The 144,179-nt window shown below is 45.4% G+C and overlaps 1 protein-coding gene and 1 long non-coding RNA gene across 4 annotated transcripts; both read right to left on the minus strand.

The window, feature by feature from the left end:
- Nucleotides 1–41,565: 41,565 nt before the first annotated feature.
- LOC146185408 (uncharacterized) lies at nucleotides 41,566–92,456 on the minus strand. 3 transcript variants are annotated; one of them, XR_014707796.1, is made up of 4 exons: nucleotides 92,292–92,456; nucleotides 88,920–89,080; nucleotides 46,641–46,720; nucleotides 41,566–41,755 (listed from the first exon to the last, which is right to left on the minus strand). It is a non-coding gene; the product is annotated as an uncharacterized LOC146185408 (long non-coding RNA). The 3 variants fall into 3 exon arrangements; XR_014707795.1 differs by lacking the exon at nucleotides 46,641–46,720; XR_014707797.1 differs by lacking the exons at nucleotides 41,566–41,755; nucleotides 46,641–46,720 and adding an exon at nucleotides 49,834–50,143.
- Nucleotides 92,457–122,347: 29,891 nt separating this feature from the next.
- LOC146185409 (testicular acid phosphatase homolog) lies at nucleotides 122,348–123,892 on the minus strand. The gene has a single exon (XM_084605523.1). The coding sequence runs from the start codon at nucleotides 123,589–123,591 to the stop codon at nucleotides 122,419–122,421; it is 1,173 nt and encodes a 390-aa protein (XP_084461649.1). The 5' UTR covers nucleotides 123,592–123,892; the 3' UTR covers nucleotides 122,348–122,418.
- Between the last annotated feature and the right edge of the window lie 20,287 nt (nucleotides 123,893–144,179).

Genomic DNA, 144,179 nt, shown 5'->3' on the forward strand with positions numbered 1-144,179 from the left:
GTGTTCTAAACCTCTCCCGATGTGATGAATGATTAAACAAAAAGTTAACAAGGAGAAAAAGAATGAGAGACTCCCCGAAGGCATTGTACAGTTTGTCACATATTAATAGAGATCGAAGCTTACTATCGAGAAAACTGCTACCGCAATAATTAGAAGATTGTTCAACTTCGAAAACAGAAGCTGTAATTGTAGTGCTGAAGAGCACATGCGGAATTCTCATACTATGCCATTTAAGTCCATTTTTCTGTTATATCTTTTAATGACAGATCGTGTAGAAGTACCTATCGTGTGTGTTTATGGATTGACGTTTGTGTCGTGCAATGCTTACAACATAGGAGGTTTTACACAGGTACAGGACTATGCTTACAGCAGGGTTACTGATTAAACAATGCGTGGTCAAGGCCCCTGACTGACAAGAATACATTACCTTATCTTGCATTATTTAGGGGATACAACAAAACAATGACTAGAACGCATTGCTCTGTAGCATATATTGCAATCAAACAGTAATTCTGTCGTAAGGACGTTTTATGTCTGACAATGTGTAACAATGTGTACACTCTTGCGCTCATCACGAACTTGAAGGTCTGAGACGACACTGTGGCCAAAATATTTATTTGGGTGTTTATAATTTCCACCCGACTGTTAAAAAAAGGAGCCTATTCCGAAGTGATGCAGTTTGCACCGGAAAACAGGTATTTTATGTGACCTGCTAAAGGCTACCGATTCGTGCTTGAGCCTTAATATAAAACAAAACTACCAACACGTTCAACGTTTCAATGAATCTCCGTGGACACGGGACCACATGGTTTTCTTAAACTAATTTGGAACTCCTGTAATGTGGGCCTAAAGCAGCAGTTACACAGAAAAGGATGTCTTGAGGGAATAAATCCATCTATCCATGGAAACCGTCGCCTCATATGTGAAATACTATACGGCTCCGCGCCAGATAAACCTGTGAGCGTAGAGATTGCATTGAAATAAGAGCACTACCAAAAAAATTACCGGCTTGCCAGAGACGCCGCAGTGCCTAACAAACTAGAAACATGAAAGGCACAAAGAAAGAGCACAAGAAAAGAGACAGCGCCATGGAGACGGGAATTGATGAAGGGCCTAAATAAGAGAACATCGTACAGCCATCACTTGCTAGTGAAATACAAAAAAATAGACAGAAGCGCAGGAAAGTAGGCGGATCGTTCCCTGTCTCGACTTTCGGTGGTTCCGCGAAAGGTCGTCGTGTGCATGCCTGTATCTTCGCTTCGTGAGCGCGACTTTTCTTTGTCAGCCGGGCTCTCGTACGGCTGCAAGGGTAATAAAGACAAATGCACGTGGAATCCCACGAGTGGTGGAGGCGAGCTTAGAGCGGCACCGAGTCTCTGAAATCGAGTGGAGAGGAGCGCTCCTCACGAACAGAGAGAGCAACGAAAGCAAAAAGAGGTATCTGCACTGTTACCTTCAACTCAAAATAATTCTTCGCGCGCGCGCGTGTTGTGTGTGTGTGTGTGTGTGTGTGTGTGTGTGTGTGTGTGTGTGTGTGTGTGTGTGTGTGTGTGTGTGTGTGTGTGTGTGTGTGTGTGTGTGTGTGTGTGTGTGTGTGTGTGTGTGTGTGTGCGTCCGTCCGTGCGTGCGTGCGCGTGTGCGTGCGTGCGTGTGCGCGTGCGTGCTGCTGGAGGATCCCTGCGGGGAACTGTCTCCTTTCTTGAGATTTCTCTGGCGCCTGGCAGGTGAGTAGGGCTCGTTTTCTAAATGACTCAATTCTTGGTATATGGCTATGGCTACGCAAAAAAGACTGCAGGTGTCTTTTCATTTGGATTGTTTCGCTGGAAGTGTGTTCAAGAGTTGATATAGCGGTGAACGGCCTTTCGAATATCATGCATGTTTTTCAATTATGGTAAATTGCATTCTGTTAAGATTTGAATCAGCACCTTGCTGCAGAATCCCCACTTTAGGTTTCTTATCATACTAATACGAATACATTCTCGGATAAGCGTAACAGTGGTAGCGCATAAAGCTACTTGTATAAAATTTGCAAGCCGTAATGACCACTAAAAGTTACAGATATAAGTTACAGATTTTGATGTTATCATTATCCAGTTGGCCGCTGTAAATGATTACAACGCCTGAATACGGGTGATAATTATACAATAACCCTCGAAAATTGCCACCCAACGAATATGCAAAACCATTTTACGAAAATACATCATTAGCAAAGTCGGACACACCGTTTACGATAACTTATAAACTACAAGACGCGGCGTAATGACGTCGCTGTCATAAAAAAAGAAAATAAAAGTGTTTTCTTGACGGTCACCTGCTTTCGAAGCAGTGACTCTCTTATCCTGGTATGGGGTGCGCAGGAAAGAACGAAAGGAAGGCACTGAGTTTCTTAATATACCCTAGATAAAGTGCGGGCGGCGCAGCTCTTTATCGACAATAGAGAGACACAGGAATGCTAGGAAGACGAGGTTTCGTATTTGGCTCGGCTATTGTAGGACATGAAACGCGAATTGGCCATTGTATTATAATACTTCTCGGAAGAAACCTCGAATAAATACTGTGAAAGTTTCTATACAAGGCCAAACCTAGCTTCAAATATAATGAAGGTGTGAATAACACACTATTCAATAATTTACTCTGAGCACAGATAGACGCACTGCGGTACAGTTACCGATTAAAAAGCATAGTACACGCTTTGCGTCCAAAGCCAGCCAAGGCCAACACAAAACCTCGTCTTCTTCGGCATCTTTTACGTACGATTCTGGCGCATTTTGTGAGTATAATCCTCTCTTCCCTAGATGCTGTGCCCTTTCCCAGGATTAGAGGCGCTGCTGAAACCTCTGGTTCTCCGATGTGTTCGTCCAGGTTGCAGAGTTCTTTCTTAGGGGGGCTAGTTCCTGTACTGCAGTCTGGGACCCGTAAGTATGTAGCACACCTGCAGTGAATGCAGCAATGTGGTGGTGTCTTTCGCTGTCTTATGTAGGAGCTTGGCAACTGATTTAGAGGTGTCCTCTTTATTCTTGGATGGGTCAAGGAGGCCGCGGAGGAGCGAACACCTTTAGACCGCACAGAGAGTGCCCTGCAGTCTGGCGCAGAGGAGTCCTTCGGCTTCTACGAGTAGCGATCTGCCGCAATTGCTAATTAAATGTCGTCATCGTCACAGTTGCTTAAGCTGAGCAAAGGCGCCTAATGCAATCAAAAATACTAAACGTCTCGTAAAAGGGGATCGGTTTCCGTGTTCTGCGCCACAGCAGAATAGTGTTTGTCCCTGCCGACAACGCGCTATACCCGTAAGCATTGTATGCTTACATCTGCTGCCCATTATGGGAGAGACAGCAGCTTTTCCGGTGGCGGTTGCGGTTAAGCTGTTCCGCCATTATTAGTTCTTGCTCGAACAAGGGCTTCGTGGCCGCGGTAGGATAATTCGGAATTCGCCTGGCTTGACGGCATAAGGCGCAATAAACGGCACAACCCTGTGCGCGCTCGCTGAAGGTTGTGACGCGGTTGAGGCCAACACAAGGCAATGCCAAATCATATTGGTAAGAGGTCCTGTGCCAGCTGGTTGCAAGGTACACAAGCTGACAGTACATGTATTCTATGGCCGAAACAACAGTAAGCCTCGCGGTGGGTCCTTGCTAGGGCACAAAGGCAACACGAGATAATAACGAGCGAATCACGTATATTCTGCGATAGGAAGTTCAGAGGCACAATACAATTACACGTGTACATATCCGCTACAAACTTTAATTCATAGATACGCATGATTAAACACACAAAGACATATATATTGACTTAATGATAGTATTAGAAGCGCCCATTCTATTGTGAAGTGAACACAAATCAGAAACGAACGTGGGTACGGCAATAGTACGTCACATGGTGCTCTGTGCGCCATAAATACTCCATTTTTCTTTCTAAATGCGCCTGGTTCCAAGCTAAACCCGATTACAAAGTCTGGGAGGGTAACATCGACGCCTTCGGAAAGAAACACTTTAAGTGCACCTGGAGAAATATTATTAAACGTCGCGTCTATTTAAGTTCTTGACTAAGTGTTTGAAGCCCAAATGACGCAAAATTCATTTACTCCTAGAGAGTACTAGCACACGAGGTATGATCGTTAACTAGCGCTTGCTGTGCCTTTACAATTCATTTTCAGACTGCCCTGAACCCACAAAGCATAAGACAGGTATGAATGACCGCGGCAGATATAAGGGAACATTTCTCTCTCTGTCTCTTTCGCTCTCTCTCTCTCTCTCTCTCTCACACACACACACACACACACACACACACACACACACACACACACACACACACACACACACACACACACACACACACACACACACACACACACACACACACACACACACACACACACACACACACACACACACACACACACACACACACACACACACACACACACACACACACACACACACACACACACACACACACACACACACACACACACACACACACACACACACACACACACACACACACACACACACACACACACACACACACACACACACACACACACACACACACACACACACACACACACACACACACACACACACACACACACACACACACACACACACACACACACACACACACACACACACACACACACACACACACACACACACACACACACACACACACACACACACACACACACACACACACACACACACACACACACACACACACACACACACACACACACACACACACACACACACACACACACACACACACACACACACACACACACACACACACACACACACACACACACACACACACACACACACACACACACACACACACACACACACACACACACACACACACACACACACACACACACACACACACACACACACACACACACACACACACACACACACACACACACACACACACACACACACACACACACACACACACACACACACACACACACACACACACACACACACACACACACACACACACACACACACACACACACACACACACACACACACACACACACACACACACACACACACACACACACACACACACACACACACACACACACACACACACACACACACACACACACACACACACACACACACACACACACACACACACACACACACACACACACACACACACACACACACACACACACACACACACACACACACACACACACACACACACACACACACACACACACACACACACACACACACACACACACACACACACACACACACACACACACACACACACACACACACACACACACACACACACACACACACACACACACACACACACACACACACACACACACACGCACACACGCACACACGCACACACACACACACACACACACACACACACACACACACACAAGTTCTAGACCGTTCTCTTTTTGTGGACTGTGTTTGATTGCACGTTTTGCTAATGTTATGGACACCTTGCACGGGCGCAGTCCCGTTTACATAGACTGCCACTTAGTATTTCACATTTCATCCGCGAACTGGAACAAACAGAAGAGTATAAATGCGGTCCACGTCACCCTAGCTTATTTCTTCACCTCATAAACCCTAACTTCTCGAAAAGAGTCAACAAGGCTTTTCCTTTTCCCCAAATGCGTAAAAAAAAAAAAAGATAACTGATAATGAGGTGATAAAAAAAGAGCAAGAAAATTAGAAACAAGAATGCAGTGATCCCGTCGAGAAAGAACTGTTAACCTGCCGCGAGCCTCATTTCAATCGGGATGACCCGAGCAGGTTCCCCAGATTTTTTATTCCCGTTCAATTTACGCAATCTTTACCGAGTATCTAACGCGGTGCGGCAAAAACAAATGAGCGAAAATCATAAACCGAGCTTTCCTCCCAGTCGTGAATGTTGACCCTTCGTTAACTATGGGTGCAGAACTGGGATGTTGTATAGCGGGCCGAGAATAAACAAAAATATAAAGGACAGCACATATGGAAATGGAGGGGTTTTTTTCTTCATTATCCTTCCAAGACAGTGCCCGTCTCAATGGCGGTGGCGGTACCAACGCGAGCAGAAAGGTCTTCTCCGCCCGGGCGGGGGCAAACAGAAGCGTTTGCTGCGGACGTGATCGAGCTTGAACGGGGTCGAAGGGCAGGAGCGTGCCGTGCGCGCGTACGCTTTCGCGCACTCACGCAAACGCCCACCACTTTATAGCGCAGCTTTGTTCATTGCGCGACGCCGCTGGCCTGAAATGTGCTTCCTTTACGAGTGCGAAATTTATTACAGCGAAGCGTAGAGGTGGGCACGGGAAGTATATAACAGTGAAAGTGCGAAAAAAAAAAAGGAATTGCGGGAACGGAAAAGCAAAACAATGAAATGTAACAAAAGAGATAAAAATAGGTAGAGAAAGGAAACAAACAAAAAAAGGACAGGGTGCGAGATACAGCTCCGTTCGTCTGCCTTTCAAGTTATACACACGCATATATATATATATATATATATATATATATATATATATATATATATATATATATATATATATATATATATATATATATATATATATATATATATATATATATATATATATTTCTCTTTTGTTTCTCATCGATCGCGCCTTCTGCGCGGGAAAAAAACGGGACGGCCGAACGGTCGTCATTAAAAGGACTGACCGTGGTTCAAGGCAGAAGGGGAGCTATGCGATGAAAGGAGGCGGGGAAAGGACAGGCCGACCTCAAAGGCCAGTTTAGTGTCGAAATGAAAAGGCAGAGCCAGTCGGGAGGAAGCGAGCGAGACGGAGGGGAAGGAAGAACAAGCCTCTATCGACAAGGCAGATCCGGTAATTTGCATGGGAAATCACTCTCGACGAAGCAGGGTGCAAGAGCGAGAAAACAGTATTTAAATGAGCTGCTTTTGAGGCCACGAGCATGCCTTCGGTTGCGCCGGCAGTTTCTTTCTGTTTCTCTGATCCTTTATCTCTCTATTTCTTTTGCCTCCTTGCTCCAGGCGAAGTGTGGGTCGGTTTTAAACCGTTACACGAGAAGTAAAGGCTGAACCGCACAGGGCCCGAAGGAGCGTGCTGCTTGTGAGGCTAGAGATTAGTTCCTCCCTGTAAGAGAGAAACAGAGCAATAAGGGAATTAAGACCGGCTGTGCACATCGCCACTGTAAGCTGGTTAAACTCGAGCTAAAAGGCTGTACCGTCTCCAGGGAGGATACTATGTTTCTGCCGTTTAACACGACACGGGCAGAAGAAAACGAGTCCAGAAAGTTGCACTTATTGTCATGGAGCTGAGAAGCCAACCTCCCTAAAATCGTCAGCAAAGTGCAGGAGTACTGAGCCGTAATATCAAGGAATCAAGCTTCACCCGAATAGCGAGGTGCTCTTTTGTCAGTTTTTTTTCTTCGGAACGTTGTAAAATAAACTGCAGACACAAATTCGGACGCTAACTGGCCGCGAATGTGTCAGCAGAAAGAGAGAACTCGTGCACACCTAGGATTACCGTCACGTTACATAAGTACATGCGTTGCTGGTTACTGTTTTAATTAGAACACACTTTATGCGAGCGGGAGCTAAGCATCTATCAACAGTTACAAGTTTGCAGACGTTCTTATTTTTTGTTTCGTTAAACCTGCCCTTGTTAAAAGCAGTCACTTGGACTACCAGCAAATCAGCAAATTAGGATAGAGAACTGAGGAGCTCCGGGCCACATAAATACCAAGAACGGCAAAAACCGCAGAAACCGTGCTAAACACATATAACTTTATTTTTTTTTCTTTTTTTTTTCCATTTCATGCCAGCATCAAAGAAGAATAGGTGGTCTAAACAATTCTACCTGAAAGATAATTGGTTAGAAATAGGAAAAAAAGGCGACAACGTTCTACAGCTGAAGTTTGAAACAATGCCCTCTACGGACTGGCAGCGGCATAGCAAGACGTTCTTATGTCCGCTGCTGAGGTCAGGGATGGTAATGGGGAACAGTGTCATCCATTTCAGGTCATATGCAAAGTATTTACCCCTCGATATAGATTTAACGTCCGCTGCCGTAGTTCAGTTGATAGAGGACAACCAGCAGTTACGCTTACCACCAAATACGATGCTGACAGTACTCCAGAGCACATTTAGAAGTCCACACTGACGTAAGCGTACATCCTAAGCACACAGTATGTGAGGTTAGGTTTGCTGTGGCTTCTTTGTAATACGCCGCCTCTAGAACACGGTTATATCGCCCTTATAACCCTTATAAACATTTACGCTCTTAAGAAATTCGCACTCATGGAGTTCCAGACTCTCAATACGCCAAACCATGTCTCGTAGCACCACGCAAATAAGCAAGAAACGTCCGAAATATTGCTCGGGCACACGAGCTTTGACATAGTATCTTTTGTGGGCTATCCCACGTGACTTAAGCCAAGGTTAAAAAATTAAAGAAAAAAAAAACCCGCTTCGGACACGAATGAAACTGGATGCACAATATTGGCAGTAACCTAGAGTTACTCAGAAATGTTTTATTTTCCCCTTAATTCATTTACAATGTTTAATTACTCACCTTGTTAAATATTGGCAGCACACCGGATCTCTCAATAAATTGTTTTCTAAACAATATGCCTCCAGTGTTCTTTCTTTTTTTATTTTTTTTACGCGTTTCAAAGCCCGCAAAATATAATAATGAAAAAACAAAAAGCCACGTGCGAGTGTGCTGGCGCGCCACTGCTGTGCTGCTTTTAATTGTGCAATGGATGAAAATTTTCGACTACAGAGTGACAGGGAACGGGGAAGTGACAGGATCGTTCTTCCAGTTGTAGGTGTTCGGGCCTACGCTTCGTGTCGCAAGACGGCGGAAATGCGTGCTGCTCTCCGAGTGTCGCGGAAGAAATAAAGCGCCCAAGACTGCGATAAAAAAAAATAAGAAAACAGCCTTTTGATTCTGCTTCAGAGAAGCAGCACCTGACCGACAGCATGCATCTCATGCATTTGTGCCGTCGTGGCGAACACCAAACACCTGCTATCGAAGTCCTGTCGTTTCCTTGTTGGTCACATTCGAGAGCAGATCAAATAGCGGCGGGCAAGTGCACCGTCGTATTGTTTCTTTTTAAATTTCCTGGGTTTTCTTTGGAGCGTGAAAAAAAGAAAGAGCGAAATATCACGCAGAAAAGAATTTATTGAAAGGTATCTGAGCGTGCACTACACCACTGCTTGTCACACATTGGATCTGCGGCCAGTACATAAAAAAAAAAACGCTGTAATTAAGCCTAATCAATCAGTTAGTTAAGCGAAATAAAAGCAGCCAAGTAGTTCTAGGTTAAGGCCAACATTACACAGCCGGCATCATTCGCGTCTGAAATGCCTTTCATTTTTCAAACTTTGGTAAAAGTGGCATGGAACAGCCGCTATACATCCGTGAAGAGAGTATATTAGAAATGAAGAAAGAAGTCAAGGAGAAGAAAAGTCTGGCTATCAGCGCGAACTGCTGCGCACATTCACATATAGAGACAACTAAATGTGGAAGAGAGACAAAGAACATTGAAACTTAAGCGCAGGCGCTGCGCCCTTACACTTTTTGAGTAATTGGTGGACGACGGGTTAGATAACACTTTGTCCAGCAGAAGATAGGACATCTCTCGCTGCTGATTATATTTTTAGAATGTGTGGTTTCTTCATCGTTCGGTGAAAACAAGTAAGAACCAACAGAAACGCAAGCAAGCGTAGGTACAGGAAACGTTTAGTGCCAATCTTCATGTTGGGCGCAGGTTGTTAAGTAGGAAATGCTGAAACCAGTGGTAGGACGGACACTACTTTAGTAAGCGTAATATTTATGTTATTCTTAATTATCTGGCTTTTCTAGAACCTGCAGACGTATCAGTCTATTTAAAAATACTTTCATTTATATCGTAAGTACACTGGTTTTTATTATGGAACATAAGAATTTATATTAAACGTGATTAAATTTACAATTATTGCCTCAAACAGGCACACTGCAGACATTGCAAAATCCATTATTAATATTCATATATTCTTTTGTAATGGGTACTGTTACTATAATATTAACAGTTGTTGAATACACTAACTTTATACGAACACAACTAACACGTTTATTAGGCTCCGTTAGAAGGCTTCTAGTGCTAACAAGGCGGATAGCTTTTCTCGAACCAATCTAAATTACCAAGGAACCGCCTGCAGAAGGATATGGAAAATTAAACGTAAAGATTCCCCTCATCAAATAAGTATGGTGATCTGCTTTCTGAAGTGCTTATGGATGCGCTGAGAAATGTATTGCCTCTTCTTTTCCCTTGTTTTTACATATATTTTTTTCGCAATTTTTTTCGACAGATGCCTCAAGCTTTGATTTAATGTCGCAGCCTGCCTTTCTGAAATGGCAGGTCAGAGTTGTACTTTAAGGTGAGCTTCATATATCTCCTTAAAATTTCATCTGTGTCCTCACAAATTACGGAATATATGTGCCTGCTTTGGTTTAAATTCCGACTTCTGTTCGAAAAAAAAAAAAAAAAAGAAATCCTTTAAATAGACGACCAAACTGGATATTTTACACTCTCTTTAACCCATGAAGAATATGGCTTTGTGCAAAAAAAGAAAAAAAGAAAGAAAAAAGGGATGTCAGTGAAGACGTGACGTCACGGCTTCACCTCTAATCTACTTGCTTTTTTTGTCATCACTTTTCTGGGAAGGCAACGGCAGTCTTTCTTTCATTCATGTCGGCCCTCCTCGAGTTTCTTCTCAGCTGCACTTAGCGGCCGTACCTACTCCGCTTGGAAACAATGCAGCCCGGCTTGTCTTCACTCAAACAAAACGTCACCCCGCTACCGTGTGAAGTTCCGGAGGATGCGCCATCGCTGCGAACTTGCAGGGACAACAGAGCAGGGAGCTCCATGCCGGTCTTGCGTCAACAACGCGACGGACACAGAATGAGCGGAAAAGGATGCGAGGGAGCCCTTTCTCCCCATCCCCCCTTTCAAGACCAATGAACCAATTTCGTCCCGAGGTGTGGGGAAGAGCGTGGAACACTGACACTCCGTTCCCGTCGCGCTCCTGCTCGGTGAGAGCGCCACCCACCTGCCTTCTTTCGTTCCTGAACGAAGCAGGTGAGCACTGTAATGACGTCGCTCGCTTCAACTCAGTTCAGCTTAATTTCCCATTCGCATTAATCGGTGGGCTTAGGCCAAAGTAAAAACGAATGCAACGGGAGAAAGGCCGCAAGTTGAGGTTGTCCGTCGGTCTTCGCTGAAGCGGTGATGGGAGAGCGGTCAAGGGTGTTGCCTTCAGAAAAGTACCGCGAAACAGCCCATGCAAAAGAACGCGATGGAGGCTACGAAACAATAAACGAGTAAAAAATTGGGTGTATACACAAAAAAGAAAGGCAGGGAAGGCGGCCGAGAAGGCCCGGGTGACCTGCCTTGGAGAGCAACGTAGATGGCGCCACATGTTTGCACTTCTCCTCAACGTCAGCGGTTTGGTAGGTGCTACTGCTGTCTAGGGGAAAAAGCGTGGGAGAGCGAAAAGGCCGAAGCCATGTAACGGAGTTTACTTACCGGCTCAGAGACCAGAAACAACAGCCCAAAATGGGACGACGAAGCCTTTGGCGTGCAAGGCAGCCACGCTACCGCTGCCCGAACTGCATGGCCGAGCGTTAGAGAGGAACCTCCGCCAACTTTGGGACTCTTCGTTTTGTTTCATTTTGGGGACTTATATACTTTGCTTTCCTTTAGCTCTTCAGCTGCTCTTCGCGCTGTTGGGTGCCTTTTGTTTAAAAGGCTGCCAGTGGGGTGCGCTCGAAACGGGCTGATGTGGCCTTCTTGTTTCTGAACGCTGTAAGGGCGACAGAAATTTGTTCTTATAGTCGATGGAGACACTCTTGTCCCCCCCCCCCCCCAAAAAAAAAAAAGAAAAAGAAAAAGAAAAAGAAAAAAAGAAATATACACCTGCGTCGTTGAGGTAATGGAACGTGATGGTTTTACCCTTTCTTGTGCGTGGTTCATATTCTACACAGTACAGTCGATTCCGGGTTGTGTGAACATCATTTGGGATTCAGTGCCATGCCAGTAATAACAAAAAAATGCACTAACCCGGATTGAAGCATGCGGAACCCTTTGTTCTCTGATTTAGATTTTCTTGTTTTCTTCACATCAAGGCCCAGAAACAAATGCACCGCTTTGCATTGCTGGATTTGGACGTTGTTTTGCATTCTTCCGGCTGTGAGAACTATTTTATCTGAGTATTCATTTAGCGAATACACACGAGCACGAACGAATGCGGAAGAGAGCAGCGATTTGCGAAAAAGAGAACGAACACAATTTCGTAAATATAGGAACGAATGGCGACTGAGAAAAGTTTGATAATGAAGCAGGTTTCTTCGGGATAACCGGTACAGGAAGGTGGGAGAGCTTACAGCCTGCAATACCCACAAAGTGATTTTTTTGATTGTGACAGGCAGAGCCCTAACGAGGACTGAAATCGGGCACACCGCGAGCAGGACAGTGCCGCCAAATTTGTATGTAAAGAAGGTAATTCAACCGGCTATGCAAATCCAGATATGTGTATTTCGCGTATATGCGACTTATTTACGTGTTGTCTTAGAGGTAGCGCTGAAGACGAAACAATTAGGATAAGCATTACTAATCCAGCGCCATCTGTGGAACACGTTTCACAGGGATTGATAATATATTCCCTGAAAGAATGCGTAAGGCAAGCACATAAAGTGCTATTCGTAAGTATCCCGGAAGCTTTGTGTCCTTAGATCATCTGTATACATACCTCACCTTTTGTTTTTGCTCTAGGCGGTATAGAAGTAATTATCTTATGATAGAAAAAAAAAGGACGAATATAAAAAGCTCCGCGCACAAAACACACTATGCATCACTATCTGAGAAAAAAAAAAGGGCGAGCAATCACGAGAATGATGAGTATCGGCATTAACGTGTTAGACCGACTAAAAATTATGGGGGGCACTTAAAGGAATGACTTGATAGCGTAGTCTTCCAACCCCCATTTAAAGTCCCGCTTTAACCAAGCCAGAAGAATGTGCCTGCGTGCCCTAAGGGTAGCGTGAATGCTTGTCAGGCTGATTCCGATATCCCCCACCCATTTGAAAGGAAAGCCCCGACTTGGCAGCTGCTTCCAAACGTGAAGTCAAGGTAACCTGACGTCCGCCTGCCAGCGCCACGGCCGTGACTCTTCGCTCACAACGGCAACGCCGGAGCCCGCACCGACGTCGGATCGCGGTAAAAACGGATTCAGCTTTGTTGCCCTGTACTTCCATTTTTTTAAACTTTACGACCTTAACAATCAGCGCACGATCTGTCAAAAAAGAAAGCAAAAAAATAATAGTCGCAGCCTTTGTCAAAGCTTAAAACACTAGGGGTGAGATATTATTTACAAGCCGCGTATAGAGGCTAAACAATTTTTTTGTTTTCCGGAAATTTGAAACACTGAAAATGCATTATGAGACAATGTGGCTCCGGAGAAAACCCCTATTCATTGCACTTTTTACAGAGACTATGCGTGTAAACTAATAAAACACAAATTTCAAGCAATAAAATAGCCACTCTTCCGATTAAATACCGCCATATATAAACAATCGAGGGCAGTACTCCCACAACCCAAGCTTTATTCATGTCTTGCTTAGTTCAGCATTTTGTGCCTTTACTAAGCGATACTGCCTTATGGACTGTGCAGTTATATGCAACGCCTTGCAGTCAAATGGATGCATGAAGTCACGTTTTAAAGTTTTCTTCCTTATACTTGTATGTGTTTTGAGAACGCACGCTTTATGGACGTCTTGATGCATGGCGTGAAATCCACAACGAATCCCGTCAAGATTTCGTTTGATACTGCTCTATGCAGTGTAAAGGTGGGTAAGACTTCACCAGTATACTTTTCTTTTTCGCTCTTTATCACCTCCTCTAAAGCCACCTGGTGTTTGAAACAAACTTTCTGAAGCCCTGATATATTCGTATTTAGTTGGCATAAGGATCATACACAAATCTTACTAATGGGGCCAAAAAATGTTAAAAAGGTTGTCAGATGGCTGGGTTACCAAACTTTCATTCTGAATGCACAATTAGATAAACCCGACGTTATTTCCTGATTTTGTTCTCGTTTTGAGGTTCTCTTATATATCAACAGCTTAAAAGGAGCACAGAGCATGCAGTCGGTTTTCAGTGTGCACCAAATTTTGCATTTATATGGGATGGAAGAAAACGTGGTAGTGTGAATTTCGACAAAACTAAATACAAAGACAAAAAAGCAAATAGTAAAATATATATATATATATATATATATATATATATATATATATATATATATATATATATATATATATATATATATATATATATGCATAAGTATGCATATATATATATGCATAAGACGTACTTGGTTGCTAGAGGTTACATAAAAGTGAAAAATTGCTTCATACTGTTTCCAAGTTTATTTGTAGTCGACGTTTCGGCAGGAGCCCTGCCTTTCTCAAGACTGAGAAAGGCAGGGCTCCTGCCGAAACGTCGACTACACATAAACTTGGAAACAGTATGAAGCAATTTTTCACTTTTATATATATATATATATATATATATATATATATATATATATATATATATATATATATTAAACAAACCTTAGGGAACGCTGCATTACTCTTCAGAGTTGATGAGATAGCCCAGCGTATGGACATTATGCATTGATGCTAATTAATTATCTTGGTTGATAAATAGTAGTACTGAGTAGTAGAGCTAAGCAATATTGTAACTTAGTAGCGCTAGTAGAAGAGCCTAATAGTAATTATACTTAGGAGGATTGCTAGGTAGTGGTAATTAAAGGCCTTAATTTGAACTAAATGTTGCTATAGTGTAACGTGTGACTGCCGTCTACTATACGTGTCTGTCGCAAAAGGCCGCTAACCTAACGCGCTGAACGAATGTCCTCAGAGTTGTACAGGTCGCGCGAATGGCTCACAATCCAAAGCGCAATCTAAAGGGCTCAATTCCGTTTGTGAAGCTTTTTGTTTTTCGAGCCCAAGTTCTCATATTTGTTCATAAGCACTTCGGAAGACCGCTTGACTGTGGTTGTGACCCTCCGGGTGACGTCACAATCCTACCTAACCACCTGTCAGAGCACATCCTGACTCAGCCATGTCACGTGGTCTTGTGACGTCACACAACTCAACAACCCATCAGCGCTTGGCCATGCTACACACTAATTCAGCTACGAAATTTTCCCGTTAGTTGAGAGCTGGCGACGTCATGAAATCACGTAATCTGTTCAAGCTCTAATTCATTCCTGAAAATTCCTGATTTTATTCCTGAAAAGCATAGGGCACTTTCTCGTGTAACAAGAGGGTTTTATGACAAACTCAAGGCGACCTCGGGTTTTCGTCAAGTTTTCGACTCCGATGCTACCTCATTAATAAATAGTTAAATAAAAAGTAAGCAAACAATCAAGGGTACAAGAGAGTGACGATGGCTGCATACTTTACGTCCCTAATGATAATGACACTGTGAGTGCCATATACTTCCCGATTGAACCCATCGCATGAATGTATTTTGAAGCAACCGAAGCATGTCTCCGCACAATCCTCAAAGATCCAGCGGCCAGAGCCAAGTCCTTCGCTACGAGTTAACCACGCCGAGTGGGCGCGCGCAGTGTTTTCGTTTAGACGTCCGACGCGTTGCTCCGACAGCGGTGCCATTTCTCGTGGAGAGAAACTACTGCGGCCATCTGCCTCACGATGCCCGCTGCCCCCGATCGCTGCGGCAACAACGGCGAAGTGTACTTTCTGGCGGTCGGTGCCAAGAACGATGTTCCTGACAGGCGCCGGCATCTGCCGCCTCTTTTGAGCGGAGAACGCCACCGTGGAAGGCGAGAGATGATGTGAGGGAGAGAGAGAGAGAGAGAGAGAGAGAGAGAAAGAGAGATTGAAAGAAAGCACTTCGTCTGGAAGCCGCCTGTCATTGTGCAGCTTGATTGCTTTCCGTGCCTCGGACGGAACATGGTTTTCTTCACTGGCGAAGGATGCCGCTTCATTATTGCTACTTTCCTGCCATCTATACGGGCGTCTGGAAAGTGTCTGTCAGTGTTATGCCCCATTTATTGAACGCATTTCTCGCCTCCTGCTGGTCACATCGGGTGCCTCAGCTTTTTTTTTTTTTCGATAATTCTTTCCTATTCGCTGCGCTAGTGCGATCTAAGTACTCTGGATTGTCTATGACGTCAGTTGTAACTTATGCTGCCATCTTCCATCCTTTCGTTCCTCCATCTGCGCTCTCGGCATCCTATTATCGGGAACGTACATCCCGCAAATACGCATGGATGCGGCAAGCAGTCATCAAGGAAAAAAAAAAAAAAAGAAATGCAGTGAACACAGCATGTAAATTATTGAAGAAGCGTAGCGTGATGGACCACTCGGTACCGGGTTGTAGAGAATCCCGCGTCACCTTATCGACGCATTCGTGTTAACGCGTATTTTCCCGCTGGCTTTTCTGTAGCCATAAACAGATTGCACATCCCTATTTTCCCGAATTGCCTTGACTAGACCACGTAATACGCACTGCCAAATTTCCTCTGGTCCTTCTCGCAATTCTCTCTCAAAGGAACCAGTACATTTTTAGTGAACATGAAAACGCCTTATAAAAATCCGAATAGGAGGCGGTTATAGTGACTACAGCGGAGCAGTAACTGGGCACGCACTACTTGGAGCAGAGTACGCAGATTCACCGGACCTCTTTGGCCCGCGGAATCTGCGTACTCCGCGTAAATTGCAGAATTCACTCTGCCCAATCAGCGAGATTTCTTATTTCTCATATGAAATAGGAAGCGTTGTGAATTCCGGGAGTAGCCGAATGGTAATAGGGTAGCCAGCCAGTAATTGATATGCGTATTCGCTGGTGGCCTCGTGTCTGACATTAAGCTTGAAAGTAGTTGCCCCACCGTCGAGAAAAAATGGCGGAGTTAGCAATTCAGTGGCTTTCCTCCTTTAAATTTGAGAAAAAGTTTGGTTGTTGGACGCAGCAGGAAAACCGGTTAGAGATCTAAAATGCAGTGCTTGTCGCGCGTAACTTTGAGTGAATGAACGAATGCTAAATTGTCACGACGTACACGTTTTGGCGCCTTTTGAAGCACATGTGGATTTTTTTATTATGGGTACACGTTCACAAGTTAGCCCGCTTATAGCTAACTATAATCGTATAATGATAATTTTTTAAATATATCAACTCCTTATATATTCCTTCGATATATGGGCCGTGAACGACGAATGCAAACTCTATCGCTAATTTTTATTGACTGGGCATTACAGAATTCGGACAGTGCTTTCCATGTACCAGTCAAGAAAGTTACTGAGCATGCGTCAAAGCTCTAGAAGGTATTTTTTTGGTAACATAAAGTATAGGCTTTCTTTATTATTATTATTATTTTTTTTTTAGGCGAGGATGTGGATAATCATGACTCAGCAGTTTATTGTGCCTCTGGATTCATGACTCTCATTTTCCAGCCAGAGGCGCTTTCAAAAGTTGCCGTAACACTAACTTTGCGAACAAGATACGAGATGTAAATGCAATGCCCGCTTCAAGAAAGGCTACCGGCTACGTATGGTGTAGCTATAGAATGCGTAAGCTGACTAGTAAGTTGTGAACATAAGCACATTAATTCACGCGCTGCGTACATTCGCTCCATATGGGAGGATTGTGCAGCAATGTATTTATTTGTCGAAGCGGGGGCATTAGCGGTAAGCTAGAATATCTGGCCTTTTCAATTTTCTTGACCAGCCATCTTTCATAAACTGTAGTCAGGTTCTCTTTATTTTCTTTGTTCGGATGACTCGCCCCTTCATCAGCGCATAATAGCAAGTTACGGGATTAAACTCTCGCTAATTACCTAATGCTCTCAATGCAAATTGTGCTGCACGGCAAAGGTATTTATTATAAGGCAATATTAGTTTTAGGAAGCCGGACATGTCGGCGCTCAATCTCAGGTGAAGCAGTCAGGACGCTTTGGCGCAGATGTTACACAGCTTAAAAGGTGAATAATGGATGAATCTAAGCAAGTTGTGTGCAAATGGCTGGCTTAAATAACAAGATTGGTCAAGTGGAAAAGTTCTAGAAACAGAACAGGATGTACCTTAATGGAAAAAAAAAAAGCGCCGCTAGGCGCCGTAAAATAACGTGGTAAAGCTGCTGGCCCTGGATACGCAATGTTAGTGGGATAACAAGATTGGTCAAGTGGAAAAGTTCTAGAAACAGAACAGGATGTACCTTAATGGAAAAAAAAAAAAAGCGCCGCTAGGCGCCGTAAAATAACGTGGTAAAGCTGCTGGCCCTGGATACGCAATGTTAGTGGGAAATAAAAGTTGTACAAAAAAAAAAAAAAAGACCTTAGACAACCTTTTTCGCAGCTGCGCACGACAGGATGTTAGCAAGAAACGGGTGCCACAATGTTATGTAGGCCAACTTAAAAAGAAAATAAAAATAAACCAAGAGCCACGTCTCAGCTTTCGCACGCCATCTTTTATGCTGCTCACCACCACATGGTGCCTAGTTAGCACCGGCGCTTTAGTTATACTTTTTTTTTTTTCATAGAGGGACCAGACACATTCGCGTTAGTGAGCCCTTGGTTTCTCCGGGTAGGCGCACCAGAATAAAATTAATAGAGGCGTCACGACTAACTTCGTGGTGCAGTCAAGTGAGCTGCACGTTAGCGTGTAACTCATCTTGTTAGTTTAATTAGCCGCTCTGCGCAAACTGTGTCACATCGTCAAGCCTTTGTAATAAACTGACAGAGCTCATCGCCTTTTCATACTGAAGCTTACTCTAGCTAAAAACAGTGTGACAACGTGAAAGCAACGAAGGCGGGTGTGCCTGCCTAAATATTACACAAAGATGTCGGGGAGGCGGCGTACTGCCTTAATAATTGCTTGGGTTCACTTTCTAAATTACATTTTCTTGCTTGCATCAACGTGTGCACTGCTTCATCGTTTGCTGTTAGCCGCAAAGTGTGTCATTTTACGTATGTTCTCTGGACGAAACTACTTGAATATGAAAGCTTTAACGCCGTGCCCGGTATTTCAGCGAGGATTCATTTGGCACGCGAGCTTTTCGGAGATGCCAAATGCGCCGCAAAGTATTGCTGTTCCAGGCTGTTCGAGATGGTGGGAGTGCGTCACAAGCGAAACAGTAAGATAGTATTTCTGCTCAGTGCGGGCGGCAGCTACGGCCGCTGTAACACAGGGAAGCCCACCAAGGCTATCCGAACTGCCCCTGTCGGAGCAAGACGAGAAGGAACCGGTCAATTTCTGATGCGCATTAAGTGCCCGAGATACCCATCACTCCAGGTACCGCGTTTTCCCGCTTCTTTTGTGGGCTTAGATTCGTCCGAAAATGAATATAGAACTGCACAAAAGGACGGCACCCATCTCACGTATACTACTGCTGCCCTTTCAGAGTCACAGCCGCGTGGCTGTATCAGTATGAAGACAACGGAGAAAGACAACTAAAACCACTTCACACTCTTCGCTGACCTGACTATTCTACTTAATGTGGAGCTGCTACTCAACGTGAGATGTGTTGACGGTAGGACGTTACTGTAATTGAACGAATAAAACTGCGCGAGAAAGACGGGACGTAAGAAACACACAGGCACAAACAAGGCGCAGACTTTGGAAGTCTGCGCCTTGTTTGTGCCTGTGTGTTTCTTACGTCCCGTCTTTTTCACGCAGTTTTACTCGTTAAATTATTATGAACCAACTAGCCCTTCAGAGTGTATTACTTCAGGACGTTACTGTCTCGGATTAGCCTAAATTTAAAGAGGGAATAGAAGAAGCGAATAAGAAGAGTTAGTGATACAGAATAATTCATCGGTGATAGGAAGGATATAGATAAGCTATTTCAGAAGACGACAGGCCTCATTGAAAAAACAAACACCGAAGCATGAAAACCATCAACTCAACAGACAACCGAACTTACCGAACTGTCAAAGTTAATCAATAAACGTAGGTTAAGCAGCAACAGACTTCAGCTAACAAAACAACGGCACAAGCTTTGTGAACAGCCTTTCGATGACATTCATTACCTGCACTATCGATCAGGCGATATAGAAATGCGCAGATAGTAGCTAACCCCTATACACAGCTCTTACTGATTACGAGAAAGATTTTGTTGTCTCAGTCAATACCCCAGCAGCCATGTCGGTAATGCGAAACCGTAGAGCGGAAGAGCCACGTGTAAAAATACTGGGTGATATCTCAAGCGGGTGCACAGTCTCCATAATGGGCCATAAAAAGTAATAAAATCCCAATAAGGATGGGAGCCAGGCAGAGAAACACGTTAAGCCACCACGTGTTTACAGGACAGATACAGGGAACTGGACTAGGAAGAGTTGGTGATAACAGCCATTCAAGTAAACCTTAGTAATCTTTCATCTACTGGTGACTTTGTCTTGGCATGTAGCCACAAAACATCACGACTGAACAAGGCAGGAGAAACACAACGGCGAGTGTAAAATTAGTGTACAAGAAATTACTAAGTAATGTTCAACGGCAAGGTAATTAATAGAGAAGAAATAATTATTTTAGCAAAACGCTAAATCTGGTATAATAATGCCTTTACCTTAGGCCAGACATTAAAAGCGCACCCAGACGATGATAACGAAATATCTAGAAGAATGATAATGTGGTGAGTGGTAGCATACTAGCACCACTCGAGATATAACAGCTGTGTCCTGACGCTACTAATCCAAGGTGAAGGAACGTGGAGGCTAGCGAAAAGCGTTCAATTTCAATTGAGTACAGCGAGATAGCTATAGAAACTCGAAATGAATACGCGCAACGTAGTAGGGAGGATGAGAGCAGAGTTGGCCAGTGAACAATTAACGCAAGTTGATGACTTTCTGGTCGAATTCGAGAAAAAGAAACTGAAATGGGCAAGGCATGTAGTGAAAAGGCAAGATAATCGATGGCCGCTAAGTGAAACAGACTGGATTCCAAGGGAAAGAAAACGTAGCAGGGGGCGGCAGAGAAATTGGTGATCAGATTAGGCAAGGATCTTTAGGGGATTAGGTGGCTGTAGTTAGCGCACTGAAGGTCTGATTGGGGGGAGATAACAGAGGCATCTACACTGCAGTGCATGGACAAAGAGAGGGCGCAGTTGCTACTGCAGTTTGTGATGACGGTGCTGGAGACTTCTAGAAGCAGGCAGATAAAAAAAGAAGATGAGGGAGGTTTGTAAACACGCTGATGAAACTCGTGATGCGTACGCGTTAGGAATCCGTGAAGCATGGGGGAGGTTACCGATTACGCGCAAAGATAAATTATGTGGTCATTATAGAGAAGGTAAGTTACATTTAGGAGCATCGAAAGGGTAAAATATATATCGCTTGGTGCTGAAAAATACCTAAAACAAGCAAATATTTATAAGCCAGAGCAAAGGAAAAAGCGAAATACTTTTGCTCTTAGCACAGAACAAAATGTTTAAGGCTACACAGCACAAATAAATTGCTCGTGCCGTCTTCAATGTGTGGCCATGGATTGAAAGCCGCTGAGTTTGGATCAGTATCTGCGCCTCATCATGGCGGCCATTTAAATAAATTTCTTAGTCCCTATGAATCTGCAGCTGAAGACAATACATGACTGATGCGTACCCTTTACTGCAAATGCACACGGCCAGCATTGACCCGTTACGTCGTGATTGCGTTGAGGCTGCCGTTAGGCGAAAGCCGAGGCGTTGGCGTAGCCGTTGTTGCAATGAAACAATCGCGGGCATATCTCGGCGAGGTCGTAGCTGGTAGCTCATCATGAGTTGTGCGATGTTACAAGACCACATACGATGAACGAGATGCCAGAAGGAAGGGGTTGGCAGGAGATGGAAGTCGAACCCAGTACCCTCTGATCCCGAGTCAGACATGCAGTCACTAGTCCACGCAGGCATGTTCATTTGGATTGCTTAAAGCGGGGCTTTCCATTAAGTCGAGTGATATTTGGTTCCCTTGGTTTAGGGTTTTTAACCTCACAAAACGACCCAAGCTATGAGAGACGCCGCAGTGCAAAGCTCCGCAAATTTAGATTACTGGAATCTTTTTAACTAGCACTGACATCGTACAGCACACGGGCGCCTTGCTGCCACAAACGAAAAGCGGCCGCCGAGGCCAGGATTTGATCCTGCATCCTTTGGAACAGTAGTCGAGCGCTGTAACCGCTGCGCCACCCCGGCGGGGGACAGACGAAAAGTTCGCAAGCCAGAAGTGAAGAACTAATGTTTCACACCGGCTACACAATAACCGCGTAAACATCCATATAAACATATCTTTGCTTGCTGTACTACACTAATTAAAAAAAAAAAAAGCTAACCTGTAATGTATCTAATGATTTTATTTTGTTAAATATACGGGGTTTGATTTGAGACGACGAAACAATGATATCCCTTTTAACTGCTTACGTCAGCTCTGTTTCCCGACGCGGTGTGCGCTAAAGGAGGTGAAATCCTGGCATGCGGGTCGCCCCGAAGCATGAAAGTGGGAATTTTAAAAAAATGTTTTAAATTACCAGCTCGTTTTTGAAGTCTTCAGCGCAGCATGAACCCCTAGTTGTCCTCGCGCTACATAGCTCCCAGATATGATAGTCCCTTTCGGGAACACCTTATAGGGACCCTTGAACGCTGTCGTGCCGTACCCGTGAAGGCGGAGCTAAGTGTTCCGAAATGTTTGTGTGTTACAGTTCTTGAGAAGGCGTCTGGTTACAAAAGCGCCGACTCGGCCATGTCGATTCTGAACAAAGGTAAATAAAGAGACGTTAGATCTAATGTCATCATCATCATCATCAGCCTGATTATATCCACTGCAGGGCGAAGGCCTCTCCCATATTTCTCCACTTAACCCGGTTCTGTGCTAGCTGCATCCACTTGACCCCTGCGAACTTCTTAATCTCATCCGCCCACCTAACTTTCTGCCGCCCCCTGCTACGCTTTCCTTCCCTTGGAATCCAGTTTGTTACCTTCAGCGACCATCGGTTATCCTCTCTTCGCACTACGTGTCCTGCCCATGTCCATTTCTTCTTCTTAATGTCTACTAGAATCTCGGTAACGAATGTAAGCAGGCACTATTGATCTGATATTCTTTCAATGCATTTATTTTGTTCTGAAATGAAACTGCTGACATAGAAAGGTAAAACATAACTTTCATTCTTTGTCTAATAATATTGTAAAAAACGTAATAAAGAGTTCGAGGTATTATCGCACGTTCAGTAATTTTATTGGCCGCACAGAATAGGAAATTGTTGAAATACTAATCGAAATAAGGGTGCGTAACTAGTATAACTATTCTAATATTGCGCAGAGGTGGCCGCGCCGTCTTGTGCGACTAGAAGCACTTGGTTCCTTATGCGGCCTTGTCAACATCAGTGAAGAATCGCGCGACCTATCCCGTGCGATGCTGCACACATGATGTCGTCAAATACAGGAATTTTCACTCGGTATTTTCACTAGAAGCAACCACTGAAAGGTCTACTAATTAGAACAACGCTCTAACGACAACAGAAACATATTCAAACAAGGCTTCTCTAAACGACACCGCAAAGAAAGGCCTGTTGGCGACTGCACTAATCTACTACGAACGCCCCCACTATCACCCGTTCGCTTCCTGCAAGCGGCGAAAGGAGCCCAGGCGGGCGATAGCAATCGCAAAAGCACTGGCTCGCCCAACTTGTTCAAGACTCGCGCTTTTGCAGCTCGCTTTCCGAAGCACGTTTGGTGAAATAAAAATAAAAATTGGAAAGAGAGAAAGAGATAGAGCGAAGGAGTCTCGCGTTGCCCTACTCGAGTACGGTGGAGGTTTTCGCATTAGCAGAACCAAATGGGAACGGAGCCGCGGCAAACGTTCTTCCGCTCAGTTTCCACCTAAATGAATCCGCCGCTGATGCTCCTCCAGCTCCCTCTTTCCTCCTGTTTCTCTCACTCTCCGGGCTTCGTTTCTGGCCGCAAAGGGAGCCATTTTGTTGGCTTCCCGTTAGGTTCTACTCGCTGCCACCGCACGACACCGGAATGAGCGAACGATGAAAGAGAAAGAAGCTTCGAATCAAGTACGGGTCCTTGTAGGGTTGCATGCCGCCGTGTGCTCGTGCCGCTCGCGCGTTGGGAAGGAGCGAATAGCCGGGCGATTCGAGCCGAGATCGTAAAGCAAAGCAATGAGTGCTTTTGCGTGCAAGCGATGGAGAGTTTACGGAGTTTACAGAGACGCGCGCACGCAGCTGAAAGCTCGCAAGAATGAACCAACCCCGTCGCTTGAGAAAAAAAGGTTTCCCGGCAAATCTGCTGGTGATTCTCAGCGCGTGCGGCAGTGCTGGAGTGAGTGCAGACAAATGAGCGAGAGTAGAAGAAATAAAGCACAAGATAAGGTGGAGGAAGTCGAATGAAGGTAGCGCTCAAAGAACGATGGTTTTTTAGGGTTCGCCTGCGATGCTCTGGGACGTGTTGCCGAGGGAGCGCGCGCATGGTGAGGCCGTCTGTGCGCTCAACTTGTCAAATATTCTTCGATAGCGCATGCCTGTCCACATGGTCTGACAGCTAGCGGTCTTGCCCGCCAGCTTTCGTCCTCGCGCTTCCCCAATGCTCTTTTGGCAAACGTATGATGCCGCGCCGCCCCACACACAACACACGGCCAAAGGAGCAAGGAAGCATTTTTTTTTCTTTTTTTTAACAACCCCCGCTAGTAAGTAGTTCCGGCGCGCAGTACCTCTGCATCCGTGCTGGAAATATCCAGTTTACCAGTGCCCCGCAGCAATCTTGGAGACGGGCCGGGGCGGTGACTCAAAGGTTGTACTACTGAGTCCAAACAATGAGCCGGGGCGCGCGACAGACACGGAAACGTCCGCAGAGCCTCGTCCCCCCATCAGAAGACTTCTTTTTCCCTTTTACGGTGAGCTTCTTTCAAACATCGATTGGTCCACCCCAGCTCCGTTCTGCGGCCCTAACGCAACGTTGCCCCGCATCGGCCTTTCGCTGCATGCTCACTGTCTCCTCACTTGTCAACGAAGCTGATAGGCTGCGAGAATGCACTGGGACGAAGCGGGCATCCCCCGTCGCCATAACCTCACTTTTCTAAACTAGAGGAAGGGTTGCTGACAGCTTGTTCGCACATGAAAAAAGAGATGGAAAAAGCACTTGCTGCTCTGACTCAGCGCACTGGCAATTTTCAGCCAGGCATCGTTTTGCACTTCTTTCGGTGCGATTTCAGCCACTGGTTGTAGAGAATTGGCCTCTGCCAAACTTTTTTTTTTTTTTTTTATTGAGAAGCTGGTAATTCCACAGCGAAGAAGATAATGTACTGCCATTATCAAGCTGCGGGCATACACAATCACTGACACAGCACCAAAAACACCGGCGAGCCGAGACACTGCAGCAGCGTAGAAGCGTTGAATGATGCCGCCTGCTAGCTCGTTCGCGCGAAATCTGGAAGAACCGGAAGCCCCGTGACCGGAAAGGGACAACCGAAACGGCTGTGCACATTGGTCCCGCAGTAATAGACGCATCTGTGCTAGTCGTAAAAGTCGTGGTTCCCCCGAAATTTACCCCTACGCTGGCTGCAGACGTTGTGCATCTTACGCTCAATGAGACAGCAGTCTGAACTTAACTTATTGGTTCACAGGAAGGGGAAGCCGCAGTATCTGTCACACTTGCTCTGTGGACACCTGAACCGCGCCGCAAGGGAAGGAAGGTGGGAGTGAAAGATGAAAGAGAGAAAGGGGAGCCGTAGTGGAGGGCTGCGGAGTAATTTCGACCATCTGGGGATCTTTAACGTGCGCTGACATCGCACAGCACACGGACGCCACTTCGTTTCGCTTCCATCGAAACGCATCCGCCGTGGTCGGGTTCGAACCCGGGAACTGTTGTTGTTGTTGTGGCTGTAGGAAGAAGGAAAAGAAAAATTTGGAGAACGCTTAAGCTTCGCCTTCAAGAGTGGAACGCGATAGCGTTATTGCACCTCGTTCGCACCGCCCACTCATTCGCTCGGTATGCTCTTGATCAGTGCTCGCCGGCGAGGAAGACACTGATAAGCAAGACACTGTAGCGCTACCGGCACTAGTAGACGGCGCCGCTTCCATCACACGCGTCTCAAGAGCGAGCGCGCAAGGCCCTGCAATACAACACCCGTCGACCTGCCAAGGAGTGTAAGACAATGCGCTACGGCGCAGCAATCACTGATGAGGCGCCCCGCGTCGGACTTTGCACTCACGAATCAGGCGGTGAGCGCCGAGCAACGCAGCGTTCGGCGCGGCAACGAAACGTGCGCCTGAGCAAGCGGAACGAACCAAAGAACTCGGTGTCTCGGAGGGAGAAAGCCGGGCAGCGACGCGCCATGAAGGCGGACGCGATCATGGGGCTGACGCCTTGATGGGATCGTCCTCTATCTCGCTTGGGAGCACCACGCAGAATCATGATTCCTCGGAAGCAGCTCGGCACACATCGCAGGGGACGCTTTCCCAGCAGAAGCGCTACGGCGCAGCGATCACGTCAGAGGCGTCCGGCATCAGACGCTGCACCTAGCAATCGCGCTGTGAGCGGAAAGAGGAGCCGCGTCGCCTAAACACCACTGTTCGAGTGACGCACGCTGGGTGTTGCAAGGGGAGAGAGCGAGAAAACTTATTAAACGCAAGGGTATTGGGGCATCCTCGCACCGGTACCCGCGCGGCCCGAAGGGGAGAAGCGGGTGAGCGAAGATAGTGATATAAGGAAAGGAAAGACGCTTGATTCTACAACCCGTGAGGGTGCACGGCGAAACGTCAGGGGCGAGTGGCGCGCCACGTGTCAGGGCAGCGCCGCACATTGCGAGGAGGGGTTCTTCTGTGTTTGCCGCAAGATGGCTCTGCATGTGCGCAGAGCGCAGAAGAAATGTAGCGGAAACGTACTTCGCTACTCGTGTAACTGCGACTTCTGTAAGTAACATGCTCATAATTACCGATATACACCGCAGTATAACGTTCTACGGCAAGTTTCTAAAGCAACACCGCATTCACTAGAAGCGTTTTTATGCCGCTTTCAAGCATCGAACTCGTGGCTCACACTCCGGTTCGCACCTAGCCCATCTTGGAGGTTGCTTTTTATTTATGAGGTGCATGCCGGGATTTATCGCTCACGGCCAACGCCGCCGACGCCGACGACACCGGCTTTTCTGCGACACGAGCTCCTTAACGCTATCGCGTTAAAATGCACGGGCCTGCTACTGGCTCTGTAGCTGAGCCACCTCCACTGCCTCGTGCAGACAGAAGAGAAAATAGAGAAGAAAGAAAATTAAGAGGGAAAGAGAGACGGGCGCCGCAACAACAGCCGTCGTCCACCACCGAAGCGGTGGCGGGTGCAGTGACGGCCTACAACAGATAAAAATTCGGGGACAGGCCAGCCCCCGCCGCAAGCGGCGGCGACCTACCTGCCCCAGCCCCATCCCCAGGAACTCCGGCACAGAAGTCGGGCGTCTTACCACTGCACCACCCCGGCGGGTACAGTCTGAGCAGACACACACAGTACTCGCCTGATGGGGCTGGGGCAGGTAGGTCATCGCCGCTTGCGTCGGGGGCTAGCCTGCCACCGAATTTTTATATGTCGTAGGCCGTCATTGCACCCGCCACCGCTTCGGTGGTGGACGACGGCTGCTGTTGCGGCGCGCGTCTTTCTCTCCCTCTTCTTTTTTTCTTCTCTATTTTCTCTTCTGTCTGCACGAGGCAGCGGAGGTGGCTCAGCTACAGAGCCAGTAGCAGGCCCGTGCATTTTCTTTTCCTTCTTCCTACAGCCACAACAACAACAACAGACTATTACGTTTTTTGCGCTTACGCTTACGATCTTCAAGAACGATTCGTACTTTGCGTACTTTGCGTACCGAAAAAAAATAGAGGAGAAGGAGGAGGACAGGCAGCTGGTGTCATCCATCGAGGGCGGTGCGCTCGTTTTTCTCGAGGTGGCTGTGACGCGTTTTGGAGGTGGCTGTCTCCGGGGCTTATTAAGACATTATGGGATCGGAAATGCGAAAAAGAAACAAAGGAATGAACGTGAGAACGAACACACAAAAAGTAACAAACTGAGGAAAGCAAAACATGGAAGCAAGTAAATTCAGGCAGACAAAAATAAACACAGGAATACAACAAATAACGGCGCGAAGAAAGAAACAGTAAGATGAAGAAGAAAAGACGGACCAAACTAGGAGCAACAAATGTAAATAGAATTTTGTTATTCGTCTTGCGCATGCCCGCTTTCCTTATTTGCAGAACTGAACGCGCACAGTCGAGCGAGGAAAGAGCGAGGCTTGCTGCCCATCCCACCTTGCTCGAAAGGGCGGCCGCTTAAAGAAATAAGGAAGACATTGAACGGGTTGCGACCATGACCGCCGCACAACAGTCCGCGACAGCGGAAATCCGCGGCCTGACTTCGTTCGTTTCCAGCTCTCGGCTCGGGCAGAGCAGAGTAAATTAGCCACCAAGTAAACAAGAGCCAGTCGTCGGAACGATGCTTGTCCCTAATCTTTATTTTTTCTTCTTCGCTAGTCGGATTTCGTGACCCGTTCACCCGAACACAGTTTCCCGTGCACGGTGCCTCATAGCCTCTCTCTGCCTGCATGCGACCACCGTGTGTATGCCCCGCTTTTCTGTGTTCGCTTCGCTAGAGTCGCGAGTCCTGTTTCCCTCCATGACTTTGGCGACAGTACATATGCATATATTTTTTCGTCCCTTTTTTGCCGCCGGCAGGGTCTTCTCGTAATCACCGCAGCCTGGGTTAAGTGGTGTGCGTTGCCGCTGCCTAGGCATCTACGTTGCGAAGACGAGGCGCGTAATTAACTACCGCATTTTGTTTGGCATAGGGCTCGGTCCGAGGCGAATTTCTTCTATGAATGTCAACCCACTTCAGCGAACATCTCGAAACATGGATGACCACCACCAGTATTGGCTGTTGGGCCGACCAAGATAAAAAAAAAAACAAAAAAAAAAACGAACAAACCACAAAACGAAAAAAAAAAAAATGAGAAGGCTTCAACGCTGCTGAATCGAATATGGAGCGAGAGCACTAGCTGCGGGTGACCGAGCCTCTTTCTTCTTCTTCTTCTTCTGTTTATTAATTTACTTATTTATTCAGGTTACCCCTAAAGGCCCTCCAAATGAGGGTATTACATAGGGGGGGGGGGGGGATACAATTGTAAAAAAACACGATGCAATTAGCAACAATTACAATAAGAGCCATTGAATATAACGTCAAAAGAGGAAAGAAAAACAACAAATGTTCTACACATTTCTGTCACAGCGAAGTAGCTCTTGGAATTTTTTTATGTTAGTTTCTGTAGCGATGTGCGATGACAAGTTATTCCATTCAATGATAGTGCGAGGTATGAATGAATTGGCATAAGATGTTAATTGACACTTTGCGCGTTTAACTTTGAAGGCATGATCTAGTCGTCGAAAAATGACATCAGGTGACTGAAACAAATCACTGCGCAGTAGTTAATAGTTAATAAGGACACGGACACGGCACGCAGCGACGAGCGGTTAGACCTGGCGCAGTATTGCTTTCGCAATAAAAAAAAATTGACTGCCACAATTGGAAGCCACATCTGCGGCGAACGCGGCGCCGTGGAACAGTTGGTGATGGCCCCGGCGTGCCAGCTGTGCACAGTGTAGCGCCACTTCCTCCTGGCGCATGCGCAGCTGGGGCGGCGGCGACGGCACCTTTGAGCCACCCACGCAGCGGAGGAGTGGGCGGCGGTTCCGACGCGGCTTGCCAGCTGTGCTCCGTGTGACGTCGCTCGCTCATCGCGCATGCGCAGCTTGGCTCATCGGGGCACCGCGAAATGGCTCAGCGACTAGCGTAGTGTTGCTCCCGAAAAAAAAAAAAAAACTAAGAATGAATGTTTCTACCAGATACATCGGGGACTGACCTGAAGATATTTCATCCAAGGTCGTTCGGAGCACGCCCACAAACGTGTTCGAGCCTATTTCCAGCCACATTTACCCCCCCCCCCCCCCTCCATACCTATGCCCCCCCCCCCTCCTCCAAAAAAAAAAAAAAAAAATAGGCGTTGCTTTATAAGTTCACATGCCCCGAAAAATGTTCGTTCCTCGCAGTTGGTATGCATTTGAAGTAGGTGTAACTACTCACCTATGGGGCTGAAACGTGGAGGCTAACCAAGAGGGTTCTACTTACGTTGAGGACAACGCAGAGGGCTATGGAACGAAAAATGGTAGGGGTAACATTAAGAGACAGGAAGCGCGCAGTGTGGGTCAGAGAAATAACTCAAGTTACTGACATTCTAGCGGAAATCAAGAAAAAGAAATGGGCATGGGCAGGACATGTAGTGCTAAGAGAGGATAACTGATGATCGCTTAGGGTAACACACTTCCAAGGGAAGGAAAGCGTAGCAGTAAGCGGCAAAAAGTTAGGTGGACGGATGAGGTTAAGAAGCTCGCAGGGATCAAGTGGATGCAGCTAGCAGAGAACCAGATTAATTGGAGAAATATGGGAGAGGCCTTCGCCTTGCAGTGGGTATAGTCAGGCTAATGATGATGATGATGATGATGATGATGCAACTAATGTTCTGGGTGTTGCTAGGCCGCGTCGCGTCGTTTGCAATGTTCGACTTATAAGATTTTGGGGTTATTCAAAGAAGAACAGCATACATTAAAAAAATCTATAGCAAGGTCTTTCTTTTTTATTCCTTACCTACTATTTGCGACTATGGTTAAATGGTCTAGATCATTTCCCAAGTGCGCTACTAATGCAAGCCTGCCAAATTAATTTAGCTTCTATGTTACAGGCTCTTAGCTAAGAAGGTTTACGCAATACATCATTAACGAAAGCAGTTCGTGGGTTTGCACAACGCAGCATGCAGCCACGTAGACAGCGTTATACTGTTTTGCTTGCGTCTTTCAGAAGCTATTCCTGTGCGCCTAGATTTATGGCCAGGGCTCAAAAGGATCAGCCTTGACAATTGTGCAACGCTCTCGCTGAGTGAACCGTTCAAGAAATGCCGTGTGTGCCTTGAAATTGACCGCTGAAGCAGAGCTCATTGCAGGCGTATATTGTAACCAAAGTTACAGCAGGAACGTGTGGACCTATGTAATAATGCCAGCAATCGCACACACATAAAAAAGAACATCTGCTGGTTACAAAACGGGTATAAAAAATTCTAAAGATTTTGCTTTCCTCTGTCAAGCCAACAGTAGAATATGAGCCTTTGTAAATTATGCAGTCTCATTTCAACGCACTGAAGAAATTCGGCAGACTATTTTCATTCCCAAATAGCGCGGCCATCTATTCGCATTTCCTTAGACCGCGGACACTGGGAGCTGATATATCCTGTCGTACAAAAGGAAAAGAAAAAATCGATGTTGTGTCCCGTAACCATCCTCTTTGATAAAAGAAAAGGCGTTCTCACGATCTCCCAATACACTCTTTTCATTTAACAGCCCATAAGAAAGAAAGGAAGGCCCTCGTGTTCCTCTCTCCGATTCACTGCTTCGTCTGACGCGGAACATGCATCTTGAATTTGCAGCAGTTTGCCTTTGATGGGGCGATGTACGCCTGTCTTACGGAGCTCATACGTTTTATCTTTCCCTGCGGGGGTACGCGCGAGTTTTTACGCCTCAGCGCCGTAACGTGACGTGCATGAAGAACAGAGCGGCGGTGTGGAAGAGAGTCTCGGCGTGCCGCAGAGAATTACTTCCGCAGCTGGCTGCCGGGTGGGCGGCGTTTGAGCGACGTTTGCCGACGGTGTTCTGTCATCGTTCTTCATGGGAGACAAGAACGATCTCGCCGGCGCACTTCCGTCGGGCTGGGCACGAAACCACGCCTAAATTTCCGTGCGAGGAATGGGCTTATAGCGATATTTCAGCGCCCTGCAGGTCCTTTGAGCAATAAGGTAAAAAAATGAAGGGAAAAAGAAACAAGGTGAAATAAAATTGATCGCAGTTCAAGGCCCGCGCGGTCTGACCTTCCTTCAGCAGAGGACGTGCACCTTTGGTAATTGCGTATTGCGCGATTGCATTGGTGATGCGCGCTATGCAGATATAAGGCGCTGTGCAAACGTATGCAAGCATCGTTATGTATCTAGAGAATAGACTATGCAGAGTGGATATTTATGGCGGCCGCTACATAAAAAAAAAGAAAAAAAATATAAAGGTGCAGCCTTTGAGGCTCGAGCGCCGCACCAATTTAGTGGCACCAGAAACTGTAACGCCAATATTCTTCGTTATTCGCGTTTAAGAAAGTGGCAGTGAGCTTCTTGCTGAAGCTCACTGGCACCACGAAGTGAAGCTATACCCCAGGCAGCACAAAACATGTGTTCAATATTGTTATTGCGCTGGCCATGTGTAGTACTATAGATATAAAGGACCAGCGATCATCGATGTACTTGGTACTGGGTTTGTGCTCTCTGAAACTTTGCATCGAACATTTTGTTACTTAGACTCATAACTTTGCGAGTGTCAATACATGCCGAAGGCATGTAGTTTGAAAACAAATGGCTAAAGCTTCATAGACAGAGAGAAATATATCTAAAGCTGAATAGCGCATGCGTTTTAATACAAGCACACAATATTTTCTCGAAACTGTTGACTGAAAACTTGGGGATTAATTTAGAACCCACAATGCGGCTTGGCCAACACTAACGCTTCTCAAATGCGGCGCTGGAAAAATAGGTGCAGCTGGCTTTATTCATAAGGCAGGCATATAAAGCAGCACTGAGGCTACCCCACTGCACCCCTACGGAAAAACTTCTTAAACTGTGGGTCTATAATAACACCATAGAACTATGCGAGGCACATATAACAACACAGCTACAGAGGCTCGTCACCACATCCACAGGATGGAAAATCCTGGGTAAATTAGGATTACAAGATAGAATCCCGGAAAGAAATGAAAAAGTAAAACTGCCGACCGAAGTACGGAACCCACTCAATATTAAACCGCTACCAAAAAACATGCACCCTGTTTTTCATGAAGGCAGGAGAAAAGCAAGAGCAAAGGCCCTTGAGGCCAAGTTAGAAGGCTCTGAATACACTGTTTATGTAGACGCGGCGGCATACGAAGGAGGCAACTCTTTTGCTATCGTGGGCCTGAACGACTCAGGTAGGTTCAATAAAAACAAACAACTCTGGGACAGCGGAGGAGGTGGCTATCACCATGGCGATGGTCAGCACCAGAGCGGTTACCATAATTGGCGACTCCAAATCTACTATAAGCAATTTTACTAAGGGCATGATCTCCAAAGAGACAGAGCGAATTTTAAAATGTAAAGACTGGAACCAAAAAGAGGTCGAATTAATATGGGTGCCCGCACACTCGGGGAACAAAGGAAACTAGTTGGCTCACAGTATAGCTCGAATTTATGTCAGCCGAGCAGTGAGCCAGGTTGATTCCCCACTTTCTCGAGAGATGCACTTATCTCATTTCATGACTATACTAATCACTTTAAACAAGAATGGCGGATATATCCTCAACCAGACAAGAAACTTGACAAAAGGCATGAAGTAACCTGGCGTCGTCACCAGACGCGTGCTTTCTTCAGCCCATCTAAATTATCACACATGTATCCCAGCACAATACAATCCAAATTGTAAACACTGTGGCGAAATAGCCGGGTACGATCATATATTATGGAGCTGCAAAAAATCGCCGCCGCCGGCGGACCTACTACCAGTCCCGTCTCTAGAGCGGTGGGAGGCTATACTGGCTAGCTCAGAACCGTTAACGCAAGTTTGGGCTACTGAGTGGGCTAAAAAGGTCGCCGAGACCAACAGACTTGAGGCCATTTAAGTGTAGCGCCCACAGATCGCTAATTGCTGACAATAAATGTTTTCCAATAAAAAAAAAAAGAAATCCTGTTAAGAGGAGTCACTGCACTTTTACATCCTGCATCGGCCCGTATCTGCTACGCTATGCTGCACGCTGCCTTCAACCTGAACATCTCACTAATGAGAGCTGAACAATTAATGTAGCCTTCCACACATATCGCAAATGTAGTCAGTAAAGTCTCGGCTTGTGACGAAGAAGAAGAAAGTGAAAACAAAAAAGTGTATCCCTTTTAATCTCAGGAAGCTTATCAGCGAGCCTTGCTTTGACTGGCGCACACGAAAGAAGGTTTATTGAGTATCATTGAGTGGTTGAAGCTTGGTCTGCGTGGGCATATATATGCACATTTGTTGCATTCATTTCTAGATGTTCGCTGCGGGGGCGGCTCAGGGATAAAGGCACTCGACTGCTGATCCCAAAGGCGGGAGCTCGATCCTGACCATGGCTGCCGCTTCTTGATCAATGCAAAAAGCAAGGTGCCCGTGTCCTGTGCGATGTCAGTGCACGTTAAACCCCACAAACCAAACCAAACCAAACCAAACCAAACCAAACCAAACACTTCTTTATATATTTCGCATGACGCTAAGCTCATGTGTGCAGAAACGATATTTCACTGTCTCTGCACAGACAAGCCTTCTTGTGGATTCACTTGCCACATAGCGCTAAACAGACACGTACACAGTGAGACATACAGGAAGAGCGCTATAATAGCGCCCGTCTTGTGTGTCTTACTATGTCTGTGTCTGATTAGCGCTATGTAGTAAGTGAACCGTCACCAACTCGCCCAAGCTTCCATTCTGGCCTTCTTTGGGAGTCATGATGATACCATTTACGCTCTGTCTTGGTGGAACACCCAAGTTTCGCAACCAAACGAACTTCGGTGATCATCGGGTTTGTATAAACTGAACAAAGAGTGAGAAAAAGCTGTCTTTTCTTTTTTAGCGCTCTTCATAAGCGCAGCAATATCTTATTCTAGAAATAATGGCTGCAATATGTTTCACCGACTCGCCGAATGAAGACAGCAGAGTTTTCTCATCGTTCTTAGCATTGATTTTTCAAAATATTTGCGCATAATTCACTGCCATATGTTGGCTAAATTCCAGTAATAGCTTGTTCGTGCGTCAAGCCATTTTCCGAACACACTAAAAAATAAACAATTTTTCAAAATACTGTCACGTGTGTGCAAGAGGGCTTCCTGTTGGAGGGGTTGGTATATTATATTGTGAAGACCTCTGCGCGTAAAACTAAAAGCAGGAAGGAAGAGAGATAGGCCAGCGTTTTCTCTGAGCTGTACGTTTTATTTCGTTTATTATTATTATTTTTTTAGGTTTTCAGCTGACGTCTTCGTAGCGTTTTCAATATGGCTTCAAAGTCTTGAAACATTTACTGGCCAAAACGCCTAGTACTGGCAGCTGCTCTCAAAAGCAGTTTAGGGTGGTTCGGCGCCATCTAGCGAGTTTTAGTTACAAATTTAGTGGTTTAACTCCCCTTCGCCGATGAGCCGGAAAGATGATGTGACAAGCGCCGTAAAGATCCATCAAAGTCCGCTTTCTAATATACGCCACTACAATTTCCACATTACGTTGTTAACGTGCTGTCGGGCTGGACATTGTTGCGGAAAATGTACAAATCAGCAGTAGGGGTCTGAAACCTAATGTTGGTCAAGCAGGCTTGGGATGTTGTCATCCAGGAAGCCAAACATTAACGATCACTAAATTCGAAACAACCTTATGCCCCACGTGACTTGCTAAAACATAAAAAAAAAATTGTTTTGAATTACGGTGGAATGCGGTGCATTAGGGTTGCATTAGGGTTTTTTGAGTTGTATCAGGGTGGTTTAAGTGTGAATTGCGGTGTGTTAGTGTTACCATCATCGTAATTAGCCAGACTACACCCTCAGCAGGGCAAATCTTTCCAGTATGATTCAAGATAACCCAGTCCTGTCACAGGCGCCTCCGAATTATCGCCGCAAGGTTCCTAATCTCATCCGCACACTTAACGTTCTGCTTCCTTACACTCTTGCTTTCCACTCAGAGGCCAATGCAAAATGCTTACCCTCCCACTTTTATTCTTCAGGCTATTTCGCTTTTATGGAAAATATCTGCGGTGACTACCTGTGCTAAGTAGAGGTACTTTTTTAGCCACTACCATTTTTAGTGAGTAGAAATTAAATGTAGCCACTTATTTCGCCTTCAAAACCCATAAATAGTTTTAGGTGGCCTCCCTAACTTTTCTAAGACGTGTTGCAGTTAGCCAATAATATTGACTCTAGTTACATTATGAATTTTACCACTAGCAAAAGCGTTACCTCGTTTGCATACTCATATTCCTTCTCTCAACTCTTTTTCTATCCCCTCTTTCTATTCCCCCAGTGCAGGGCCAGCCTTCAGCTGGTTATATTAACCGTCTATACTTCTCCGCCTTCTCTTGCACGATCCAGGATATGTTTAGCAGCGTGTACCTTTCTCAACAGCGATACACTGGAGGGGCCAGTCGCACTCAAGAATGTTCGACTTCTAGTGCAAAAAAATGTAAGATTGATTTTTCACGGGGGAGCTCATGTTGGGCGAAATGTATGAAAATAAACAAAACAGGTGTTGCTCTCCGGAGCTAGGCGCACCTCAAGTTTAAGGAAAGATAAGAATTAAATAAAAAATAAAGGAATCCATCTCTATTTTGTAAGCTTTCACTTTGTCCAATCTCAACGTCATACTTGACACAGTTGTACCTGGCCTCGAGCGCCGTCCCTGTACTTGGCTGAATGGGAGGCCTCGCGGGCACTGGCTCCGGGGCTGGCATTTCGGTTATCGACCATTGGCGCTGAATTATAGAACAAAAAATAGTTACGGTCGCCTGTTGACATCTCGGTACAAGTCGGAGGTCTCGGGCGGGCTAATCTAATAAGGAGGGCCCAGTGCAAGACGATTGTGTTGAAGTTTTTATTATTCCTTCTTTTTTTCAAAAACAAAAAAAAATATTGAACTTGAAGTCACGACGCCGTGTTGGGTCTGACGTCTCCAAAAGGTACCCGCGGCGAGCAGCCTCTAAATACAATGGCCAGGGGATGGGCTCCCGGATCATTAAGTCGAGGCTAGTAAATTTTATTAGGGTGAGCATAGGCGGCTTTCTCGAATTTCATTACAGTGGTCATCTAAACATGAACTGGATTTACGCTGCCAGAAGGAAAAAGGAGGAAAGACTGAAACAACTCTTTTGCGCTGTTCCCAAACAAAGCTCTACTCGGATGGGCTTGCCGGTACACTTGCGGCACGCGAGACTTGCCCGCATCCTTACATTTCGCTTGATAGCGGCCTCCAAATTAATCTTGCACGCCTCCAGGCGTCGCCTTCATTGTGCTCCTTTGTTTCGGGAAACGAGCGGCGGCGACGCGCAGGCCGCGTCTAGAGGCTACAGTATCCCCAAGTCGAGTCTGGCTTCCTTGCAGCGCTCGTTTCCAAAGACAATTGCGCGTGCGTGCTTGTACGCCTCCCAGTGGAACAAGGGCTGTGTATGCCACGACAAGGGCCGCATCGCGTGCATCGCTCGCTCGACGAGCGGGTGCGCTGCGCGGATGCCCCGGCGCCGCTAAGGTTGTCGCGACGCCGAGAGTCATTTGTCTCATTGCGCGGGCGGGACTGAGTGCGCACGAGCGCACTAGGCCTCGCTAGCGAGGGAGCGAACAGGAAGAGAGCGCCGACGTGTTATGGGCTGCGGGAAGCACACAATTGTACGAACAGTGTTTGGGCGTTTGTTGGCCCACTACTTCTTCGTGTCCTTTCTTATTTTCCTTCCTTCTATTCTAGGACGTGTTTGCTGTATACAGCTGAGCGCATAGCACGCGCGACTGCATTAGCATAAACAAACAGCTTTCCCGCTCTTTCGCTTCGCTGCCTCGGCGCTGAAAAATGAAGCGTGCCGTTTGCCGCCGCTCTGGGGTGGTGGTGTTCGACGGCAGCGACGAGCCCCGTCGGCACAGCATTGTCCCGCTCTTCCTTTGCAGTGCGCAGCGGAAATGGGGAAGGGAGCGCTTTACTCGCAGGCCGGCGCTGGGATGTCGACGAGCGCTGGGACTATGTCCCTATACTCCCCGTCTGCCCGCGTCACCATTTCCGCTCGGTAGTTCTCTGAGCGCTGCTTATAGCTGGCTTAGTAGCCTAGCTGCTTGGGGCGTGCACTGATGGCGTCGCATTGTTCTAATGTGGAACAGTGTTAAGAAGAAGCGAGCTGGGAAGGGGAGTCGAAATGGGTTCGCACGAAAGCTGACTGTTGAGCCCGTTTGACAGAGTTCTCATTAGGAGAGCAACATTTCCTTATTGCTGTGCTCGGCGTCGTGTCGACCATAACAGCGGCGCCAGGGACACAGTAAGGCAGTTCGCATTGTTCACCGCAACTAAGCGAATTGTCATAAAATTTGCTTTAAAAGAAATAGTTTTGTTGGCAAGTGTCTGTAGGATGTGCAGCCTTTGTCAAAAGATCAAAGGTTTATTGGTAATGGACCACGTTATGTGGCTTGTTATGCATTGAAATTTCAAATTTTGTTTAAGAAAAGAGTAGCTCTGGCCGTAACGCGCCCAAATGTGATGGCTTCCATAATAAATGGAAAAGCCTCCCTCTCGCGTACATGGAGAATTGACCACCTTTTGCTGTATACGTTTGACAAAGACAGTCTATGAAAGCGAAGGTCCTCGGCGCAAAATTCGTCAATTTGCTATTTTACCCTGCCTTAATTCACGTTGTTCCTGTATGTCAGTGCGTTTCCACATTTCGTCCTTCGTCCTGAATCTAAGAACGTGCAATTACCTGATTGATTTAATCATTCCTTACAGCCTATAACAACTCCAGGAACAGAAACAAGCAAAGAGGAACCTCTTAAAAAAAAAAAAAAAACAGAGTCGGTTAAATAGCCGGAACATCTCTCATAACTAGGAGCTCCAGGCCGAAAAGCCCTGGACAAGAAAAACTGTTTCTTGATTTGCTCTTTTGGGTGACAAGAAGACGCTCAGAGTTGCTCAAGCTGCTCTTGACACATTTGAAATACCGTGTGATCAAGCCGATCTAAATTGAGCTCGATGTGGATACGGCGATGCTACACGGCGAATTCAATCGCGATCGCCCTCGACCCTGTTCTACCATCCTCGACAGCGGTCGAGTTGTCGTTGCCACCCTCGTCCGCAGACATTAATCAAAATACCAGCTAAAAGCAAGGGTCACCCAAAAGATTTATTACAAAACAAAACAATTTAAAATAAATAAATTTGTCGTTAAATTTATTTAATTTCAGCTGCAAAACTATGTTCATACTCTCGACACCACGAGCAGGGTGCGGCAGTAGTAAACAAACGTGCGGGCTCGACTACATTTGGCAGTTTTCTCGCCAGGCGGCGTGCTAGCCGCCTGGTGCCCGGCCTGCGTGCGCAATCGATGACACTACGGCTATTCGCCCAATTAAACTGTGGCCAAATAATAGAGAACAAAGTTTTAATCAAGCTTATATTTTCATACATGTTACAAACAAATCACGATGTCCATCTTATGTTCATCATGCACGCAGCGCCAGGAATTGAGTAGGCCTCAAGTCATTCTTATGAATAAAGATTTATGAATGAATGAATGAATGAATGAATGAATGAATGAATGAATGAATGAATGAATGAATGAATGAATGAATGAATGAATGAATGAATGAATGAATGAATGAATGAATGAATGGTTGGTTGGTTGGTTGGTTGGTTTGTGGGGTTTAACGTCCCAAAGCAACTCAGGCTATGAGAGACGCCGTAGTGGAGGACTCCGGAAATTTCGACCACCTGGGGTTTTTTAACGTGCACTGACATCGCACAACACACGGGCGCCTTGCTTTTCGCCTCCATCTAAAAGCGGCCGCCGAGGCCGGGATTCGATCCCGCGTCCTTGGGAACAGTAGTCGAGCGCCGTAACCACTGCGCCACCCCGGCGGGTAAATGAATGAATGAATGAATGAATGAATGAATGAATGAATGAATGAATGAATGCGTGCCACTCGATCTATCTAGACAGCCTTGAACCTTCAATCACGACGATCGTTATCGATCGCAATTTGAAGTGCCAAGCGTGACAGCGGTATAAGGCAACTCATTTGACGCAGAAAATGCATGGGAAGCGTCGGGAGGACGCTTCAGCTTCGCCTTATGAGTAGACACGATATCATGCAGTTGTCGCCTCGTTTGTTGCTGCTCTGATGCTACTTTGGTCACATTCACTTCTTTTTCTGTTATTAAACGACGTTGACGTCTCAGCTCGACAGCTTTGGCTTTAAAGGCCATTTACGATCATCGGCAGCTTCCTGATGTTCCAGCTCGGACTCCTCAGCCAATTACGACGCTTAGTGTCCGTTTCATACGGTCTTAGCTCGGCACTCAATCTTCGCTTCAACCGTATAGCTGCCTCATTCCGAGTGCTCTCGGTCTTCTCTACATCCGTCTTATGACTTCTCTTTGGACGGCGAGCAGCACCATCACAAGACACATCCTCAACCGAAGACAGAGCACTATTACACGCATTTGGTACAGTGCCAGATAACGTTGTCCTACTAGAACCAGCTACTGGTTGCCGCATATGTTCAAATTCAGCGACTACCACACGCGATTGTTACACCACACGGCTTTCGTTCACTAATAACAAATCCCTGCTCACTTATCAACCAGGCAGCCAATCCCATTATCAACCATCCTTAATCGATCAGCCAACGCTACGTTTATCATATATTCTATGTACAAGACATCTAGCATTTTTCCGGCATCTCTTTCGACTTCACTTTGACACGCAGTTTGATGATGATGCGCCGGAACGAAGAGGCGTCATCCCTTGTCGAACACGCATCGGGTCTTCAGTTCCAGTGGCGGCCGCAATGCATGACGGCGCCGCTCATATTGTTTGCGCCGGTAGAAATTTGACTCTTTGAAAGCTCCCTCTGAAACCTGGCTACGGCGACCCCTTTTCAGGTGCAACGAGAGCAGTACGTACGCTACGCGCAAAAATATCAAGGAAGTGAGTAGGGATGGACCGAGTGCTGGAGGATAGAAGACCTTTACGGACACGAGCTGTAGGTTCTTAAAACGTTCCAGGTCACGGGTAGGGTTTGAGCCTTCTAGTGTTTCATTCCTAACACCCACGATGCTAAAAGCTTTGGAGTGAGTGAATAAGCCTCGTTTGTAGGCACCAGAAGTTCGAACGCGCTGTAAGGGTCCGAGTATGATGCTTAGAGCAGGCCCTGTACTCAGGAAAGTTGTGAGTTATGACCACGACTCCTGTCAAAACATTGGCTACAGGATAGGGGCTTCACTTAGCGCATGCTAACTTCGTTTTGCATTGTCAAAGTCTCAGCTTCCTGCCCTACACCGAAGGCATTGAATATAGACTAGCTGTAAATTGGGGATGTTTCGCTACTAGTACGCAAAATAATAGTTCTGTTTGCATACATATCTGCCCGATATGCCGTCAAGCAGACTGGGGCCTACGCCGGCTTTGAGAAACCCGCATGCAACGCTACACGGCGCAATTCTCTAGAAACTTAAATTTGTGAGCTTCCATGTATACATACGCAATATCAAATATAAATATAAGTTATTACTCAAAGAAAATCTACGCACACAGAAAGGAGGCAGGAAAAAAAAAATACGCTCATCAAATTCCTCATGAAATTACCCGACGTGTGTTCTCGTCTCCTCCCATATAAAATACGAAGAAAAATAAGCAAAAGTACACCATCATGATCCTTTATTACTTTTTTCCCCTATGTCTCCCGAACGGCTTGAAATGCTTTCATACTCGGTTGAGAACTAGCCGCATTGCGGTCGCAAAACCGGAATGCGACTCGCGCAACTTGATTCGCGAGAACTCGGCGCGGGTTCGGTAGAATTGACTCTGCGAACCACCAGAAGCGGAGCTTTCTGAAAGGGAAAAGATGAAATATTGATGAAAAGAGGAATTCGTTTTTCTCGCGTGCCTCGCTGGAGATTCGATACTCTGCAGCCCGCAAAACAATTTTTTTTTTCTCGCTTCATTAAGCTCGCGTTGCAGCGTATGCCATCGTTGGAATGACGCGTATATGCGAATAAAAACAATAATACGCTTGGTCACAGGAAATGCTTTTATTTCCTTGCATTCAAGAGAGTTTGTGCTCACCACCTAATATCGGAGGATAGAGTGCATGCTCAATTTCATCTTGCTAATAATTACAAAAGCCTGAAGCCGTGAAATGCTCAGTGGTTCTTTGATTTTATGAACACATCGCTTTAAAACGAGAATTGCTTCGTAGAAAAATTTCTGTTTTATACGGTAGCGTGTACCCTTCAGTATATGCAAATAGTGCGTAAAAAGGACCTTTTATAGTATGCACTAATTGTGATGTATTGTTTTACGAGAGGTTACTCCGAAGCCTACGGTCCCTTCAGTAAAGTTCTCCTGGCGAAATGGGAGATTTTTCAATAGCTAACGAACTCTAATATATTTTAACGAATTTCTTGGCCATTTCTAACTTTTAACATTCTGTAGTAGATTCCTGGCTGCGACTGAAAATAAAATGAATAAAGAAAGCGAACAGCGTCTTGCATGGTGATACTACTCTTAACTTCTCTGAATGCATGATAGCATAAACCTAGTCTTCAGATGTCAGCATTCCCATGCGGAGGAATAGGTGCTACAAGATCAATCCGGTTCGGAATAGTGAAGACGGCGTACCCAGTGGTTTCATACTCACCCGAAGCCTTTCCCAATTTGCCGTGTAGTTTTCGGAACCCCCTTTTTTGTCGGTTTTCCAGGCGAGAGATTGGCTGCTTCAGCGGTCTAAGCTTCATGGAAGGGCGGCCGTAAAGCTTGGTAATCAGATCAGCGCCCTCGATATAATTCGTGATATGTTCTTTCTTTCATACCTGACAGGTAGATGAGGTGCCGGGCTCAGTATAATTTGTTTCCAAGCACACTGTACATTGTGTACCTCGTTCGCACACACATGTTTTGTCCAAATATAGTTCTTGCCTTAGCCGATAGCTACGACTTTAACTGACCTTAGCAAACCTTAATTCTCTCTAAAGGTTAATACATACGGCAAAAACTTCACCGATTCAGTTTTTAACATAGGCTTCAAACAGCGTACAGAAAGCTTTTTGAGATGCTTGTTTTGTTGTTTATGTATTTACTATATTTCGCATATTTCAACTACGTCCCGTGTGGTGCCAGCTTCGTTTACTTCGTGTTTTGATCTTGTGTGCTATGCACTGTTGAAAAATGATGATAAGAACGTCGATTCTCGTCGCATTTTTTTTTTTCACTCAAAGCAATACTTAACCTTAACACTCTCGCGAACCTCCTGTGATTAAAAGAAGCATGAAAGGTTTTTTTTCATTCACACGTGTTACTTTTTTTTTTTTCAGCACAGGGTACAAAATCATGATAACAGATTGCAATGTCCCCTCGGCTAAAAGTTGTTAGTGACTAGGAATTTTAGCTCCGGGATTATAAAAGTCAGCTTTTCAATGCAGGTTGAACGGTTAAACAGGTATTACTTAACCATTTAAAGAAAACATTTTCGCATGTAGCAAGTGCAACTTTTGCCGACTGTGCGGTTAAAGCCGGCACCTGAAAGAGAACCAAGTGATAAAGCTTCGCACCCATTGGTTACGAAAGCGCTATTTCGCACGAAAGTAAGCAATCACTTAACGATTTCCTGTTACTAAAATGGTAGGCCTCTGGCAGTGTTCACAGCGCTTGCTTTTTTCCCGACTTATTCCACCAGCCGTATTAATCTGAAGGAGTGACGGAACTACTTGCTTCATAACTAATCCTCTCTAAACGAAAAGAACATCATTATTGTCCGCCAAGCCAATAATAGGAGACAAAGGTTTGTCGGAATAATCTTTACTGAGAGGTGTCTCTAAAACGTACCATGCTCCTAATCAATCGTGCGTTCTTACCAACAACGGGTGTCGTTAACTTGACCACGCAAGTTACTAGTTTTTTTTTTATTTGCTTTGAATCTGTGTTGCGTAATGGCCTAGATTTTTTTTTAAAGAAGAAAAGATAGCTCAGAAATATGCAAACGAAGGAGACATTCTGCTTGTTTTGTGAATAAGTGATGAGCTGGATTCTTTTTGTACTTGCAGTCATATGAATCTATATCATTGTTTGGGGGCTAGCGAGCGCGTGAGAGAGTGAAGGTTATGAAACGTTGATAATAAAGACGTACAGGCATGTAGCAACATTAAACGTAGGAGGAGAAAAAATAGGTTTTTTGAATCTGGGGCTCCTTTCTTCTTAGTGTATTTGTTGCTTAATACACTGGCTGTGTGAGTCAAAGACAGCGGTCGCAGGAAATGAACGGAATCGAGATCGCGGAGCGGCCTAGATCTGAGAGGAGCAGGTGGACCTGGTGTGTGTGGAGGTTGCTGAGGAGTAGCTCGTAAGTGGTTGTGAGTGGGGTTGGTGTGCATGTGTATTGTCCCAGATTCTCACTTGACGGAAGGTGGATCACTCTCGCACTGTAATTCTAGAGGAACTCGTGATTCTGTTTGTATTTACAAATTGCAACCTTCTTTACTAGGGGACCTGTTCGCTAAATACTTCAGTATATAGTCAAACATTATAGTTTGGCCTGGGTTTATAGTGTTTAGGGTCCCATAGTGATTCAGTCTACAAGAGACGCCGAAATGAACGCTTTCAGAAATTTAGATTATCTGAGTTTCTTAACGCCCATTGAAATCGCACCTATAGAACATAGGCTCTAATTATCCCTTTCCTTGGAAAACGGCCCCCTCGGCTGGGATAAGATCAGCGTTTACAACAGTCGAGCACCCTAACTACTGAGCAGCTATTGTCACATACAATATTTTGGGCTGACATCGTTCATTATTGTACATATCTGTACTTAAAAGGTTCAAAGTGTTTTTCTTTTAGACGTTTCTTTTTTTCGAACATTACTGAGCCATGTACGACCCGAATGCTTGCATAAGCTAAATGTTCTTCCGACTAGCAAAAACCGATGCTAACGCCTAGTTGATAAGGTAAATTATCGAGCTCCCACAGCTGAACCCTACTTATTCAGCAGACTGGCGTGAATGCACCAGAGCTTCGAGTATCGGCCGGCCGTCGGAGGACAATGCACTAAGTAGATTGTCTAGACGCCGAACTGCGACGACGGACGACCTATGCCCGACAGCTCTTGAATAAAGCGGCATCGAACTCGCCTCTCGAGCGCTGGGAAGGGGACGGAAAAAGGAGGGGGGAGGTAATGTCCGCACTCTTAATTAAAATATCGCGCGATGACGACAGCGCGCGCATTTACACCAAAGAGGAGACACCCCGTCGAGCAGTGGAGTTGGCGGCGGTCGAGCTCTCGTTCGTTGAGCGCATTTTTCAATGAATCGGTCTCGTTTTTGTTTACTTGTTTGTTTTGGCTTGGAAGAGAAGCCGAAGGCGGAAGAAGAGAAAATGACGCCGTCGGCGTCGGAACATCGATTACCGGGCGCCGTGCTCGGACAAATATCGCCTGTTAATTTGCATGGCCGAACGCGCTGACATCTGGGAAAGGCGATGCGCCCTCGGGGGCCAATGAGCCGGGCTTGATCTGCTTCGGGCCGCGCTCTAATGAAGGCTGATTAAAACTGCGGCCGTCGCCGCTGCCGGCGACGAAAGCTGTAGTGAACTGCAGCCACTGTTGCTCCGAGCAGACTGGGTGATGCCAACTTTTATCCGCGGTGTATTAGAGTCGACGCTCATGGAATCCTTTCACCCCGACGTAAATACGAGGTCGCATAGATAAGCCGCTAGAAACTCCGACTTAGTTAATGGCGGCAATAGGAAGTAAATTGCCTTAGCTGCGAGCCCGGCGTGCTCAAAGTCGTGAGAGAGGGGAAGGTTTTATTGGCTCTCCGGTCGCTTATCGGCATGACTACATTGGCCGAAAGTCTAATCGGCACTGGCGAGAGCTCCGAAACATCCGGAAACACCCAGAAGTGACGAAGCAGAGGGAGTTTGGGAGCGAGGCTGAGAATTCGGGGAACTGTTCTGCTTCCGGCTTTCACGGCTGCCGGTTTTGGCCACAAATAAAAATGTGTCCAATTTTTATAATTTAAGGCCAGTGTCTACATGTGTAGTGAAAAACAAAGTACACATTGAGTTTGCGTAAACTGTTATTTGCAGAACCTGAGACCAGAGGGTGCAACCAAATAGCGACTGCTGGGCCGACGAAGCTTTGACAGGTTGATTATACTATGGCAGCTCTTCATTGTTATCTTTTCTTATTCTTCTGATCATTGCGAAAGCGCAGTTTTTTCATTCAACAGAAATTTTTCGGGCCATGAATGATATCAGTAAATGCAACAGCGGTAAGAGACAGAGGGACAAATAGAAACACCTAACCAACGAGAGTGCGGCCCGGTCGGTTGTCCTGTCGTGAGGAAGGGCTATAACGAGACGAAATGGCGCTTAAAATTGAAACGCGAGCGCAGACAGATAGAAATCTGGTGGAAAGCAGGATTATGGTAAAGGCCCCTTTTTAACGGTAAGAAATTTGTGACCAAATGCGATATTGAGGCCCTTTTTTTTAATTGTTCGCAGTAGGAACTGCACAAAAAGAAAAAAAAAAATGCGCCACCTCGGGTGCCATGTGTTTACAACCTGGAGTCAGCCCTTACAAAAATAAATAAATAAATAAATAAATAAATAAATAAATAAATAAATAAATAAATAAATAAATAAATAAATAAATAAATAAATAAATAAATAAATAAATAAATAAATAAATAAATAAATAAAGGAAAGAAAACCTGAGGAACTCACAGTGTTCTCGTAACTTTGGGCGGTCACAGGACTCCGTCTATACATCCAGGTGTATAAAAGTATATGCGAATTTATTCTATCTACAAAATAAATAAATGGGTAAATAAAATTTCTAATTTTATTCATGACTATTGAGTTCTAGACCCCGTTTGAATGTCAGAAGCTCAAGCTATCTTACTGAAGGTTAGTTCGCGTGAAAAAGACAAAAAAGAAAGACAGAACACTCAGAGCGAAGTTTCCTAAAACCTCACTCTATTTTGTACCTCTCTCATCTCGCTCTTCCTGGTTCACTTCAGCAAAGCGGCCATCGGCAACAACACCGGCATTTGTCAACGCATGCTAACAGTAGCCAGCATCACCGGAGGGGCGGCGTTGATACCCGAAGGAAGAGTCAGTTGTGCAAAAATGCACTCCTGCGTTTCCTCTTTTTTCTGCAGAGAGGCTCGCTGAGATGGGAAGGAGGGAAAGGGAAATGGAAGACGGAAAAAAAAAAAGGGTTCGAGAGGAGGAGGAGGAGGAGAGGAAAGAGAGCACCGGAGCCGACGCTCGTTAACGGAGGATCCGCGCAAAGGAGAATGGGGAGTAGGGGGCGCTGATTAATGAAGGTCCCCGGTGTCGTTCCTTTTGTTCTGTCCTTCCGCCAAGTTCCTGCTTTCCTTCCTCTCGACTCGACTCGTTTGCTTTGACTGCGTGACTGCTCGAATTTTCAAACCGGCCTTTTTATTGCGAACAGCAGACAGGGAGCGGGAGAGGTGCTGGCTGCGCCGTTGGCCGCTCAAAGCTTTCTCTCCACCGACAGCTCTCTGCTGTTTCGTTTTCGCGCTGATGCTGCCGTGGTCGCACAGTCAGTCGGTGACAAAGAGGCGCTGGCGAAAGACGCCCACTGCGCGCTTAGCCGCAAAGCCTTTGAAGGCGGCGTGCACGCGCGACTTCTTGCTACCCGCGATGCATTCGTTTACTAGTCGCTTTTCTTTCTTGACTTGAACGTGTCTTCTGCCGCATGCATTCATAGTTTCTTTTCACCTCTTCACTCAAGGCTCTACTGTTGCAAGGAATGCCCCCTCCAGTGCCGGCAAGGGTCGCGAGATAGGAGGACCGTTTATTCTCGTGCCCTGTGAGCTGTAATTACGAGAGCAAACTCCGGGAGGCTGTTATTTTTCAATTACTCGGGGCTCGTGAATGATTAGTGTGGCGACTCTGGCCAATATAAGATAATATTACACCCTATAAAGCCACCTCCCCTTTCCATTTTCTTTTCCTTCTTTACAGTAGGCGCATGCGAAAGGCGCTTAAAGAACCCCAGGTGGTCGAAATTACTCCGTAGCCCTCCACTACGGCTCCTCTTTCTCTCCTTCCACTTTCATTCCCACCTTCCTCTCTTTCCTTACGGCGCGGTTGCGGCGTCCACAGAAAACAAGCGAGACAGTTACCTCGCCTTTCCCTACCTATAAATAAATATAAGAGACAGCTTTGCCTCAAAGGTTGGCACTGGCATAAAGGGCCCGGCTTTTTCCAATTTTGCCACTGAAAAGCGTGGAACAATGCAGCTCGTAGTGGGGAAGATGCAACACTACGGTGATGATTAAGAGTGTTCTGGATGTTAGCACCGAGACCAACCCCACGCAAGGTTGGTTGGTTGGTTGGTTCATAGGAAGGGAAAGGCGCAGTATCTGTCACACTTGCTCTGTGGACACCTGAACCGCGCCGTAAGGGAAGGGAAGGGATGAAGGTGGGAGTGAAAGTGGATAGAAAGAAAGGAGAGCCGTAGTGGAGGGCTACGGAGTAATTTCGACCACCTGAGGATCTTTAACGTGCGCTGACATTGCACAGCACACGGACACCACTTCGTTTAGCCTCCATCGAAACGCAGCCGCCGTGGTCGGGTTCGAACCCGGGAACTCCGGCACAGTAGTCGGGCGTCTTAACACTGCACCAGCTGTTCTAACTTTTGAGTTTCAAACAGCGAAAAAAACTGCGCCGGCAGAAATTTTTAGTTCCTTACCGGAAATGCTACTGAAAGGGTACACTAAAGCAGAATCGCACTCGCCTTCCACAAGAGGGTAACTGTATAATTACGTGAGGGCAAGAAAAAAGAGTAGATTTTTTGACGTACGCTTTCTGAAAAAGAAGAGTTGAACAATGAGCCCAATACTCGTTTTTAGTGCCCAGCCCATGATAGCCTCATATCATAGCATTCATATGTTTGCACTTTAGCAATTGCATTGCCAATGTTTCTTTCTGTTTTCAGGCTAAAAACATTATTAAAGGTTGAGCGCATTGCGATTATCTGCGCGTAGCAATTTCTGAAACGTAATAAATGAATAAAGAGTGACTAGAAGTATCCACCGAATATAGTAAGAGTTGCAATGAGCCCATATCAGATCGAGGGCTCAGTAGCGGCGAAAATGCCTGCAGCATAAAATTCCCACGATTACCTCACATTTTCAATCACAATGCGACTCTGCGTGTCACACCCGGGGTCCTCCTTTACACTCACTGTAGTTGTGACGGCGGTGATGTACCAAAAAGCACGCGTTCGTGTCTTTACGTACAATGCAAACTATCTTCCAGTACATGATGCAGTCGTTACCATATAGCAACGAACAGTTTTCTTATGGGGCATATCAAATGCAGCAAAGGATAGTCTTAATCCGATCGAATGTGTCCCCTTATGAGTTGGCATTAACGAGGGCAGTTAATATGAGGCGTCAGCGGAGAATTCTTTTTTTTTTATTTCGCTAACTTGCTTTCGCTTCCCCATACGTAAAGTCGGTCAATTAAGCACACATTACAAAAACCGCGTCGTAGTCAAACTGTTGCGGTATGACTGCTGTGCTTGCGCGCTTGAAAGGGTGCTTATTTGAGGTTTGGCTGTGCCAATGAAGAACGGGATTGCGCTGCTTATGTTATTGCGTTCCTTCAGTCAGGACACAAGCGAGAACTGCAGAAGTAGAAGCCTTGTGCGTAAGTAAAATATTATGGGAAGAAAAGTAGCACCAACCGAATTGACGTACACCCTTGGTCAAATGTAAAAAAAAAAAATGTAAAATGAAGCCGTCAAACTATCATCAAAAATCGAAGATCATTTAAAATGCAGGCAAATTATTTCTTATCATAGCAAGAAGCTGCCTCATATAATTTCACGGCCCTTTATATTTAATGGCACCGGAAAGGTTTCATTTTGCGACTGAGAGGAAAATCATTTGTATTCAGGACTTTTGATCAAGATTGTACATGTGAAGCATGCATTTTCTTCTCCAGAGCTGTTATACAAACAAACTAGTATATTAATCGCCACTGAGATAAAATGAAGTAAAAGGTAAACAGCGTTAAGCGAAGAATTATCACTTCCAGCGGTACTGCAGTAGGATACAAGAAGCAAGAATAGAAAACTAAAATATCTCCGGTGCTGCACCAAAGGCACCTTGGAGCAGCTTGTTGTGTAGCAGGCCCTATGGTGTGTTTATTAGTAATTAGCGATGTTGTGCACTTCCGCTTCTTACCTGTAACGAATGAGGAGGTTTGAATGAGGCTTAGACTCTCATAACAATAAAATAATTGCTTCACAGGAAGGGAAAGGCGCAGTACCTGTCACACTTGGTCTGTGGACACCTGAACCGCGCCATAAGGGAAGGGAGGAAGCACATTCGGTTCTTAGTGAAAGGCAAGAACGCGAGCGGGAACCAGGAAAGGTTCGATAAATGACGAAGAGCTCGAGAAAAGATATTGCCATGAACGGTTCTCAAGGAGGATTTCAATGGGGAGTGTAACAGAGAGGCGGTAACAAGATAAATGTAATTAAGAAGGTATGTACAAGGACATCATGAATTTTTAAACTCAATTTCATCAAATTATGTTAAGGAAAAAGAATACGCGCCTGGGACAACAAAGTCCTTGTGCAGTCCCTGGCTTTGAGAGCGCCTCCTGAAATTTTCGAATGTTCGTGCGCGGTTATTAACTACATATAATAAACTGATTCTGATGGTTAAGCATAATGAGTTCGGCATGTTGAAGACTACTGGCGGCCTTGACATTGAAGTGAGATTAATCAAACTTTAATCCCTCTGTGTCTGATACAGAAACACATAAAAACCGCCCCTACCACTGACTCGGTGTCCAATACCATCCTTAAACTTCAGCAGCATTCTTCTTCTTTATTTTTTTTGCCCTTGTCAGGAAATAAGCCAGGATTGTGACGCCTACTTGTTATTGCTACTCACCGGCCAGGTCTAGTGTTCGAGAACAAAGCTCTGTCTGTAATGCTAGTATAAAAATAACAAGCGTGAGACATGATCCCCTTGTGTACCTTCCTCCCGCAGAAGCCGTCGAATCCGCAATTTGGACACCTGTTGTTTCGACGCTCAAGGTATCACACCTGCACTCACAAGTGACTCCTGAATGTACCCCCCCCCCCCCCCCCCACACACACACACACGCACTTTACTCCCCAGTGGCTCTCCAGCAGTAAAGTTTAACGAAGAGAGCGGATAGCCCGCTCTCAGAGCGGAGTTACGAGGGATTCGCGGCAGCCTGAATCTCCCACTTCACGTTTACACTTGGCGTTGAGCGAAGAATAAGAATCGAGGGTGGCCGTCGCGAAGCGCTGATACAAGAGCCGCGAGTCTCGTATACTGCGCGTCTTTTACGACTCCTCGAGGCTGTTTCACTTCGTTCCTTCACACGCAGTCGTAACTTGTCCGCGCTGCGGGTCCGTAATTTACGAAGACAAGCTCACTGTCTCTCCGAGTCGGAAATAATAAAAAAAAAAAGATGTGCCTAAGCGTCCTAATTGAGCCTATGTCCTCGCTCGAAACGACTGCAAAACTTCCTTCTATAAGAGTTTCTTGCTCACTTCTTTCTTCTTTTCTCTTTGTTTTCGCGAGTTATGACCGCGGTGAGGCTTGTTTTCTGCCAAGCTGCGGAGACATAATCGTTAATGCCGGCCGTACACTTCAGAGGCGCTAAATACTTTAATCGCTCCTCTTCATGCTCGCGCTACCGCCACTCGGAGCACTCATCGTCTTCGGAAATGTTCTAATGTACCTTGTAGCCGCGGCTCTGGATAGTTCTTGCGTTAAGACGGTTCAGGACGCGGAACGCAATAATGAGGTGCAATTACGTGTGCAGTGGTTTAACGACATTTAGACTCGAACACAAGGTATATCTTATACATCTGGCTCATAACTGTGCCCCTGAAGTAGCGTTTAAACTAGACGAGAAAGCAAGACGTTAAGTTACTGGTTTATCTAATTCCCATCGCCGAGCGCTGATCACCGCCGATGTCACGTTAATCAAATTACCATCTACCTGAGCGCGTACGCCTAGTTCCACTGGCAATGCCTGCTCCACTCACGCCGAGAGAGGTAATTGCGGCAAGCGCACCTTAATGCTGGTAGGACTTAAAAGTGTCAGCATTCTTTTGTATATGAAGCTACGATTGTTTGAAATGGCAATAATGCGGGTGTTAATCGCCTTCACGCAAGAAACAGCGTATAACGCTTGCGCATGGTTCGCAGTTGAGGGAAACTCGTCAGCAAATGACTATCTTGAGTTTATATATCCGCACTGCTACATTTGAAAACTACGCCTAAATGACACGCGAGTGTGTTCGCGGGGCAGCAATTTTGATGCATAAGCAGTTAAAGCATCGGCCATATCTTAGGGCATAATTTGCACCTGGCAACTTAACCGGTTACTAATATACATGAGATTTAGCCAGCGGTAAAGGTCATTGCTTTCAAACAGCACCGTATGTGCTCCTAAAGAAAAGAAAGAAAAAAAAAAAGACGCTGTTATGTTTAGGGGGAAACAATCTGAAGAACATGAGATCATATGGGGAGGTGAACGAATAAACTGATGGTCATCAAGACTTCTGTGAGCACTCCATTTCTTTTGTGTCAACTCGCACGAAACAACAAAAAGAACTCTGCATTCATGGTGATCGTTGCGACCGAGGGGATCGGTAAAACCAATGAGCGGACAATAGGCACGAATAGAAATAGATTAAAAAGTCGTATTTCCTTGTAGCTATATTTGTCCCCTTGCAACTGTTTCCAGAAGCGGACATGATTATATGACAGTGTTGGTGATCATGGCACTGAAGAAGCGCTGAAATTACTGCTTCTTTAGGTTTTGGTGGACCCGCCACACAAGAAATCCTATCCCTGCTCCACACGCAATTCCACGCTCAGTTATACCGTCAAGTCCAGGAATTGCGGGTAGCGGGGTTAGCCGGGGTTTCACTGAAATAAGACACCGTGAGTACTGAGTTGCTATCAAATATTACACTTCTTTTTTTTTTTTTTTTTTTTTCGCAATGGCCAATTTGTTTATCAAATACATTTAGAAAAATTCGGTAATCAGGCAATCTGTCATGCTAGTCATACTACAAGCATGAAAACCAGAATAAAATATTCGCAAAGAACTTTATGAGAACTATCAAAATAAAAAATGCGCACGAAAAGTAGAATATTGCAGTGGATATTCAAGAACGGACATCGTAACACAGCTCAAACTTGCGAGAAAACACAACGCGACCGCTATGCGGCATCTCTTACATTTTTCGCTTATCCATGAAATGAATCTCTGGCTCTCGGCTTCTCGAAAGAAGAGACGAACAGTAGACCGGCTTGGCGTAGAGCATCGAAATGTGCGCAAACATTCGGAGCAAGCGTAGTTGTCATTCTCGTGGCGACTTCTTTCGCGCAGCGTGCCTGCCCTCGCCGCTCGGCTTACGTTTACGACCGCGGACGCTGCAAGCGCCGCGGTTAGTACTCGTGAATAGTTGAGAGAACGCAGTCCCACGGAAAATGTCACCGAGAGTTGAGCGCAATCTGAGCAGAGTAGGAGAAAAAAAAAAAGAAAGGAACAGCAGGAAGACAGGGAGGATGATGCTACGATAAAAGGAATCTCTCTGTCGGGTTCAGACAAAATGATGGCGAGCTTGAAATCTCTCGTCGCTCGAAACTTCGTGTCGCGTCTCTCGGTCGGCGTCGGCCCATTGTTCAGCGACGCCTACCGTTGCGCCTTCCGCCCCCCGCTTATTTCGAACAATAACCGCCGGGAGGGGCGCTACGAACGACGAGAACGCACTAGGACGAGAAAGCTACTCGGCTTCTGTATACGCGCTTATATTTATACAACTATAGACGCCTATACACGCTTACGCATGCGTGGAATTATGCCAATGATTAAACTTTGGTAGCTCGAATATCGCTAGCGCGTAAGAATTCCTTATCTTCCAGCGTCTTTGCGTCTAACCTGTGCGATGAATTGTTTCACGTACGCAGCCAACGACACTATTTATGACAAGAGCGTATGGTACTGGAAAGTAGTTTGTCGTATTTTGTTTTACTCTAAAACTTCGGGCAGGTTTGCGAGCAAACAAGGAATGGCTCGGTTGGAAGAAACAACGCGAGAGGGGGCCCAGAAAACTGCAACGTGCAGTGATTTCTTATTTAATGTAACTTCTGTAGTCTTAACCAGCCGCGTTAACAAAGCAAGTGTATGCTGCAGCAGTACTTATGACAAAATTGCAAGCGATAATTATTGTGACTGAAGTGCTTTGTTCGTGCCAATATTCACTTAAACAGACGCTCATTTAAGGGTTATACACAAGAACTGCGTCGTTTTTATGAAGATGAAAGGCGTGAGAGGCCTAGGATAGCCGGCCACCGAGACTGACTGAGCTGCAAGGTGTTCCCTTCCTTTTAAACTCACTGTACTCGAACGCTGTGCTTATTGAAACTTTAACTTTGACATGCCAACATCAAATATATTTACAGATTATTCTCTGCTCAACTTATATATTATTCGAACAAATTTGTATTAATCATTCAGCTTTATACCAAAAGTTGGCTGTACTTCGAAGCCTGAAAAAAAAAAAGAAAAAAAAAGAAAGATCATTAGATTCCGTCTGGCCTCTCCAAATGAACATGTTTTGTGTAAGCAGAACTAGATAATATGAGATCTAAATAAAGAAAAAAATATAAAAGTAATGATTGCCTCATCGAAAAAGCAACCTAATACACAATAATACCATCAAGATTTCGATTCGCTCATTGTCTTACTGGAATGCAGAAAACAAGACCATTTTCGCCTCGCTAGTGTTTAAGCGGGTGTCAATGGGACTTATCAGCCAGAAGTGAAACGTAGCGACCAGTGCGATAATCTCTGACAGAACAACGAAGCATCCCTGAAACAACAAACGTCGTTTCGCTGCTTTAAAGTTCCCACTAAATACCCGGGATAAGTTTTGAGTTTCTTGTGATCGCGCAATGAACAGCCTCCCTTCTGCCTTGTTGCTCGCCGTTAATTGCGCCTGGGTTGGCCGTCAATCTCACTTTGTTTAGCGCGCATGGGAATGGTTGTCTCTGCCCAAAGCCTATTTCAGAATGTGAAATGTATGAACTTCCAGTGGAGTCTGATACAAATGTATTTAGTAGCAGGGCAAGTAGCTTCGGATTACCGGCTATACAGGCCTCGGGCCTTGAGGGTATTGAAATAAATAAAAAATAAAAAATAAAAAAATAAATAAATAAATAAATAAATAAATAAATAAATAAATAAATAAATAAATAAATAAATAAATAAATAAATAAATAAATAAATAAATAAATAAATAAATAAATAAATAAATAAATAAGATGATTCCGTAGAAAGCTTCCAATAGATTATAAAACGCAGCCACATAAATCTGAAGCGCCATTTAGAAAGAGTGGCTCCTATAAATATTATCGAGAGTTATATCTACGCGGAGCATTCAGAGAGCTAAACTAGAGCTCAACAAAGGAGCATAAAATTAAAAGAACCCACCAGGAATTTGTAGCTTGGTGACAGAGCTTTCCTCAGTGTGGTGATGAATCACATCGCGCTAGTAACGTTCGACTGTGTAGTCAGCGTACGCCCGTGCATTTCTTTCTAATAATATGGCAGCTATAGGTAATGTAATATAAAGGAAATAGCGTGGCCCTGCAGCGAAAGTTGCAACACGTCTGTTAGAAACGCTCACCGCGCCAGAAACGACGAGCACATTAGGCGCCCTTCTCTCTCACTTGCCCGCGAGCTTGATGAAACCATCGCCATACTCGTTATTTACGGCACTCTGTGGGGCACTCATTCATGAGTCTCTAATGAAGACAGAGATGGCGCTGTCGTTGCGCTTGATGACGCGCTCTCTACTGTTTTTCCGCTTCTTTTTTTCCGCCCTTCACTCGCTGCTCTCAGAATTCCCTCGATTCTGCACAACGGATCCATTTTCTTGGCTCACTGAAGTGCGCTGAGCGGACTGCTTGGCGGAGGAATGAAAGTTAGGCCATTAAGAACTCATTATGAAATCTGAACATATGGGCCCTTGCGGTAGACCGGAGCGGCATTCGTTAATCACAAGTATTAGGATGAATAGCCGCTGCCCAGTCTGCCTGCCAATTTGCGGTCATCGATCAAGTGTTCCTGCTGATGCTATTGTCAAGAAATAAAATAGAACGCCATGGAGCCCGTTCATGACAATTATTGAAGGAGAGAAATACGAGATGAAGGTGTCAGTTTCGGGAGGCAACGCGAGAGGAAAGTGCATAGTAAACTGTGGTTTTATTGTGTATCCTGGAAGTGGAAGAGCAATTAGTCATAAAAATTTGCCTTTGCCACCTGCTTTCTTGCGTTTGTTTCATTGCTCGTCCTTGAAGCAGTGTTTTGCGGTGTTTTATTTGGGAACCACATTGCAAAAGTTGATTACCGTACAGAATCGACATAATCGCGCCAATAGAGGTACTGGGCCAGGGTGTCGGAAGACAATTACTGCTAGCGCATCAACTAACACAAACACCTGGAACACAAGTCACTGATGCGATATAAAACCACTGGCTCTTGATTTCGCGTATGGTTCTCCACTGACAGAGCTACAGCGACGGCTCTCCAGTCTTTTAAATCGGTGGGCATTTGTGTTGCGTGTAACCTAACGCTGAGGGTGTTCAGAAAAGTTACCTTCATTACAATGGTGAACGCAGTCCTGTGTTAATGGGACGGAAATACGTCATACTCATTCATCCCCATAATATTTATCATCTTTTCAGAGAGCACTTTTCAATATTCTTATTTTCTCCGCTTACTCATCCCTGGGTAAGACAAAAGCTCAGAGCCTGTCTTCCCACCTTGACTTTCCGCCTTACCTAATCCCCCTACAAGAGATAAGCATTATGAGCTTTGCATAACAACTTTACATAGCTCAATGTCACTATGAAGGACTAAAGCTTCGTCTAAGCTTTCAGCTGTCAAAAACCTCTCTCGTGAAAACAAAAAACAAAAACATAATAAGAGCAGCGTAAACCTTATTGCCTTTTGCAATGTGATAATAGATGACGCTTCGGCTTTGGGGTGGACTGCGAAAGGACACGGCATACGTTCTCTTAATTTCCCTTGTGCGGGCTGCTCTGCCTCATATAAGCTTTATTAAAGGTTGAGCCGACTTTACAGGAAATAAATGAAATGAAAAAGCAATAAACAATGAAGGGAATGAGCAACGTGAAGGCAATACAATATACCACAAATACAAGCATAGCACAGAATATGAGAGGTTATTTTCTACGAGCAAGCGAACATCAGGTTGGTTGGAAATTTGATGACATAGTTTGCAAGAGCGCCCCAGTGCATGGTTTTCTAATTTCATTTAACCTCAAAGTGTTACATGGGTGGAGAAAGTGGCCATGAATTAAAAAAAAAAAGAAATAATTCAGACAGCAGCCGCAAATAACAATAAATTGAATATTGAGGGGGTGGGGGGAAAGGGAGGCAAGAAAGCTGACAGGAATTAAATTTTTATTCTGAAAAATGTTTCGGAGCTACGCCCTGGTTCCATCTGATACGCAACAAAAAAGTAAGAAGAGAACAGTCAAAATGCCAGATGATGGCACAGGAAGCCGCCGGAACATAAACTTCGGAGAGGAGCATTCCACAGAGCCAGCGAAAAAGATGAGCGTCATTCAAGGCAAAGAATGCGCTCGAAATAGCTCAGAATGCCAAGCGTTGTGGAAGGCTGTTTTGGAGACGAGGCTCAGAGTGTCATCGAATGCGTGTGCAGTTGGAAGAAACTTCTGTTTTTTTCGACCCTTTGCCGCTGCTCCCCCCGTCGTACTTCTCACCGCCGTTGTATAATCCTGCTCCTTATTGTTCATCGAGCTGCCATTCGTCCCACAGCCACGAGAATTCCAGGAAAACAGAGCCATCCACCCACATAAACACACACAAACACATATATATCCGAGGGGTGCGCTAAAAGCTAGAGGCCAGTATCCAGCCAACCGCGAGGACAGCACAAAGCGGAGCAGCAGGCAGCGCTAATACATGGATCCCGGTGACCGCGGGAGCAGCACACAAACGCGCATACAGAAAAGCAAAATGAGAGACGCAAGAGGCCGCTTATAGGCGCCGACGAGGCATCTCCCTCTCCTCGAAGAGAGGCGGCGGAGATCGGGTCAAAGTGTCCAGAGAGAAAGCTCTCGGCGCCGAAGCCCGGAGAGATCCATTCAATTGCGTCGCTGAAGACAACGGCAGGCTCCAGCGTCTTGGAGCGAAGACGCTCACTTACGCCTCGTTAATCAAGGATGCAACGAGAACTTGGCGCGAGCACTCTTTCCTCTTCCTCCTCATCTTCCGCCTCCACTTTTTCGCGGGTTCCGCCGAGACAGATATCTCGCGTCGCACGGCTAGCCTTCCGACGTCGCTCGGGCGAACCGAACCCGAGTGCAGAGTTTAGCGTGCCCTGCCGTCACCGCGACTGCTCTTCGAGCACGCAGGGCGGTGCGTCCAATCAATAAAGTCGCCTCCATCCCCTCTTCTGTATTTCACCCATCTCCACCATTTTTAAGTTTTTACCTAACTGCTATTAGGGACAGGCGACGAGAAGAAAGTCATTTGTTTTGACGTCCTTTCACTTCTTTTCTTTTTCATGTTTCTTTGTATACGGACAGTCATGTGTGAGGAGACAGATTTCTCGCAGTTTCAGTTTCGCCTCCCGGATGTTGCGTGCGACTCGTCTTTTCCTCCTTCCTCTGTACTTTCTCGTTCCCTTTCTTCCGCTGTAGGTGTCGCGAATTTAAAAGAGGCTGACATGAAGGAGAGCTAAAAGAGTAACCCCGTAATTCTATTCTTTATCGCTATTTTATTTCCGGAGTCGCTTCACTGACACGCTGATGCGACACAGTTCAAGAAACATGGCAGTGCCCGCTTCATAATGTTTCTATTTCTGTTTTTAAAACAGCACCCGAGGACCATGAACTTAGACGTGGTGATGTCGAAGAGCAGAGCGCTCATCAAAAGTATATTTCCGATGTTCTGTTCTTCGGGTATCTGGCCGCGGACAAGAGCACTCAACCGAAGGGAACAGTTCGGGGGCCAATAAAGCTGCAATGGGCGCTGAAAGGAGAAAGGAGCGTCAGTGAAAATTGAAAAAAAGAAAAAGCATTGAACGACAGAAGACGAAGCTAAAAAGAGAAAACCACGTTGATTTAGGGTTCGAAAACACAGGGTGCCTGCTCTAACGGCCATAGCTTTAAAAAGAAAGAGAATGAATAAAGAAAGTAAGAGCACCAAGATCAGGCTCCCACGCCAACGTCTAGTTCTTGTTGACCTGCAGTTAAACAGGAATTATAGGTGTCACGCGCCATGGAAGAGCTAACCAATATTGAGAGTTCAGAAAGCGAACATACGAGAAATGCATGGGTATAATAAGTAACTTGCTCCTTCGAGTCGACGACTGTGCCAGAAGAAGATGGCTGTATAGCATTTTATGACCACTGTGAACGGTTTCTCATCGTTTGATTCGCAGAGTGTCGTTCCAGCTAGTGATATAGGCATCGATCAGGATTAAGGCGCACAGATAATAAAAACGGCTGCTTACCGCATGACAAATAAGGAAAAAATGAGCGCCCATATAAGTGCGGAACATGCACCAATAGAAATGAAAGCATAACAGCATATGGACAGTTGCGTTTGAATGAACGCGTATGTCAACCTGTTATGCAGAAGATGCATGTTAAGGCAAAATCAGTTAAATAGAGCAGTGGTGGAATCAGTGTGTAAAACTGTATGGATGTGATTGTAAACAATTGAATCAATAATTAAAGCTTTCCTATTCAAGTTGAAGCCTTAAGGGCTGCGTGCTTCGACCGGGGTGACAGCAGATTTTTAAAAGGGAAACACCAATGATAATAAAAAAGACAAGACAACATTCATGCCTTATATCTGTTGGTTTGAACACACGTTATAGAGAACATGAAGTTAATGAAGTCCCCAAAAGCGACCAATAAAATCACATAATTTCACAATGTTCCGGACTGATTAATTTGAACAGCAGTTCCAACAAGAGACAAAAGGTCCAAAAGATCCACCGAGCATTTTTCACTGGCAAAAAGTTAACAAGAATATATGCAATTGACCCCAATATGTACATGTTGTGTACGCGGGCAATTGAGTTGGAGAGTGGGTTTCTTGGAAGCAATCTTGCTGCGCTCTTCAGGATCATTATTCTCGTCTTCATGATTTGACTAGGCAATTATAATTAAAAAAAAAGAAACGAGGTGGGGAGTAGCGCCGCTGGTGGATTATAGATGACCGAGGAATTTGGCGAGCATATTTACCCCGTTCAGTGGAAAGCGCTTATGTCAAAGCATGTCACTACCCAGATTCATTCTTCCCGTCGAAGAGATTTTAGAATTGAATCTGTCGACATTTTCCTGCCTTATAGGGAAATGCATAATGGACAAGCGACATATGATACCACCGTACAGATATGAGACAACACAGCAGCGTAGTGGATGATGACCGCTTCAAAAGCGCATATTTCAATAGGAATGCTGGGTTAAAGTGGCACAGATCTGAAATACGAAAACGTCACTTGATAGGATTTGTAATATTTGTCGGCGAATGGCTACGACATCTCCATGCACATAGAGATGGACTTCAGTGGAAGCGTGGCATTCGATTAGGACTGATCGTGATCTTTCGTTGTCTGTGCGCTTATCTCACAGGTGCTGTTGGGCCGGCCAGTCAGAAGTTAATGCCTTTTCTCTCCACATTCTCTCCCTGTACTTTGTGGAGCCTGCGCTGCGGGGTCTAGAGTATTTCAATGCATTGAAGGACTGGGAGCCTTCGCGGCGCTCGGAGGATCCGGCCGTGAACGCCACCGGCCGGGCTGCCAGTGTTATGAGCCTTGGGAACATAAACGCTTGAGTGCAGCTGGGGGTGTGCGGGGACCCGGGAGCCTGCGCTACCCTAATTTCTTCATCTGAATAAAGGGTTTCTGTCTGTCTGCAGCGTAAAATAATACGCTGTTTCCCGACGCGTGGATTTAGGTCCTGAAGACGCAACCGTAGCTTCTTGCATCAAATATCTCCCATGCGACGCAGGCATTGGAGATGCGAGATATTGAAAGAGATTTCGTGTGTGAGCCGTCCTTTAACGTGAACCAAAACTTAAAACGACGGCGAATGATGACCATCAGTTAACAGACTCGATGTTCTCAGTCTTATTAACATATATAGACGTTTTGAAGGGGACATTTTGGAACGAAATAGCCGATATCGAAAACATTTCTTTATCTCCATCCAGCTAAGTTTGTCTTCGTGTCCTTCAAGATGTTATTTTATAAAATCGAACACCTACTAAACGTCGCAACGTGTTGTCTAAAAAGACATACTTTTCGGAGAGATTTCATACACTTGCAAAGCAGTGCTCACAAGACTGGATGGAAAAGACAGTGCTCGCGACCAGCGAGCAACATTTTAGCCCTAGATAAGCGTTGAATTAACAACAAGGAATAATGGCTAGTGTAACGCTGTGTGGACCCAAGCGATAAGCGTAAGCTATTTAATTTTGATGCTGAAAGTGTAGTGATGATTCAAAGAGGAGCATATGTGTGCGCACCATTACACCAGAGTAGAGCGTTTTCTTATAACAGGTTCAAAGCGGACATAAGTGCGTGCGCTACGGATGACAATAAAAATTCGAAGTGAATGACAGGATGAGGGATGTATACAAAATTATTTGTTAAAATTGAGAGGAAAGGCAGAATAATAATGAACAATTAAAAAGAACGCACAAGAATGATCTCAGTGCTAGCAATAACAACACAGATACCTCTATCAGGAACAGAACACTGTGAAGGATATTAAAAAGAACTGCCCTCCCAAAATAAATGATGCGCTTTTATTGTTTCTACTGATAGCATTATACGAACACTTCTCATGTTATTGTAGGAATTAAGCTGAAGAGATTAAAGACGAAATAGCCAGTTTCAAGGAAAAATAATTGTTGTTTTAAATAGTGTGAAAACTCTAAAGAATCTAACAGGAAAGGTATACAGAGGGAAAACTAATGCTCAACATTTTAAGATGACAGAACGTCGATGGATGCTAATTACCAGAAGTGCGATTGGCTTTAATCACCGGAAAAATTTAACCATACAATTCTACAAGCAACACTGGGCTTTGACGATGAAAAAAAGAAAAAGAAAAGGAAGCAAGAATGAAAGTCTGGATGCACGAAACAAATGAAAAGACCGTAATGAGTAATTGCAGCTATATTGTTCCTTTCAATGGCACAATTGACAGCGAGGAGAGTGCAATCAAGCCCACTTTTTTTTTTCTTGCGCAGTCAGCTGTTTCGGTGAGACAAGAATAGAAACGCGTCGTTTTCTAGCTGTCTTCAAATCTCGCTTTGCTGTTAAAAGCGAGCGAGCGGGAGAAAAAAAAAAATCTTCGCCGAGAGAGACTAAAAGTGAGACTTCACTTCTGCAAAGCCTGAGCATTGTTCACGTTTCTGGCGGCACCAGATAGAAACGGTGCGAACTAGAAAACGCTTTAAAGTGCATCAAATGCTTTCCAGCGTATGCGGAGCAAGACAGGCAACGCACGTGCGAAATCGTTCAACGGCGCAGGCCGAGTGTGAGCTACCGCGGAGACAGACTGCGCACTTAAAACCACTCCGCAGCTTTTGAAACTGGCGCGACACGCCGCTTTATTGTACATTTGTGCGAAACAAAAATGTCCCTCCGGAATCATCATTTTTTCCCTACCTTTTTATTTTTTTCATTGTCCCGATTCGGCGCAGGAGTTCGCGGGTGTCGACAATTCTTTTCGATTTACGTAATCACCGGCACGTGTCCTACATGTCGAAGACAGAAGGACGGACTTGGACAAGAAAAAATAATAACGGAATAAAAAAAAAAAAAAACAAAATGGAAAAGACAGCAAGAATGCCGAGTCGAAGAAGGGCAAGTCAAGAAAAGAAGTTGCTGAGCTTTCCTGTGGTAATAATAATAATAAAAAAAGCAGATGCACGGAGACCGGCACGTAATAGAAATACCAAACAAAAGCAGCGGTGAGGTTGGGAAGAAAGCCCACCGAACTGACTGGCGTTTTCGGCGGCTTGTTCTTTTTGGCTGGGGCAGTGAGTGAGTGAGGGGAAAAAAAAAAAAAGAGCGCTCCGCGGACGTGCAAGGCAGACGAAGGTGGGACGAAATGAATATAACGAAAGAGGGCGACGCTCTATAGACTGATGGCGAAATTCCCGGGCGCGATATAGCAGGGGGCGACGCGCAAGAGATAACCGTTGAGGCACACAATTCGAAAGCACCGTAGAAAGGTGGAAATTGCTGAAAGTATTTTCCCCTTTTCTTTCCCTTCCACTTCAATATTCTTGCTTCCTTTCCCTCTCTCCCCCATCTGAAATGGCTCGGAACAGTCGTGCGGTGGTGTGCTTGCGCGCCGCTGAAATGAGGAAAAAAGCACGCGACTGGAACGATTTGTGATTACCTCGCCTCGGCTGTGAGGAGATCTAGAAGCACGGCGCGCCGACGGAGAAAATTGTCAGAATAAATGTCACGCGGTTATTCTAATGGCTTGTTAGAGAAGAACCAAGCGCCGTCTTTTGCGTGCCGAAGGCAAAAAAAAAAAAAAAAACACGATTCAACTGTAGATGGACGTCGATTATCTAGCGGTTAAGCGAATGAGATCGCTGGCTATGAGCGCGCGCCGACGTGTTAGTATTAAATAAAATGGTTTTTATGATTAGTAAACCTCTCAAACTTCGAGTATCATGAAAAGAATATTGTCCCGCCGTGGCGGCTCAGGGGTTCAGGTGCCCAACTCGCGAGCCTGGCGACCCGTGTGCAATCCAGGCCGCGGCGGCCGCGTTTCGGAGACTAAATCGAAGGCGCCGGTGTACTGCGCCACGTCAGTGCGTATTAAATTTCAAGTGGTCGAAAATATCTGGGGCCGTCCGCTGAGGCGTCCTTTAAATTCTAAGTTGCTTAGAGCTCTTAAATCCCATGAAAACAAAAGCGAAAAGTGTTAGGTGTTCGAGCCAGCTTTTGACTTGTCTGAAGATATAGTATTGCGCTTGACTGCCGCTCCCCTCCCTCCTTCGAGGACGTATGACACTGTTGAAGCTTCTTTCAATACTTTTTTTTTTTTTCGAATCACCTTTCCTGGTTGCAGGATTGGCATCAAAATGTCATAATGAGGCTGCGCTGTCTGCAAAGATGCAATTGCACCTGCTTCCAGGACAGGTAAAGAAAAATATAAATTCTCCGAGTAGACTTGAACTATTTCAGAAATTTATCGATGCGTTAGAATAGTGACTACTAGCCGACAGATACAGCTTGTGCGTTCAGGATGCTCGAAAATTCTACTTTTCATCTTCCTAAAATCTAACTGAGAGGTTCTGATGCAACTATTCGCAAGGGTCCCTTATCCATGTTTATATTTAGAATATATTTAGTAGCATCTGTAATCATTCGCTGATGTAGCAGCGGATGTCAAGCGCGCATGGGAAGGGATAGTACTGTTCACAATTGTAGACAGGCAATGGTGAACCGGTTCGTTTGATTAGTGGTATAGGCTATCTTCGACATGCTGACTTACTTTGTGACTTCTGCGGCTGACCGCTTGCTGATGTCTCCGTCACACTGACATCATGGCGTAAGAAGCGGGAAATGTGTAGTGGATCCTCAGATTATCAGATTATGAAACTCAGGTCTCAGATTCTGATACTGATTGCAATACAGATTAAGCACAGGAGGATTTCCCACGCGGCTAGCCTCTTGTCCAAGGTTCGGGCAAGTTGATTGCGGCCGTCGGCGCCCACACTGACGGGCTCGTAATCCCCATACGTGATGGCTGGGCCTCAAAGTAGTGAAACGCGACGTCGAGCTCACCATGCGGGAGGAGATACAGCTTAAATAAGCCATACAACATTAGATCAATCGAAACACACTTATATAAAAAGAGAGCGATGGAGACCATGTGTATAATTTGTTATGTAGTAGGCTGTGTGCGTGCAAGTTTCGACGCAGGTCGTAAAGAAGAGGAAAAACAGTAAGTACAAGGCAAAAGAAAAAAATACAGAAAACAAACGAACAAAAAAGAACGAAAGAAAAGGAAGCCGCGCAGTAGGTGGGTAGCTGGCGTGCCAAGCGGTTGCGGGTCCAATCGGGGCAACGCATTTCTTTATTTCTCACGTTAGAGTGCGTTGGCCAAGGCGGAGCGAGCCCATAAACGTGGCTCGCGAGCCTCCTTGCTTGCTCTCGCGTCACACTCCGGAAGGGCGATAAAACAGTACCTGGGCGGCGTGCCACCGGCACGCCGCGCGCTACTATCCCCCTTTCGTGCCCTGAGCTACGCGACTGACGGTGGGAGCCAGCTAGGCACGCGCAGACGCTGATCGAAACAAGGGAGAAACAAGTGGGTGGCAGAACCTAGCAAGAAAACGCGACGCAAAGCAACACCAAGCCTCCCGCAAAAAAGATAAATACAAGGAAAGGCAGCTTCTGACGCGAGGGTTTTCTCATTAGGCCACGGTGAAGACAAGAGGGGACTTTTAGGGCGGGAAAGAAACCGGAGGCTTACTTTTCTCGTTACTTGGTTGCCTCAAAAGTGCTCTTGTTATTTTTTGTTTCAGACTGAATCTGTCGGCAAAGTATAAATCCTTTTTATAATTTGTTTTCCAGACTGTGCATTCTACGCGCATTTGCCCTGCATGTGTTGCTTGCGAGATCTGATTCGAAAGCGCCCTGGACTTTGGGTAAATGCAGTGTCGCGCCTTGGTGAACAGAATCCGGTAGCAAGTTTGACCCAAACTTCTGTGCTGAGCTTTTTCTGATGTCCACGGATGATTGCCACACCTTGGCGGCGAGGTACTATGATCGGAATGTTAGAGCAGACTGGAGACGACGATGAGGATTAAAAGTTTGCAGATCTTTTTCTTTCGATAACGGCAAAAAGAATAAACTCAGAACTGAATACTTTCTCTGCGACTTTGGCCTATGTTTTGTTTTTCATTTTTGTTTTTAAATCGCCCTTGAGTAGAATTCACGAGTACAAAGGAAATGACAGGACCTGCATCGTGTTGTCTACAATTGTAACGAAAGAGGTTAGTAAATAATCGACAATGGAATAAGGCAGTTTCAAGAGCTTACTGGTGGCTTTCATGTCATTTCGTAGTAGAATTCAAAATTTGCCGGACGCTGTACACAAGCACAATACACCACACATTCTTCATCCTAACGCCAAAATCCACGGTGCACATAAGCTTTACTGTTGACTCCTACTCCATGCGTTATATTTTGGAAATTAGCCCATGCACGTAAGCTAGACGCAGATAATATACCTGCTTGAGGAAGTGAAAATCGGCACTTGTTAGTACGAAGCTTTCATCTCGCATCAGCAAGCCAACGGGATTTAAAATTTGATTTACATTTATTTCTGCATATGAAACTGCGTTGGTTATAACAGCTTGACTGTTTTGACATCTGCCTTTTCATACAGCTTTCACTGAAAGCTGAACACCATTAAACCAAAAGTTCGCCCTTAAAAAAAAAAAAAAAAAAATTTTTTTTTTTTTTTTTTTTTGCTGTTTACGACTCAAAAAAATGCATTTTGTTTCTGACTGCCTGCGACTCATTTTTGCTCGGCTGCTGCAGCTGAATGTATTGCTAAATTTGAACACAAAATGTGACGTTGCATTTTCCGCCCATAAATTAGTACCCGCGACACAGACATATTTTGTGCTGAGGCAGTCAAAAGTAAAGAAAAATAAAGTGCCTCTGCCCGTGCCACTTAGTGTAACGGGCAATGAAAATTACCCCATGATCACTAACCGTAATTACGGTGACGTGTGCAGACTTATAATAATAATAAAAATGCACTTACAATGATCGCGGGCAGTTCGCAAAAATGGTGTGTGGGGACTATATCAACGGTTCCTTTTCACCCCATTTTTAATTATTAAAACGCTTAGCACTCCAGTGATGTCTATTGCACATCATTACGCATCATTTTGACCCATGACATTGTCAAAATTGAACACTTCCCGCAAACGATGTAACCCCTTCTGTTGCCGTACGGATTGAGATGACAACCTTCCATATGTGTGCATCGACACGATGTTAAAATGCATGTGATGTAACAGAACGGCACTTTCGTATGAGGCGAAGGTTCTTAGAAACTTACCAAGCGAATGATCACCGAACGCAAATCAAAGCCATATACTAGCCTTGTTCAGTACGTTTTTGAGGCCAGGTGATGTCGATGAACAATGCAAATTCAATCAGCCACCGCTAGAGCAAGCTTTATAGACGAAACATTTTAGTCAATCTAATTTTTTTTTGCCCTCTTTCGAGGCTTTGTTCGCCACTCTAGTATGCCCAGGAAAACATACGTAACACTTAGCTGGAATAATTCAATCGCGCTCGTTTAAGACCTGTGAGGTCTTGCGTAAGATACATCTGAATTAGACGATGCTGCTTAGCCCTAAAAAGCTCTCTGACTGTCGAGCAACTGCGTCGGTGAAATCTTTTGAAGAAGACTAATTGTTAACGAAAGTAGCCAGTCTCGTGTCAGCGTGTGAGGAGCGCATCCGACGTCAACATCCTGCAGTGGTTCCTGCATTGTTTTCAGTAAGCACTCGTTCGTTACCTAGGGATTAAAGAGCTCGAAAATGCCAGCGAGTCTCCTGTTTCGTAGCGACAAGCTAACACCTGACCTTAACACGCTCCACCTGGAGCTCAGCCCCGTAGCTGCGAGCATAACTTGCTCTGGAATGAAAAAGAAAAAAAAAGAGCAACGAATGAGAGAGTTAGACGAGCACGAAAGAAAGTGTATTAGGTGCCGCCCACAGGCGTGAACTCGTTCTCGTGTACTTCATACTTTCCCTGCGCTCTAGCATTGAAAAAGAAAAAAAAAATAATTAAAAGCGTATGGCGGAGCATGGGCCCACCGCGATCTTTTAATCACACCTGCCGTGGCTGACGCAAGGCAGTGACCTTTCGACCGGTGATGGAGGGGGTGCTGAAAAAGTCTCCAAAGCCAGCGGCCGGCCAAACATAGTATATATTAGCGTCCGTGCGTTCGAAGTGTAGAAAGGAAATTTCATAAAAAAAAAATGCGTAATGAGCTGTGCCTGGCAAAGTTTTTGCCTCGGGCATGCTGGAGGCCGGCCATTGTCGCGGCGCCGGATCAGCAGCAGCCACGGACGCAGGGCACCGCAGCTTCTCTCAAACAAGGCGTCGAGGCGCGCGTCACCCTTTGCGCCAAGCACATGAGCTGTCGCTCTAACAGCACACCGTTAGGCTCATATGTCTGCCCTGCTTGAAAAAAAAAAAAGATAAACAGAGGATCAATCTCACAAAGAACGGCCGACATTCTCCTGGTATTGGGACGAGGAGTTGCGTTATCCCTTAAGCCTCGTGAGAGCGAAAAAACGAATGCATGAAAAGAGAAATGGAGGAGAGCACCCGGCTCTTGCTCCACTCGGGGCACACGTGTACTGACGCGCACGCACACACACACAGAAGCTCAAACACACACAAGACGTGAGGCTGTGGCTCGGTCGAGGGAATCTTCGTGCACTAGAAAAGCTGGATGGAGGAGAGCGGTGGAAGAGGGGTAGTCTGTCTCCAGAGCTCCTCCTCTCTGTGTTAGGACGGCCAAGTAACGCTCGTGCATCGTATCAACATGTGCCAATTTGTTTTGCTGACGGCCCGGTGAAGGTCACTTAAATCTTGCGTTTTGGTTTCGAGCGGCGAGCGAGGAGGTGTGTAATGAATCCAGCCAATATTTCCCAACATATTTTCGGTCGCAAAGTTCGGAGCTACAGTCACGACACGTAGGGATTTTGTGGACGCAGCAAACATATGACAACCAAACTAGCCAACACGGTTTTTATGAAACCAGCAGCTACCGGTGTTCATTTTCAATTTCTTGTTTGCTGAAGACATAGCGCAGATTTAGAGCAACTAAAAAAAAATAATAAAAATAATCGAAAGAAAAAATTTGTTGAGCCAGCCGCCAACTTCTTTGCTCGCTCAAACATGTGCGGGGATCAAAATCTAGCCTCCAGGGATAGCTCTTTCCTGAGGCCAGGTTTTACGAAGGCGCCTCTATTCAATGGACGCGTGTATCCAGTCCCGAGAGATTTTTGAAGTTTTTTGCTGTAAGCACTATTCCTAAGTGCGCCTTATCATGTAAGGGGTAGTTTGCTCTCCACGAGTGATAAGAAAAAGAAAACTCTAAAAGAAATATTCGCGATGTATTCCCATTAATTCGGTCGAATAGAGTCCGCGTTTTTTGTTTTTTTTATCAGCGCTGAAGAATATCTCTTTTTAGCTATTGGATATGGGATATACTCGAAGGAGGTATGTTGTCCAAGTTTTGTGGAAGTTAAATTTTTGAAGGTAGGTGTGAATTATGAAGGCAATGAAATACCCACCTTATATTTAGAACAGTCGTTAGGAATGAACGTGAGCGTATGAACGGTGAACAGCTTGGCTTCACTACTCCCATTTGAACCACTGGAATTTAAGCAGTACGTCTGAGCAGTTGAAAATTAATGTTTAATGCATTGTCATACGCTGATACTTTACATATGCACCCAATTTTCTCTCTCTCGCTCTCTATCATCCCTGGACTCACTCACTCACTCACTCACTCACTCACTCACTCACTCACTCACTCACTCACTCACTCACTCACTCACTCACTCACTCACTCACTCACTCACTCACTCACTCACTCACTCACTCACTCACTCACTCACTCACTCACTCACTCACTCACTCACTCACTCACTCACTCACTCACTCACTCACTCACTCACTCACTCACTCACTCACTCACTCACTCACTCACTCACTCACTCACTCAAAGACTTACTTACTGACTCACCTCATTCCCCAGCTAATCCATCTACTCACTCAACAATCTATTCGCCCACGCCTTATTTCGACGCTTCAAAATAGTGGTCAGCCAATTACCTCCTGCCGAGTACGTCACTGTTCTGTTTTGATTTTTCTCAATGACAAGTATATCTCAGCTTTTTAAACGCTGAGGCGTCCAATCTTAAAAAAAGAGGGAGTAAACAAGCATGTAAATAAAAGTTTACGCTTTTCAGCGTGATCAAGAAGTTAAGAACCATAACAATTGCAACTTGTCGTTCCCGTGTAGAAGAAAACGAAAAGTAACCCGATAGGCAGTGACTCCCCCGAAGCAAAAAAAAAGAAAAATAAAGAGAGGAAAGAGTTGTGACTAACACAGGCAGTGAAACCGACAAGTTGTACAAAATTTCAGGATGGACACTCGTTCAGGCAGAGAGCCCGGAATTCTTCACGAAGTTTCGGAAACGGGGCTTAGTATGTTTCCCCGGATTGTGTTGCCTCAGCTTTCAAACTGATAAATTGATTCGGGAAGTGATTTGATTGCCGGTCACACACACGCACACTCCGCTCCGGGTTTCGAGCAACGGTCGCTGAAAGCAGGAGGAAGATTTCCCGAGATTCTAAGCAATTCGACAGGAAAAGGGGGTAGCGGGTGGCGGCTCAGCGAATGGATTGGGTGCGTGGCGCGTTTCGAAGAGAAAACCAGGGAACTCCATTCGAGCGAGCAGAGCCGGCCTGCCACAGCACAATCACTGTACTTGGAAGCAAAGAAAAGCTCGCGCGGTCCAGGCATCCACAGATCCGAGCAGCCAGAAACAGCACGAGTGCTAAGGTGAACGGGGAAGGAACGGCATAGCAAACGCGAAAACAAAACAAAATGGAGGAAAATAAAATAAAAAAAGGGAGCAAAGAGAGGGAATGCGACCTGAAGGGAGGAAAAGGCGGCTTCCCTGCCATTCGTGGGGACCCAAAGGGGAGATAAATTTACCGTTCTCGTGGCCTGTCGGAAAACTCGCCCAGAAACCCTGCATTCTGGTGCGGGAGGGGGAATGAAGCAAGGAGTCTAAAACCTTCCCTGGCCGCAGTCCGTCCGCCGGTTTCTGGCAGCCCGATCTGTGCCGCCACAAGGACCACGCACCGCGCTTGCATTCGCCTCTCTTCTTTAGTGCCTCGCATAGGAACAAACGTGTATAGCTCCTGTGCTTTCTGAAGCATGCTCTTATTCTTCTCCAGGACATTTCCGCAGTACCAGCGCTTCTATTTCTTCCATACTACCCTCCCCCTTATTTTTTTTTCTGGTTGTTTTCCTTTCCACTCCTTTCACGCCAGACGTGCCGCGGTCAGTAGCAGGGAGCATGCGTCATGTTTTATTCAGGACGACCCACGCTTCAAATTGGCTCGAATATATCGCAACATCAGCCTCGAGCGCAGGTAAATTATTGTTGGCCTTGCGGGCGGCCAACCCTCGGGTTTTGTGCTTGTTTATGGTGTTCCGCCTGCGCGTTCTCTTCTTGGTATTGAGAACTGTTTTCTGCGATGGCTCGTGTGCAGTCGCCTGGCCCTTTGTGTCTGCCCAGGTTTTTGTTCTTGTTTTACTGTTTTAGTGCCTTCGCGTTCAAGGCTCTGTTGTGGGCACGGACTGGAAAACACTGCTTGGATCGGAACCGCACGTCATGTAAACAAGCCCGGTTCGTTGCCGCTCACCGCGTTCTGTGGCCTGTAAAACAACAAAACGAACACTTCCTTACAATCCCCCCCATCCCGTTTCGTTTTCTTTCTCTTTCTCATAGCCCCTACCTTTTTCACTTCGAATGACACTAGAAAACGGTTGGGAAATTCACGAATCACGTTTTTACACTTTAAAGTGGTCAGCATGCGTTGTCATAACGCACAAGCGTTGTTCTGATATTTGGAACCAAGCTCCTCCGGAATCAGTACGCTGTGCGTTTGTCATCACCAGGCCTGCTGTTGCCCTGCCAATTGGAAAATGACAAAACGCACGAGACTCATTGTTATTGTTTGCTGTATTTCATAACCCAACGAAGTGTTCATATTAGTTACTTAACATCGTTGCTAATTGTGCATCTATCACAGCAAATGTGGTTACGAATACGCAAATTTTATTGTATTTGGTCGTGGCCTCTAAGTTACCAGTGTACGCATCAAGTCCTTTTCTTTACACCGTCGTGTGCACTAACCCCTTTCCAGCTTTTTGTGTAAATAATACGGTGGAATAAACCAGAAGAATCACTGCTTTACCAAAAATGTGGCTGTCAATTTTTGTCGGCCCACTCGTGGACGGCACAACCATGTCTTGTATTAACTCCTCACTGCTGATCCCACTTTTAACATAAAAAAAAACAAAAAAACTAGTGCTTCTAAAATCCGTCGTGCTCTTGCTCCCTGATAATGTTAGAAATTTTATTTACATATGCGCAGATATCAAGCGTAGATAGGAAGCGTGCAGAGTGGATCAGAGAAATAACTCAAGTTACCGACATTCTAGCGGAAATTAAGACGAAGAAATGGGCATGGTCAGGACATACAGTGCGAAGAGAGGATAACCGATGGTCGCTTAGGGTAACAATTTGCATTCCAAGGGAAGGAAAGCGTAGCAGAGGGCGGCAGAAAGTTAGGTGGGCGGATGAGGTTAAGAAGTTCGCAGGGGTCAAGTGGATGTAGCCAGCACAGAACCGGGTTAATTGGAGAAATATGCGAGAGGCCTTTGCCCTGCAGTGGGGATAGTCAGACTGATAATAATGATAATGATGAAGATGATGATCGACTTGCGCTGGGCGCGTCAGCGCAGAGATGTTGAGCATCTTCAATTCCTTGCTCTTTCTTTGGCGGATGTCACATTTAATTTTTCGTAGAGGAAACCCTCAAGGGCAGTCAAGCGACGTGCCGAGAGTGGAAGAGCTTCAGCTAAGAGACATGCGCGATTTGAGGTTTTCCTTATTGAGATCATTGTGTTTAGTGAGATATCACGTAGTTCAGGTTATTGATGCGAGGAAGCACAACAAATGGGATTTTAAGCTGGGAGAGCGGCTTCTGAGACAAAAATCTGAGGCTTTGTACGGCGTCGACAACCACGAAAATTAGCCGGGCAGCATGCAGCAGACACCCCTGCGCCGTCGTCTGTAGCGCTGCTCAGAGTGGCCATGCGAAGTCAAGGTGCGTAGCTGTTCTAGCTTACGGGCTTCTCAATCCATGAACGGGGTATTGGCCGAAAAATTCTAGTTTTGAAATAAGAAAAGCAAAACGGTGTCGAAAGAACTCTGAGGCAGACAGGCACAAGGAAGAAAAATATTGGCTATAACGAGCTTTCTTTGTGCCTTGATCTGTTGTAAGCGGAAGTTTGAAAGGGAAGCAGGGAAGCAAATACTTCTAGTTTTTATAGCGAGAATCGACGTTCATGGCCAGCACACGGTTGAGTGTCCGGTCTGTAGGCTCAACGAGGTCATCCGTCTAATGTGGTACAGCGTTGCATGACGGAAATGACAAGAACAGAGGAGAGCAAGCCTTTATAGATCTCTAGTGAAGTGACAGCCACGGTCGCTGATAACAAGGAGGGGAGGTTAGTGACGGAAGACGGCAGCATGCAGAATGAAGGTAGAGGGCTTTGCAAGTTGTGTTGGATCGCGTTTCCTCCTGTCGTCGTCTTTGTACGCTCGTTAACTTTAAATACGTACCAATTAGCCCAGCTTATCAGGTAAATTATGTTAAGAGCCACTTTTTTTTTCGTTTTTTTTCTTTTTTTTTTTTAATCTTAGAGGTGTCGCAGGATGCGAGCGAACCGGCGCAAATGTTGTTGCAAGTTTCAACCACTCACACTGCACGTAGGCGGTCATGGAACGTTGAGCCGCGTGACAAACGATCCGGTAGTACAAGAATTTCTTTGTGCGGGTAAGTATCCCGGCAGGCTTTAGAATGCACAGAATTTACGCTACCGTACATTATGTACCGAAGAGAAGAATAGAGACTGGATGGCACGGCAAGGAGAACGCGCGTACCTCCGGGCGAACAATTCGTTTTACAGAACACACAGTCCCGAACGCAGAAGGGCTCGCAGATATCGGGTCACAGGCTCCTTAAAAAAGTGGGGCCTAGTGCTGAACCCTCCATCATTCTGTCTTGAAAGTTCCAAGATTAGGAAACCTGGAAAACGGGGGCTAGTAGTGAAAATTCCTTTCGGCCGATATTAGTAGCCGCGAGTGGCAGCCTTGAGAGGGAGTTAGCGTCGGCATGTTGGCAACCACTTTTGTACGATGCTGCGAGGTTGGAAAACTGGAGTCTTAATCGCTGGTGGGCCAGCCGACCCCATTGATCGCACAAATTCACCACCAATAAAATGAATTATAGTATGCTGCAGCTGTAAATACATGACAGTGAGGGTGCGAACAGAATTGAAGTACGCTGAAAGAGACGTTCAGACACATCTTGTTCTGTAACGGTGTCAATGCATTCAGAGTTGTTCAGCGTCCAGATCGCATATGCAAAAACATGTTCATTACCGTCATGAATTTGTACGAGCACGGAATCCACGACGATCCCACTGGCACCAGTGTGCAGACCAGTGGCCGCTGCCGGGCTGAAGAGGCGCAGTAATGTCCCCGAGATTAGTAGAGACTTGAGATGGCGAAACACGAAATCGCATTCAGAAGTCCGCTTGAAATGACTGTCTTTCTGTCAGAGACATGAAAGCAGATAGGCTAAGTCTGAAAAACGGGTTAAGCTAATTCTAGGCATCGACGTTTTACGCTAGTGTGGTGCAAACTTGGACATCCGCTGCAGAGAAATTTCGTGGAGTTCGGGTCCTCTGTGCCCTTATGTAAGAACCACCGGTACATCCTAAAACATTTTCTGTCTCTGAAAAATCATTCCAAACATGTCCGTTATATTGCGTTCAGTGTTTGCTTCGAACAGGGCTTGAAAATGTCGGTCGAGGGACCAAGGGCCACCGTTTAGAATGTTTGACATTCAAACGAACGTGCCATGTTGCCGCGTGGTTTGCATCAAGCAACTCTGAAAATAGCTTTTCTTTAGCAGTTCGCTGCGCTCAGTGAAAGCGGCTACCGTCCAAAAAATTGCTGCGGAATACTCAAATATGAATTTCTGGCCATGGTAAACAATCGCCGCGATTGTTCAGTGGTTAAGACACCCGGTTGCTGAATCGGATTACCCGTGCTCGAAACCGACTGCGGCGGCTCTGTTTCAATGGAGGCAAAACGTAAGTACGTCCACGTGCTATGTGAGGTCAGGGAACGTTATAGGTTCCCCAGAGGTCAAAAATCCTCAATTTTATTACGGCGCGGTTTAGGTGTCCGTCGGAAAGTGCGACAGATACAGAGCCTTTCCTTTCCTATAAACCTATTTACCTCTCTTTTTGTCATAGTCAACAAATCTATGCACGATTCCACGACTCGCCGGGTTTTATCCGCAGTTCTTTAGAAACATGCGGATGTGTTCGACTTCGAAAACGAGCCACTGCAGATCTCAGACTCACGTTGTGAGTACTGGATCCGCGCAACCCACTAGAGAGAAGCCGTAACGCGTCCCGCCTGTATACCTGTCACCTGTGAACTAGCCCAAGCTTGAGGTGGGTAATGAGGAGGATTGAACATACAAACATCGGCGAGATGCGGAAGTGGGGTCTAAGGGCTAGCAAAGTGAAAAAAAAAAAAGGGGGGGCCTTTGCGTCAATTACCGTCATCTAAACATGTCACTGAGCATGCTTGCACTCTTTCACTCATTGGTGACTCCATGCACCGCTGCCATTTAGCTTCTTACGTTGCTCCCTCCGCTGAGTCGCGTCCCGGGCGCTCGCAGATCGTCATGCACCCAATGCCGAACAGAAGACAGTGCTCTTAACTCATGAAGGTATTCTTAAAGCTCCTAACCCCTTTAAAAGATTTATGCATACGCTTTTGCGTGGACAAAAGTGGCTTTTTCGGCGCGCATGACAATGTAACTGTGTAGTTCTGGCATTTGACATATCCATGAATGAAGAAAGCAAAGACAATTCTCAGGTGGTTCAGCACGCCGACTGGTGAGAGCAAAATTTGAAGTTACCCAAAAACCTCGGAAGCGACGAGAGCTTCGCGTTTTAATTTTTGTTTCTTAAATTCATTTTTTATAATATACACACATTAACTTTATAGACCCTCGTTGTGAAAGAAAAAAAAAAAGGGGGGGGGGGGGGGGGGAAAGCGGGGCTAAGAAAACTACCGGACTACTTGTTGAAAACACGTTTTTGACAGTAATAACGAAAATATATATCAGTCCTCTAGACGAATTTCAGGTCGAGATTACTTAAATGTTGAATTAGGCGCGACTCAGTGTTCGTGGACATAAAGAAAGACCTGCTGGAAGCAAAGCACAGACCTTTCCAAACGCGTTTTGCTCCCGCCCGGCGTCGTCACTGCGGCAAACACTGCGCTGAGCACAGCTTCCGACCAAAGAGAGCCACCCGAGCGCTTCTCTATATAAGAATAGAAAGGCCGCGCAAAGCTCCATTAGGCAGAATATATGCTCGAGAAAGACCTAGAATGCTCGACGGAGTTGAGCCGAATTCCAAGGCCGCTCGTTGTTTGATCCAAGCTGGAGCTGCAGAGCCTGTAATATTTGTTCGTACAGAAAGGCGTCTGAGCGCTTGGTGGAAAAACATGAAAGGCGTACGCCAGTGAAAGGGCAGGCAAGGAAGTGTTGTCGTCCCCTTCGCGTCAGTGGTTGCGACAACAATGACAGCCGCAACTAATGCTGCTCGCAATTTTCCTTATTGATGCTTCTTGCAGTTTTATGAAGCAGGATACTTCCGCAAAAATGACAGCATGCTGCACTTTCTGCAGCTTAGGCGTTCTTAGCGGCGTCTTCCCTGTCTGCCATTACGCTAGTAGCCACAGCATTTTTTTCTGCTGACGCGGCGGAATCGGCCTTTTCCAAAGTGATCCGGTTTCCCGGACCTGACTCCTCTCGGTAGTACGAGTAATCCTCACGTAACAAGCCACTGTTTTTGCCAAAGAGCTGCTGTCGGAAAAATGATGCGGTCGGTTTCAGTTGCAATGAATATCAAGGTTAGATTCAGGGAAGCAGATAAAAAGACAAAAACAGCTGAACTGGAGGTGCAGTTCATTAGACACAAGGAAGAGCCAGCCGACTCGGTAAGCTGATCACTGCAGTCAATTGAACCCAACTGAAGACGTTGAGGAGCACATAAAAATGAGAAAAAAACTGTGAAATTCATTTTTATGGGGCATTTTCAATACGACCAGCTCCCTAAAACAAAAGGTCTTCTTACGACATTCGGTCACCTTGCCGGAGACACGGAGAAGCAAGGTTTTCAGTTTAGGTTCAGGAGTTGGTCTGTCACAGGTCCATAAGCAATGCACGTATAGTCACCATGATGGAACCAAGGGTAACAAAAATATTCGGGCATGCTAACAATGCCTGAGGGCGATGATCTCTGTCGGAATAAACATATAGGCTGGACGCTGCGAGTGATACAAATTGAGACGACAGACGGAATGGATAAAAGGTAAGCACAAATAAGAACGTAAAAGTGAGATGCCAAACATTCTAGACCTATGAGTAATTTCTCTCGCTTTCGTCTTTTGTTTTAAAGAAATTTTTAAGGTATATATAGGGCGGCAGTTCTTAAGCCTGAAAATAGAGCATAATGAAGTTATTATGTAACAAGTTGCTTAACTAGTTTCTGTTGTCAGGTCATACTTCTGCAGGAAAGGCGATTTGTTATGCGCTCGTCCTTGTGCCAGAATAAAAAGGCTTTTCTTTGCCTCGTTGCTACAGTCCCCACGGAAACGACAGGATATGCATTGTGCTAATGTGAATAGAAAAAATACTACAGGCATTTGGAAGCAGGAGCAGAAGAGGTAGTTGAAGTAGAAAAAAAAAAAAAAGAGGTCATCATCATCATCATCATCATCAAGGTTCCGGGTTCTGTTCTTTCCTCGGTGCTCGACAGCACTGAGTCAGCCCTGAGAACCAGCAGCCAAGACTACAGCGGAACCCCAGCGGACCTTCTTTCCAAGGTTCTCAACTCTGCAGCTACCAGCAACCCTACCGGCTCCGGCGGTACGCAACCATAGGCGAGTGGCGCTATCCCTCGTCTGATCTGTCAACATGCAAGGCTCCTGGGCCCATCGATTTCCATCACACACGTTATATTAAATTGTAACGTCAAGCATATCTACGACCGTGGTAGACTAGACAGTTTTTCTATATTGCGAATAAAATTATTCAACATCGCAGATGAACTGAAGCTGGACATCGATAGCTTGGGTAGCGCTTGAATCACGTTGTTACACATCTTCACACCGTCGTAGTCTCCGAGACTGTGTACCGTAAAATTTTTTAAAAATATTACTTCCATAAGAGGACAGGTTCTGGCCTCTTTGCTGGGAAAAGTAGTTTTCAAACTTTTCTCGTATTAGGCTTAGTTATGAATAAGAAGTGCTAAAAAGGAGGTTTATGAACAATAAATCGAATACACTGTTTTTGAATAAGCTGAGTATTAATTTTCGCGAATTTTCTAGCTATGCCTAGAGTTCTAAGGAGTGGTTGATTGATTGATTGATTGGTTCACAGGAAAGGAAAGGCGCAGTATCTGTCACACTTGTAGCTGTGGACACCTGAACCGCGCCGTAAGGGAAGGGAGGAAGGTGGGAGATAAAGTGGATAGAGAGAAAGAGGAGCCGTAGTGGAGGGCTACGGAGTAATTTGGAAAATTGCGTTTTCGAAGACATTCATTTTCAAATAGAACCGACTCAATTCATTCTTTAAGAAATATGTTCGGTGGGCTGGAATTAGAGGTGTGCACGGGCCTGGGCCAGTCCGAAAGGAAGTCCTGGCCCGCGGGCTTGGCTCGGGCCGCTCTCAAGCCTTCTGCCTCGGGCTCGCGCCGGGCCCGGGCAAGGCTATAGTTGTCTCGGGCCGGGCAGGACCGGGCCGGACACATCAATCCTGAATACCGCACCTTTTGCAAAAGCACAAATATGGCCATGGTGCGCTAGGCATCTCGATGGCAAAAATAATATTTTCCTGTCTCCTCCCAACCGGAGAGCATCTGAGTTCTAACCCGACATCGATCTGCCTATTGAACACTCGCCACCGCCTTTAACAGATGTTTCATTATCAGTTACGAGATTCGCATCATGCTGTCGTTTCTCGCGTCTCTTTTGTGACTTGCTCCTGGCCTCGACATAGCTAGCCTCGTTGGAAGCTGGGCATAACTCCTATAGTCAAAGCATCCACTTTGCTAAAGTCACCCTGTGACTGCTCAGCCCAGACAGCAAAGTTTCGGTCGGCCTTGCTGGCCCCGTGAAAGGCACATGGTTAACGTGACAAGCTGCCCGAGGTGGAGGAGGAGGAAAAACTTTATTTTACGAAGAATTCGAAGCGCGCAGGCCTCCGGGATCTCCGCAGCGAGTACTCGGCCGTGAAATTAACCCTTCGCTCATAGTTAAAGCCTGCATACTTTTAGAGAAGCAAGGACGCTATGCACAGAAAACTTATTCATCTTGCTAAGAACCTATTAGTAATTTCAGCCACAAGTGAGAGCAGTGGAATAAATATCAGCGCTGACGGATTCATGATCCGGATTCACCTGATACCCACTTCCCAGTTCCTGTTTTTGCTGCGTCGTTATCTTGAGGAGACGGGCGCTAGAAATAGCAATTTATATGGCAAAATAAACTTGGCAATCATCTTATGAAAACGCGATTGAAGTGCACGTGAAGTTCAAGCTGTGATATTGCTCTTCAAGCTGATTCCAACTTCCGTTACGGATGCCAAAGCTCATGATACCAAGCAGAGCAACGCGGGCCCGCGGTGACTGCGGAACCTGCCGAGATCAGAAGAATGGCCGCCGATTTCAGGTCCACGGGACAACACGCTGGTAGAGTCATAGAAGTCGCTTTCAGCAGGCCTTTGCCGTCCTGCACTGCCAGCTGTGGTTCAGTGTCGGAACGCAGCAGCGCAATAAGCTGAAGGGGGCATCGCATCTATAGATACTCAACGGCTTCGGCTTGACTGAGTGAGAAAGCACGCTGGAAGCCTTATTAACCCTCTCTTCCTCGCAAAAAAGAAGAGGGGTGGGAGGAGGGTGCTTATCATCGTGTGCAAACATTTCTAAAATAATTTGCGAAGACGGGGGTGGTGGTGGGGGGGGGGGGGGTATTTACATACTTACATTTGGAGATAGAATGGCATAAATACGATATATTCCGTTTGAACCAATGAGCTATCTTGTCCGGGCAGCATGCCCGTCCAGCAAACCAGAGGTAATGGGCTTAAATACTGCTCCAGTGCCTCAGTTTTATTTGTCCATTAAAGAAATATCCCTGAGCATTTTTCAGAAAAATCAGAGCCAAAAAGACATGAAAAAATACGAGACGGCAAGGACGTTTGTCCATGTTTTTTTTGCGCTGATTTTTCTGCAGAATATGTACCAATGAGCGAAACTCCCTGCATTAACCTCCCTGAGAGTTTCGGTGCCCATGAGAGCATCGTCTGGCATGTTGCTAAATTTTATTAATTGCCTGCTTCCGTCGGAATTTTTCGCTCATGGATGTCAACGCTGAAACCTAGCCAGGTCAACGTTTCTGCGGCACAGGATGCTTGAAGATATCGCCACCATTGCAGACCGGTCGTCATATGTAGCCTACGATTGGGGGGGGGGGGGGGGGGGGGGGGGGGGTGTCCAAACTGCTGCAGCCAAAGCGTGTCCAACACTGGCAGTCTTGCAGTCTTACCAGAAAAGCGAGCAAGAAACAACGCAGGCACGAGGCAAGGTATGAGCATAGCTGTAAAGAAACTTTGACTGATACCCGAATAATTGTTGGCCGTATAAAGGATATATAAAAACATCGCAACAAGAATAAAAAAAAAACACTTGCAAAATCTTATGAGGAAGCAAAAAATCTGTCTATTCGTACCTCGCTATGCAGTTGCAATGCTTTATAATTGCTTCTCATGCACGAACCCACCCAAATTTCCACTTTACTGAATTTAAAGTTTTTCCGGTGAGCACTGCGCATGTCACTGCAACATTTTCAGTGTTTATTCTACTCTTCATCGCTGCGACGAAAGTACCGTGCTGCAGCTGCTGGTGCAAACACAGATAATTAAGCTTGTAGAGTAATTAATTTTTTTTGTAGACACACAATGTATTTGTGGAGCCACATACAGTGACATTGCACACTTGTTACTTGAAAGACAGGTAAATGAAGGCCTGATTCCGAATATATTTAGACGTGTCGAACTTTAAATATTGCGCAAAAAAAATAAACGCTTCTAGATTCTCTGAATGCCCATGAAAAATAAATAAATAAATAAGAAAACAAAATTTGTCCCTAATACAAACTCCCCAAAACAAAGAACCCGGTTCTCAAGCGACTATACTGTTTCTTTTTGTTTTCTGTCAGAACGTGTTGGGACAGAGCTGTCATTAATTTAGTGGGCTAGAGAGAAACACAGTATCCGACTGGCAAGATGTGAGGTGGTTGTTTAAAACAACCTAAATCTATAGGCTCACCCACGCGTCCAAAAAAGAGGCAAAGGAATAAGATCCCTAGGACCAATGATAAAAGATTATAATGGGCTGCCACACGCGAGAAAGTGCTTTGCGGGGACCCAGATGGTCGCACACATGCCTGACGGCTTCAGAAAGCGGAATAAGCGTCTTTGCCGTCCATATATTTGAGCATCTACAACGCCTGGAAGTTACACTACCCTCGTGTGCGCTAAACTTTGCCGCAAGAATGACCTCGCCCACTTTAGAAGGCGTTCCGTGATGGATGAGAAGTTGATGCATATGAACGACCTCATGGTCGGTAGCCCGGCGCACATTATAGATAACCTTAGATGACCGGAGGGTCATCTAGGTCACTAGGAATGGTCCAGAAATTTTGTATTCAGCGGATAATTTATGACAACACAGGGCGCAGGGACATTATAAGAGTTTTCGCGCCGAGAAGCTACCACATGGGTTGCAATAATATTTCACAACGTTTTTTGTTTTTTCCTTGTTAACTCTGCTTCGACACGTTGCTGGCATTTGTGTGAATAAATGATTGCCAACAAGTCACAAAAGCTTATTGAATTCCTATAGTAAAGAGCATACTACCTATATGAGAGTATAATGAGCATTGTTGCGGCTTTATTGAAAGAGAAGTAGGCCGTCGAATCAATGTTCCTTCGTGAGAACGCTAGAAAGCTTGATGTCGGCCTCAAAGGTCTCGAGTAACGCCGCTGACATGGCGGTCTTCCTTGAGACGACTTCTTAAGATAAAGTCACATGATACAGTAAGCAATCTAAGTCGCAACCTCTTACCGTCTACTGTCTCATCGGAGATAAAAGGCACACCGAGTAAGGAAAAACAAAAAGCAAACGAGACTGAGACCAGGTTAGAGCCCGAAATTGTTTCGCGCGAAAAGGAACCCCCAATTCTCTCTCTTTTGTATTTTTTTTTTGACTGGGACGTTATTTTTCTCAACTTTCAGGCAAGAACAACAACCCAGTACTTCCCTAAAAAGGGAGACAGGAAAAAAAAAAGGCTAGAAACAACGCCTCAAAGTCGGCCTCAATCTTCGCAGGCGGGCAACGGCAGCGGCATTGGCGGAGCCAAACTTGCTTGGAAAGGAGCCAAACTTTCTTTCCAAAGGGGGCGTAGGGATGCGCCGAGCTACGGGGGTCACTTCCCCGCCGGCGGCGAGGAAATGGCGATGCGAGGAGGCTCTCCAGTAACCGGGTGAGGACGGCAGCGACCAAATCGCGAACCGATGCGCGGAAAGCGAAAAGGAACAAAATGACCAAATAAAAAGGTATAAAAAGAGATACAGGGCCAAAAAAAAGGAAGAAGAGTGAGAAGGGTGGCTCAAGCGAGCCGATAAGGCCCTAAGGCGGAAGCCCAGATATATCCCTGCTTGAAGGGGAGCTGCTAAAGGGCACAAGACCGTCGCTTGCTTCTTTCCCCCCTGGCTCTAAGAGAGAGACGGGAACAGAGGGAGAAAGGTCAGAATGCAAGAGAACAAAGGGAGAGAGAGATGGGAGAGGAAGAGAGATGCTCGCCGACTCCTCCAAGTCATCGATGGCGCGGCATTCATACTAATAGGGGCACAAAAATCTCGGCGCTAATAGCCTGCGCTCCAGAACGCCGGAACTCGAGCGCGGGCGTTTGGGCGATGGTCGTCACGGTGTTCGTCGCGGAACTCTGGGTATTTCGATAAAATTCGCCCCGGTGTATACGCCACGACTGGCTCCGATGTCCCGTTTGCGCGAAACCTCGGTGACGCTTTGGCTCGTCATCCGTATACGCGCGTCGCTTGTCCGCCACGAAGCTATGGAGGAATGCGGACTGCACGCCAGCGATACTAACGCTGGGAGACTGATTGCGTCCCCGGAGGCATTCCGATCGTCTTCTGTGGATACGGAGCCGGAGGCTTAACGGGACCAGAGCGTCCGCTTTTTGCTGGCGACGACGGAGCATGGCATGTTCTCCAACCTCAGAAAGCAGGAACGTGGCTAGAGTTGCAACAACCGCGGTGAGGAATCGACGTTGGTCTGTCCAATTCGTTTACTGTATTATAATGAGAAATGGTTACTATAACTGAAAACGAATACTCCTCTAAGCTAGACAAGAGAGAAAATGAAATTCGTAACTCACTGTTACTGACCGTTTCTACAGAGCAACTGTGGTGCTGTCAAAATTTTCGTTTATTTGTGGACTGTCGAAGTTAGGCTGCAACGCCATCCACCTCAAGTTGGAAATCACGAAATAATTTTCTTCACAGGCGTCGCGATTGCGAATCCACTTCCGGCAAGAAGTATTCTTTGTTTAATTCTTAATTTATCACTTCTCAATGTGTCCTTTGCTACCCAAAAAGCTCTGAAATAGCGAGAAATATAAGTAACCAGTTCTTTCTAAAAAAAAAAAAAAAAAAACCCTTAACCAATTAAGAAGTGCGAGAGCGCAGTTTGGCATGCATGTTTTGGCATGGTTTTGCTTGACGGTTAGGCGTTTGAGAGAATGGCACTGAGTTTGGCAAATTGCTAAACGTCTTTAGTGCTTTAGTTTCTGGGCATAGTAAAAGCCCATTGTCTGTCTAAATTTTCGGTGAAGACCTACAGTTACAACGAACGCCATATATTTGGAGGCACATATGTCCTTTGTTCCAATTCTTATCGCGAGCTACCTTCCATCTTGTCAATCAAATTTTTGCTAATTAGGAAGGGAAATGGTATTACACCACCATGAATGCTGCATACACACACAAAAAATATTTATTCAAAATTTGGCGCGAAATCACGAGTGCTGCCACTTCCTGCCTCACACTTCCTGCCAACGCTTCCTGCTCCCGCTCTTTATGAATCGAGTAAGGCATTCGCCTTAATAAAGGTTTGATGTAGCTCCCCTCAGCGTCCCTTGAATGCATCCGTTCTTGTGAACAAGACTTCTGAAAGTCCCTAGAATGGAGTTTTTTTCAATCTGGGCGTCAGCAATGCGGTTTTTCCCTCAGTGTAGCCGTATAGCTTTGAAGAAAGTTGTACTGAAGGAAGATGACGTTTTTTTTTTTCTCACACAGGAAAAGCCAGTTTTCGTCATTGTGGGTATACGCAAAGTACATAATAGATGGTAAGTCATGCTTTGGAAAACCCGTTTCTCCTCAAAGTGCTCTAAATTAAAAGAAAAAGTGAAAGCCTGACAAGACCTGCGACGCACTCTGCAATATTGCCTTTAGATAACTGGCTTGGTAAAATTCCTTCGTATCCTTATTTACAATGGTCCCCGGCAGGAGAGGAGCCATCGTGGTGGCTTAATAGGTGGACAAGACCGCGGGGTCGTAGTAGGGCATGATGAAGGAGTGTGTTGAATACACACTCCAACTCCTTCAACATACACGCCTTGACCTCACGCTTCGCAAGAGTTGAACTTACTTATTGATATTCTTTTACGGCAGCGGCAAATCTCACAGAAAAGAATGAAAGAACAGACGCTCATATCTGCTGCTTTATCTAGAACATGTAGAAGAACTTGTTGAATTCGACCATGCTTTGAGAAACATTATTGTTAGTTGCATGTATGACATACACAAATAGCGATAATTACTTCCGGTGCTTGCAAGTCTGTAAAACGTGCTTTGTTTCGACTTCCTTATCTTGGCGTGGAATGTTGTTTTTTCAAGTGATGTGAAAAGAAACAAATAAAGGATAACACAGTAACGCGGAGAGAAAGGATATCTGTTGCGCTATTTTTACTATCTGACGGCGCTGACTTGAGTGACAAATACTGATGCTCTTGGTCCCTTTTTTCTTTCTCTTTACCATTTCCTCACCCCACTTCTCCAGCGTAGGGAAGCCAATTGGATCATCCTTCTGGTTAACATCACTGTATTGTCCTTCCTTCTGTCCCTCTCACCTCTCTATATCTCTTGCAATGGTGCTTCTCACCGGAGAACATCAGCTGCGAGACTGGTTCGCAAACCAAATATTGCATGTCACACAGTTGTCGTATTTGAACACTACTAGTAACTATGAGCGAGGATAATTAAGAAGAAAACCAGCCTGTCCAGCAATGACGAGTTGTGAAGGGTTAGCATATCTGAATGACCTAGACAAATGCAGGCAAGTGGAAGGGTTTTCTTAGTCATGATTTTAGCTGTCAAATGTCTGGTTGCCTTTCCTAGAAAGAACGCACAGTTTCGTTGCCACAATAACACCCCCCCCCCCTTCCTCCACACATACACACACGTAAAGAAATAAAATAAATCTATTATATGCATTTTCTGTCATCGTAGGCTAACCCAGCATACCAGCTCTTCAAAGCAGGGGTGCAACTTCGTGCGAGCCACTGCGTCACTCAAAAGCGAAACGTCGCTTTATTTATATCCGAACGCGCTCCGCCTAACAGCCTCCCAGGCGAAAACTGCACGCGGATTTCACTCGAGACTTCCTCTGTTTTATTCCCCACCGCTCATCCTCGGGGATGTGACTGGAATCGTGAATTCCAATCGCGAGGAAACAGATGCGCGTGTCCATCCGGAAGAAAGCGCAAGTGTCGGAAAATAGCGCACAAAGATGAACAAAAAACAGCTAGAGCCCGAAGTAGAAGAAGTGGACAGTGCAGGGCCTCTTTTCGTTCTGCTCTTTAGCTTGCTCGGGCGCTAAGGGGTTTGACAAGGAGCCTCTATTGTGGCGTCACGTGTTGACATTTTTATGAGATTTACGCGCGGTTCGTCTCAGCCCGGCCACGGCTTTGACTTTCCGAACGACCAGGGAACCCGTATCTGTTTCTCTTCTATATTCGCCGTTCGGCTACTTTCGAAGAGGAGGAAGATGAAGCATGAAAGAAAGAAATAAAACGATACGCAAGGATAGACAGTGAGAGAGAAATGCAACAGCCAGTGTGGCGTGGGGTTATCCAGGAGCAACGTATAGAAAACGCTACGGGCGCGACCCGACACTTTAATTCCGGACACGTCCGGGTGGAAGCACCAACCCGCGCTGTTATCGGGGGGCGTCCGTTGTTGAGCGGAGAGCTCTTTGTTCGCCTTTATTTCTTGCCGTCTTTACGGTTCGCTGTTTTGCGACGAATGGCTCCTGCCCCTTCCCTCATCTTTCTTTCTGAGGGCCTGCGCACGAGTTGCACCGGTGTGCGAAGAATGCGCTGATTTTGTTAAACCTCTTTGCAAATATGTTGCGAAGATGTAAGGAAAAAAAACTGAATTGTCGTGTCTTTGAGAAAATCAATACACATCCAGCTCAGAACAGGCCCTGTTTTCATCCTGGTTTCCCTCGTACATGATTATCGATTTCATTTTCACAGTCAGTGTGATCAATCAATTAGGGACGTTTATTGTCTTCCCATGTAAATAATAGACAGCTTCGAGTATTAATCCCAAAGAGAATGGAAAATAAGCGGGCATGCGTGCTGAACAAACGGACGCGCGAATGATTAATAGCGCTCAATAAGCAAGAAACGATGACTACAAGCAGGATTAAGCGAGATGCAAGACAAAATCAGGTGCAGTACATTTAGAGACCATTTCACTTTTTCCAGAAAATAATTGGGGGGGGGGGGGGGGGGGGGCGCAGTAAGGATGAACGTGGCTGGAATATTTTTCTCAGCGTTCCCATTTAGGAAGCGCCATTTAAGCAAACAGTGCAAATAGGTTTAGAGCACGCCAAGGTAAATTTCTCGCCGGTTCTCAAAATGCGCGCAGTTTTCAGGCAGTATATAGTGCTGCGGTGGAAAAATTTGAATTCTCGGCAGCAAGAGGAGGACGAGTAGGCGGGCTGCCGCCTTCCTTGTTCTTTGAGCGTCGCAGGCAATTAGAGGCGCAATTTAGAACTAGTCGGAGAACTTGCCCTGTACGGTCGCTGCCACGACTGGCTAGACAGTGACTAATGACGATGCACTTTGGTCCCTCCATAAGTTTGCTGCTAGCGAGGGAGAGGGACTCGTCGTCTTCTCTCACCCTTGGTGCTTGCGATGCTGCAGAATCAGGGACCGACAAAGAATGGCATACGGGAGAGAGGAGGTTTTGAACAATACTCTTGGTACTCCTGGTGAGCGCCGTGAGGTTTCAGAAACGTTAGGGCCGCTTCTTCGTGCGCAATGGATCTCGCTGCAACGTTAACGAAACTTGAAACGTGCCTGTGCGCGACACACACTATGGATGTTGAGTAATGAAGCTCTTACAACACCGGATTGAGTTGATCGCAGTTTGGACGGTGTGGGGCGCGATAGTGCACAAAATGGGGTGCTGCCATAGTGTCTAGTAGAAAAGAATCTTTCATTTAAGGGGTAAATTTGGAAACGTTGTACATTTTACGGAGTATCTGCTATTTTCTCCAAGTGCCACGCATACATTTCCAGGTATAAAAAGGGGTAACTAGCAGAGAGCCACTGGGGAGAAAATTTTTTTATATTTTGAACCGAGAAAAGACGTACCACGTATCTCCCCGCTCGTTCAGGTAAATCCATTACGTGCGAAAGCAAAGTGTCACCGACCAGGAGAACCTTAACTTCAGAGGCTCTTAATTAATGAGAGGCGGTGAGTAATTGGACTCGACAAGAGGAAATAAGCTCTTTTTTTTTTTTTTTTTTTTTTTTACTCCTTTATAAACGAGTGAGAGATGCAGCGCTCGAAGGCCTCAGAGATTAGTAATCCTCGGTTCACATAATACGAAAGAAAGCTAGAGGAAGCCTTACTAATGATAATAAAGTTAGGACTATGTTTCTTTTTTATTGTAGAAGAAAAATCTTGCGCTGCTTTAAATATATTTCTGACATGAGAGCATACAGAACGATGCCCTTTTTCGTTAGTGATAGATTGGCGCAAATGGCTTCTGTGAGAAAAAAAAAACAAAAAAAAAAGGCATTCATGAATGCAAAAAATAAAACTGTGCTCAGTTTTTGTGATGCTTGCTGTACAGGTGGTGCCATTATAAATTTAAAACGCCTTCGTAAAAAAACTGCAATTTCTTTAAATACAAGGCCTAATGGCCGAGATTTTATGACGCATCAGGTAATAACTAGGCTGACAGTTTGCATATATCTATTCAAAGCGGCACAAAATATGGCTGAAAAAATTGAAATTGCTTATCTTCCCTACTATTTACTTTTAGGGGCCTCGTGTGAGTGAATGATAGATTGGAAGCGTTTTAAGAGCAACATCGACAATAAAAAAAAAAAAAAAAAAAAAAAAAAAAACTCAATTGACGTTCAGTGCTCTCTTCCTGTTACGCATGATTACTGTAACTCCTTATAAGCCTAGAATATTCCAAAAGAGAATATCTCAGGCCAGTGTATACTACCCAGAACTGCAGCGCAATGTAGACGAACACGGATAGAGTGTTGTGTTTCTCTCTCGGTGCTCGTCTACGTGGCGCTGCAGTTCTGGGCATTATGCACCAACTCGCCCCACAATCGGCTATTCAGTGTATACTGTCAGCCTGGGAGCAATTTCTTCAAGCAGTGTTTCGTTGCCATAACGACATGAAAGCAGGTTGGTGTGATGAATCTTCTAGAAACAAAAAATACTTAACGTATACCTACCGGAACTTCTTGCAAGAAGCAAGCTGGGTGGTGGGCGATCTGGTCGACGTCCGTGGGGTACCTTCTCCGCTGCCTTCTGCGTTGAGCGAGGCCCGTACTCAGTTGTAGAAGGAGCATGCAGAAAACTCCCTGTCTCCGGGGTCCTCTTCACGCCGATAAATCTGTGGGCGTTTCAGAACACTTGTCACGATCGCTCCGTTGCACTGACGACGTTCATTCCACTATTCTACGTCCACACACTTCAAAAAGCTCGCGCATCATTCTGTAGTGTCTTGCAACTATCACCCTTTCGCACTATGGTTTATTCGCGCAGCCGAGTCCGGAAACGTCCCAGTCGTGAATGACATCCAGAGATCACACGTCACGCTATTCAGAGGCAACGACAGTTATTATTAACAACTTCGAAACGATGCCGATGGAACCGACCGTATCACTTCCGCACTAGAGCAGTTAAAATACTTTCAATCAGGATATTCGCGCGGCGCTGCCCTTTGAAGCGACGCATCTCGACTGCCTGGCTCATAGCCTTCATCCGCTAAAGAACCGTTCAGGAGGTATCCACTGGGCGAAGACGACCCGTGAGCATAGCGCGCCGAGTTCGCCACGCACGTGGCGCAAACGACGGCGGGGGATGGAGTGATGCGGATGCTGCGGATGCAAGGAGCGATTCGGCTGGCCCCCTCTCTGATCTCGACCCGCCTAGAAAAAAAGAACACGAAGAGTGGGAGAGGCGCCGCCTGGAGCCCCATGCAGCGGACGTTTTAGGAACGAAGAACGACTCTCAGCGGCGCCAGTGCGCGCCTCGTTCGGGTCTGGACTCCGAGCATCGGACCATGTTCTCTCCCCCTTGCGACCACCGAAGGCACGGCTGTTTGGGTGTACTTTTTATATTATATATAAATATACCTAGACGCCTCCTTCTCCATATTCTGGCTGGTAGCAGGCACTGGTGAAGAGCGCGGATCGTAGGGGACATTGGGGAGCAAGTTGTCCGAGTGTAAAGAATTGGTACAATTTAATTATTCTGGTAGGCTGCTTAGGTGCCTATCGCACGAAGGCTACTAGGTGCTTTAAGGAGAGGCTTCCAACTGCCCCGCGGGGATGCCTGGTGCGGGGGGCCGAACGCTTTTCGGGGCGGGAGGGGAGCGGTTAGAGGAGAGGGGCTCGGCCGTTTTATTAACAGCGCCATGGGCATGAGCGCTACACGCTCGAACTGACTGCGACGAGGTTTGTTCAGCGATGCATGCTGCCGTCCCTTCTCAAGCCATCTCGCGCTCGGGGCACGATGCTGGCGGCGCGCGCTGTTTGGGGCCATTTGCGCGGCTTCCTAATGCATTCCGCGGCCTCTGACGCAGGGATCGGCGGAGCGGACAGCACTCGGAACAGTGCGTCTCCTGACCCGCGTTCCGAGGTCATTCGCGTTATAGCTTTGCATATGACCGCTGTTTAGTGGTGCTGCAATCTAGAGTGAGCGGCCTGGGCTGGTTGCTTGTGCCAGTCACTGTATTCGATAAAAGAAGAGCACGACTTTATTGCTGCCAAAGACGCGATGGAGGTCACGCGAGCAGAGCTCGAACTCTGAATGCCACGATAGTTTAAAAGAGGAGTCAACTAACTAAATGACATTTATTACTTCTAACCGGGGATATGAGGCAGAAGACTGGATTCTCAGATATAGTTCTGGATAGTGAATTCGATTATCGGTGACTAATCGTTATTCTGCTCACCAACATTTGGACACGTATTTTTAAGGCCGTTTATGCATACAATGTATATTTTTGTAACGTATAAAGGTACCTTAAGCACCATTTTTTTTTAGGCGATCAATTGCTGCGGTAGCCTACGCCTTATTAGCCATCAGGAAAATTTTCAATAGTTTTGAGTTAGACCCTCATCGCATGATCAGCTTATATCTATCTCTCTGTCGGCGTTTCCTAGTAATGCGCGATTTAAGGCACGTGACGTGTTTGTCACTATGCATTTGGGCCACTTCGTTATCCTCTCAGGTGTGCGATATTTAAGTGCAAGTTCTCACATTCATTCAGAAAGATGTCGTTTTACTCTCACTGCAACACACAGTATCAATGAAAAGGTGGAGCCGAATGGTCAACCAATTAGACACTGACCCTTGGCATGGGTCACATGCCATGCACCTCTTCTGGCAATCAGCGTGCACACGCGCTCTTCCGAAAACTGACACACCGGGCACCACCGAAGGAAGTGGTAGATTGAAGGCAAAGAAAACGATGAGGAGGCAGAAAGAGTCAACTCGGGCATATCAAGTTCAGAACTGCTCACTGACACGAACATAAGTGAGCACTGCAAAACGCAAGGAAGAACACTTCCCTCACCCTACAAAACCCTCATTCGAGACCATCGACTGGCACCGGATCCAGGCTCTCAAGTATCCAAATTTTTTTTCATAAGCCCCTTTCATTCCCGACACAATGACCCGAGTACTACTCACAGGGCAACAATACAAACAAAAAACTCTATCTCTATGTCTTGGAGTAGCCGAGCCCACTAGAGAACCAAGAACCCGTCTCCCACTCTTCCTTCTTCTCCTGGTGGGCTGTTCTGCACAGCTCGGACGCTAGCAACCATCAATTGATGATCGAGTGGGTATGCCGGGTCAAGTCAACCATCAAGGTCCCAAACTGAGGACGTCGACCACAAGGACGGCTATAACAAACCCAAAATAAATGTCTTTTTTAGCCACTTTCACCACCACCGACGTCTGCTCGCACGGCGACTTGGGTGGGTTTCATTGATACTTTTCTTTTATTTACTTTCCTGCTCTTTTATTGGGCGATAACTTTGATTGCACTTCAAATATGGTGTTTGCGTATTCTTCGGTGTAGTTTACCATTTTTGCTGCATTTTGTGATCTCTCGGCATGTCATTAGTGTGCTTCATATGCCCCCCACCCCCCCCTCCTTCCGCCCACATACGATGTAATACCCTCTACAAAAGAGCTTTTAAGTTATTTGAATGAAAGAATTGAATGAATGAATACGGTCGTCCAGCTTGCCGATGTTTGTTTCAGCCAGCACTTCACATCACCGTAAGATCATCGAAAGGAACCAATGAAAACAGTTTTTAATTCTCAGCCTACGCACACGCCGCGCCTGCACGCTTTCCACAAAATAGGCAGAGTGCGAGTTTAACATCGTAACAAGCACTCTAGAACTTCAGAACTGGCTCAGGATTAGTTTCCTTCCAGGAAACAGAAACTAAAGACATCAAGTTTGCCTTAGCTGGCTATCCACCCCTGGCTTTGTGAAGAAAGGAGTGTATGACTGACGAAAACACGAGTCTCTTGGGTCTGTTGAGTGCTAAGTCGGATATTCTAACGAATTTCTTGTAACTTACCGCCGGTTTGTCGTATATTGAAAGTGCGGGCCTATTTCACTGCCGTCATTCAGTGTGAGGTAACTGATTAACTCCCTTCGACAGCACTGGCATCTGCTTACAATATTCGTGAAGTAGCGTAGTCGGTTAAGGTGGTTCGAGAACTTCGGTGATAGTACACGTAAGCGCCGCCTGCGACATTTAATACCAAGCTACTTCTTTCTTTTCTGTGAGGTACGCATAAGGTCTTCATTACAATATGCAAATCACACCACTTGCGCAGACGGGCTGACGGCGAACATCAGTCAATCTCGATGCTGCGGTAAGAGAGCAGAAGCATTTAGAAGCAACAGGGGCATAAAAATTGAGACAGGCAAACCTGAATTGTTCAGCCTGGAAGCGTACTCATAGGCTCATAGGAGGCAAAGCGTCATTAATGTTTAGAGCGTGCACCGTTTCTAAGATATTTTTCAAGTGTGAACGACAGGTGAAAAAACACCACAATGCTGAGATGGTCATGGCGCAGCCACACTGTCGAGCACTGACGCTAGGTTCCGCTAGCGAACACCACAACGGAGGTGAAAAGGGCGAGCAGGACTCGAGACTCCTGACGCCACCCCTACTCTTCCTTTTTGCTGCCGACTTGTGCCCAAAAAGGCGTATTTTTAGTTAAGTGGATATAGCGGATTAAGTAAGCCTCACTTTACTGTTTCGCCAATGTACACATGCCGGCTCTCTCCTGCAGTTTGAGATATCTGCTGCACACGTTTGCCTCTCACTGACCATTAATGAGGTTGCATGGTTCCCCTTATTGTAAGACGACACACCTACAGCTTATCTCATTGCCTTAGTTGCATGGTTGGTACTAAAGAAATACTAATGGGAAACGTTTGACCATCATTACGCCAATATCACGTCTCGTAAAGTAATGCGGCCCCATTAAGAGCGCTACTACACTGCAAAAAAAAAAAAAAAAGAAAGAACGAACACAGGTTTTTTGACAGTGTAACTTGACGTCTTGTAGGTCTCAAGATCATTTCGACCACCTGTGGTTCCGTGACCTGCACTGACATCACACAGTATACGGGAAATTTGGTTTCGCCTCCATCGAAACGTGGTCGCTGCGGCCAGGACAGAACCTGAGTTCTCCATCCATCAGTTGAGCGCCTTAACCACTGAGTGATTGCATCAGCAAATCTTTAAAAGGGCTGTTATGGATACTCAATACTCTATGAGTCTCTGAAAGCTATCCACATGGTCAGAAAACGATTTTTGGAAATAACTGTGTACAATGTACGACGAAGCTTGCAAAGAGTTTCAGTCATCGTCTTATCTTTCTGGCAATGCTGTCATTGCCCTTGAGGCTTAAGTACAGAGCTATTAGACGGGATTTTGTTGACTTTTAAACCGACAGAATGGGCTTCGAGCACGCGGTTAGGAGCAGAATAACAGAAAAAGAACCCATTAAGCCATGGAGCAGATCGAGCAAGACTAGGCCGTAAACGTGGAGCCTGCATTTCTTACAGCTTGTGGCGCAATGTGCTTTGCGTGATCTGGACCGTTGCACAAATGTCTCTGAGCGCACATTACGTTTCTCTGGTAAACTGGAAAAGACAAGATAACTGGACATACATGGAAGGAAAAGAAACAACCGTCCTTGTTGCGTCGTACGATGTCGAAAATTGAGTTTCTTGTGACACACAAACACACACACAAAGTAAATCACAATAACTAAATAAATAAAAAAAACGCCACGTGCCTAAAAGCTTTTCTAATCTTTACTGGAGGGTTAACCGAAAGAGGACTCGAACCAACGGAGTTTAAGCTCGCTCTTTAGAAGAGTTAGCGTGAAGGATCACTACGCCCAGGAGCAGCTGCTGTAGACCCGAAATGTAACGAATTACACGGTCAAGCACACATTTAACTTCTCCGAAGAACGAGCGCTCTTCAACGTGTTCTTGACGTGCGCAGCAGCATCGTGTACGGTGCCTGCTAAAGAACGTAGGCTGGAGACGCTGACATACCAATTACGAGCGAATTGTGTAATACATTTCTGAAAATAAAAAACCTGAAACCTGAAACCTGAAGTAGCTGAGTGTGCTTCCGTGAAGAGCGGTTTTGTTATTTTGCGGTTAGAGCACCGTGTACGACAGCGAAATGTCACGGGGACGGTAAAGGAACGAATAAAATAAGTGAATGAATAGCGGCATCTAGGAGCATGAGAATAAGAGAAATTCTACCGAAATTTATTTTCGTCTTATGGACGTTCAATAATTAAGTATTCAGCTCAGAACCTAGATTCGACTAATTATTCGCTAGTTGACAAATTTGTCACTAGCACAGAGGGAAGCTATAGCTTGACGATCTTTTGTACACCAAGGAGGCTTTGACATGTAGCTACAGCTCACCAGATGACGAATTGCGAAAAACTTCGCATATTGCAGTCGTAATCATAATCGTAAGCAATATAACCAATATTATAAATATATTAGGAAACGCTCTTTTTTTTTCTTTTTACTCGAAGTTTCGGATGCTAAAATTGCAAAAGCACTTTCTTCTTAATACAGTGGAATGTTGAACTAGTTGGTCTGCATACAGGATGAAAAAATTGCGAGAGCACTGTGGAACCTCATCATCATCATCATTAGCTGGACTATGCCCACTGCAGGACGAAGGTCTCTATCATATTCCTACATTAGCCTGGCCCTGTGCTAGTTGCATCCAGTTGACCCCTGCGGACTTCTTAAACTCATCCGCTCTCCTAACTTTCCGCCGCTTACTGCTACGCTTTCCTTCCCTTGGAATCCAGTTTGTTACCCTAAGCGACCATCGGTTATCCTCTCTTCGCACTACATGTCCTGCCCATGCCCATTTCTTTTTGTTGATTTCCACTAGAACGTCAGTAACTTGAGCTATTTCTCTGACCTATTCTGCGAGCTTCCTATCTCTTAACGTGACACGTAGCATTTCCCGTTGCACTTATCAATTTCGTAATGGGCCCCGACTACTCTTTACCTAGACAAAGAGTGCTCACATACTCTGGAAATTCCTATATGGAACTTAGGGGCTCGCGTCAACCTATGGCCCATTCTTTCTTTTAGCTTCTACTGAGACAAGGGATTTAAGGCCCCAAAATGGCTTAGGCTATGAGGGAGGCCGTAGGGAAGAGCTCCAAACTTTTCGACCACCTTGATTTCTTTGTTTACATGCGTTGATATCACACAGTACATACGTTTCACCTCGATCGAAACTGTAGATTTTATTCGAAAAACAACCATGGGCGCATTATATGTAGTGCCATTTGTTGACGTGACCTACCGCTGTATCACAGGAACGTGATGAATGCGCACTGAGAGACTCAAGACCATATCTCAAAGCAATGCTTCGCTATTGTGATTAGTTTAAACTGCACTAATGGTCTTGCATGAACCTTTTGTTGCGTAATTGTGTAATTATTGTGTCAGGCAAATAACAACACGCCCTTTTTTGCAGCACAATGCTTTCTGGGTTTTGGTTTGCTGCAGCTGCACATCAACATGTGAAATGCGGTTTAGCCCACCGGGCTTGTATTCTGTATTTTAATGTGGACGGAACCTTTGGTCTCTTACCAGTTTTATTATTTCTTGTCTATCTCGCAGTATGCATCTTGATTTCATCGCAATTAAAATTAAAGATAAAGTTAGAACCTACATTCTGAATACTGTGAGCACTAACTCCGTGCATTCTGCGCGCGTAAGAACTTTGTAGTATCTCTAAATTATATCTTTTGCATTACCAAAAAAAAAAAAACTCCAAGTAGACCAAGTTTATTCAAGTTAATCGCTTGCTAAGAAGGCCGCGGGGTCCGCAGCAGCTAACTGCAACGCCACTCAAAAAGAAAAAAAAAATCGGTTACCGTTATTTCTTATTACCCAGTTGGTACAAGTTAACGGGGAAAAAATACAAGCTCGACGTACACTAAATATACTGCAGTATTTACAGATAAGAAGCCGGCAACAAGAAGATTAACATGGGGCGACGGGGAAAAAACTGTCGAAACGTATACCCTATATTCACTGCAGCGCGGCGCAGAGTGGTAGAAAAGTAGCGTCGAGGGACGGCGCCATGTAAGGCAGACCGGGTTCGCGGTACGCCAACCAGCGGTCCGCATACTTCAAGCAAGCCGACTGAGCCGGTAAATACTAACGAGAGCAGGCCTCAAGGCGTAATGCCCATTGACCCTTCCGCATTACGCCGGTGTGGCGGACACAGTACGGGCGGCTCGCCGTACAGTCTGAGCCAGCGGCAAGTGCGTTGAGCAGATGCTGGGTACACGGGTGAGCTCAATTTCCCTCCATCACCAGCCCCCTTCGTGCCGAGCTTCAGCGGCTCGGGATCGAAGCTCGCCGAGAGGCCGGAATAGCCGTCTTCAGGTGGCAGGTGTCCGGCGCCGCGCAGTAGCGGGCTTCCAATTTTCGCGGCCCGATGCCTCCCACGAGACACATGGGCGGCAGCAAAGGCGGCGGCTATAGCCGGCAGGCTGCGTTGGGGTGCGAGCATCGTAAGGAGAGATACAGCGTTTGCTAGATAGGAGGATAGGCTCGCTTTGTCTTGACTTCGCTTGGTTTTGCTCGGCCTGGCACAGGGGCCTGTTCCCCGCATCGCTACAGTTGTGTGCAGAATCTCACTCACGTTAAGCTCGTTAAAGCGTGCGCCAGCTATTGAGACGAAACGGAAATTTGCATCCTGGAAACGCTGCAGTGACTGGGAGTTGGATTGCTTAGCAGTTAGCGTGGTTAGAGGTTTTGTTGTTAGTTATTCTTTTTAGGACTTCTTAGATCTTTCTTTGCAGAAATATGAAATTTGGGAATAAGCTTTATTAAACTTCCCCAATTATCATTAGAGTACGTTGCACTAAAAATAAATCGATATTATGATGTATCCGTTGCTGCCTCGCTGCGCTTTCAAGGTTGCTGAAAGTGTAACAGCGGCTGTAGACGCCCAGAGACGGAGACGAAAATACTACTCAAGTCATGTATCTAAACCTTATATCATCATCTTTAATTGGTTGCACGTGGATTAGCTCCATTTACTCCTTTCCAGAGTGCGTCAGCTCAGTTTCATTTTCTAAGTGCGCGCGCGCGCGCGCGCTTCCTATTCTATGATTACGACCTAAAAATAATTATCCTGAGGTACGTAACTCAAGTTGTCTTCGTATCGGTCAGACATTTCTTTCGAAGCATATAGGAAAATATTTTAATCTTTATAAAATCAAATATGCAAATGTTGTCATTCTGAAATTAATTATGCGGCTGCGTAAGGGACAACTCTTTCGTGCCAATTATACTGCGTTTTGCTTAGCGGTTTGAAGCTTTCCCGCGCATTAAATTGCGTTAAATCCGAAGGCTGCTTCTTTGCGTCTTTCTGGCCCGCTGGTGTTATAATAAGTAAGGTTTAACGTTTCGAAACAGCTAGTGGATTATGAGAGGCGCCGTAACGAAGCGCTTGGGACAAATTTCGACCGCCTGGGTAATTATGAATGTGAACTGACGTCACCGCACAGCACAAGGGCACGTTTGCATTTCCTGGCAATTTTAATACGGCTGAGATTCAGTCAGGAGACTCAGACTTAGACAGCAAAGGGGATTACTGACCCCTTGAAGAGGCGTGACCTTGCATATCGTGGGCGCTCAAAGACGCTCCCCCCTTGCACCACCTTCCTTTCGTAAATGAGCCTTTCCAGCGTGAACAAATCAGTGCATTTATATGACGCATTACAGATCCGCTTGCAGAGTGTGAGGAAGGTTACTGTAAATCGCCCAAGCGGTGATGTGCTCACCGAAGCGCCCACGCACCGATATTTGGAACGTGATGCAAGGGATGGAAATTCCGAAGTTTAGAACGAGGAACATGGTTAATGTCTTATATTCGTAAGCAATTTTGTCAAACATTCATCTAGTTCTCAGAGATTCATCGCATTTCACAGCCTCACTTGCCGCGTAATATACAGGGGCATCTATAAGGCGCCACATAAATTTACGGCCACACATCTGAGCAGAGTTGCTGTTAGGTACAGGAGAGGATAATTTGCGGCTAACGTGCTGGAATCTGCTTCACTGTGATAATACTTGAATAATAATTTCAAGGATTTCGGTGCAGCTCTGTGGCCTAGAGTAGAACTACACCGGCGCGCAGATAAACATCAACATAAACTGCTTCTGTCACCATTTCTAGTGCAGCAAAGCGGCGTCTCTCCATCTCGCACTTGCGCTTAAGCTCCAGGTAAAGAAAGCACCTGCTATACATAGGCAGCGGGCGTAAATCGTGTATTTTTCTCTCACGCTTGACATTTTAAGGTTTTGCTTTGTGCGGTTTATGGACATCTACTCGCTTGAAAAAAGATAGCAGAAATCGTATGATTGCAAAAGCTGCTCGATCAAGCATATTTTCACAGTTCCAGTCAGCAAGTCATCATTTCCCAAGCGTGGAACTTGCTACGCTGCAAAAGAAACGGGCAGTCGTCAAAGCATTTTTCGTGTGCTCTGTGTACCGCACAATGGCATCTATCAGAGCAATGCTTAGATTCGTTTCGTTCTAGCTACGAAACTGCTCGGCTACGCCAACAGCGGTGCACCCAACGCCTATTGCGTTTTAGCTAAGGAATGCACCGGCTGGTAATTTCTTTTTCTGATCACAGTTACTTGGGGGGAAGGAAGGGAGAACAAAGACAAAAAAGAAGAAAAAAAAGAAGGGGCGGCGGGGAGGTTAACCAGGCATATAGATTGTTGGTCACCGCCTTACGTAAGCACAGTGAGCGGATAAATAGAACGAAAAGAAGGCAGAGAGAAGAGTTCATCTCATAAATGATCGTGAACGATGCTCATGGGATGAACTTAACGCAAGGTAAAGGTTTTGGTTTAGAGACCAAAGTTCCTGCAATTTCTGCCGCTACTTCTAACTTACCAAGAGAGCCCCCGATTATGTAAGAGCCATCTCGCGTCTTTTATAGCTGAACAATGAGATGGGAGCGTTTAAAACGGAAACTATACCATTTTGTTTTCACAAATGTCAGAGACCGTTATGCGAAATATTTCGTGCGAGCCAGGGGATGTAGCGGCAGCTATGAACCGAGTACGGTGTGGAGTTTAGAGCTTTGAAAGGGTACTTCAAGATTTAATTAGGGTTAGAAGGGTATAAACAAGGTATTCAGTGAAACTTTTTCGGAGGAGAACCAAATGATGAAGACAACGATATATGAACCGCAGCACGAAACATATTGTAGGGTTCCAAATACCCTTGAACTATCCTTGGATTCAAGGGCACAACAAAAGCAACAAATATCCTGGAACCAAGTTTCACGAGCGCTAGCGATTGGCCGCCGCCGCCATCACTGCTGCCGCTTCAACTTTGACTCGCATCCGCTCTTGGTGAGTTTCTCGATAAAGGAACAGTGTGGCTTTTTGTCGTTCGATTGCCTCAGCAGTATGTCTGGAACGACTGCGGTCTCTGTCTTTAACGAGGGTGGCCTCCTCTACGCCACGTCGCCTACGGTACGAGACTGCTCTCGTGGACCAAGCCCGCACTCACCCAGATAGCCTATGTGTATGTTGTATTTGCGCACAAAAAAGGAAAGAGCTGCGCGGAGAAACTTTATGAAGACATCTATGTTCACTGCACAGCGCCGGGATTGCAGTTGAATTTTCATGAAAACAATGATGCTTGCTGTGTAGCGCGAGAGTTCAATATCAAACGTTCGAAGCCAGATGACCTTGAGGTTCGGCATAACAGGACTACTTCTTACGCTCTAAATCCTGGCAACTTAGCGCTTGAAAACACTACGGCTACCGAGATGGTTCGGAATAGCGGCGGGTTTTCAACGCGGGTGTGATAGTATATCCTCCTGCCGAAAAAAAAAAAAAATAACGCTATCGGCATTGGCATTAATTGAATCGCCGTCCACCGTTCGAAGACTCTTAGTCTCGAAAAATCACGAGAATGCCTCTTGCAGGTGATAGTTCATCATCACCATCATCATTATCGTCAGTCGGAATATCCCACTGCAGGGCGAAGACCTCTTCCACATTGATCCAATTGACTCGGTTATGTGACAGCTATATCCACTTGACCCCTGCGAAGTTAACTTCATCCGCGCACCTAACTCACTGCCTCGCCTTGATACGCTTTCCTTCCCTTGGAATCCAGTTTGTTACTCTTAGCGACGCCCCGCCGGGGTGGTGCTCTTGTAAGACGCCCGACTACTGTGCCGAGTTCACGGGTTCGAACCCGACCACGGCGGCTGCGTTTCGATGGATGCGAAACGAAGTGGCGTCCGTGTGCTGTGCGATGTCAGCTCCCGTTAAACATCCCCAGGTGGTCGAAATTACTCCGTAACCCTCCACTACGGCTTTCTCTCGTTCACCTTTCACTCCCACCTTCCTCCCTTCTCTTGCGGCGTGGTTCAGGTGTCCACAGAGCAAGTGTGACAGATACTGCTCCTTTCCCTTCCTCTGAACCAATTATATATACCCTTAGCGACCATCGGTTATCCTCTCTTCGCACTACATGTTCTGCCCATGCCCATTTATTCTTTTTGATTTCCACTAGAATGTCTGTAACTTGAGTTATTTCTCTGAACCATTCTGCACGCTTCCTATCCCTTAACGTAACGCCTGACATTTTCCGTTCCATAGCCCTTTTCGTTGTCCTCAACTTAAAGTGTCTTTTTTGCTAGCCTCCACGTTTCAGCCACATAGGCAAGTACAGATAAGATGAAACTTTCCTCTTGAGCGACACCAGCAAGCTATTCGTAATCATCTGTGCGACTATACTTGCCAAATGTGCTCTATCCTAATTTTATTCTCCGGTTAGGTGATGGTAGGTGTCAAACATCAGAACCTTGCATCACCACTCAGGGCTGGCTTGAAAAATCACGAGAGTGCGTGAAGGAGGAGGTAGCTGGCAAGTTACAAGCACCCCAACGCTCCCGCTTGAATTCTCGCATCCTAGAGTTACGAGTATGCCTCTGTTAGGTAGTAGCTGGAAAGTGACACGGCCCGGTACTGATGTGTCGGAGATGAAACGACGTGCCGCTAGTCATTTCTCTTTCGTTCATTGGTCGGGAGGTTGCGTGACGTCACAAGACCAATGGCATGGCCGAGTTGGGAGGAGCTCCCAACCAGGGCAGCTTCTTTGATGTAGAATGCACCGGGCCCTTGCACCCGCATGAAGTCTTGTCGCCTTGAAGAATCACGAGCATTTATCTGGGAAGTGGCTTCATAGTGTTCACTTCCCTGACCTCAATGCTAGGACGATCAGATTGAGTTGGAATCCTTCACCTGAAAGAAACGTCGACGGCTACCGGGCATATGCGGTTTAGGTACCTAAAAAAAGTCGCAACGTACATTGAATGATTTAGAAACGAGGAATAATGTATCCATTTATTTACTTAGGCGATAATATAGTCATATTGTATGCTGTAGAAAAGAAATGATCTCGCGTATAGTGTGTGGCATGAATTTCATATATCGTCTGTGAATTTTCTTTTGCTCGAAGTTGCGAAATCCGAAAATTCGGGGAGAAGCGCCTCTGCTATAAAAAAATATATATTCTGGCAGTGTATATGCGGCACTCCTAAACGTAGTCCAAAGGAATTAGGCACGATAATTATATTCATTATATGTTTAAGTACTGCTAAGGATTTCTGACTCCAGGACCGGCTACCATCGGAAACGGAATTGGGTAAGCTATACCCCAGGAGCGCTGTTTCGAGAAGTAACAGGTACCAAAGGAAAGTCATAGGGATCTATTACCCCGTTACGGTTTAAGGGGCCGGTGAGAGCTTGGTGTGAGGTTCCTGATTATATTAATTTAGATGGCAAGTCAGAATAATGACACATTATTAGTGAGGTGGTGGCAGATGTAATAAAATTTAATAACAGGTTTGCAAAAATTGAAGGTTGCACAGGCCTATGTATGTACAGTCGCGAGCAAAAGGGGAGAGACCATGCGCTTTGAGAAAACTACCCGCCAGCTTTTTCTGACAGTGAAGCAGTTATTTCTGAGAAGTGCATTAGGTACCATGCATAATATACTTGCCTTCTTGCCCAAGCAATTTTCTCTGGCACATCTTTTTATACATCAAAAACGCAATCCTAACAGTTAGCGTGGTCTCTCCACTTTTGCTCACGACTGTACCTACATCTAGTCATGACTACCTGAACAAAATGTTCGCTGAGATGTGAAATCGGCAAGGAGTAGTGGAAAAAGGCTCTCCAAAAATGAGCAGCTGCGATGCCAATCAAGACTGGCAAGAGGCACGAGATAACGACCAGGCAGTGGGGACTACGGCATAGATTATAGGAATTGCGGGGCTAAGAGATCAGCACAGTTCGCAACACTATAATACCTTCTTCTGTATAGTGGGAGAATCGACAGTGGGCTTGAAAGAGACCAAACGCTTAAACAGACATGAAATAGTGTCATATGGTGAGCGCTCTTGGTGTTCAGTGCGTAGAAAGTGGAGCTTCCCAGAGCGGTGAGGTGCAATGGTCATAGGATTGTGAAGTCGTGTTAAATTTCTAACAAAAGACGGAGTAAAATGCCACAGAAACAATCACGCTTTAAGAATGGGGGGTTTATTCAGCAGATCAACGGGACTTGATCAGCAGGACTGAGCAGATCAGCGGCGAATACAGCGGCAGCAAACACAGTGAGATCCAGCCCGCGCAGCGATCACGATGCCACTGACTGGCATGTTCCTTGTGCACTTCTTCCTCACAACGCACAACGCGAACAAGTTAGTCGCGAGGTAGAAAGCACATCAAATCAGTGGAGAATAGACGTCCTGCTCTAATGAAGGGCGATGGCCTTAGCTTTTAGGATATCAATAATGATCCCCTAGTTACTATTAAAGAGCGCACCCTAGACGTAGGAAGTGAGGTCGCTAAACAGATGAGCTCTTTTAGCATACAATTGTTTTGATAAAGAAAAGCCGAAGTATGAAAGCCTGCAACCCCACATGTAGGAATGAGCTCAGCGAAATACCAGATGTTATTATAAGCGTGAGGTATACGGCATAAGTAGGTTATTATGAAGAGAATCGGTCACACTCTAATGAATAAATAGATTGACTGAATAAATTACTGATTGACGGATTGATCGATTAATTGATTGTGAACTGAAATATGATGACAACTTTTAGAATGAATGGTAGGCGTGCTTTCAGAACATCAGTTACCTCCGCTGCCACCTTGAGCCACTCGATGAGCCTGAGCTCACCTTTCAAATAGCTACTATGTAGCTAGTACCGCCTTCCAACAATCGAACAAAGCGTGTGTTGGTTGTAGGTGTGGTGATTTATCACTTCAGCTCCATGAGATCGACGTGGAAAAACGCTGGGTGGTTACTGCGCCAGGGACGTGTGATAAGGTATTGGTAAGGAAAAAGTAACGCGTATATGTACAGCTTGAGATATGATCTTGGCTCTTTTGCAAAAATGTGGCTTATTCCGTGGTTTAGAGGCGGCATGATAGTCTTCTCTTTAGCCTTGAGGTTTCTATGCGGTCTTTTCAGACTGAGAGGAGGGCTATGAGGCGAGGAATATGCGCTTCTCAACTGGTTAATGCTTGAGCTTAACTCTTCCCTGCATCGTTTTCCTCCAGGCCACTGTGTCGAGGAGTCAAGATTATTCATGAGTTTGGGAGTAAACAGACGGGAAGATCCCCCTCTAAAGAGTTTAGCTGCCTGATGTCGGGCTTGCGTTGAGCCGATACAGTTGTTATGGATCATCTGGTCGATTCCCCATGAATGACGGCGAGGGTGATAGCTGCAGTTTCTGCAGTGTGAGCGCTACAGCTCGCTATGAATGCGTAGAATATCGGTTGGTTTAGGCGGTCGACAGTTGCTATCACTGCTTTGCAGCTTCTTGATTAGAAAGAGGCATCTAATGAGGGGAGGTAGTCTAATGGCGGACAATAGGATATTAGTCATTGGAGAAAATGAGAGGCACATTGTAAGATACAAGGGCTGCAATGTCATTGCAAGTATGAATAAAACAGCTGAAGTAGCCGATAAATTAACACAGCGGCCTACATTTGTAAAAATAAACATAGGCCAATGATGACGAACGCTGTTTGAACGAATTGGGCAGCCAAAGTCCACGAAATGGTAAGCAAAGAAAACCTACCAAGCAATACAACGGAGAAAAGCGGCAATAAAGGACCAGGCAACAACAAATTTGTTTAAGGATGATGAAAACATGCTAGCAAAAGCTTACCACCGTGTATAAGTAACACCTCAGGACCTCGAGCCCACCGGAACATTGGTGGAGCGGTAACTTGATCTTAACTTACCGTGAAGGACTTGAAAGTGTGCAAGCAGAAAGGCTTACTCTCTGCTCAATAAGGCAATGCTTTTGGCCGGTTGGCATAACATGGTGAACAAGAAAATGACCCGCAAATGCACACAAGACGTAGAAGTGAACAGTACGAGCGGAGACTAGAAAGTGATGTGCGTTTGTCCTCGTCCCGTTTGCGCCGTCCTCCGAATCAACATCACCTATGAACCAACTAGACCAAATCAAAGTACTTCTTGAGTGTTTCAAAGAAATAAAGATGTAGGTAAAATGCAATCGCCTTTACACAGCTTCCCGTTAACGATGCAATGACAAAGATGGCACGTGGAACAGGCGAATGAAGTGATTGTCAAACTTCACCAACAAACAAACTAAATGGAAAGGGTCCGTCACTAACAGAGGCACAGAAGGCTCACTTTCACACGTGTGCAGCCCAATTTTGCGCCTTTATACCGCCTCGTCAATCTCCTTCTTTAAGCTCTACTTGTTTGCGTCCATGACTGCAGTCTGTTTCAGCTCGGAGTTAGGAACCCTTGTATTACCGGCAGTGCCTATAGGTACGTTGGCGCCACAGTCATTTTGCAAAGGGCGAAAATGCTTCCGCCAGCGCTTTTTGTGACACTGGCCCGTCTGGCCGACATAAACTCTGCCGGATCTCGGTGGGTATTGATAGCAAATCTTCGTTGCCCAGGCCACGTACTGAAACCCGGTCGTACAAGCAACCCGGCGCTCACAGTCAGCCACGCACCTACAGAGCTGAATCCTTGTAAAAGCCTGAAAACATTAGTAAGATACCTTGATTGCTTGCCAGCTTTATAAGGACATGAACCATCTTGTGCTTATAAGGAACATGCTCTAGCAAAACTCAGTTCTGGGGACCGGTGGATCCTTCCCGCCAACGAGCACCTTTACGCAGCTTTTTTATCAGCGACTCTATCCCTGCCTGAAAAATCAAGTAAGGGAAATCCCTATAGCTGTAACTACTCCACTTCGCCCTGCCAACTAGGCAGTACCTAGCGCATACATTGCTTCAAAAGGCCGGATCACAGACACGTTAAGCCTTCACCTCTTTTGATTAGCTTAGAATGGGAAGAAGGGAACGGTAGAACGGCCTTCTTTGAAAGTAGCTTTTAGACCCAGCATACCTGGCTATTCATATATTAAAAAGTTACAATGCTTAAAACGTGTTCCTTTTACATTGCTGCTGCTCAAGAGTGGAATTTATTTACTGGGAACACATTTTGAACACATCTATCACGTTCCCAGTGTGCCAGATTCGTGATCGAAATTTTGAGGGACTAGAAAATCTTCAACACATCAAAATTTTTTCAACAACATGAACGACGGCGTCAAGCTGAATCTGAAGCTGGCGGTCGAACCTGGCCTGGCAGTGCTCGTATAGGATAGGTTTGACAGAAGAATAGATGCAAATGCTTCGTTGTATGGCGTTTACCTTGAAACTCGACTATGATTGCGCTGAGGCCGCATTTTAAGTGCTCCAAAAAGTGTCTCTAGAGACGCCACAATCAATCAAGAATGTCACATCATAAGAAAACCCGATTACTTCGCTGACTGCACAGAAGAGTTCATCATGAAGAATGGAGTACAAGAGCTAATCTTGGCTATCGAAATACAGAAACCCGCGTAGATGTGACTTTCTTGTCCATTGTTTCCAAAGCATGCGGAGAGCTACCTTGGACTTTAATAAGACAAATAATCAGTCTGGCTTTCTTAAAGGCGCCTGATAGACCACATTCGCATATTCAATAAGGTGATAGAGGATTGCGCAGGATATAACCAACCGCTTTAATTGTATAGCCTTCAAAGGTTATGGCAACGCATCTGATTCAACCGAAGGCATGGTAGTCATGCGTTTACTACGCGTTAACAGAGGCACGCAGAAAGACATTAGGACATATCTATACGGGTCACGCAGCGACCCTATTTGTCATAGGAAAAGTGATAAAATACTATTAACAAAAGTGTCAGATAACGATACACAATCTGTCCAGTAATATTCACCGCGTGTTTATAGCTGGTATTCAAAGAAATTGATTAGAAAATGTTGAGGGAAAATATAATAAAGATTAGTTTAGTAATCTTAGAATAATTGATAATAATTTCTTGCTAAGCAACTCAGGCGTGGAATCGCAAAGCATGATCAATTACTTAGACAAGCAAAATAGAAAGGTAGTTCAAAAATTGATATAAAGAAATGCAAAGTAATGTTCAGAAAGCCTGCGAAGCATTGGATGTGATAAGGGCAATGAACTGCTCAGGGCAGGTAGTTATTGAAACATAGGGCTATTACCGCCTTTATGCCTGCAGAAATAAACGTGCAAGGTCATCATGGAGTACAAACCGATTAGACATACCATCGGCAATGGCCGCGGTGTTCGTTTCAAGCTTGGCATGTGCACACACTGTATTCGAAAGCTGTGAAAAGGCTGCACGTCGGCATTTACCATCAGGCATGGTGCAGATACCAGCGCCTCCTCATCTTTGCAACGACGAGCAGTCACTAAGCCATCTCCATCGTGGAAAGCTATTGGTGAAGTCTGTTGTTAGTGAAAGAGATTAAAGCGAGCGGTCATAAAAAAAAAATGGCAGCTTCGTTCTGCCGACGACGCGCATGCCTGTTGCGTGGCCAGGCAGTGGGGCACAAAAACATGAAGTGTCAGATGTGACACCTCGAGCCATTATTTGGTCTCGGCGTTTCGTGCCTGCGCTTAGTCACTTGCGAGACGCCGGCGCTTATGCAGAAAGTTGCACGAACGCTACAAAAGCCCGCCGTAACCTCAAGCAAAACACACGTAGCCCACATGTACGGAGGAAACCTGATTGGAAATTGTTAGATTACGTGGACGCCATCTTAAATTCCCTCGGGCGGACAGCGGAAAGGACTAGCTGGCTCATCAGGAAATAAGAAATGAAAAGAAAAGGGGGCTCATACAGAGTAGTTGAACGAATTATAGAAATAGAGGCAGCTACTGAACTGGGGAAAAAAAAAAAAGAAAAAGACCAAACTTCCTTCTCGTGTTTTAGTGATGGTAGTTTCGTCGGATATGGTTAACACAGATTAGGGGAACGTCCAAAGCCTTACGAAGAGCAACAAACTACGCGAACGTGAAAGACCTCAACACTGAACAAAACAAAATTTTTCTTCACACAAAATATGGAACCTACAAACAAGTGAGGACCGCATTTGCAAAAAAAGAAAATAAAAGAAAGAAGAGAAGAGATAGCTGCCGAAGCTATTCTAAGAGTGGACATGGAAGGACAGAGGGAGGCATCTGCTAAAGGAAGAGGGTAGAGGAGGGAGAGTGGTTTGGGGGAGAGCGGTGGGGAGGAAGGGGGGGGGGGGGGCGACGCAGCGCGGCCGATGTCGCCCAAAGAAGAATGGAGGCGGACTAGGAGACCCCGCGAGACACACGAGAGGAAAGGGACGTGCGATGTTCGTACATAGATCACGCGGAAATCACCGTGCTCCCCGGGAGCATTACGCTCGTGCCATGCCGCTGCTTTGCTTGATGCGCGCTTGCGACGAGGCGGTGGTTCGGCGGCCGGTCTGTTCCCCTAGTGATGCTGCTGTTTCTGCGACGGCTCGGTAGACGACAGATGTGATCAAAGCTGCTTCCCTCTCCGATTACTCTGATGGAACAGGAAGCGTAATGGAATAAGAAAAGCGGAGACAAGCAAGTGCCGAGGAAAAAATATCGAAAGGGAGAAGGACGCAACCAGGCACTGAGATGTCTCCCAAAATGCGCCCTGAAACGCAGTATTGTGGTCGTGCGCCAATGGTCGTTCTGCGCCCCCCCCCCCCCCCCCCCCCCCCCCCCTTCCCATCCCGCAAGAAAGAAGCCGCATAGGCCACTGCCCGACCGAGGCTGTCGCCCGTCATTTTTCGAATGTTCCGCGCTGCCGTGGGGTCGAGGAGAAGATTGGCCCCGTCGGATCGTGAGTGAGGGAATGAGAGAGGGTTGGACGTGGTTGTCGTTTCGAGTATTGCCCTGCGGAGCCATTGTAGGGGTCTAGTACAGAACGTGTTGTGCGATTTCTTGACGGCCGACAGAAGGAACATCTGACGCGTCCTCATAGAGCTTCCTTCAAACAGAAAATGGAGCTACGAAATGAAGATATCAGGATTTGTTTCAATTTCTTTTTGAAATACGCTGTTGTATCTATAGTGGCGGCACGGTACGTTTCATTGTGAAAAATGGTCGGAAGTGGGTGTACCAACGTGAACATATGAGAGGAAGGTTTCTCACTGAGGCAAGCTAATTATGGACATGTCCGCAGGCAGGAGTTTTACTACACGGGAATGCTTTTGGCTAATAAAGTTCCCTGATTTTGACAACGCGCTCATTTATTGTGTCTACCTGCCTGGTTGTGATAAAAATATAGTTGGATAGAAAATATTTTTGAGGACTGACGTCAGTCAAGGAGCGAGTGTTGTTGTAATGCACACTATCCTGAAAGAGCTATCGAAACCACATACTTAGATGAGTTCATAATAAATGCAAAATATGGTCACCATATTTATCCTCCTAGGCAGCTCTAAAGAAGGAGAGTGGATGGAGAGTTTATACAGAAGGCTGTTCTGATTGGCTACCCTGCAGAGGTAGGTGAGGTAGGTAGGGAAGTGAGAGAGGCAAGAGGAAGTAGACGGAGGGCTAATGTACTATGTAGAAAACCTGCATAGACAGTATAAAAATAAGCTTGCGAATGAAGCCACAGAAAACTAAGACATTAAGGTGAAATGCGTGAGCGCAGAATGTTGGTTCTGTTATTGTAGATTCATTATTGAAAGCAGCGCGAAGTAAGGATTGTAAGAAACACGAGCCACACGAGCGCTACTGCCGCTCAAACGTACCCCTTAAATCTGAAATCAACGTCGCATCACCTATCTGTTCAATCCATTAGAGGGCCGTAGAGACGATTACGTACTTTTTTGTTAAATCGTGATTAGCATGATACCCCACGTGAACACCGTAATTTATTAATGGTTTCCTTATAATGAGAATTTCCGTTCAAGTGCTCTATTATGGTGGGCTTACAAGACTTTGAACACAAAGCCGGAAGGCAGCCACGTAGAAGCTGCATTGTCGCCAAGCTTTGGAGCGAGAGATTGCGGCCCTGACTTCCCTGCGCCGCACTTTGGTTCCGAAGCTTAGCGACAGGTATTGCTTCTGCGAGTCGGCCTTCTAACCTTGTATACAAAGGCCTGCCCATCAGGAAGCTAACACGGCAAATTCTAGTGCCATTTCGTCTGTGGTATGTACAACCCCAAAACTTTTTGGCGGTTTAGTTCGAAAGCGTCACAAAGCGAACAGCACGATTAGAGACGTACAAAGTGGCGGTGAAACATTCTCGCTACCTCACGTGTTTCTTCGTCTTGTGTTGCGTGCCTCCGATCACGCTGTTTGCGTCATGATGCCGAACTTCGCCACGAATTTCTAATCAGTCAGTAACGCGCGGCTACAAAATTCGCTGCCAGTCAAACTTTTCCGCACTTGTGGCAAGAGCGCAAAACGACGCCGAGGGGAATCGGCAAAGAGGCACGTAAATTCAAAGCGCGGCATGTCCCTCGGCGCACGTTTCGCAAAATGAGCAGTCGAGAAATAAGTTTCGCGGGCGCTTGAATTTCCTAAGGTGCTATTTTCACTGCCGTCCTTGTTTAAGAATCTTATTTCACTGCGTAGCTTTGCGGAACACTTATTTAACGTCACGTGCGCACCAGTATACGCTTTGAAACGATCCTGCCTTGATGGGAGAGCTAGGTATTTCTCACAAACTGAGTGTCGTTTGGTCTAGTTGCACAAGTGGCCGGGGTCTCTATTTTTTAAAGACCAAAGCGCTAAAGAACAGATGAAACGGGTTAGCGGGGACCCGTTGTACTCCCGTGACATGTTGCCACATACCGAGGCGATACGCGCCGCACCTTAATAGTGTCCATTGCGCAACAGTTCAGTTTCCCGTCGGAAACTGTCTCTTTATCGCTCCCATGCTCTTTGTTGCACAAGAGATGGGAAATCCTATATCTCCTCCGGACATCCCGGACGGCCGCTTTGACGTGGCAGTGATTGAGTACGCCCCTAAGCATACCGCAGAGCGAGCAGAAACATTGTCCTCCAAGGCCCAGCTGCTCAGTGGCTCGAGAGGAAAGGATGCTGCTCAAGCAGACGAAGGCAACCAGATGGGAGCCAGTGGAAGGCGCGTGGTTATCTCTGTTCGACCGCCGTGTCTATTGTCTCTCCAGGATGCCAGACTCGATTAGGTCTTCTGCGTAGCCGGATAAGGGACAATGCCCGACTGGCTGTTTACCTAATGAATGGCTACTCTTCTCGGTAGCTCGAGGAAAACAAATGAAGTGGCGGCACGAAATGATGCCGGGGGCAATGCCTGGTTTTTCCGCTCGAAGCAGCCAGCGGGAAAATGATGACATGGCGAGCGGAAACCGGAGCAAGAGGAATTGTCTTTTCGTACGGTGCAGATAGGACGTTCCCAATAGTCTGTGGCACATGTCTGATAGATCAAAGTAGAAAGAAATCAGCCAAAACTGGTGGTTCCAAAGTGTTGACCTTACAATTATGTGCTCCTACTTCTAGCTGGTCAATTGAAGTAGCCAAAATTTTGTTTGTAAGCAAAACCTGAACGGCCCTTAGTTCTCCCGCTTATATGCATATTATGGGGATTTGGACTGCGGAGTATGATTAAAGATTTGTTCAAGGCGTAAGAATGTTCAGCAAGGTTTATTGCATAGTTACTTGCTCGGTGCTGATGAGCACTTTACTACACAGTCAGAGGAGGAGGAGGAGAAAAGGAGGGCGGAAGGCAGGCATGTTAACCATAAAAATGAATTCCGGTTGGCTACCCTGCACTGGGGAAGGGGAATGGGAATTAAAGGGGGAGGGTAGAAGTGGAGAGGAGGTGAGAAAGTCACACAGTCTGTCAATCAGGCTAGTCTCTCTTAAAAAGCGAAGAAGTGCCTTGTAGGCTTTGAGTGCAGATGACGTTTGTGGCCATGACACAGTCAGAGAGAATGCACTAAGATAGCCGGGTAAACCACACAAAATGGCTTCTGCTCTGAAGTATAGAACAGATATTTAGATAAGCAGGTGGGAAGACACCTTGCTTTTTAGTACCATACTGATATGGGACATTTGTTCAAGAATATTGACAAAAACAACGCTACAGTGGAATAAGGCATGACCGGGTGACTACTGTTAGACATATGCCGGTGTCGCTTGGCGGGTCTTCACGACCATGACGACAACAGCGACGAATATTGGAGATGGTCGAAAGGAGACGAAAGGGTTTATTGTACTACATTTTTACAATACTCGGTAATGATCTTCTGGTTGCATTAGTTTGTGAGTTTTATATGGTTAAACGTTCCTTAAAATTCCTAGACGGTAGGTGGGATAACCGGGGGGGAGTGGCCTGGAACACATCACTCTTGTGCACTTTCACACATGCGCGCGGCTCGCGCACATGCCTTCGGCAGTATTTTGATTGAGGGAGAGGAGTTTGTCGTTCGTGAGCTTCCCGTAGGTGCATCAGGCCCGACACGTGTAGGCGTGACTGAAGGAGGTAGCATGCCAATGAAGTGCCCCTTTATTCCCCACTACGGGAAGGCAGCGCATCGCCATGAAAGGGCAACCGGTCTCGCGGTGCTCGGCACGTGCATAGGACATTGGAAATTGACCCTTTCCTATCGATTGTCCGCTCAGCGTGATTCCGTTCTCTCTGTGGTAAGGCCTAAAGCCCAGTGGGGCCTAGAGTTCCTATATAAGCTTTACATAGCCTCTAAAGTAACTCTATAGTAGCCGATACAGTAACTAGGCTATAGTTTGCATAGCCTATATAGTACTATATAGGCATTATATATCCTATATACTCCTATAGCCTATATAGTAACTCTAGTGGGGCCTAGTGTGCCTCGATGCGCACCCGCTCCGCAGAGGGAGGGCGCATCGAGGCACCCTAGTGAGGCCTAGAGTCACTGGAAAATTTTCACAGTATCGAATTCGTTTTCCCCGCGCCGCTGCTCGTCTACTGGCTGATCCACGTCACGTGACTTCGCGTCGCCATATCCCTTCCTAGCGCGTGCGCGGAATACGTCTTGCGCGGGAGTTCCTCTTTTTCCGATCTTTTCTCGAAGTGTACACGTGAGAAATTCTGCAATGTCTCTGGTGCGGCACCAGGCCTGAGTCTAGAAATACGTTTTCTCTGTGTCTGGATGAAAAGAGTGATCTGCACCAGTGGTAGGTGTGGCTTCACAGAACCGACAAGGAAAAATTCGTGCCATCAATGATCACCTTGCGCGAAATACGCTGATTCATTGGTTTGAAATTTTGTTCGTTTAGCCGCGAAAGAAGCGCACGAAGTATTCAACGTGAACGAGGTTCGCCTAATGGCAACATGTGTTTACCTTCCAAAGCCGTGTGCCACACGTGTGCAGCAATATGCAGCGTCCAATTTACTTGCGGAAGTTTGCAAAAGTTACCCTGAAATTAAGTTAAATATCCAGCCAGCCGGCATCAGATGCATCTATATTCAATTCTGCGAAATCACACACACACTGCATGTTCGTGTGCGGATCGAATCGAAGACCACCGCAGCTCTTTCTTTTTTATTTTTATTGTTACATATTTGCGTTCTTCTCTTGCGTCAGTGGTTAACGCTACGGTAGAGCTAGAATCACAACACTTATGCCAGGCATCCTGTCGTAAGAAGTGTGAATACTTGGCGCGTGCATCTAAAGGCATTACATCTACAAGATGGCGGAATGCAGATTGTTCCCGTGATTATAGAAGAAGGAAGGCTGCATGGAAGAGGCTCCTCCGCAATCAGTGTCCCAAAAATTGGCAGGATTATAAATTTTTTGCCGCTACTTTTAAACGCACTGTCGCACAAGCGAAAGATGATTATGATACTGAGCATTTCAACTATCTTTCACAATCGAATAACCGACGTGTAATTTTCAGGTTTTTTAAAATCGCGAAAGAAGATTCCTGCCTCAAAAAGATACCCTCATGTGTTTCGATTCCTAAAGAAGCTCTCAAAACAGTAGAAACAATTGCTAAAGGTTCCGGAAAGTGTTCTTTTGTCGACACTTCCTTCATACCCTATGTTTGTAGGCCCGGTAGATACGGTTAAGAATGTCCCTAAAATTATGTTTTTTGAGATTTCTCAGATAGTGGTAACATTGCCAGCGGCTGGTCCTAGCCCTGATTGAGTAACATCAGAAATGATAAAGATGCTCTTTGAGGTGTTCCCAAATTTCTTATCAGAGCTGATAAAGTACTTAATTTTTCTTGGATGCCCGGTGCAGCCTCGCCGGGGTGGTGCAGTGGTAAGACGCCTGACTACTGGGCCGGAGGTCCCGGGCTCGAACCCGACCGCGGAGGCTGCGTTTCGATGGAGGCGAAACGAAGTGGCTTCCGTATGCTGTGCGATGTCAGCGCCCGTTAAAGATCCCCAGGTGGTCGAAATTACTCCATAGCCTCCACTGCGGCTCTTCTTTCTCTCTTTCCCCTTTCACTCCCACCTTTCTCCCTTCGCTTATGGCGTGGTTCAGGTCTCCACAGAGCAAGTGTGACAGATACTGTGCTTTTCCTTTCCTGTGAACCAATTATATATACCCGGTGAATGAACGCTAGCCAAAGTGATTCCTTTACTAAAACATAATGGTGGTGGCTATATTTTAGATAATATTAGACCAATATCATTAACATCAAAATTTGGTAAAATGAATTGAAATGGTCGTACTCCGACGTGTTACAGTGGAACAAGAACGTATTCTAAATCCCTGTCAAATAGGTTTCTGCTCAAAATGTTCAATATGGAATGCTCATACCTACTTTAAGAGTCGAATTCTCCTCGCGCGGCGCCAGAAAATGCATGCTGCTTTGGCAACTCTGGATATAGCAAAGGCTTATAGTGCAGAGCCCAGAAGTTTATTGCAAAAATTACAAACTCTGCGATTTCCGCAATATTTAATTGCGTGAATATCAGCGTTCCTACAAAAGAGACAATTTTATTGTTCATTGAATTGTGTGAATTTTGGCAGATATCAACAAACCACAGGTGTTTCTCAAGGCCTGTGCTATTTAGCATTTTGTTGAGCTCTATTTAACCTCATCAAGAAGTTTGCACGTATGTCTATGCGGATGACGTCGCGTTCTCAAACCCTCAATAGGCGCCTGCAATCGTGCCTGAGCTCACTTCAGAATTGGTTATGGGACTTACGATTTTCAATAAATGTAAAAAAGTATGCTGTCCTTGTTTCCGGTAAATCTTTCTCTTACATTTCAGCGAGAAACGATTCCGCAAGTTAAGACTTTGAAGTATCTGGGTGTCATTTATGATGATAATCTGACATGGAGAGATCACATTAATCATGCTTCAGCGAAAGGGGCTTGTGCTGTGGGTGACTCTTAAGTATCCCTGGAGTAGGAAACCATGTAAAGCACGGCAGACTCAAGTGTCTCCAACCAGGCTGCGCTGCCGTATCCGCCTCTTAATTTCTATATGCACAGGTCTGGTTTGGCGCTTACTCCCGTCTGTGCATTCTGCGGGGAACCGGAAACAATAGAACATTTCTTGCTTCTTTTCCGCCGTTTCTCCATGATGAGAAGACGGTATTTAGAAAAGCCGTTGACACAGCTTGGACTTAATTTCAGCAGCCAACTCTTATTATCGTTCGGTGCCACCATACTTGGGTACAGCCACAGATCTGTTCTTAACGCCATTAAAAACATTTTAATGGTATCTAAACGTATGCCTTGCTAATATGCTTTCAATTTTTTAATTTAGATATACACATCTCAGTGTTCTGCTTATGCGTGCGTTATGAATTCTCCTCTTTAGTTTTATTTTTCACATTTTACTTTGCATCTCTTTTCCATAGCACTCACTTTTTTCGATGTAATTATACATCTCGAAAAGAAATATCTCTGCACTCCAATTCCTGACCGATCCCCCTTTGTGGGTATGGGCCATCAATTTAGAGGAGAACAAAAACAACAACAGCAACGACAACGAAGAAGCAGCGGCACTGGTGGATAAATATTTAAAATCTACACTGCACCCTGGCCAATCCCCCGCCGTGGGTATGTGCCATTGTGTTTCAGGTCATCATCATCAGGATAACTGCAGGCTTGAAGAAGCAAGCGGCTGTGTCTGCGATCGTGTTCTGTTGTCTTCTCCCGACTGCTGGCGCCTGTCGTGTCTGCTAGCCTGACCGTTCTTTTCAGTGAGGCCATTTCACGTCGAGGGATTGGCCAGTAGTAGTTTTAAACCGGAAAACAAGGTTCATGTTCAAATAGGTTTATAATGTCTCTAGCTTCCACAGGTGGGGGTTCGGCATCCTTATTTGCCAGTCTGCCGGCCCAAAGCTTGGATCTGGAGTCTTTTGGAAGGAATGTAGTAAGCGTAATACCTGTGGCATTTGTACCAATTGGGGATGGAGTCCCGAAGTTGAAACATCCAAACACAATCCAGGAGCAGCTAAAGGCTGTCACCAGCCACTACCCAGACATCTCTCAGATGCGTCCTTTTGGCAGGAGAGATATTCTCTGTAAGTTCTCAAATATACAATGTGTGTCGGACTTGCTTCGGTGAACATCATTTGCATCACTGCCAATAAAGCCTTTTATACATGAACAGCAGGCATGTTCAAAAGGTATTATAAGCGGCGTGTATTAGTCGGTTTCTCCCCGAGAAATGATTGAGCAATTTAATGAGGCTGGCTTTGGCTTCATATCACTATTCCGATACAGCAGGGATGCCGATGGCTCCAGGGTGCCGTCAGGATCGATGATACCGACGTTTGCCGGGGCTAACTGTCCAACAGAGATTAAGGTATGATCCATTGTGTACCGCGTAGATCCCCTTCAGCCTCGCCCTTTGCAATGCAAAAACTGCTGGCGATTTGAACACAGCAGCAAGACATGCAAATCCGTAACACTGCAGACTGTTCGGAGACAACCATTCCTCTGACATTTGTACGTTTGCTGCGTTATTTTCACACTACGTCCTGCAGATCGCCCCTCTGATGATGACACTTGTCTAAAACGCGCAGACGAGCAAGGTGTTCTGGACATCATCCAGCTTAAAAGGTGCTAGGGACTCTGTTGCTGGAGATTCTACCCAGTCGTCGCCTGCTCCTTTTTCGTCCATGAAGGTAAAAAGTCACTGTCCTGTGGATACCCACCTGTCGACCATTTGTAATTTGATGGTAGAGACATGTTCATCTCAAAAGCACTGCGCGTCTTGCTCTCCCTCGGAGTCCGCCCATTCTAACACTAAAAAGTAAGAAGAAAAAAAAAAGTTCCATTAATCTTCATCATAACACTGATGTCGTGAAAGTGGCTGTTACGGCCTCCCGTATTTTACAATAATCATGGCGGGTTTAAAAGTACTACAGTGGAATTATCGTTCAATTACATCTTCGTTTCACGATTTCCAGAATCTTATCTCAGAATTCAACCCAGACATAATTTTGCTTCAAGAAACTTGGATTTTGCAAAACCGGTCGTTTTCTCTCAAACATTTCAGAACCTATCGATCAGATCACACTAGTGGCCGGGGTGGCGGCTTGCTAACATTAATTTCGTCAAAAACATTTCATCGGACGAAGCTGTTACACAAAATTCTATGGCAAAAAGTGCTTGCAGTTGATACCGCAATTCCACAGTGTGCTCCTCTCACTATTCCAAAGTTCTACTTCCCAGCAGGCGTCCGTACAAAATATTGTTTAAGTGAACTATTGAGTTCAAACAACAGAGTGATTATTGCTGGCGATTTTATTTCTCACTATGTTCTTGTGGGTTATCGTTCAGATATATGTGGGCAGCGTCTTTGGAAATGCATATCTGTAAATGATGTGCATTGCTGTAATAGTCCAGGCATTACCTACATTGTGAGCAACTTCTAGGTCATTAATTGATTTACCGCTGGCAGCGAATGGATTAATGGCCTCATCATGGGCTACGGTGAATTGTGGTACACCTAGCGACCACTTCCCAGTTGCGTTATATACAGTATCCGCACCCCTTAGAGTAATTACTTGTGAACAAAAATTTGTCAACCCTGAACTCTTCAAAAACTTGTGAATTCCTCTTTCTCCTTCATAGCATCATCTGAGCATTCTAAGCTTGCTCAACAAACAGTCTCTTCTCTGTTAGATGCCACTGAGCGTCCAGTGTTCGCTGTGAAATCGCTTCCCTTTAACAAAATATCGTACCGATGGTGGAATGAAGGATGTGAAAAAGCCTACTGTCGTAGAAAAGCTGCATGGAAGAATCTTTCTCATAACCAGTGTCCTCAAATTGGATAAATTATAAATTTTATACGGCTTCATTAAAAAAAAACTATTGGTAAAGTTAAGGACAAGTATAAGGCTAATATGAACCTCAAACTTTTTCTCTTTAATCGGAAGGCACTGTATAGATTCATGGAACGGAAACAAAATTAATTTACACCTCCTGTAACCGAGTCAGAGGTGTTACCACCCCATGAAGCTAAAGATAAACTTGAACAGATAGCCTTGCTCTTTTCTTACAAGCTCAAACGATGGTTCCGTTACTTCTACCTACGCCATGTGCGGATTTCATTGCCGGTGAGCCATCGGAGTTGCATTTTATAGTGGCTGCTCTGAAACCTGCAGCTCCTGGGTGGGACGGTATTACAGTCGCTATGCTAAAATCATTAGTGCAAGAACACAAATCGGAGGTGTTGAATAATGTAAATTTTCCCCTGGAGATTGCTTGGTTGCCTGAAGACTGGAAAGTTGCTAAAGTTATGCTAATACTCAAAGATCCGAAAAAAAGGTTTTGATTTGGATAATGTTCGGCCGATTTCTTTAATTTCAATCTTAGTGAAACATATAGCGAAACTTCACTTGAACGAACTTCAAGGGACCCTAGAAAAATGTTTGCTAAAGTGAATGTTCGCTGAACTGAAATTTTGCAGCGCTTTTGAACTTAGGACTGCAGTGGTCTAGGCCTCAGTCACTGTGTGCAAGCTCCTGTGAACCTCGTCCGGCACAGCGGTCGGCTGGGCAGCAGAGGCATTCATTTCCTCCAACCAGATCATTCCTTCCACAGATCACAATTAACCAGCATATATAAGTACGCCTTTCTTGGAGCTAAGAAGCTTCGTAGGGCTGAAGTTGTGGCTATGGGTGGCTATGACTGTCGATCCAATTAAGCATGCAAAGATAGCTGTGATTACGCTGGATACAAGCTTGTTTAGATAGCCAGTTAGGCTTAGAGCTAAATGATGGCCAGCTTTCGTCACGCGCTAATAAAATATGTTTCTCGAAATATTCAGTAAAAAGTGCAGGTTGTTCTGGTTTAAATACTCAGTATGGCGTGGGAAACACAAGATGACGTTATAGAAAATGTTCGTAGAACTGAAATAAGCAAGAATTGAAGTTCGTTAAAATGAAGGGCGTTTGCATAGCGTTCAATGGAGCTTCGGCGGGGGAAATTAATAAAGTTCGTACTACTGAATACTTCGCTTAAGTGACGTTCGTTCAAGTGGTATTTTACTTATATCGAACGCATATTTCACCAGCGCCTCACAAACCATGTTATGATCCTGAATGCCTTTAATGATGAACAGATGTCAGCGTTGCTCGATTTTTACAGCTCATGTAGATTTGAAGAGTAGAATTCGGATTGCAATGAAAAAGAAAGAAGTGTTGGCATTGGCCACCTTGGATATCGCCAAATCATATAACAGCGTATAGCACTCTATACTGTCGAATAAGATAGACGGAATTAGGCCACCTTTTTACATTTATTGCATGGCTAAAAGAATTCTTAAAGAAGAGAAACTTTTTCTGCACTAGAGGTTCTTTAGCATCTGAAACTTATTACCAAACTAGACGTGTGCCTCAGGGATCGGTGCTATCTCCATTGCTTTTTAATATATTGTTACGGGGGGGGGGGGGGGGGGGTAGTTCAGCTTGAGGTTGCAGAGAGTGGAGCCGGGAGACAAGGCTTTCACACAACAGGCCTTTCCTGCAGGCACCAGCCGACACTGTTCGAACGTCGTCGTTGTCTTCGCCAAAATCTACCGAGATTCTTCTTTTTCCTTATTATGTGCATATCAGCGCATGCATCGCCTAACGTAATAATATTAACGAAGGATATTTCTCTTCACCCAAGTATAAAAGTGTATGTGTATGCGGATGATATTGCCTGTTTCTCTCCTGCAAAAAAATATTCAATCCTTATGCCAGTTATTGCAGGCCAACTTGAATGCAATTGAAATTTGGCTGGGTAAGGTAAAAGTAATTCCTAACGTGAAGAAATCCTCAGTACTCGTTTTCCCACCGGCACACCCTTTTCATATGTCCCTTGCATATTGCGATTCACAGATCCCACAGGTTGAATCCTTATACTTGGATGTATTATACTACTCTCAATTATACTGGTGGCCTCATATCAAAAGAAATCGCCTTAAAGGTGAGCGGGCCCTTAGCCGACTGATTAGAATTAGGCATAAGAAATTCGGTATGCGCGGAGATACTCTTTTGTTTGTCTATAAAACTTTATTTGAGAGCAATTCTGGAGTTCAGTTGTTTTCTTTTCTCTGGCAGTCCTAAATATAGACTACGACCTTTTTTTGCTTTTGGAGAGGCGCGCTTTACGACTATGTTAGTGGTTACCAAAATGCAGTCCTCTATTTAGAGGCCCGTGTAAGAGACTTGAACTCTCGGTTTGAGCTTCTCACTGTGCGAACATCTCTGTCGACACACACACACACACACACACACACACACACACACACACACACACACACACACACACACACACACACACACACACACACACACACACACACACACACACACACACACACACACACACACACACACACACACACACACACACACACACACACACACACACACACACACACACACACACACACACACACACACACACACACACACACACACACACACACACACACACACACACACACACACACACACACACACACACACACACACACACACACACACACACACACACACACACACACACACACACACACACACACACACACACACACACACACACACACACACACACACACACACACACACACACACACACACACACACACACACACACACACACACACACACACACACACACACACACACACACACACACACACACACACACACACACACACACACACACACACACACACACACACACACACATCGACACCCTTGCGGCGGATCTAGTGCTGCTTACTCACTTCCGTGATCGCTAATACCTTCAACAGTGAAGAAAAGACGCCTTTCCAGGACCGCAACGTGCACGCCACATCAAGTATCGTGTGACTCATTAAAAGGCACTCTCACCGCGGAAATAAACAGCCACTAACCGAGAAAGGTAAAGCCGTCTTAACGCATTTGGTGACTTAAGCACCGAAAAGAACCGCGCCGTTAGACAGCTGGGCCAAGCAGACCAGACCTTTCCCAAGACGGCAGCTCCATGGTCAGTTGATTCCCTCATTCCGCTTCGCCGTGGCAGCAGCAACGTCAAGGGCAGCCTGCGACGAGCTCTGCCGAGGGATTATCGGTCGGACCGGCTTGTAGCCGCGACTGCACCAAGATGGCTGCAGAGGAGCAGTAGCTCGCATCGTCCCTATTCGACTTAATTACACGCCTGTCGCTGACAAGAGGGAATAAAGGCCAGTCTAGCCCCGGAAAATCCTTGCTCTTCCGATCCTCGTGCGAGTGCTCGCCGCCATTCACCCTCACCTTCTTTTCTATTTCTCCCTTTTTTATATATATATATCTCGGCTACGTCTTGAAGAAGAGAGTCGACTCGTCCATGCTTCCATTCCTTTGCTGGTTTTACTTTGCGCCCATTTAGCACAGAGCGTCGGAATCACCGGGAAACATCGAAAGAAAGCCAACCGGCGAGTACCGGGATCTCCTGAGAAGCAAAGAGGGGAGGAGGATAGATAGAAAAGCAGGGGCTTGATTAAAACGCTTCGGGCAGTCACCATTCTCCGTTGTGTCCCAGGTAGAAGCTCCGCCGATGATGACGTCGCCGACTCTTCTGCAAGGGAATTGTATTCAGGCACCGGCTAATTTCTTTCGAGGGGAAACTCCAGCGCAGAATTTTTTTTCCCTTTCGCCCGCCTCGTCGCATGTGATATATGCTCCAGAACTGGGGCACAGTATTAAAACGTGGTCTAAGAGGGAGTGCACACACTTATGAAGACAGGATGAAAATTCAACACAGCAGTCTCCGGGCAATACACAATTACGGCGCTGAAAATGCTCCGCATGTCGTGAACTGTGGTCAGGCTTTAATTTCGTCTTTCACTTCCGAGTGCTTTGTTAAGTGAAGCCAAGCCTTACTAGCCTGCAGAAAGCGTGATAGGAAGAGCAGACGGAATTCGTCGCAAACTCGCAGGCTAAACAGCATTCCATAAGTGGACGAGACTGGGTCAGGCTTCTCCACGGCTCAGTAAAACCTGCTGTTTTCCAGACTATATGGGCAAGGCTATTTTCGCAAGTTTCCAAACGTTCCACAAAACTCAAAATTTCTCTCTCTCTCTCTTTTTTTTTTTTTCAGAATGCTATGTGCAGCTCAACAAAATTAAAAGGTTAGAAAGGGTCTAAAGGAATGATACATATCATAGGTTATATATCCCCACTGGAAAATAGTATATTCTGAAGATCTATTTGAAAAGCGCATTTAACCTGAGCAGAATTTATTGCCAAAAGATGGAGAAAAATAAAAGCGAAAAACAAAATTGAATTTGTCCTCAAAGGAGAGGCTGATGTTCGTTCCAGTCGCAGGCTGTTCTAGACACTGGTTTGAACTTCCGTTCCAAAAGCTCGCCAAAATGCTCGAGTGAGCACGGATCGTTGCATCCTTCTAATACAAGACTGGAAAGAGAGTCGCCTGCTTTGTACAGGAGTCGCACGTAAAGATCTGGCATTACTGTGGAAGTTAACGTGAATATTTCCAGAAGTAATGCGGCTCCATAAGGAGGTCTCCCTTCAAAAGTGCCGTTCAGGCCTATCATGATGCTTACAATGTTAATGTCATGATAGGACATTAACGTCAGCTTACTCGGTACCTCGTCCAAATCGGAGCCTCCCCGCATAACCGAAGAGGCGTGCTGTTCCGCGGGCATCAACTTGGCTAAGACATCCTTCAGCAGGGCGCCACCCATGTGGTCCATCTGGGAACGCGAAAATTCTTTCAGCATCATGTGGGTGGTCCATTCCAGTTCAAGCCAGTATCTCGAGGCCCAGGTCGGCAATGGCAAGTCATATTCTCTCGCCACAGACATAGCGTCCAAGGTCTTCGTGAGAGCGACAAACTTTCGAGATGAACGGTCACCGGTGAAATTCGTCATCCTCGCGACGAATTCGAGCACGCTTCCGACTGTTCCGAAGTGGCTCCGCCCTGGCGATGAGTTGCCGAAAGATGCCGGTTCTTCAACGTTGACGACGTTGCGTATCGCTTCGCGCAAGCGTGGCGCGCAGATGGCCGAGTACAGGTCGGCGCCGTCTGGGAGTCGCGTTATTGGTATCGGCTGCCACGTCTGGTCGGGCTGCCATTGTTTCTGTTCCCTGTTTGCAGGGTAGAGGCCGTACAGCACCAATGCGGCTGTCTCGAAGCAACGCGGAACTGGACTGCTGCGTGCGTCCACTTCGCGTGGGTTGTCGGTGAGAAAGTTTCCGTAGCGGTTTCGCAGCCACTTTCCCAGGCCGTAAGCGTTGGCGCGACCGCGTGACGTCAACTGTCCGTAGCCAAGTGGCCACCGATGGTGCTTGTTGGGATCACCCGCGAATGTCGTGAGCGGCGCACGATCGGTATGACGAAAGATGACCACAACGTGCCTCAGTAGTGAGGATCCAGGAGAATGAATGCTGGAGTCAGCCAACACTGCCAACGGTAGTAGTACCAGCAACAGGAAAATCCGCATGTCGCTTTGCTCTTGAACGAGGTGTAGGGGATTGAATTTCGAACTTCTTTGTTCACAAGGCGGAATGTGACGTCTTCGTTGTCTTCGTCAGTCCTATCGCGAAACAAGACGAGCGGCACGAACTCACTCCCTTTTGAGTCAAACATATGACACGTATCCTTGGACGGGTTTTCGACGCGCCGACGACATCTCACTTAGGACTAATCAGCGGTATGTGCAGAACAGCTTGCACTGCAACCAGTGTTGTTTCCTTGGTATATGAAAGTGCCTGGCTAGCAGGACAAGGTACACCGCGTGACAAGCCCCGTCAGCCCTTTCGTGCATTGTGCATGCGCAGCTTGCCACTATCTCGATGCTCCGTTCGGTGCGGTTTTTGCCATGATAAGATTGCAATAGTTGTTTGCCTTGTTTGAAGAGGTGTTTTGATGTTTCAAGCATGTCTGCGTCTCTTTTGCAAGTAGTAGCGTAAAGATAAGTTGTTTTTTGATGCATATTGAACTGTCGTAAAACGTTTATTTCAGGGAAATGTTTTCTGTTTTACTGAATACTGAAAATCCTTTTTTCTTAATGAATAATTCATTTTTTAGCACATTAGAGTAATTTATTGCAAGTCGATATCGCTATACATAAGTATACGTAGAGGTTAAATTTGAGAAAGATGCAGAACAACCAATAACTTCTTCGATAAATGCATTAACAAAGCAATTTATGCGCCCCATCAAAGAGTAATGATAATAAAAGCTCCTCATAAAACACACTTTAATTAAAGCTCCGTGCAGCTGTCATAAAGCATTGTTACATAAAAGAATTTAGTGCCGGAAATACCAATAACAACTCCATCACATAATCGCTGTTGAGCGCTTTTAATGATGTGCCAGTAATAATGTACAGATGATCATTCGAGGTACCCGCGTTTGTTGTATGCAAAACCTGAACACGAGACTTAATAAAAAGCAAATTCGAATCTCTCGTACGCTTTCCACAAACTTTTTTCCCTGTAGCTGGCGTAATTATGCTTGCGGGGAGTTTTCTTACTGTGAAGAAGAGCTAGTTGTTAAGCGCTCCGAAGCAAGCTACCATCACTAAATGTCAAAGTTATAGCTTATAAAGCACTAACAATAATACTTACGCTGCGCCCGAATCAAGTGGGAAGTAAACACAAATTAAAAAGAAAAACAAACCACACCTCTCTTTCCAGGCGCTATCCGGCCATCTTCGACAGCGCAAAAGGGGAAGTAAAATGGCAGATCGAGATGGAGGGAATAAAACAGTTCGCAGACTCTGCCAATACGCATGACTTCGGTCCGAGCGGGGATAATTCAACATTAGCCAAGCGAAGATATTCGCGAGTCTAGGCACATATCTTAAAGATCGCTTCGCAGCGCCCCTTATGTTTCCCGTGACTTAATTTATAATTTTACATTTTGTTTTCGAGAAAGCCTCGCTCACAGGCTGAGAGCAAAAGAACGCTATTACATCCGCCTCGCACCGCCCAGCAGAGTACGCATTCTCGACGGAGATGACGATGAATATAAAAGAAAAAAAAAAGTGATCCCGAAATCCTTCGCGAAGCCAAGAAATTATTTTGCTTGCGGCGTGCCACGCGTGCCGCGGATAATTGCACGCGTGCCGAATCGATGCTGGACTCCGCGGGCCCCGCGAGCGACTGTTTCGGAACCGGAGCAAATAATTGCACAAACAAACGCCGCCTCGATAGCACAATGTAAAAGCTAAAATAAAAACAGTAAAAGACGTCAGTTAAACAACGTCCGGCAGCAACCTGCAAAGAAGTTGAGAAGGAACCGCTTTCTTTCTAGGGTCTCTTGTTTGATCGACTTCCCCTCTGCAGGTTCTTTATTTGTTCAAAGAAGGAAGCAGCAAAAATATGCTAGTGTGTGAAGCACTCGCCGGCGGGCCCCCTTTACAAAGCCGTTCGCAAAGAAAAGCAACTGGACAATCTTGCCGCTAGGTTCGCCTTAGCAAGGATCAAGAACGCAAGAACAAGAAGGAAAAGAACAGAACAAGAACAACAACAACAACAACAACAACAAAAAAAAAGCCCCCAGGTCCCTGCCTCCAGTCACTGCCACACCAGTTCTCTTCGTTTAAATCCCGTCAGCGTGATACGCACCGTCTTCTCCTTCGCTGTGCATTGAATGTCACTCGTGGTCGCAAGGACAGGTTATTACATTCGGCACGAAACTAGCAGAATAGAATTACTTCTGGAATTTCATTAAGTTTCAGCTTTTCAACCGGGGTAATACGCAGGTGACCAATTTAAAAAAAAAAAAAAAGAAGAATGAAAGAACTAGGGAACACGTCAAGGAAGAAACTGTTCAGTAGTTCGCTAGGGCACTCGGAAGTACGCGGCTAGACACTGGAAAACTCGAAACTGGAATGTCAGCGCCACATGCCAGTACCCACTGACACAATACAACCAAGACCTTTGTGGACACGATATTATCGGTGCGACTGGAATAAACAAACCAAATATGCCGAAAAAATAAAAAGCAGTGAAGAAAGAAAAAGAAGGTTAGTTGTGGTTTAACTCTTGTTAATCCTAGTTGAATTGCGATAGCAACTCTTCCTTCTCATCCTCCTTGTCCTCCTCGGCTGTTCAAGGTCAATCGTGGCCTCCACCGGGACCACGTGACACCTCGAAACCTGGCGCAGTATTGTTTTCGCAATAAAATATTTAACCAATTTCAGAAGTGCTGGTTCATTGGAGAACAAGTCTTTAAGGTCATGCATGTAGTATTTTTCGTAGTAAGCACTTGTTGGTTCTCACAATGGCAGTTTTAACAACAATGATTCTACCGAGGGTACTGTTGTATCACTCCAATACAGCTTAGTACAAAGCCATAGTGTTAGTACCAATAGTAAGGGTGTACAATGTGAACAGAGAAAAATCAAGCTTTACAAAAGGGCACTGATAATCTGTCAAAATTGCAGAGACATTTAAGCTCCACCTTTTAGGGTTTGACGCGACTGCATAAAATGCTATCGTTTTTCGGCTCCCCCTGCATATCCTCATTCGAATACTCATTGCATATCCTCGCATATCCTGCATTTCCTCGTTCGCCACGATAATGTGTCATCCATGCGAACTAAAGCGAGCATTCCTACCCTTTCTTGTCGGCGACACGTAGGTTCCATGAAATTTCTATACCTTCATTATAACGGTGGAATCAAAATTGATACAGATCAGTGCATCAAGGCGCCATATCATCGTTCGAAGAGGTGAAATCATGGGAAGTGCATCAGACCCATCCCAGCCCAATGTGACACATACAAGTTTTAATTTTTTTCCTTCAGCTATCGGTGAATGGAATAGGTTGCCACATTAATTTATGGAGGATATCTGCTTTGATTTTTTTTTTTCTTAAAAACGCCGAGTCACTTTTTGAGAAGCAAATGGTGTAAACAAAAAGCTGTTCCTAAAAGTCTTCCTTTATTCATTGCGAGTGTTCAGTTTAAGATTTTATCTTATTAGTACCAATTTTCTAACGTGCTCTTTTATTGTGTCGCTTAGCGGTTCTGTTCAGTGCTTCATGTGCGACAAATTGAACGTCCATTATAGTGTTGCAGTGCGTATGTTTTCCATTTTTTTGTGTGTTTCTGATGTTTTGCATTTTGTATAACGGTCCAATTAGTTCACCCGCTTCTGTAAGAGCCTAGCAAGGCTTATAGTATGCTTAAAAAAATAACAGAATCACTTTTCTGTTTGCTTAATCATTAATTTTTTAATTTTTGCCTCCACTATCCCGCAAGCAGTTATCGTCTAAACAGTCACGAAATTACGCGGGAGACCAGCCGGGATAAATATAAACACCGCTTTATCGAAGTCGTACGTATGTTCCTGAATGGCCTCGGGATGTAGAATCCCCGGATTGTTCGATGTCAACATTACCCCCCCCCCCCCCCTCTTTTTGCCCTTTTATCTGCACACTCATACAAATATAAAAAACGCAAAAAAATAGAGGGGGATGCAGACCATCATGGTTTTGTCGGACTTAAAACAATATAAGATAAATGAAAAGGTGTTAAACGCCCAAAATAAAAGAACGTCGCTTGAAGACAAAGAGGAATGTAAAGCAAATCAATAAAATGCAAACTAAGAACAAAATGCCATAATACGACCTACAGTGCAGAGAAGAACAAAAAGGAGGAAAGAAGAATAAAGCGAAGAAAGGCACAAAAGAAAGAAAAATGCAGGAAAGACAAGTCATCAATGAAGGATTCCGCAAGGTAGGTGAAAACCTGCTAGAGAAGAAAAGAAACGAAATCACACGAAGTAATGAGCACATCCAAAAAGAAGATCAGCAACACTTGAAAATATAGGGAACTGAGAAAACTATACAGAACCAGCAGAAGAAAATAAGAAAAATGAAAAACAAGGCAGTGAACCGTCAAGAACCGGAGCATTTGGTGGCTAGCAAACGAGAAACATAATAAGTACCAGTGGTATGAAGCAGTGAAAAAAAAAAAAAAAAAAAGGAAAATAACAAAAACAAAAGACAACGCATAGAAATAGTAAAGTAATGTGATAAACCAAACTTCGAAATAACCAAATTATTCCCGGAATAATAAAAATGAAGTAGATATACAAGAAAAAAAAATACTGTGGCTAAACGGAAAAATAAATGTAATTAATTATGATCCAGTAAAAGGAAAATGTTACTTAAAGGCGATCATGCTAAACGTACTACGGCACTTGAAGAAAATGGCCAAGAAAGCCGATAATAAAGGTCTAAATTAATATGGAAAACTGAAAAAATCAGTACTAAGAAAGTTCTGTGCCTGTGAAATGTGGAGCCACTAATTCACCCAAAATAAAACAGATCACAATCTTGGCAGTTTGGGAAAACTTTCATTGCTACGAATTTAGTGAGCTAGAATTACATGTACGAATCGATTGGGCGAAAAATGTATGAAAGGCATATAAGTTATACTGAAAAAGAACACCTAAAATGCAGGAAAATATTTTGGCCATGTGTAAAATATGGATGAGCAAGGACGCAGAGACGATGGAAAGGACATGCCCATTCATAGCTATTATCATTCTATTGGGCTGTAGGCTTGGTAAGCAAAAGTGCTTCGCAGGCAAGAAAAATTCAACAGATGGGAGTATCTCATGCTTCTATGCCGCAGTCATTATGTTGCTCGGGCAGATACGCGCACTACCGTAGCAGGGCAGAACCCGTTCGGTAGGCAGGAGCTGCGCAAAACTCCATACCGCAGTTGCTGCACTTCAAGGTGGGAATATAGGACATGCCCAAAGCACTATTGCTCAATATAGAAGCACGGTGCCCGCCTCTGTGCTTTTAGAAGGGAGGGCCTCGCCGGAGGGTCTTCAGGACAAGATCTTAGACAATATCTTAGTTCAGAAAACCGACACTAGAGAACGAACTGCTTCGTCTTATCTTTTTGTGCTTACCAAGCCGCGTTTTGCCTTAATTTCGTCAATCCTTCGGCGCACGTCTCCAAATCTGTATGCATTAATTAAGAGAGAAAAATGCACCCTTACATCAACGTTTGGTCCTTTTTTTTTTCTCTCCTGATTAGAGCACCTAAAATTTATTCTTTTGGTAATGAACAACTCACATAAAAGTGAATATCACTTGTCAAGACAGAATGACACAGAAAAATGGTCGTGTTAAATTGCATCACCGAGGAGACTACCAGGTTACGCGTACATCAGATTATTCCCAAGTCTGAAAACAGACAAGCGTATACCACGGAAAAAGAAAGATTTCTAACGAGAACCGAATGAAACAGGTCGCCTGTTACGGGCAGCCAGCGTGCAGAAAAAAAAAAGAAAAGAGAAATCGAGAGAGACAAGAACAACTGCTAGCTACCGTACAGATTGCTCCCTTGAACAACTCAGGATGAAGTAAAATATGAATGAATCACAAATATTAAATGGGGACAAACGTCTTCCCAGATAGAGCCCGTACTCCCGTTTGAACATGACGCTGTCCAAGTGGTTTGCGGGAGGGCTGAATAAGTAAATAGCAGAAACATGGCGCCAGTAAGATACGCTATTAAGAGTGCAAGAGGTAACTATACCACTACCGAGCTTGACCGCCGAAGACAAAGAAAAAGAAAACATCAACTATACTCGCCAATATCATTATTATTATGAACATAAAAATGCTGAGAGAGGTAAAGAAGACGGCACGTGTCGCTTGTTCGCAGTGAGCACTACGCACAGTGTTCATATCTGCGCTACAGCGAGTTCCGACGCCTAGAGTTTGGTTTTGCAACTGCGTGGAGCTATGCCGGCATCATTTATCTTCGCTCGCTGAGCTCGCCTTCTCCCTCTGATCTCGTGCATCCGGACATCATGGGAAATTTGCGGCTCGATTCTTTTTAATCACCACCGTATACTTTCAAGCTCTCCTCAGTTGTTCTTCAGTTAATTTTTTTTTTTGCAAACTCCAGCGATAACATTTTTTTTTTATCTTACGCTCATGCGCCCAGACCGTCTGACCCTACCTGTCGAGGACAGGTCATGCATGAGCCCAGTGAGTGGAGGTGAAAGCGTGCCGGTTTCAAAAGGAAAATACGAGACGGGGCGCTGCACAAATATTCAAGCACATACCAAACCTTTATGTGCAGCACGGGTTGCGGGTACGTTCAGTTGACGTTTACTTGTATTTCGTAGCAAATAAAGCGAAGACTGAACGATAGAACACGCGTGTGAGCAGCGGAGGTTTGGTTAGGTTAGGTTAGGTTAGGTTAGTGGAACAGGAAGAGTGATATGCTTACGCAGCAAAAAAAAAAAAAAAATGAAGTTGAAAGTTGAAAGTTGCTGCAAGGAAATTTCATCTGATGGACCTTCAGAAAACATCAAGGTTTTGTGCTTCGCCACCCACTGAACTTTACCGTAGCGGAAATCCTTTGTATTATTTTTCTTTAATCGTCGAGGAATAGTCAGATAGGCAGCTTACAATACACGAACTTCATAAAACGATGTAATTTAAAGGCACGGTTGCTCTCTTTAGCAAACTGTTAGGAATATGTTGGAAAGAGATGCTGCATCCACAAAAAGTAGGTAAGAGTATCAAGCACCCAAGTGTTCCCAGTTAACGTAGATTGAGGACATCCTCAGTGTAGTATTTGATTAGCGGCTTCTAGTTATTTGACAATAGCTTTGAGGGCTTAATCTAAAAACAGGTATACGCTTCTACGACCAGACCTGTCATGAATGCGATACTCTCTCTCGGCGATTTGGTACTAATCGCTCAGCGAGGTTAATGCGAACAGATATGGTATTTAGGGAAAGTTTATCGGAAACTTTAAAACACTTATGATGATCTTTACTAAGATTCGGCTAAAGAAAGATTTTAGATAACCGCGTCTAGGCTAGACGAGGGTACATCTTTGATGCAATCAGCGCGCTATTTAACCAAATTAGTTTAAGTATTATAGTTAAATTTACCGCGAGACTTCAATCTAACGACAAGCAAGGGCAATTGAAAACTGTACAGTTAATAAATTTTCTTCAAAGCAGCACAACTGTTCATTCCTTCTGAGACATAAAATAAAGCCCGTGCAATTTAGAAATCACCACGTGACTGCATACACATTAATTGCAATGTTAACGATTTTATGAAGCGGATGCGGTTACACAAAATTGAGGAGGAAAACTTGTCGTTTGCTAGGATCCCGGTGTCGCAGAATCTGCGCGGTCGCGTAGACCTTACAAGTAACTATCGGTGGTGTGCCGTCGACCGGCGAATTTGAGTTCGATAGCCAACCTTGTGGAGGTAGCGTATACAGGTAGAGGAAAAGTAAAAGAATAGGAGGAAAGCTGCGGAAGCATTGCTTTAGAAAGGGTGGTGTAGGAAGCATTTTTCTTGCAAATATTTGGCACCGTTGTGCGTACTGCTTCGGCATAGGCCGCCCGTACACTATAGTTTCAGTGCAGGCTGATTTATGATTCTACAACATCACCGTACGATAGTTAAATGTGAAATATTTATTTGAGCTTACTCTCCGCAAGGCACGCTTGCTTATCTTGCGAGTCTCTCGAAGACCTGAAAATATTCCAAGATCAAAATCCAGTTCGAGAAAGATCACTTCTTCAGAGTCACTGCCATCGCTTATAAAAAGGCTTGCTGCCCGTGCTCTCCTGGTTACTATTCGGTTAGCAAGAAAATAAACAAATCTACCGCTTCTCTTTCGCATGCTTCGGCGCGTGCTCTTTTCGTATCGGGCACCAATTTGTATAATGACTGCGATAAAAGAGAAAAATGGCGGCCCGTCTCTACTGTTGCAATTCTTCGGCTTCACATAGCCTTGCTTGCCATTTTCGTTCGGAGCACACGACCAGTACGTGCAGCTTCAGCAGCCGTGAAACTACCCTAAAAGTCTGAGCCTACGACGTCGGCAGGCTGACGGGTCACCGAAAAGTGCGCTAGCAGTAGAAGCGGCTCGTAGTGTTCGCTTCGTCGCCGTGACCTAATGGAAAATCGCTTCATTAATCAAGCGGGAGCTCTATCTCGCTCGGTGGTGTGGTCATAGCTCTTTTTCGCCTTTCCCACGCCTTGCGTTCATTATAGGTGGGTATATATATACATGCATCTTTTAAAACGCTTGCTTTGAGCTCCTCTTTCCGTGTCTTGACTCTTGACTGTGCGACCATCGGGCTGCGCGTGCTAGCGCTAGAAGCTCTGGTGCGCCTGATAGAACTGGAATCCTTCCAATTTTCCGAGCCGATCGCCGTGATCAAACAGCGCTGCCAGGTCGCTGCTGCAGAGAGTTTGGAAGACGGAAGAAGCGAAATTGCGAGATAATCTGGCGCGATGAGCTGTCCTGAGAAGAATAATGGGAGATAGAAAAGTGTCCCAGAAATATTGCCAGAAATGGCCCTTTCATCTAGCAGCGTAGTGACCATTTTGAGCTGTCCTATATTCAATCGGTCAATTAATTCCCCCCCCCTTTTTTTTTTGGTCAGCAGCTGAAGTCCATGCAACCCTCGCCGCAAAATGATAATGCTTAAGTTTACTTGCCATCAACAGCTCATCTACAAATGCAAAGATTAAGGGTAATGGTGGATGTCGAACGCCCAACAAGGTCTCAAGCAGCTATAGAGAGATGTCTAGGCAGCCGTCTGAGTTTTCATTCAAGCATGTGCTTTACATGGCTGAGGAGGAGAAGAAGTAGTAAATAATCGGATTTACGCTTAAAGCAGTAGCACTTCCATGCATAGCTTAAACAAATAAAACTGATTTTAATTATATCTGCAGCTGACCTACGTAAAAAGAGCAATTGATGTTCCGGTTGATAGCAATTTAAAGATGATACCTATACAGTCGTGTACGTTTTTGCTGCAACAGACACTAAATATAGTAAACGCATTTTTTTCACAAGCCGGGCAACTCAAGTACAAGGTAGGTAAACGCGTATAAAACATGTCTACAAAGTAAAGGGCACGCAGTGTCACATAAATATATTAGTGCCTATATACAATAAAGCCCGATACGGAAATGCGAAATTTAGAATTGCTTAAGCAAGTAGACAATTAGAACAGTTTGAAAAGCATGATTCACTGTTCATGGTGACGAAATAAGTGGCACCGTGCATTTATCCACAAATCAACAAACTTTTCCGTAAAAAACACTCAATTTTCAGTTGGATACATGCGTGTAGGGGTAGGGGTAGGGGTGTAGGGGTAGCGGACGGAAATTTTAAATACCAGCTATTTTCATTATGTGGTATTTAAGTATCATACAACCAGAATGTGATGAGGTCTGAATGTGTTCAAATGCTTTTAACGCATTTTCTTGCAGTGCTTAACGTTAACTGTTATTTGGTCTTGCTGTGGCACACTACAATTAGTGAGTTACAGTATTTAATGTCTGAAAGGATAGGAAATACAGAAGCAGCTTAGTGTTACAACTTACAAGTACCACTTCGAAGTACTTAGTAGTGCCACTACTTAGCCACTCTAATCAGCTCTGTTTAACTGTACTAAACAAGAATATTGGGAACGACACACGTGTTCACAGGTAGACGTTAGGCCTGCCATGCCCAGTATTAAGTAGCAAGGTGGCCTTACGTTAATGGTGCTATGTGGGTACCCAACCACATACGACCGCACACAGAGCAAGCCCGCCTGTAGGTGGGTCTTCACGCAGTTACCGGTAAAACGTTTTCTTGTTTCTTTCGCTCTCTCTTGACACGCCTTCGACTCGGCTTGCGCGTCACGTAGTGGGCAGTTCTTCAAAAGCAGTCTTGTACTAGCATCACCGACACTGACTGCAGGGTTTTCACGCCGCGTCACTTTGCTACGCATGTGCAATACCAGGGTCTGGGTGGTTAGTGGGCGCCCGAATGAGCCTTCCTTTTCTCCTTCACACCCTTCTCCTCCTTATTTCCTCTTGGTCACTGTGAGAGGCGGGCTAAACTTGCTCCCTGCTGCAACAGTTTTTGTGTGCAAAAATGTTGCAAGAAGCTAAAACAGAGCCTTGGCCCAGTTGGTAACGCATGGATGGACGGACGTGTACACAATGCAGCGCTCGTCCTTGAGAACTTTTTTTCTTCGCCCAAGCCTCAATTCATTATGTTTCTACGCAGCTAATATCCTCTTTGAGTAGACTGTTGATAAAACTGTCGTAGAGACTGTTTTGCGCTGCAATGCACCAGTACATCTCATGAGATAAAAGTGAGCTATCGTTCCAAGAAAAAGTTATAATTTACACTCGTATCTTCGAGGAGCAGAAAACCTATTCGTTAAGATGCATAACCAGCTAATCTCCATTCTTGCGCTTCTAACACAATAGCCACGCTGACAATAGAGATGATTCTATACCCGGAAATAAATTACCCTCGAAAAAGATGGGTCCGCAGTGAATCTTGCCACGAGAGGCTGGTTTTTCTCAGCACAGCCACTGTTGCCGTTAATGCCAGCACTATGCCCTACTTTGAAAGAAAAAAAAAACATAAAACAATAAAACACTATCACGTCCTCTAAGACTTAGTTCAAATCGCCCACCACGGCGAGGCCAACACTGCGCTGTGCAGACACGGATGGTAGTCCCTATTTGATGAACACCAGCGAAGCAAAGCATTGGTAGCACGAAACAAGGACAAATGAGTCAATCGATACCAGAGCGAAGAGTTGCGCTCTCTTGAGAGTGAAAAAAAGGCGCAAGGCCCCACCGAGGCGGGCAAAGGCCGAGAGGCGACTAGCAAAATCTAAAGCGAAGCGGTCGCCAACGATGTGCGAGCGCCGGTAAGTGAGCCATAAATATCCGAACAGCGGATCGGAGGCTGTTTATTTTCTGACACACGCACTCTCCAATTTGGGAAATTGAAGCCAATGCTGGCCATGATTTCCCTGTTTTTCATTTATTTCTTTCCAGGAAAGGGGGGGGGGGGGTGAAATGCCCACGTCTCTTCCCTCTTGTAAACAAGGTTTGGCGGCGTGTTCCGTTATTTTTTCACACTTTGAGCAAGAACCGATTTTCGGCGACGCATTGCTGATTGTTTTACGTAGCCGTGAAAAAGTCTGGGAATAAAGGCAGAATGAAAAGTCGTTATGGGTGGCGGAACAGTGGTAGTGTACGGGTTTAGTAGAAGGACAGGAGAAACGAAATCGCGAGCAGGCTCCTCCTAGTCAGGGAAAGAAGTGTCATCCTAACTTTCTCGAAAGGCAGGAAACAGCTCGAAGCTAAAATGAAATCGGAACACGAATGGAATCGACAAGCTCATGAGACTTTTCTTTGTTGCTTAAAGAAACTAAAAGAACTGCAAATTTTCATAATGTTAGGATAGAGCCCAAATAGAAACTCAAGAAAGAAAATAATAGGCATTTTGTTATTCGTGTTATACATTACATGTAGTACGTACTACGTACTACAGCCAATGTCTTGCGTGAATGTTTAGTGCTGTGTCCTTTCCCTCCCCCGCCATGTAGTGCCGGATGAAATGTTATAACGCAGGAATAAATAGGCAAATAAAACCCAGCGAAAAGGAAGTGCGGTATATTACGAAACATTATAGGAAAGCGCCTTCAGCATCATAGATGCCGGCATTAGGTTTGCTAATTTTTGTCTGGACATCGTTTTTTCGTGCAATTTTGCCTTAGCTACCTCGCACCTAATCGAGCTGAAGATACACAATCGGGAAAAAAAGAAAATATTGAAACATGCATCTGGTGAGTATGGGCATTCACACCCACAATTATTGTCTGACAAGAAGGTACGCGCTTTGTTTGTCGTATGCGGCGTCTAAAGGTTTCGTTTTTTGTAGCCGGGGTTATCAATAACTGCATGTGTGCTTGTGAGGGCATGTGTGCGAAGACTGCAGATTAGCGTAAGAACAGTATGTATCACAAAACGCAGTCTGAAATAGACGGCGTAGACATCGTGATAAGAAAGTTTTGAGGAGGCTTATCTTGCTTTCACGCGGCCGTTGTCCTCTTCTCGACGAAATCGAATGATGCTACACACGTCTTTCTATTACATTTTTTCGTTTACTTCTGTACATCTTCCCTGTTCTAGTCGCACGTGGCAGAGGTTGTGATTTAAGGGTCTGCGGGAATTGAAAGGTCCACGGTCTTTCTTCATCGTCATTCTTGGAGCTGCGTACGAGTTAACGTAATAAGCATGGAAACGTATTTTTAGTGAGATCAATCTGGCTGAGAACGTTGCTTCTTCACTTCTGCTATTAGGCAGGGCAAGCAGATAAAGCTACATTTGTCCTTCTTTCCCTTCACGGCTCACACTACCGAATGCCCGCTTAGGACGTGTGGCGTTTTCCGTGCGAGCATGGCTGCATCCTTTCACCCTTTTAATAAGATTTGGTTTGGTTTTAGTTTTGTGGGGTTTAACGTCCCAATGCGACTCGGGCTATGAGAGACGCCGTAGTGGAGGACTCTGGAAACTTCGACCACCAGGGGTTTTTTAACGTGCACTGACATCGCACAGCAAACGGGCGCCTCGCTTTTCGCCTCCATCGAAAAGCGGCCGCCGAGGCCGGGATTCGATCCCGCGTCCTAGGGAACAGTAGTCGAGCGCCGTAACCGCGGCCCTACCCCGGCGGGTTTTTTAATAAAATTTGTTTGATCATAAATGCTTCTATGAACATACAGAAGGTGCTCCCAGAGCAAGAATACTGTATCCGGACCTATATCGATAATCTTTTACCGACTTCTATCAACCGCCAATGAATAAGTTTTATCACGGACGTTCTCACCCTGTAAGAAATCGTAACGTGTGCGTGCTCGGCTATGTGGCATTCCATGAAACCTGCACCCATCTGTTAGGCGCTTTTTGATTGGAGTGCCTTTGTGCTATAAAAATCCCGCACCGACATTTTGAGCCTACCTGACTACAGTAACGTGGCAATTTAAGCTTCTTTTTTTTGGATTTCAGAGCTGTCTTCAGTAGTAAACGCAGTTGCTTGTAATTTGTCCTACAACTCAGATTGCTTCGTGTTTTTTTTTCCTGTTTATATGCACTGACTGCCCCTACAAGACCATGACACATCTGCATAGGAGCAAAGAAAGAAAGAACGCAACTTTAAGCTTACAGAAGTGTTTTCTGGTTTTCTCGTCCATGCATCGTCATGCCTGCCCCTCCAACCCGGCTATTCCCCCCATCACCAACCCAACCCGGGAGAACTGGGAGGCGGTCCTGCTCGGCTGCCACGACTTACAGGCCCAACAAGCCTTAGTCGGACGCGCCCGAGCGGCGGCAACCGCCACTGGGGTCCCCAACTAGGGACCTCCACCTAGTGCTTATAAGGACCGATCCCTTATGGGCCGATCCAAACATACCTCCTGGCCCTTGTGTAAATAAATGTTCTTACCACCACCACCACCATTACAAGTATTCCTGCATAGTAGCTTTGTCTGAGAGCCACGATTTCGTACACTTCCACAGAAAACAATTTCCAGCATCGATGCTTTGAGAAGTGAACGCGTCGCAAATGTGCGCACTCTTAGATGCCAAATACAGAGGTGGCAAATGTTTATAAACTCAGCTTTGTTCACAAACAAACTGGACGACAATTTCCCTTTACTTTCTGTCAACATATTGTGAGACCTCCACGGATCTTATTTCACAATGTACACAAAAATACAGCTAATTTATCTAAATTGGCCAAATGATAAGTGGTAAAGAAGAAATAACCAGCCAAAAAAGACGAACACGCAAGGAAAGAACAACACAGGACAAGGACACACAGAAGTGTGTGCGATGAGACGTCACTTTTTATTTCCCTTTCGATTTCAGGCTATGGTTTCAATGGTATTCTTAAGACAAAAATAAGCAAAATAGCGATTCATAACATTTTGGGACCGGCTAAGGCACCTTAAGAGGCCAATAGGAAAGCTGCGTGTTTTGGATACATCGTGCACGACTGAAAGTTGCTGAAGACAACGACACACTGAACGAATTTGACAGAAGGCTTTCTCCTCATCGAAAACAATTTTTTGCGTTTAACAGCACATTTAGTGCAAATATTATTTAAAAAAAATTGTTAGTGGAAATAGCATAGGTTAGGAGCTTCTGTTCTTTCATAGCAAAAAAAGTATAAATGTTTCATTGGAGTCGTCGGCGTTTCCGTGTTTACGCTGAATGACCCATCTTATAAGCATATAGTTGAAATGAACCACGCAGACGGCATTTCACAATACCGCGGACTTTCGCTTACCATTTCCAGCAGCTATTAAATCTGCTTTTAACTTCAACGGCATGTCGGTGCATGTAAGAAGAAGCGGACTCCCGAATGCGTTTTTTGATTTTCGCTTGTTGCCTCGATCGATCTGTAGAACATCCATGCTGTTTTTGCGAATGAGACAAATTGAAGTTTTCCCATGAGCCATCTTTATTTACGACGGGAAACAAAAGATAATTCCGTTTCTCCATTGTACAGACAGAATCTCAAGAAAAGGCGGGTGAACTCATACGCGATTTCACAAGAAATTATCGACACTCTCACATCGAAAGCAGATAACATCTGTGCATTTTACCACGTTGAAGTAGAGTTACTGTACTTGTGCCTTCTTTACGGTGATTATACTCGTTGCACTGCAGCCTTCGGTTGCTTTGGATGAACGGCGTGCGTTGCTGGATGATCGCATGACGCCAAAGCGCGATAAGCATCAATAAAAATGACATTAGGAACCAAGATATTCTATACCAATTACAGTAAACAAGCCACTTCCGAAGCCTTGTCTTTTCGGCATGACTTGGGCGGGCATGGTGGATGACGTGCAGTACCGCCAGCTTTTCTTCTAGGTAGTGTTTAGAAACTCTATGATCAGATATACATAACCTAGTCACGTGATGACGTCACAATATGGCTACCTCAGTCATGTGATATATGTGATGACGCGACAAAATATTTATCCATGGCGGCTACCCTTGTACGGGATGATGTCCCAACTTGGCCAACCTAGTCGAGTGAAATATACCTTCCACTTAATTTATGATATCATAACGTTATACGCGATGTGGTTACGTGGTACAACGGCAGCGCTTAGACTAAAATACTGCAGGAATTCGATCACGTGGTGTATCGGACCGATGGACGGACGCGAAATGTAGGAACGAAAGTAGTAAGAGCGTACGCTCTTCAAAATTGAATGGAAACCTAAGCCCCGCTACAAGGACATGATGTAACAGCAGTTATCGCTGCCGTTGGCCAATTCTACTTGCTGTTCTTAATTCGCGATCATTCACATTGCGATTTGCTTATTAAGTAGTCCTTCATACCTTCCTCTGTCATCCCACACGTGCCCATTGGTACGCAGTTGTAAAATACCCTATTGTGTGAAAGACCGCCTGATTTTGTTACAAATTCCCGCTTAAGTCAAGCCGTACAAATGTCCCTGCATGGCCTAAGAGATGTCTGACTAAAGATCGAAGGGTACCGGAAGGCTGGAGTTGTATAGTGTAACGATTGCATTTAATCGGAAAACGATTCCATGCAATTGCCCTCTCGGTCAAAATTTGAATACGTGTATAATGTTGGGTTTATTGCACGACATCACGAGATGTCACAAGAAAGTAAAAAAGATAACGTCCAAATGACATTTACACATTAATTATGACCGTGAGAGGCTTTTTTGTTGGGATTGTTTTAAGTAGATTCGTATGTGTGAAACAAAAAAATGACGACGCTGTTCTTCGCGGCAGCTCTTGCGAAACGTCAATGGCCGCAACTACCGAGATGCGATCGACATTCGGACGAACAATTGAAACCCCGCTTTTGACGGACGAAAAATGTGCAATGCCTTTGTGGCGAACTAGCTGAACTCAGTGATGCTCTCGAAAACCTCTGCTCAGTGTAGCGGCAGTTCTGCGCACTACATTTTTTCGCGTAGAAGGTTATTGCTTTGCAGTATGAGAGCAATAGGATAGACGCAAACTTTCAAGAGTGCCTGCGGACAACGTGTCGCGTAAGCAATCGCTCGCGTTGGTGAACAGAATTGGACCTGCTTTTCAAGAATGCCGGAACAAACCGTTGGCTGTGGTTTTGCTCTGGTTAAGCCTAGTTGAATTGCGAAAGCAACGGCTGCATGGCTACGCTTGTGATTGTAGCTTTTGGCTAAGTGTTTGGTTCAGCTCTGTTGTATAAACAAGAGAAATTATTCAGGTAACGACTAGGCTTTCATTCTTTATACCTATGATGACGCTGCGATGATCAGTGAAGTAGTGGGACTTGGTTTCCACTCTGCGTACACTTAAGCTCCACCTTTAAGGGTATGACGCGATAGCGTAGGTTACCAGCCCACATATAAAGCCCCGCTTTATTTAAGCCGTATGAACATGCCTTAGTGGCTTATAGGGGTAACGTGAATTCCAGGGTTCTGGCAGGCTGATTCTGACATAACCGTCCCATATGAAACGAGAGGCCAAAGTTGGCAGCTCCTGCCATTTGTGGTTACGACGTACGAGCATACGCGACGAGGCAAGCTGGCTGAAGTAGTGTTGCTTTCGCAGCAAAAGAATCTTTCAAGGAAGCCCTATGACACGGTACCATTCTTGGTGTCATAGGGCTCAAAGCAGGCCGAAGTTTAAGAGCGTTAGCTCTTACTTCTTACATTTGGAGATTTCTTCTCAGTTTCTCTTTCGCTGCCATTCAAGATGGCGACTAGGTCAGGTTATCATAGCTACAGCTTACCACGCGACCACCCATCACCACCTGGTCCACCATGTGCGACGTCATGATTTCACAAAGACACGTGACCAAGTTCCACTTGTGCTTACAGATGGACTATTAAGGGGTGGTCGCAGGCAGCCTCCGTGACTACATAGGAGCTCGATATGGTGCAGATTGGGGTATGAGGGTCCGGCGCACTGGCGGTTGAGTTTGCCGCCCATCTGCCTCACCATTGGTCGTCGTGGGGTGCTCCGAGTTGGCGGAGAAGGACTACGCCGTGCCATCCGTTTACTCTCCGCCTGAACCATGGCTTGCCTAACAACACCGGCACATTGAATGTGCGAGACCCCGAACAAAGACACAGACAACTCATGTGAAGCATCCACTGCTTGAAATGGAGCTGGACTTGTTGGTTGTCCATGAGACCAAGTGTATGACGGGAGTGAAGAGAACATGGCGAATTAGTTTAGTGATCATTGCTGTGTGTGTTTGAGCTAAGCTCCCTTCGCACCGGTCATCAGCACCAAGTGTCCCGACCTCGCGCCGGCACCGCTACATTTTCTTCATCATTCTTCCCCCGGACTGCCAACGACTGGAACGGCCTTCCCCGAGAACTTGCTGCTATCACATGTCCATCTTTATTTCTTGAACGAATCACACGTGTACTTGCGCAGTGAAAATCTTGTATTTGCATAACTTACTTACACATATATGTTACCTATTCTGTTTTTCATTTCTGTGCGCCCCACCCCTTATGTAATACCCTCTAATGAGGGTCTTTAAGGTGTTAAAGTGAAGTGAAGTGAAGTGAAGTGAAATGTGCGGCAGTACTGTTCACCAGAGACAATTTGAAGGTTACTCGAAAACATTCTTAGCTGTACCAGTGGGCGTTTTGCTATCCGCGATTTAAACTAAAATGACTTAATGATTAGGGTTGCTTGCCTCTAAGCTCGGTCAAAATAAAATTTACCGGCCAACTTTTTAATGCGTACCTTTATTTGGCGCACCGTGTACAGAGTATGTATGCGGAATGTGTGTACAGAATGTGTCTCCAGATGCTGTGTAGCTTGTACCGAGTATAATAACTATATAAGTGTTGTATTTCTTTGGATATGTTATGTCGAGTATAATTTCACTGAACTGATTGTAAGTTTCAATTATATGCTTTATTAGTTAATTGTGATTTCCAATTGAACTTTATGTTGCAGCACCAAGTTATATATCGTTGGATAGCTTATGTGGACCACAATTGATCTAGCTAATTGCAGATTCTAGATAATTTCTGTTAATTTGTAAATTGTGAATATAAATTGAACTTTTGGTATAGCATCATGTCATATCTTTGGATAGCATATATCGAGTACGACTACATTGCTACGGACGTTTAATTTTATAATTTGAATTGTATGTCAAGATGTACCAATTGGAGCGGCTAATTCTACCATTAACAATCAACCTTTTTCCATCCGAAAAAACAACAACTACGGCACCGCTCAAAAATGCGACAAAAATATTATGTAGTTCTGTAGTAGTTCTCTGTGTTTTTGCCGTATTTTCTGTACTAGTTTTCTGTTGTCTGTAGTCTTGTAGTATTTTCCTGTTGTAACTACAGAGAAGTCTGATGTTACTACTCAAAGTTCTATTATCACCAGAGGTTTCGTGTCAAAAACCGTGCAGAAATTCTGTCGTAACAAAAGAAAATTCTGTGTAGTTTTTTCTACAGGGTAGAAAACAACGTCGTCATATGTTGTTCAAAAAGTATCGACAAGTAGAATCTAAAGTCAAACACTAATGAAAAAGCCTTGCAAATCAGGACGTTACCCGAGCAAATGCTTGTCTAACCCGGTTAAAAAAAGGACCGAAAGATAAGCGAACCAGTAGCACTTAATGCTTGCGAGTTCACAGTATGTAAGGAGACCTTAGTGCGATCGGTATATAATTTTTTCTTTTTTACAGTTGTCGCTTATTTTCATGGCAGCAGGCTGAAATTCTTTGGTCTTTGGTGTTTTCAATTGCATTGTGGATAAGGACGACTTTACAATGGAGTATTTTACGCCGATAACAGCACTGACTTTTTCAACCAGAGTCTTAACCAGTATGGGCTAAAAATATCGCCCATTATGCGAAATGAGGCCGTAAGAGTTATCCCTCCCACTTTCATAGAAACAACCTCTAAGGCTTGGTAGATGCTATGTTTCAATCAAGCTGCAAAACCAGTGTTTAGTGCGCTACATTCAATGATAATAGTCCGGCAATGGTAGAACTTGGCAAGAATCAGAAAGCAGTGACGAATTTCACTTAAGGTTCTGCAAACTTAACGCAATTCTCTTGGTTGATGAGCAGTTCGTTATGTACGTAACAAAGGAATTACTTCTTAACTATGTTTATGTTGAGGCTCCACCCCACTTCCTTCACCTGACTGCATGCCTTGTTTATATTTTTTGTTGTTATTTTGCAGTAACAGGCCCCCGAGGCTCCATAAGGCTGGCCGCAGCCATGACACCGTAATATGAAATTTTAAATTGATGACACCCACAAAACAAGCAAATAGGCAAGGATTAGAGATATTAAGCGCCATTTTGGCTTTCTTAGTACAAGATCCTTTAACAATAAAAGCAGGCTGCCGCAGGCACCACTCCGAGAACATCTTGCTCGTTGTTTCGTTCAGCTCATAAATGAGAGAAAACACTTTGAGCGAGCGACTGCTTTTCAAGTATATAAACACGAAAAGAAGAGAAGGAATTTTGCTTCTAGCCCCCAGAATGATAACATACTTCTTGCGTCACTGGACCATAGCGAAGAGTAAAAGACTCTTTGAGAGCTCTAGAGTAGTTCAAAGAATATGTGAAACGATAAGCAATTACGGGATAGAGTCAGACTTGGCTCTCCGAACACCGCAAGTGAAATAATTGCAGAAGACGCTTAAGAAAAAGGTCGACAATAAAACGAGGACTCCCTGTATCATTAAAGAAGGCATCACACTAAAATAAAAAAAAATGGCGGCCACTGATTAAGAGGTGCATCAAGGAGCTTTGCTTAAATATCGTGTCAGCAACAAACTATAGATCGAGATGCCTACAATACACGCTTTGGCAAATGGCAAGCGGCTTCCCAAAGACACACAGAAAAAAATGTCAAATTGAATATAAGAGGAAAATAGAAAGCGACTCGGCTTAGAATAAAATGGCATTTACCGATCTCCTACACACAACGTTCTTAAAGCTCTAGATGCCAAAGGAAAGAGGATATGAAGAGTAGGTCTTGGAAACCGCTGCCACAAATAGATTTTGATGCAACATATAGGCTTTCGGGACAAATGCGTGGGTTTGAAATAGCGGTAGTAACAAACGATCTCGAAGCGGGGAACTCATCTGACCGCAATGGACTTTTTGCAGATTTTTATAGGTCTTTCAAGGCTGAGATAGCAGTCACATTGGAAAGTTTATTTGCCGAATATTCCTCGCTTG

This window comes from Amblyomma maculatum, chromosome 6, assembly GCF_055883805.1.
Source record: "Amblyomma maculatum isolate TAMU_Amacu chromosome 6, ASM5588380v1, whole genome shotgun sequence".
Taxonomy (NCBI): domain Eukaryota; kingdom Metazoa; phylum Arthropoda; class Arachnida; order Ixodida; family Ixodidae; genus Amblyomma; species Amblyomma maculatum.

Bases quoted from the DNA above. Each gene is read 5' to 3' on its own strand.
- LOC146185409 (XM_084605523.1), bottom strand. From the start codon at position 123,591: ATGCGGATTTTCCTGTTGCTGGTACTACTACCGTTGGCAGTGTTGGCT.